Consider the following 144179-nt stretch of genomic DNA (forward strand, 5'->3'; position numbering starts at 1 on the left):
GGAAGTATCATATTACCTTGGTTTTTCATGTGTCATGTGTCCCTCTAATTAATTAATATTTGTGTATCTGGTGAGTCAGTTATCACCACCAATTTAATAGCAGCCTTCATTGTAAAAAAATTAATTTTCCTAGATTTGTCCTAGAATATCTTTTCGGTTGGGTACATTCACTTTGGTTCCATTTGGGTGTGTAGAATACTTTCTTCAGCTATAATCAATGTCAGTAATGCCAGCATGTCTCTGTGTGGTCTTGGTTACAATAATTATTTTAGATAAATCCAATAACCATATATATATATATATCTTAGGTAGGATATATTTTCCAATGTAGACAGTGCTGATATGAGTGCAGGGTATCTGTCAATGTGCATTGGTGACATGGAAACAGAACCTATCTAGAGAGTCCAAAATGATGAGTTGTGGCTAATGTAACATTAGAAACAAGATGATTATAGGGCTGGAGTTGTGGGTCAGTGGTGGAGTGCTTGACTGGCATGTGTGAGGCACTAGGTTCAGTTCTCAGCACCATATATAAAAAAATAAAACAAAGGTCCATAAACAACTAAAAATATAAAAATTAAAAATTGAGAAAAAGAAACAAGGTAATTACCAGTTCCTGAGAGCTTTGTCAAATCCAGGTCATAACAGCAGAACTGGGTAGCCATTGTATAGAGTTCCTGGAACTGGTTCCTGGGCACTTATCCTTGTCTGAGGACTGTGAGGACTGCCTCATCAACAGGCCCTGTGAAGTCATTCATCAATGTCAAAGATTTTCCAGGGATCAGGCCCACTTAAGCAGGCCTGAGCAGATGCCACAGGCATGCCTATTTGCTGTTGTAGGGTACCTATCAACGTCCAATGGTGTTATGTGGCTGAACATAATAGGCCCTAGAAGGTGTACATTGCACAAATAACAATGGCATGGTGTGTCTATTTTGATGAAATGTATGGGGGCAGGAACAATCTTATGGGATCATGTGGGCAAGGTGCACCATGTGTGGTAGTAGAGGCGGTGCCACCCTGCTGGGTTTGGATGGGCATGCCACAACACCTAGCAGTGAGAGCACAGTGCCCATCAGCCTCCACAAGTTTTGGGTGGACATGGTCTAGCTGGAGATGATACAAAATGGATTGAGTTTCCTCTGTGGACTAAAGCAGTGTTGCATACCCTCAGAGGTTTCTATACCTAGTCTCACACACTGCAAGTGCTGTAAGATTTTTCCAGCATCAAAAATTTCAGGTTTCTAAGATGTTAATAGGGATTGCTAGGGGCTTCCCATTTACTATTGCCTTCTTAACAATAGCATCTTAGGTCTTCACGTTCCAATGTTTTTCTATTTTATCCTCATTGTACCTCAACACAGTCCCTTAAATTTCTAGGTGAATAGTACTTGCTTATTGTTTGTTTGGGTCCTTTTTCGTGACAGGGAAGTCCATCCAAAACCTCTAGTCAGCCATCTTGTCCTTGCACCTCCTGATCCTTTTGTAAATCCCTCTGTTTACTGAATAATTTGTTATTGCTTTAAATGTTTTATTGTATTTTATTTTTTCTTAATCGCTTTAACCATCTGAAGCACACTTTGTATAAAAATCTTTTCTAATGTTTTGTGATTCATAATACTTAGCGTGTACATTTTCCCTTTTAAGTTTTCCAACTTTCATAGCAGATTTTACCTCATGTAACTTTTTATTGTGAGCTTTTGTAAAGTGGCAATTGCTTTCTGTGGGAGGTTTCTGTGGGAGTTCACAACCCTGAATTATAAAAACATGCTGGAACAGTTGGAGACTTGCCACTGCCAAAACCCTGCCAGTTTCAGTGATTTTGGACAAGTTTTGGTGATAATTTCCTAGCTTGACATTTCCCTATCATATAAGTGGTGTGAAATAAGACCCCAGATTTCTCTTACATCATGGAGGCCTGGTGGTTCCAATGTATTATACTTGATTTTTTCCTATTTATGGTACTTGGATAGTGTTTGGAGTTCAGTTCTTCTAGTTTATTCTAGTTTACTTTTTACCAATGAAACAAACTAGGGAGGCTCTTTGGTTAAGGCAGAAAGCCCAACACAAAATAAAACTTAAACTTTATTTCTGCCCTCACAGAAGACCATGAAAATTATTACCATTGTGGCTATATCTGGGTCCTATACCCCAAATGATGTTTAGTTTTATATCCTGCTGTTAACTCTGGTTTTGAGTTAATTATCCTTTTGGCAATACTAGAATTTTCTCATTTTTCATTTATATATCAAATGTATGATTTAAAATCTTCTTCTGTGTTATATAGATTATTTTTGTGTGTGGAACTTGTTTGGTGTGATGGGAACGGATGGTTTTCTAACACTAAAATAAACAAGCATGTTTACTAGAAGTTCCACCACATGATCATATATGCTGTTCTCTCCTATCTGGAATTCTTTTTCTTTTCTTCTTTGTCAAGCTGATTATTACTTTTTAAAATTTCATTGCAAAGGCAATCATTTTATGGAATCGTTCCTTGGCTTCCAATACAGGTGATCACAGCACCATGTACATCTATTATAGTTTGGATCTGAATTGTCCCCCAAAGGCTCGTGTGTTTAAGGCTTGATCCTCAATGCAGCAATGTTCAGAGGTATGCTTTTAGGAAGTGATTGGATCATATGAGGTCTGTGGTCTCATTAATAGATTAATACATTGATGATATCACAATGGAATGGACCAGTGGAAGGTGGTCCCTTTAACCATCCTAGTTAGAGGAAGTATGTCACTGGAGGTATGCCCTGCAAGGATATATCTTGTCCCCAGCCTCTTCTTCTCTACTCCTTCATCCCTTCTCCTCCTCCTCATCACTCCTTCCTGGCTACCATAAGGTGGGCAGCTATACTCCACCAGCCATTCCCCACCATAATGATTTATCTTGCCAAAGGCCCAATGCCATAGGGCGAAATGAACATGAACTAAACCTCTGTTAATTGGCTAATGTGTCACTGAACTAAGTGTAGTAGTGCTACCTTGAATATGGGTGACACCAACCAATACGCTGAGGTGTGGATACAAAAAGAAAAAGAAGAGACATACAATCTTGACCATTCTTTTTTAAAAAATTTTTTTTAGTTGTAGATAGACACCATACCTTTATTTTATTTATTTATTTTTATGTGGTGCTGAGGATCGAACCCAGTGCCTCACATGTGTGAGGCAAGCGCTCTACCACTAAGCTATAACACAGCCCCTAAACTTGACGATTCTTGAGTGGATGCTACTGGCATCACCCAAGGACTTCAAATTCCAAATTCTTCATCCTTTGACTATGGACTTGAACCAGTGACTCACCAGGTCATTTCCAGGCTTCAGCCTCAGATTGGGGCGATATCAATGGTCTCTCTTATTTTGAAACTTCTAGCTTCTTGGACTGAGCAACAGTTGGTTTCTCTAGTTTAACAGCCTGCAAATGGCCACTGGGGGAGCTATTCAGCCATTGGTAATGTAAACCAATATAATAAATTAGCTTAAATATATATATATATATATATATATATATATATATTCCCAATTAAAAGACTTTTTAAAAAAAATTTTTAGTTGTAGTTGGACACAATACCTTAATTTATTTATTTTTATGTGGTGCTGAAGATTGAACCCAGGGCCTCGCACGTGCTAGGTGAACGCTCTACCACTGAACCACAACCCCAGCCCCAATTAAAAGACTTTGAGTGATTTAATGTATTCTTTTTTTTTTAAAGCAGGACCCAATAATGTGTTACCTAAAAGGAACTCAGTTCACTGTAAAGACAAACTGAAAGTTAAGGGATAGAAAAATGTAGATGATCAAACAGAAACCACAAGTGAGCAGGAAAAGCTATACTCATATCAGATAAAATAGATTTTAAGTCAAAAACTATAAAAAGAGAAAAAGAAGGGCATCATGACAAAAGTGTTAACTGTGAAGGAGAATATAATAACTGTTAATACATATGCACCCAACATTGGAACACATAAACATATAAAGCAGATATTAATAAATTTGAAAGGAGAGAGAGACTTCAATATAGTAACAGTAGGAGACTTCAACACCTCACTTTCAACAATGAACTGATTATCCAAATAAAAAATCAATAAGAAAACATTGAACTACTTAAAGTACACTTTAAATAAACCTCACAGACATAACAGGATATTCTGTCCAACGGCTAGCTTCAGTATACCCATTCTTCTCAACTGCACTTGGGATATTGTCCAGGATAGGTCATAAAGCATGGCTTAAACATTATAAGATTTAAATCATATCAAAAATTAGGCATCACTTTAAGATTCAACTAAAGGAAAATAATAATTCAAGATATTGTATTTTATGTATCAGTAGAGATTATTTAAATGCTAGTTTTCTTGATTTAAGAAGGATTTGTAATGAAGGTGGCTTACAGAAAGATCTTGCATCAAGGTCTGTATATTTATCAAAGTACAAAAGAGGAAGACCTGGAATACCCACTAGAGTATTCTGGTCATTTCTAGATATCTCAATAGTATGGACTTCTGCCCTTATCTTTCCATTTAAAATTAGTCTATACACACTGTCATATGTAGAGGGAAGTAAGCAGACTGGGGAGGGAGATGGAATCCAGAGAATTGGTTGAAGATGCTAGACACCATTTCTCTGGAGAAGACAAGTCTCAGGAGTCAGTCTCATTCTTAAGTTCTCTGAAGAATATTTCAGAGGAGTAGGGATAAGAATTCTCTGTATGGTCCTCAAGGAATAGAATTAAGAAAGATGTGTGGAAGCCACTGGGAGCCAGAGTTTACTTGAACATAAGGAAGAACTTGGTAATGATTAAGCTGTCAGTGAATTAAATAAGCTGCTTTAGTAGAGTAAGAGAGGACTTCACATCTCTGCAAGTATGTAAACAATGACTGACCTCCCCTTTGAAAAAGATATATTACAGGAAATTCAGATATTGGTTACAAGTTGGTAGGAAACCTCTAAAAGCCCTCACAACTTTACAATTGTTTTTATTCATCAAAGAACCTTCCAATAGTAATTTGGTTTTCTATGTAGACAGCCCTGTGGGGGATTGTGCATATTCCAGACATCTTAATAGCTATATCCATCAGTATAAATGAATAAAGTGGCTTTGGGTTTAATCGACTGATTGCCTGTGAGTTTGATCAGTGAGTCAATCCCCTCCAGCCTATTCACCTTTGGTTGACCTACTAAAAGCAAAGTGTTTCAAACTGTAACGTTAGAAAACCAAAACTAAGGCTTATAAAAACTGTCCCTACCCCTAAAAATGTGTGCACATAGACACACACACACACACACATACACACACACACACACACACACACACACGCGCGCGCGCGCGCACACACACACAGTATAGCACCACATTGTTCCACCTAAGTACCTACTATGGGACTTGATGAGACTAACATCACTGACTGAAATTTAAAGGAGGGGACTAGTGGGCTTCCCATGTCACTTCAATGTTATTTCCTACTCTGAACTCATTTTTTCTGGGTGTTTTCTTAACAAAACACATGCTGGATACTTGTTTGAATTGTAGGACATGCTATGGGTTCATACTTAAATACACTGAGGCTCCTATCTTTGAAAAAATTCCTATAGCAGGAGATATCCTTGGGACATAGATGAGTGGTAGTAATGTGTGAAAAGGGTTTTCCTGGAGGTTTGCACAGGATGCTGTCTGAACAGCAAGAGGCAGGAACCATACAATGGCAGAGAAGAAATAAGTAAAAGCTTATCAAGGGATATGGTATTGGATGACTCTGACTTACTGAGGAAGAATCTGTCTTTGGAGTGTTTTTTTCCCCCATAATTTCGTTGTGTGACTAAGTCATTACAGTGACTGACTAGGACCTTCATCATTCTGTGTGAGTGATGGAATCCATGAAGACAAAGGTTTCTTACAGTTTGGACATAACTGCTTCTTGTAGAGAGAGAGAGCATTAGCCAAGAAAATAAATGGTGAGTCATCAATGGACCTGGCTGATCCACATCTAATGTAGCTCTTCATTTGCGTCACTAAAAGTTCTAAAGTCTGAGAGAAAGGACATGAAAATAATTCTCTTTTTTGAGTTGTTCAGGAGTCATTTACTCTTTTTAAAAATTCTTTCTTCTATTTATATATGACAGCAGAATGCATTACAATTCTTATTACACATATAGAGCACAATTTACTCTAATATATGGGCCCTACACATTAACAAATCTATAGACACCTGCAATGTATCCAGAGATAAAGAGGTTAGGGAGGCTGCTGGAGCCAGTTCCCATAAGGAAATTTGTAAGCTGGAACAGTTTAGCCTAAGAAGACTTAAGTAGTATGGCCTCTGTCTTCATATGTCTGAAGCACTGTCATAAAGCAGAAGGACCAGATGAGCATCTGTGTGACTCCAAGAGAAAGAAAAGACAAATAGGTAGGAGACACAGTAAAACCAATTTCAGGGCTCAGTGGTAGAGCGCTTGCCTAGCATGTGTGAGGCACTGGGTTAGATCCTCAGCACCACATAAAAATAAATAATTAAAATAAAGCATCCTGTCCCTCTACAACTACAAAAAACTTTGAAAAAAAATTAACTCAGTACCACAAATAACTTTCTAAATAGGGTAATCATAAATAGACTGAGTTCTCTTGGAAAGTAATGAGTGCCTTTTATCTGAGCTGTGGGATAAGAAGTTGATGGGAATGTTATATAATCACTTCATGGGAATGTTATCTGAAGAATGGGACCAGAAGTCGTCTACATTTCCTGTCAACCCTTAAACTGAGTTGTTCTAATTTCTAACTCTGTCAAAAATTAGTCTGCTGACTTTAGAGAAAGTCAATTCAGTGGATTTAGTTTATTCTTGTGTAAAACAAAATAATTTTAAAATGTCTTAAGTTCCTTTTAAAACTTGAAGTTCTTTGGTTTTATATATGTTATTAAAATGCCTATTCTTATTCTATCACTGTATCGCAAAGAAGCTTTAATGTACCTCTCTCAATTTTGAGAATACAGTTTACTGTAGCTATGAGAAAAATCATAGATCACAATAATATTGAACCTTAATAGTTTTCTAAATCTCTTTTCTGGAAGAAAGCATATTTAAAAAGCAAAACAAATAAAATCATGTTATTTTTATATAGTAGAACTAAGGACATTGAGAATGCTTAATAAGGATAAATGGCATAAAAATCACTATGCAATCCTCACCACAGAAGCCAGCTTGAACACTTCACCCAAAATAATTGTTCATTATACTTTCTCCCCTGTGGGTAGCTCTGTGTACTGGACTTGGAAACAAGTAGAACTGAGAATAGTGTTCTCTCTCTTCTCAATCTCCATATGATCCTGGATTGGCCTCCTCCCCTCTCTAAGCTTCAGAATTACTATCTTTGAATTGGGAAATATTGGAAACATTATGATGTCTGAGCATAGGTTATTCATAATCTTCTTCCAAGCTCTATGAGATAGTTGGTTGGATAGAGTGAGGCATTCAGCTTTGCAATAAAGCTTTGTGCTGAAATGTGAATGGGATTTTTTTTTGCCACTGAAGATCATTCTGCTCATACATATTTTAGGCTGTGTATGTCCCAGTATTAACAGCTGATGACACAGAACTAAACTAATGATCCATAGGAGCTAGCTCTCTCACCCTACAATTCTTAAGTACATGTTCTGCAGGGCCTCTCAAAGTTCCCCTTGAAGCCAGAATTAGATAGGCAATCAGTGTAGAAAGGTAAATCAAGTCAGGTCGGATCCAGGAGGCCAATTTTGAGTGAATCCAGCAAGTTGGAGACTGTCCCTTGAGGGATTTACATATTAATACCTTAAGAGTCCTTCCTCCACTCTTATTAAGAACAGGCCCCAGCTGCAACCTGTTGCTAAGGTAACCTGCCCCAGGAATTGCCCCTCCCTATAGGGAGCTATAAGGTTGTTAATTAATGTGTCCTTGGCTGCTCCATCCTGCCCTTTTCCCTTCATCCCACCACTTTCCCACCTTTTAGCCATCCAACAGAGCATTCCAGGGCCTATTCACCTAGGAAGGAGGGATAAAGATAAGTGAAAGAGGGCAGGTGAACAAAGGAAGCCTAAGATATATAAAAGGGCAGAACATGGGATACCATGATACCAGCTATGGCCCCCTTCTCCCTCCCGGGAGAAGTCTATGTTACCCATTTTTAAATAAACCCTGCATTATATGCTTGCCTCGGTGTGATTCTCTAATGTTCAAATTTCAACATGTGAGGGGGCAGAACCTGTCACCAATAACCACCGGTATCACCCTGTGGACTGATGCTTTAATTGACCGCAGTGATAATTTGCTTAGTAACACACCTTCTACTTCTTTTCTTCCATTAACTATTTGACTTTTCTATTTCTCTACATGCATTTCATTTTCCAAATAAACTACATGAGCTCAAATACTTGCTTTAAGATCTGCTTCTGGGCAAAACTAAAGTAAGACACTGATATTCTAGTTCTTAGTAGTCAGACTGTTCTCAGGTAAGCTTTCTAATCTCATTTTCTCACTCTGTTCTTGACACTTCAAAGACTCCAACCACTCTAACAGAATTACTCACCGTTTTCTGTGGATAACAAATATTTACCTGCTGATATATTTTTGTTCAGACTTCCTTGTGTGTGAAATGCCCTCTTCCCAGTACTCATATGAGCACATTTCAGGGAGTCTTCAAAACTAAACTTAAGTATCTACTTCTGTGAGAAGTTTTTCCAGGAAATGAATTGGTTCTTTTGGAACACTAGAGTTTTCCCTGTCTTACAGTTGGAATGATATGTTATCTCATATAATGATTATGAATATCTATATCTATGTTCACCTATTATTTGCTCTTATAATGGTAGAGACTATATGTTAATTATCTTTGTAGGTACAGAAGCCAGTATGATACTTGAGTTCAGGAGTATTCACCAAATAAGAAAATTTGTAATTTAAAGTCTGGCTCAGAGTAAATGCAGTAAATATTTACTAAAATAAATAAATAGTAGATATTATAAGAAAGAAAAAAACTTTGTAATGCAAATACTTATTATGTGGGAGACAGCTAGTTTAAGGATTTATATTCTCTTTAAACTCTCCTTTAGCCACATCCAGAAGACATTCAGAGTCAACATACTTATAGTATTAAGAGCCCCAGTCTGAATTTAAAGAAGCTTTAAATCTTATATAAGCAATTCCACTTACTATTAAAAGTTCTGTGTCTCCATTTCTTCATGTATTCAATAAGAAATATACTGTCTAAGGGCCAAAAAGCTCAATGTGATTTTCTGACCCCATGTTTCAGACTAAGAGTTTTACTTCCTGCCAATCCTGACATTATAGCTATTGCTAGTGCTAAAGAGTTCATGGAAATACGCAGATTCAAGATGTTCCTGTTGTCTTTGCTGGAGAGCTAGGAGTGGGAAGGGAATGCAGACCAACACCACTTAGGACTGCCCCCCTGCAGCCGGCTTGTTCTGAGGAACTGATCTCTCTTTTGTTTTGTTTTTTTTTTTTTTCAGATCAATTCTCACTTTGTTGCAAATATATTTTTGTTCACACCTTTTTCTTGTATATGAAATGCCCTGTCAACAGTGTTCACATTGTTCTCCCCACTTTGTCTTTCTCAGAAGTGAAGAGGTTTAAAGGTGCTATGGCCATTTTCTCTGCATTCAGAACAAGATCAAAAGGCTCAGGCTCAGCAAAGGGTGATTCATCCCATGGAGGAAAATGAGTATAATTCAGAGCTAGATTAAGTCATGGTCATATTATTTGAACAGTCTGAAATTCCTAGCCTCTATACTCTCCTGCAGGGCTAGCATTTTTCTTCCTTCTTTCATCTACTATATTAAATTTAGATTATTTGGAACTTGTTTCTCCTGTATAATTTCCACCAAGTAAGAAAAATGATGAAATGAAACAAAATGTCACTTTTCTATTACTCTGTCTGAGGGATCAGAAGCTTGGACTAGGAGAGGGGATATAGGGTATGTTTGATTGACATTATCAGCAAAGATGGGCTGAGGCAATAGAGCAGATTTAGAGATCCTGAGTTGAAAAAAATGTTTCCATAAAGCCAATGCATGCTACTTTTGCACCAATCCCATCATGTGATGCCTCTTGAACAGTGAAACATTAATGAACTTATCAGGAAAGAAGGGAGAGAGGGAGGAAGGAAGAAGGAGGAGGGAGGGAAGATATATTGTGGTTTAGTTATCATTTGTAAAACATCTTCCCATTAGTCTATTGGATCCTTAAATTTTCATGATTTTCACTTTGCAGATGGTGTTACCGCTGTTGACCGGTGACGAGTCCTTGCTTCCCCAATGTTGAAGAATAACACCAAAGAAGCACGCCGAGGCAAGGTCAGAGTAGAAATTAGAAGTTTATTAAAGGACAGCAGAAAAGACTTCTCCCAGAGGAAGAAGGGGATCCAAGAGGTGGAATCCGTGGAAGTGCAGTTGTCTCCCCTTTTTATAGTTCTTTCAGTGATGGAATGCAGGTTGGAAGGCCCGAGGGATGGGACACAGGCTGGCCAAAGAAGTGGTCTGAGCAGGAAGGACTTCATTATCACTTCTTTGTGATGGGCTATCATTAATCTGCTGGGGGCTATTCATTAATACTTCTTCCAGGTGGACTTTGGCCTAGGGCCTCTTCGGAACTTCATTAACATTCCATGAATGGTCCTGTTTTCCCTGAGTCATTCCCAGCATGGCCTCCTTTTTAGATTTCACTCGGTATTAGGTATTAGACCCGATTTACCTAACTACACTGACTACCTAACTTTAAATCTGGCTTCATTGGGGAAACTTCAGAGGGATGTTTTGCTTGCCTAAGGGCTCTCAGATGCTTAATTGTCACCAGATTGTCTGAGAGGTCCTATGGGAAATATTTATTGGGATGTTTTTTTCTTAACATTACTCATGCTGTATTCAACAGTACCCCAAACATATCAGGAAATCGACATTTAGTATCAGAGTAATACTATAAGTGTGAACTTTGTTTTCTGATTTGTTAATCCAGCAAATTGAAGACAAGCGTTATGACTTAAACTTCTTAGGCTGGGGTTGTGCCTCAGAGGTAAAGTGCTTGCCTAACATGCGAGAGGCACTGGATTTGATCCTTAGCACCACATGGAAATAAAATAAAATAAAGATAATGTATCCATCTATAACTAAAAAATAAATACTTAAAAAATAGACAAACTTCTTGTAATATTCATACTAGAAAGAACTCTGGAGAACTTTTGAAACTGAGTAGAACACACATGCCTATTATCCATATCCATCATTTATATCCTCCATCTCCCCACCCTCCACTCTCTACCTCCATATTTCTCTGTTTGAATTCTGCTGCTTGGTTCCATGCTCTGAAGTTCTTCTCCTTCCATCAACCTCATCTTTGCTTAGTGACTTAGTATAGTAGAATTGGACATTATTACCCTATGTACATATATGATTACACAACTGCTGTGATTCTACATCATGTACAACCCGAAGAATGAGAAGTTATACTCCATTTATGTATGATGTGTCAAAATGCATTACACTGTCATGTAAAACTAATTAGAACAAATAAAAAAGAAATGTTTTAAAAAAAGCTGAAAGTTCTTCCTGATATATGTATGCTAACTCACAAAAAGTGGGGTTTGTGTGGAGAAGAAGAGAAATACTTTCAATTAGACAAAGGGAAATGAAGGGAAGGGAGGGGGAATTGGAATAGGAAAGAAAGTAGAATTAATCAGATAGTACTCTCCTATGTGTGTATATGATTACACAACCGATGTAATTCTACATCATGTACAACCAGAAGAATGAAAAGTTAAACTCCATATATGCATAATATGTCAAAATGCATTCCACTCTCATGTATAACTAAAAATATATTTTAAAAAATGATCAAATCTATGAGAGGATAAAATAATTGTAATTATAATTGAACTTTATATCAGAACACCCAATTATATAAAGCAAATATTGCATCTAAATGCAGAGATAATTTCCAACAAATTAATATTTGGGATTCTACACCCTATGTTCATCAACAGACAGATCATTAAGACAAAAAAACTCTCAAAAGACATTCATCAGTTAAACCATAGTATAGAGCAAGTGGATCAAAACACACACATATAGAACATTTTACCCCAAAACTGCAGAATATACATTCTTTTCATCAGTAAATGAAACATTCTCTTGAATAGATTTCTTATTATGTCACATAACAAGTGTCAAATTTAAAAAATCAATATCAAATCCTCTCAGATCACATTGGTATAAAAGTGGTAATGAGCAAAAAGAACTCTAGAAATTGTATAAATCCTGGAAAGGTGCTCTTGAATGAGCAATAGGTCAATGAAAAAAATCAGTCAATCAAAGATATTATTGAATCAAATGAAAATGAAAATACAACCTACTCAAGGACTAACACAAAAGCAGTGAGGATGGAAAATGGCAGGGTAGAAAAATGTGTCATCCCAAACTGTGGCATGTGATCAAAGCACCTTTCATTGAGGTGGGTGAAACAGGGATTTCACTGATATTTAATATTGTACACTCATAGCAGCATAGGGATTCAGAAATTTGGGTATAATAAACAAAGAAGAAAGAATACATCAGAACCAACTGGGTGAACCCATGGGTGCCATCGGTCAAGATTCACCACAGATGTAGGGAGAGGGAGCAAAGTCTCAGTACAGAGAAACTTGAGATTTAAAATACTGCTTAGCTGGGTTTGGTGGCATATGCCTACAGTCCCAACACTTGGGAGTCTGATGCAGGAGGATAGGCAGTTCAAAGCCAGCCTTAGCAATTTAAGAAAGCTGTAAGCAACTTAGTGAGACATTGTATTAAAATAAAAACATAAAAGATGGCTGCAGATGTTACTCACTGGCTAAGTGCCCCTGGGTTCAATCTCTGATACCATAAATAAATAAATACTGCCTAATCTTAGCTGACCCAGAGGTTGAACTGTGTGCCCAACTGTCTTAACAAGACTCCTAACACACAAGAAATAAAATGAAAAAATCAATAAATGGGATGGATTCAAACAGAAAAGCTTTTTCTCAGCAAAGGTGACAATCAATAACATGAGAGAGCCTACAGAATGGGAAAAAAAAAATCTTTGTCACATGTACCTCAGATAGAATATTAATCACCAGGATATACAAACAACTCAAAAAAATCTACAACAAAAAACAAACAACCCAACCAGCAAATGGGCTAAAGAACTAAACAAACACTTCACATAAGAAGAAATACAATTGATTAACAAACATATGAAAAAAATGTTCAACATCTTTAGCAATTAGATAAATGAAAATCAAAACTACTCTAATATTACATCTCATTCCAGTCAGAATAGCAATTATCAAGAATACAAGTAATAATAAATGTTGCCAATGATATGATGAAAAAGGTAGACTCATACATTGCTGATGGGACTGCAAATTGGTGCAACCACTATGGAAAGCAGTATAGGGATACCTCAGAAAACTTGGAATGGAACCACCATTTGATCTAGCTATACCATTCCTTGGTTTATACCCAAAGGACTTAGAATCATCATCCTATAGTGACATAGGCATATCAATGTTTATAACAGCTCAATGCACAGTAGCCCAACTATGAAACCAACCTGGATTTCCTTCAACAAATGAATGGATAAAGAAAATGTGGTACATAAACACAATGGAATATTACTTAGCCTTAAAGAAGAATGAAATTATGACATTTGCTGGTAAATGGATTGAGGTAGAGAATATTTTGCTAAGTGAAACAAGCAAATCCAAAAAAAAGGCTGAATGTTTTCTCTGATAAACAGATGGTGATCCATAGTGGAGCAGAGGGTATGGAAGAATGAAATTACTTTGGATTGTTTAGAGGGGAGTGATGGGAGGGGTGTAGCTGTGGGGATGGGAAGGATTGTAAACTAAGACAGACATTATTACCCTGTATACACATACGATTACACTACTGGTATGACTCTGCACCTTGTACAACCAGAGGACTGAGAAGTTCTATCCATTCTACTGTCATGTATAATTAATATATATATATATATATATATATATATATATATATATATATATCCATCCCAAAGTCATGCCTCCAATGACCCACCTCTTCCAGGCACACCCCCACCTGCCTCCAGTTACCACTCAATGAATCCCATCAAGGGATTAATTCCCTGATTAGGTGAAGGCTTTCTCAACCCAATCATTTCTTCTCTGCACTTTGTAGCATTATCTCATATGTGAGCTTTCGGGGGTCACGTCACATCCAAACCATAACAGACTCCTTGTTAGAGTCCTTAGACCTAGAATCACAGAAGACATCCATTAGTGTCAAACTATTGCTGTAGATCCATAAAATCTACCCAAAGCAAGCACCATCCAACAAACTCCCTGAAGCCTGATTAAACCTAAGCTTCACCAGCTGGAACTCACCTCATAGAATGTTGTTGAAGCTTTACTCTTGGAGGGCACTGAACTGGTCTGAATGAGTAAAACACCAGCTGACACTATGTCCTAACCCATTTCACTTCATTCTGTCATGAAGGCAAGTTGAGTCTTATATCAAAGAACTTCAATCTTAGCTGCTTCAACTGAAAGGTCAGAGAGCAATACAAAACAGGAAGGGGTTAACAGCCCCCAAACCTTGCTCTATCAGTACATAACTCAATAAGAATTGAAAAGAAAGACTGTTGGGCATATACACTAACCACCCAATCTGTTCAAAAATTTTGACCATCTCAGTAGAGAAGTTTCCTTCATTCTTCACTAAGAGTTTCAGTTTTATAAAAAAATATTTAAATTCTTTATTTCTAAAAATTTATTCCTTATTCTTTGTATGTCTGTGTGTGTGTGTCTGTGTGCGTACACACACATGCATGCATGCACATGCATGTGAATTCTAGCTCTGGTGATTGGCTCAGTGTATATGTATGCATATATATATATTTATTTATATATATATATAAATAAATAAATATATATATGTATATATATATATATATACATATATTTACTTTTCTTTTATTTTTAGCATATTTTAAATGTACTTATTTTTCCTGTATTGTCTTTTGAGGGTTCAGGTCTTTTGGATTGTATATTTTGGTTTGTTTTTGTATTATTTTAATTCTCTTGTTTTTCTTTCTGTCTTCTGGTGATACTGGCCAAATTTTATTATTCTCTCTCTCCCTCTTGCCTGAACATTACCTACTGCATCTTTTCTGCATTCTTTCTGTTCATTTTTTGAAATTGTAAAGTCTTTTCTAACTTCTTATCACATTTTCTTTTCCCCTAAATAACTATTTTTTACCATCTTTCAGATGTAATTGGTTTCTATAGCTCCTGTCCCCACTAATCATTACTGCTGTGGATAAAATAGTTGACACCTGCTTTTTGCTTTAAAGCCAGATCAAGTTCATGGTTATTGTTTTTAATGTGGACAATTGCTGAGCGCAACATTCCTCTTTAATGGTGGTGATTAATGTGAAAAATGTCATAGTAGGAACTGAGTATTTAATACTGTTTACTCTCTGTTGTTTGCAATTATTGTAAGTATTGTCTATTTCACCCCATTCTGTGAGGTACTATGAACCTGCTGGGACACTAAAAGTTCACATGCTAGAGACACTGCTGCTGAACTAAATATTCCCTGACATTACTCCAACTCACACAAGTAAGGGAAGCCTCACACCACCAACACGGACCCCAGGAAAAAACAATGAAGGAGGAAACTCAGTTCCCACCCATTCACACTTACTCATGCATCAAAACCAAGAGAAGTCCCAAAACAAGTGAGATGATTTCACACAAATGGACACACAAACAAAGAGAAGCAGGGGAATCTACCTCAATTGATGCAAAGTCCACAACTTCTGAAAACATGAGAAAACAAATTGCCCCCAAATTTCACAATCCCCCAACCAAGGATCCCACTTATAGTGAAGTGGATGAAAGTCCAGAGAAAAATTATAAAGATTATTAAAATGTTCAACTAACTAAAAAAAAAAATCTAAGGAAGGATTTAAGAGAGAAATTGCAGGAGATAAAAGACCACTTTGATAAAGAAATAAGAATAGTGGAATAAAAACCAGCAGAAATCCTAGAAACGAAAGACACAATCAAATCAAATCAAATTAAAAACTCAATTGAAAGAATAAGTAACGAATTATATTGCATAGAAAATAGAACCTCCGCCCTTGAAGACCAAACTTTACACTTTGAAGACAGGTATATTATCTTGAGTATTCAGAAGGCCATGAAGTGAAAAAATAAAGAACAGGACCACATTAAACAAGAACTTTGGGATAACTTTAAAATACTAAACCTGAGAATCATTTGAATAGATGAGAACATGGAGATACAAGTTAAAGGCATAAAGAACATTTTTAAAATTTTTTATTTGTTATTTTTAGTTACACATGACAGTAGAGTCTATTTTGATATAGTTGTACAAGCATGGATTATATCTTATTCTAATTAGAATCCAAGTTTTGTGGATGTACACAATGATGAGATTCACTGTATTGTATGCATATATGTACATTTTCTATGACATAGTTACGGAAAACTTTTCCTATATAAAAAATAAGGTAATTATTAACAAATATACCTAGTTAAATAAGAACCTCTCAAAGACATATCATAATTTAAATTGCATAACAAAAATAAGGAAATAATATTAAAATCCACAAGAGAAAAATATCAGGTCATATTTAGTGGCAAACTAATAAGGCTCACTTCTGATTTTCCAGCTCAGACCCTGAAATCAAGGAAGGCATGGAATGAGATATTTCAAATTCTGAAAGAAGGAAAACTGGATAGCTATATGTAGAAAAATGAAATTAGATCCTCGTTTTTACCCTGCACAAAACTCTAATTTAAATAGATAAAAAATTTAAGAATTAGACTAGAAACTTTACAACTAACACAAGAAAACATATGGTCAACACTCCATCATATATGCTGGCTCCAATATCTTCAACAACACTATCAAACCACAAGACATAAAATCAAGAATAAATAATTGGGATGGCATAAAACTAAAAATCTTCTGCACAGCAAAAGAAATGTTTAAGAGCACAAAGGTAGTACCTACAGAATGAAAGAAAATCTTGACCACCTACTTCTATGATAGGGAATTAATATCCAAAATATGCAAATAACTCATAAAACATCACACCAAATAAAAACAAGTAACTCAATCACGAGTAAAAGAACCAATCAGACACTTCTCAAAAGAAGAATAAAAACTGGCCAATAAATATATAAAAAAGTTCAACATCTCTAACAATAAGGAAATGTAAATCAAAACTACACTAAGATTTCTTCTCACTCTGTCATAATAGCAATTATTGAGAATGTGAAAAGTAATAAATGCTTGTGAGGTTGTGGGGAGAAAGGAACACTTGTACATTGTGGGTGGGATTGCAGACTATTACAACCACTATAGAAAGCAGTATGGAGATTCATCAAAAAATTAGGGATGAAACCATAATATGATCCAGTTATCCCACTCCTTGATATTTTCCCAAAAGATCAATAATAGGCATACTTCAGGGACACAGCCACATCAATGTTTATAGCAGCACAATTCACAATAGCTAAAATGTGGAACCAACCCAGATGCCCATTAATAAATGAATGTATTAAGAAATTGTGGTATATATAGTAGGGAATTCTACTCAGTCATAAAAAAACACAATTCACAGATCTTCTATATGTGCATGACAATGTAAAAATGAAACCCATTAATTTGAACCATATGTGCTCATAATTATAACAAAAAAAGAGAATTAATTTCCAATGTAGTAGAAAAAGAAGTAGGTCAAAAGGGAAGGAGGGAGGAAGGGAGAGAGAGAGAGAGAGAGAGAGAGAGAGAGAGAGAGAGAGAGAGAGAGAGAGAATTAAAGAGAAACTATATAAATTAAAGGGAAAGGAGAGTGTGAGATATGAGCAGACAGTTCCTACAGGCTTGTTCACACAAAGAAAGAAAAAACATGGGAGTGGAACAGACAAGGGAAGTTTAGGCTTTCTCTATCTCTGATATCCTGCCTCTCTCTTCAAAATAAGCCAGGCAAAGGAAGACAAATACCACATGTTCTCATTCATATATGAAAGCTAAAACACGCACATACACACCTTACTCTTTTTTTTTAAGAGAGAGAGAGAATTTTTTAATATATTATTATTATTATTATTATTATTATTATTATTTAGTTTTCGGCGGACACAACATCTTTGTTTGTATGTGGTGCTGAGGGTAGAACCCAGGTGGCTTGCATGCCAGGCGAGAGCGCTACCGCTTGAGCCACACCTCCAGCCCCACACCTTAATCTTATAGAGGAAGAAAATAGAATTGTAGTCTACAGAATCTGTGAAAAGAAGAGAGGAGGAATAGAGAGAAATTGGATAACAGATACAAAAATTCTCTTAGGAGGAATATTCTATTCTATTCTGATTCCTACCAGACCCCTCCTTCCAAAGGTTTCTGGAACTCCAAATAGGCTGGTGGCCAATCCTTTAACATATGGACTTTTCAGACATTAAAGATCCAAACAATAACAAAACACTTGAAGCATTATTCTAAATTTGAAGAATGTCTTCTATAGAGAAAAATTCTAAGTTCGATTTTCACTCTTGCTCCTTTCTCCTTATATATTTGCCACTTACTCCTTTTATTTCTCAGAATCTTTTATTTGTGGGAACTTTGCTAGATGCTTTCATATTCACTTTCTCTTTCAATTTTCTCAACAAAACTCTGAGATATAATTATAATATTCTACAAACCATGAAACAAATGAATTAGTGAGTCGCCGCACATCTAGTATTTAAATTGGAATGTAAACCCAGGCCACTCTCTTTCCAAATGTAACATTACTTTGCTGTGTTTGAATTACTAATTTAAAAAAAAAACTCAATAAAATTTGGTTGAAACTGAACACAAAAGTTTTAAACATATTTGAGATGTGACTGAGTTGATGGAAGGATACCCCTTCTAGGGCACCTTTGAATAACTCTAGAAATGTTTCTGATTACTACTTGCTCTGTATGCTTAGGAAAGCTTCCTATCTCTGGGTCTTGAAGATCCCCATCTGCTAAATGGGGAAAATATCATAAACAGTCTAAGATTCCTCTAAGAAGTCACCAAAGGATCACAGACAAAAGGAATAGAATAGCCTGATACCTATACCAGAGTAAATATTGAGGCCTTTTTACTTTGTTCTTAACTTCACATCTAAATACCTCTTTAAACCCTGAGAAAGAAATGGAATCAATTCCACATGACAAAACTGATCAATAGAGAGTCTTCAGAACAAAGCTGCATTTTTAATGCTTCTCTTTTGTAGAATAGAGGTTATTGACTGAGCCACACTATTATCAGAATAATACCAATGTACTAGCAAGTTATGCTTTCAACAATGATATAGCAATATTCTTATTAATAGTTGCATGTAAACAATAGAGAATGGTACAAAATGAGGACGCTGGGGAGAGAGTTATTGTCATCACTTTTGGAACAGTATTTTGAACCCCAAATACTTAAAAATCTTTCTTCCAATTGCAGTCCTGTGTATCCAGATGATGCAGTCAGATGCCATTTCTTATAATCAGGCTCCATCTTCTGAAAGTGATGTACTGAGGAACTTATATTTAGTGAGTAAGCATCATATTCTAGGTATTATGGCAGATATTTTATATGCCTTTTCCTCTTTTTATTATCATAATGAGCTTGTGAGGTTAGATAATATTATGCATGCTTTATAGATAAAGAGAACAAGCCTTAGAAAAGTTATGTCCTATTTCATTAATCTAGAAAGTGACCAAGATAGAAGCAAGGTTGCAAAACTGGTAGAGGCAGTTACCTATCTATTAATCTCAGTAACCTATTTATGCAAATTGGCCTAAGAATTTATAATTTGTTTTATACATAATGAGATATGAAAAAAGTATTATAAGTAAAAAACAAACTAACAATCAAGAATTAATCCCTACCAAGTCATTGGAGAATAAATACTTGGAAAAGAGTGTTATTTAACTCATATTAAATAATTTGTGCCTGCAAAAAAAAAAAAGTATTCCAAGTAGGAAGTGATATAATTAGTGCTGTGTTTGCAATACATGACCTGGCTGCATTGTGGAGTATGAATTTCAGGATAGGAAACTGTATATATTAGAGGTATTTTCCCTTTTATTTTGGTGACTGAAGGCTGCTGACCCAATGGGAAATTCTCATCATTCTATGAATATGGAGTCAGCTTGGTGATTGGCCCTCTTTGATTGTTTTTATTTTTGTGTGTGTGTGTGTTGTCTTAGGGATTCATCCTGAACTCCACCTTCCACCTGAGATAGGAAAGTCTTGCATGGACTAATTCAGCTCCAAGGACTTTGAGAAATTCCAATTATGTGAATATACCATGATATGAGAAGTTCTATACCCTTGGCTATAGAATAGCTGACAGGGTAACTCAGTTTAGAGTAGGTAGTTGAAATTTGTGATGTGATGACACATCACAAGTCCTGTTGGCAGTTTAAGTAACACCTAAAAGCAGTGATTCACCAGCAGTTGATGTCTGTTCCTAGGAATGAATGGGAAAAAATGGGAAATGTTAAAACTTCAGTCCAAGAAAATTTCAGGAATTCACAGGGATAAGCAAAGTCCTGGGGAACAAAGGGTTGGTCTACCATCAAAAATCAGCCTAGACAAAGGGGAAATGCCTAAGTTCATAGTGATAGACTGCAAGTGCAACTACTTAAACCCTCCCTACCCTGGGCCAGGCTTATTGCTGGGATTTATATAAATATGTAAGAGAAATTTCTCCTCATGAGAGTTTGTGGAATATAGGGGGAAAAGTTGTATAAATAAATAATTATAATAATTTGTGTTTAGAATTATGGTCAAGGTTTATTAATTCTTTAAAATTATTTAAGCACATATTTTGTACTTATTATTGTGTAGGAAGATGTGAAAAACATTGAACAAGACAAACATGGTCATGACCCTAACAGAGTAAATAAACAATTATATGGTAATGCATTAAATGGAGGAAGTCCAATATAGGTCAGAAAAAAAGAAGACAGACAATCCAAATTTAAAGGAGAAAGAGAAACTTTCTTAATAGAAGTATAATAAAAAATAGTAGTTAAATCTATTACATATGCAGGGAGGGGGGAGATTCTAGATTGAGAAGATTTTGTGGAGTAAATAAAACTCAAGCAGTGTCTTAAATAAAGAATAAGAGAGCTTTCCTGGTGCATAACAATGATGACTATAGTCTTATAGTTATATGTTAGGCGTTATTCTAAATTATTTTAAAATATATTATTTTGTTGAATCTGCTATTCAAAACTGTTATTTATCATTCAAATTTCACAAATGAGAAGAATGAGATATACTGAAGAATTAACTAGCTTCTCCAAGTTCACGTGGCTACTAGTGTTGGAAGCCTAGATTTTGAACTTCAGGAGTTTTACAGAAATCTTCACTTATAATCACTACATTATATACCCTTCAGGGAGGTACAGGACATTGCACAATATGTGAAAATCATACACAAAATTGTGGTGCTACAAAAGAGCTTAATATATATTGTATAGGACATCATGCTCTACTCAGGCTGTGTGTATGATAATTTTGGGAAGTAAAAATGACATTCTAACTTTACAATGTCATTTTTACTTCCCAAAATTATCATACACACAGCCTGAGTAGAGCATGATGTCCTATACAATATATATTAAGCTCTTTGATAATGCTAAGTGAAGTTAGCCAATCCCCAAAAAACAAACAGTGAATGTTTTCTCTGATACAAGGTGACTGACTCATAGTGGGGTAGGGAGGGGGAACATGGGAGGAATAGAGGAATCTAGATAGGGTAGAGGGGTGGGAGGGGAAGGAAAGGGGCAGGGGATTAGCAAGGATGGTGGAATGTGATAGACAATCATTATGCAAAGTACATGTATGAAAACATGAATTGGGTTTAAACCTACTTTCTATACAAACATAGATGTGAAAAATTGTGGTATATATGTATAATAAGAATTATGATGCATTCCACTGTCATGTATTTAAAAATATAAAAGCAATAAAAAACAATGGACTGAAACATCTGGAATTGAGCTAAAATAAAGTTTCCTTCTATGGAAAAAAATGACATTCTAGGCAAAGACTACATAATGGTAGTTCTTGATAAGAAATCTAAGGATATTGTATTTTACTCTGTAGATAAGGGAAGCCATGGTAGGCTTTTCAGTATGAGAGGGAGACTCATGGACCAAACTTTCTTTGTAAATAGCTCTCTCTGGCCCTGATTTAAAGTGTACGTTGTAGAGAAAAATAACAAAGGCAATAGTATAGGCAATAGACAATGGACCCCCAAACTTTGGCACAGTCAATGGGAAAGGAAAGGAAAGAAATGAAATCATGTGGTATTTAACATGTAAGATTATCAAAATTTGATGACATCATAAAAAAGAAAAGGTAAGGAAAGAGGAAGGAGAGGCCTTCATGAGTCTGAGCCTATGGACTGCTAAGGAGGCCAAAATGACAATTACTGTTCTTCAAAAACTGCCTGAAACCCTTTAGGATAAATCCCTACCTCAGACTGGGACTGCAGAAAAGAGGACTTAAATGTAATTGAAATAGCCTCACGTTGGAATAGGATGAAGGGCAGCAATTTGACTGCAGTCTAAATTCTGCACCTAACTTGCATTATAACTTTGAGCAAATTCATTCCCTCTCCATTTTCCCCACATGCAACATAAGGGATGTACTATATTGTCACAGAGGTCCTTTGGAGACTTGATTTCCAATGACTTTGTTATCATCCCCTAGAAAGGATTTTCCAGGTTTTACCCATGTTTTCCATGCAAAAGCTTTTTCAAATACTTATTTTCCTATGTTTCTGCTTCCTCAACCTTACTAGTCTGAAGTGGCCGTAAATAACATCCTTTACAATGTCTGTTCTTCCCCAGCACTGCCCACCACTCCTTAATGTTGGAGTATGGCACCCATTTGTGTTCTATGACTAACATTGTGAAAAGCTATTAAAAAGGAATGTAAGTCAATAAATAACTTTATCAAACTGCCTCCTAGCTCAGCTCCTAAGCCATCCAAGTTCCTAGACAAATGATGCTTAAGAGGCTCTCTGTGCTGTTCAAACTGATTATTTTGGTCAATTTCATCTTGAAGTCTGAGCAAAGAAAAAGGAGGGTGGCTAGTGCTAAGCAGGTGTGATGAAGTCTGAACAAAAACAAAATTGGAGTGTTAATATGGGCGATATGAAGAGAGAATGGAGAAGAGGAATGAAGAGAAAGAAAAATGAAAATGAAAGAATTATAAAAGAAAATCAACACAGGGTAAGGGTAAGAAAAGAAGAGAAGAATGTAGGAAAACTAATTTAGGATTTATTTTAGTATTGGACCATAATAGATTGACATCTCACAATGGAAGAACAGAGAGGATAGGCAAGCAACAGCCAAATCTAAGGATCCAAATGTGGAGACAAACTTTAGAGATTGTCAGTATAAGAAGTTTTCCACTTGGTCAGTGGCTTCATGAAACACAAAAAGGAACTATCACAGAAATGATGTTTTCCTGCTGAGATTGTCCACAGCTCTATTTCCTTCCCTGTTCTCCTAAGGCTGTCAAGTTAGTGAACTGGTTATATAAATTCACATCAACCAGTGTTCTTGTTTAAAATAGAAGAAAACAATAAATTAAACCCAGGAGCATCTCCAGCCTTATTTCTAGAGACTAACCAAGTGTGAATTAACTTTTCTTCAGTTGTAGATGAAAAACAAAAAGAAAAAATTGTGGGATCCTACAAAAAAATTCTGAAACATAATTTTCTTTCCCACATGATTTCTGATAGACCAGCGGGTGGGGTGTAAGGGGGAGAGAAGGCTATCCAAAAGTCCCAGAAGCATTTTTCAGTCCCTGTCCATGGCACCACCACTGTTGTGGCTGCTGCCTACTCTAGAAAAAAAAAGGATGGTTACTTGAGCTGTGAGGGAAATTCAATGCATACCCTGCCACGAATATAAAGGGACCTTTGTTCATGTTCAGTGATTGCAGCAATAGGAAGGTGACCTGCTCCCTGAACATTATGGCTGTAGATTTTATTGCCAATGTGGTAAAAGCTCCCTTGGTCTAGTTGGTTTAGACAAAACATTGGTGGATGATACTGGTGATGTAACCAATACTATGATGGTGCTGCAGATCAAATATCATGCAGCTAAAAGCTCTTTGTGAGCTTATGATCTGCAAGAAAAAAAAGGTGGAAATGGAACTACCTCAGTGGTTATTATTGTAATAGAACTTTTAAAAACGCAGATGAACTAATCAGACATAAAATCCATGCCATATCAGTTATAGTGACTTTCAACTTGCTTGCAAAGAAGCAGTGTGTTTCATCAGTGAAAATGTAATCATTAACACAGATGGACCTGAAAGAGATTGTCTGATATTGCTGAAACATCAATGTCTTCCATAATCCTTGAAAGAAATCTTAGTTTCTTCTTTATATGGTAACAGATGTTATAGTTGCTATTATACCAATATGAAAAGCTTGCCTCACTATCCTGTCAATTTTGTTAACATTCTAAAAGTCCATAGGAGAAGTCAGATGAAAAATATTCTAAGAAGTAGCTAATACACTCCAGTCTAGTAGTATCTCAGGGGGAGTAGTTAATCTAAAAATTGCTTGCAGAAAACAAAAATGAAGTTTGGTGTTACAGGTGATCATTATAGGCCATGAGAATTGGAAAAATTAGGCAGAAGCAAGTGTCACTAAGGAGAGAATTCAGAAATGCTGTGAACTGGTCCCAAAGGTATTCTAACCACTGGTGGAAATATGATATGTATCTGAGGAATTTTGTGGAGGCCATCAGTTAACAGTTATAAAAAGGATCCTTAAACATATTAATAATTCTGTTAGAGTAACTATTATGTAAGCCCTGATCAATTTGAAAGTTGAGAAAACTCTTGAAACTGCAATATTGGGACCAATATAAGAGGTGGTACAGGAAAGAATTCATGATGAATATGTTTTTTACCAAAAACAAAGGATTTTTTGTAACTATTATTTTGTGTTCTTAATAAAAATAAATAAAATATTTTCATTGAAAGGTATAAGAGATAAACAATATAAGTATTCTAAGGTGAAAGTAGAATATATTAGAGGCATAGAGAAACAAAATAAAAAAGGCAAAGGAAGAAATATAATATCAGAAAATCAGAAATAGTTACATGAATAATGTAAAAAGAACTTTACTGAGCATGCATATTGAAAAAGATCAATTAGAATGAAACTAAACTAATGAAAAGGGACCATAAATAAATAAATCTGCTCAAAAATTAAATATGGATTAAAAATAAGAGCATAAAATGATACAAGCATCTAAAACAAGGTGAGAAATAGGAATACAAATGAATAAAATACAGGTTAGAAATCAATGAAATTACCCAAACTTAGAAATAATCTCTAAAACAGTCTTATTAACATGCTACTAAATGGAATACAAATGTGAAAAACAATTCTTAAAGGAAAAGACCCACAATGCCTAGAGGATCTAACAAAACTTGATTGGGAAAAAATAGGGCATACAGGGTAAGGTGATAAGCAGAAAGGGGGAAAGAAGAACCAAAGACAGACATCCAGCTTTCCTAGCATTCTGACAAACTTCTTATGACGCACACTCTGGTCTCACATCATGGAAAACACTAGGGATAACAGTATGGCTAGACTGCCTGTTTATCAAAAAGGAGGCATGGGCTGGAGATGGAGCTCAGTGGTAGAGGGCTTGCCTAGCATGTGTGAGGCACTAGGTTAGATTCTCAACACCATGTCAAAATAAACAAATAAAATAAAGGTATTCTGGACTGGGGATGTGACTCAAGCGGTAATGTGCTCTCCTGGCATGCTCGGGGTGATGGATGGGTTCGATCCTCAGCACCACATAAAAATAAAATAAAGATGTTGTGTCCACCGAAAACGAAAAAATAAATATTAAAGTATTCTCTCTCTCTCTCTCAAAAAAAAAATTAAAAATTAAAAAATAAAGGCATTCTCTTCATCTAAGACTACAAACAAACAAACAAACAAAGGAGGCACGGTCAATAGAGACCAGTGTGTGGATCTTGATTGTAGCTGTATGTTTCTGCCAGTAATGGCACCTAATGAGACGAACCAGTCAACAACACAGTGTATATTCAGGACCTAGCTCACCACATTCAGAAGCACTGTGGCAACTTCAACCTGGGTTTGAGTTCCTAGATGGCCGATCTCCACATCCAGACTCAGATCCTACCTTAAGGCACTGTTTAGGGAAGGAAAAATCTGCCATAGCACATTTATGTCATGTGCAAGAAATAGATATGCCCCAAACTAAGGGACATGTTTGGGTCAGCCTCAAAACCAATCTCAAGGCCCCAGTCAAGGAAAGTACACATCACAGTGGGCTAAGTCTCAAATTCTACCCCCAAAGCAGTGCCCAAGCAGGGGAGCAAGCCCCATCTGTGCATTTCTACCAAGAATAGATTCTTGTCCTATATGTTAAAATCAGAAACTCTGTTTAACATTGGGACCTATTCTGAAACCCCAATAAACTGTAGTTTCAGAATGATCAAAGAAGAGAAAAAGTAAAGTAGAAGTTAAGTGGAATAGACAAAGAAGAATGAAGGGAAAGGAGGGGGGATAGGAATAGGAAGGACAGTGGAATGAATCTGACATAACATTCCTATGTACATATGTGAATACACTATAGTGAATCTCCTCACTGTGTACATACACAAGACTGTAATCCTAATTAGAATAAGTTATTCCATGCTTATATAACTATATCAAATTAGATTCTACTGTCACATATAAATAAAAGGAACCAATAAAAAAAGCTGAGAGAGAGAGAGAGAGAGAGAGAAAGAGAGAGAGAGAGAGAGAGAGAGAGAGAGAGAGAAAGAGAGAGAGAGATGGTAAAAAGTGTATTTAGAAATGATAGAAGACTTCACAAATCTGAAGAGGGAAATTGTCATCCAGATTCACGGTGGGTAAAGAAACACAAGCAGGTATAAAATCAAGTTATCTTCACTGGGACACTGTATGAATCAAATTCTCAATTTTAAAGGCAAAGACAGAGTTTTGAAAGTAGCAAGAGAAAATACCTTATCACATCACCCAAGAATACTAACAGATTTTTTTAGCAGAAATATTCCAGGTAGGAAAGAGTGGGATGCTATATTCAAATATCTAAAAGAAAGGAAAAAAAAATACTATCTTCAAAGAATACTAAAACTTGGGGCTGGGGATGTGGCTCAAGCGGTAGCGTGCTGGCCTGGAATGCACGGCACGCTGGGTTTGATCCTCAGCACCACATACAAATAAAATAAAGATGTCGTGTCCACCGAAAACTAAAAAATAAATATTAAAAAATTCTCTCTCTCAAAAAAAAAAAACTAAAACTTGCAGAACCATTTTTTAAAATGAAGTAGAGATAAAGACTTTCTAGACTCTAGACAATCCAAAGTTTTTGGAGTTCACAGTCACAAACCTACAAGAAATGCTAAAGAATATTTTTCAATTTGAAACCAAAGAGCACTATCAACATGTAAACATATGAATGCATAAAACCCACTATAAAGTTAAGAAAATCACAAAGAAGTAAAACTATTTGCACGTGGGCATGGTTTCATATGTAAAAACCTTAAAGATTCTACACACAAAAAATGTATTAGAACTAATAAATGAATCTCAAAAACTCACAGGGTACAAAAACAATATACAATAAACAGTTATATTTCTTTACAAAACTAATGAACTATCTGAAAAAAGAAATAAACAAAATAGTAGCATGTATGATAACAACTAAAAAGGTATATAATAAAATTTTTAGAAATAAGTTTAGCAAAATGAAAGATTTGTACACTGAAAATTGTAAGTTGGTGATAAAAGAAATTGAAGACAGAAATAAGTGGAAAGATATACCGTGTTCATGCAATAAAATAATGAATATTGTTAAAGTGCCTCTGTTACCCAGTGGGATCTCAAGATTCAAAACAAGCTCTGTCAGATATCTAATGCTTTTTTCAAAGAAATATTAAAATCTTAAAATGCACATGGAAACATAAAAAACCCAAGAATATTCAAACTCTTGAGGAACATAAAAACTAGACACATTACACCATCTGATTTCAAAATATGCTACAAAGCTATAGAAATCAAAACAATATGAAACTTGCTTAAAACAGACATATTGACCAATAGAATAGAATAGAGACCTTAGAAATTCACACATTTATTTTCAATGAATCTTTAACAAAGCTTCAAAGAAAACACACTGGGAAAGGGGCAATTTCTTCAATAAATAGCTTTAGAAACCTGAAGATCCATATTATAGAACAATAAAAGTGGTTCCTTATATCACATCATCTAAAAATGAAACTCAAACTATTTTAAAAACTAAAAGACTTGAAGTTGTTGAACACCTAGAAGAAAATTTAGTGAAAAAATTTTAACCTGGGCAATAATTTTTTGGATATGACTACAAAATGCAGATAATAGAAGCAAAACTAGACAAATAGAATTGCATCAAATTACAAATTTTCACCTAGCAAAAGAAATAATCAGCAGTTTTATTTTATTTTATTTTTTTAGTTTAGTCGGACATAATACCTTTATTTATATTTTTTTATTTTTATGTGGTGCTGAGGATCAAACCCAGAGCCTCACACATGCTAGGAAAGCACTGTACCACTGAGCCACTTCCCCAGCCCCTGTGTTTAGAGAGATGGCTTAAGAAGTGGGAAAAATATTTGTAAACCATACACATGATAAACTGTTAATTCTCCATAATTGTTATCATTCAGGTATGAGGTATCCTCTAAAAGCTTATGCATTAAAAAAATGTAAGAATTTTCAGGGGTAAAATTATTAGATTACGGTGTGTGGCCTAATCAGTGGATTAATCCACTGATATGAATTAACTAGGCAGTAACCTTAGGCAGGCAGAGGATGGCTAGGGGCTAACCTTTTGGATTTATATACTTTTTTTCTTGGGGAGCTTTCACTGCTTCTTCCTTGTTTGCACTGAGCTGCTGTCTTCTGCCAATACCTTCTGCTAGGATGTTCAGTCTCACTTCAGGACCAGAGCTATGAAGTCAGAAGATCATGGAGTCGGAATTATGAGGCCAAAATAAACTTTTCCTCCTTTCAGTTTTACTTTCCAGGTCTTTTTGTCACAGTAATGAAAAAGTTGACTAAAACAGAAACTGGTACCAAGAACTGGGGTTGCTGCTATTGCTAACCAGGCCATGTGGTTCAAACCTGTGGAACTGGTTGATGGGGGAGAGATGTTTAAAAGTTAAGAGATGCAACCTAGAAAAGTTTTAGAATATTTTCAGTAGAGCTTAACAGGCAATTCTAGCAGAAGCTCAGAAGACCCGAATGCAGATACAACTATGGACAGAAAAAACTGGGCTCATGAGGTTTCATAGAATTTCACTGAAAATTGGACCAGAGGCTGTTCATGTTATGTTGTTGTAAAGACATTGTCTACATTTTTCTGAAGTACTCAGACTTTTTGTGAGGCTTGATTTAAAGGTAATGGGCTAATTATTCTGGTGGAGGAAATTTCAAGGAAGATATAGCATTCAGGTGATGGCATGAATATTGCTGGAGTATTTTAGCCAAGTTTGCTGTGAAAATAAGGAATAGAAAGCAGAGAAGAAAGATTTGAAAACCTTGCAGTTTGGCCAGAAAACTGTTAGTAAAACTGGTGCTAAGCAAGGTGTGGTTGTTAAAGACAGTATAGTCACTAAAGACATGCTAAATACTTTGCCAAGAGATAATAGTAAAGAAGGCTTGAGGACATCTGAGGAATTGGCAAGGCCACACCCATCTCAGGGTCAAGGATACCAAAATAAAAATTCCTTTGAGACTAGTTGAGCACCTTGCTTGCATGAGGACCCTGGGAAGTTGTTTTACCATGCTCAACCACTCAGGCATTCAGAGGCTGCTGCAATTGGCATCCTAGATGTCTTGCTACTGCTTGCGATGGTGGCAGACTTTTGCATCAGTCATGTGGTGCTCATTCTGCAGAATTGCAGGGTGCTGAAATTAGGGGGCTATGGAGGCTTCCACTGAGGTGATGATGCATGAAGATCTGAGAAGGAAGTCAAAGCTTCAGTGGAGATCCCTGAGATAAAGAGATGCCAGTACTTTAGGGCATCTGCCAAGAAAAGCTTCAGGAATCAAGTAGAAACAAACCAAGAGAGAGATCATGTGGGCAGCAATTAACAAGAATTTATGGGTAGAGCTAAGAATATTACAGTGAGAATATTACAGTGCCATTTTGTCTAGATGCTGGGCATGAAGCTGCAGGACATGTTTGCCCAGCTGGGTATCAGTCTTATTTTAGTCCATTCATTCTATGTTTTTTTTTTAATCTATTCCTTGTGAAATGGAAATGTTTAGCCCATGCCTTTACATATTGGATATTGGTACTGTACTTTTATAATGTTTTTATTTTTTCTAATTAGTTATACATGACAATACAATGCATTTTGACATGTCATACATAAATGGAGTAAAACTCCTCATTTTTCTGGTTGTACATAATGTAGAGTTACATAGGTCATGTAATCATATACACACGCATGGTAATAATGTTTAGTTCATTCTACTATCATTCCTGCCTCCAAACCTGTCTCCTCCCTTCACTCCTTTCTGTCTAATCCAAAGTACCTCTATTCTTCTCTAGAACCTGCCCCCACTTATTGTGAATTAGAATCCACATATTAGAGAAAAATTTGGCCTTTGGTTCTTAGGGATTAGTTTATTTCCTTTAGCATGATAAACTCTAGTTCTATCCATTTACTGGCAAATGCCATAATTTCATTCTTCTTTAGGGCTGAGTAATATTCCATTGTGTATATATATACCACATTTTCTTTGTCCATTCATTTGTTGAAGTACACCTAGGTTGGTTCCTTACTTTAGCTACTGTTTTTTTAATATTTATTTTTTAGTTTTAGGTGGACACAATATCTTGATTTTATTTTTATGTGGTGCTGAGAATTGAACCCAGTGCCTCACGCATGCTGGGAGAGTGCACTACCACTTGAGCCACATCCCCAGCCCCTACTTTATCTATTGTTAATTGAGCTGCTATTAACATTGATGTGACCACATCACTGCATTATACTGATTTTAAGTCCTTTTGGTATGAACCAAGAGGTGGGATATCTGGGTCAAATGGTGTTTCCATTCCAAGTTTTCTGAGGGATCTCCATACTGCTTTCCTTAGTGGTTGCACCAGTTTGCAGTCCCACCAGTAATGTGTGAGTGTACGTTTTCCCCCACATCTTTGCCAACATTTATTGTTGCTTGTATTCTTAATAATTGCCATTCTGACTGGAATGAAATGAAATCTCAATGTAGTTTTGATTTGCATTTCTCTAGTGGCTGAAGACACTAATTTTGTTTCATATATTTGCTGATTGTATTTCTTCTTCTGTGAAGTGTCCATTCATTTCCCTAGCCCATTTATTGATTGAGTTATTTAATTTTTGGTCTGAAGTTTTTTGATTTCTTTTTATAACCTGGAGATTAGTGCTCTATCCAAGGTGCATGTGGTAATGATTTTTCTCCCACTCTGTAGGCTCTCCATTCACATTATCGATTTTTTTCATTTGCTGTGAAGAAACATTTTTAGTTTGATTCCATCTGATTTATTGATTCTTGATTTTACTTCTTGTTTTAGGTGTCTTGTTAAAGAAGTCAGTTTCTAAGCCAACATGCTGAAAATTTTGCCTACTTTTTCTATTAGGCACAGGATCTCTGTTCTAGTGTAATGTGTTTTTGAATACTAAAAGGAAAAACATCTTAGAGTTTGCCATGAATCTCAGTTGAGATTTCGGACTCGAACTTTGAGGCATAACTGGAACTTTTAAGACTATAAGGACCCTTGGAAAAGGATTCATGTATTTTGAATTGTGAGATGGCCATTGACTTTTAGGGACCAGGAGCAGAATATTGTGGTTTAGGTATACAGTATCTCCCATAATTTATGTAGGAGACAACACAAGAATTTTCATAGATGAAATGATTAGATTATAAAAGGGATAACCTAATCTGTGGATTAATTCACTGATATCCATTAGCTGGGTAGTAACCTTAGGCAGAGGGGATGTAAATGAGGAATATAGATCACTAGGGCATGTCTTTGAATTCCTTGTTTTTTCTTTAGTGAGCAGCATTTTCTCTGTTTCCTAGTTGTTATCTCCTGATCTGATTTCTTCTGTTAAACCCTTCTGCCATAATGTTTTGTTTCATCTCAAGCCTAGAGCTATAGAATCAGCCAACCATGGAATGAACCTTTGAAATCATAAGCAAAAAAAATACTTTTCCTCCTATAAGTTGTTCTTGTCAGGTCTTTTGGTAATAGTAATGAAAAAGTGTCTAAAAACACAATATAAGGAACTCAAACATCTCAATAAGAGGAAAACAAATGACCTGATTTTAGAACAAGGAAAGGATCTCAATAGATATTTTTCATAAGAAGACATACAAATGAGAAAATGTATTTGAAAGTATGCTCAGCATCATTAATAATCAGGGAAATACAATCAAAACCATGAGCTATAACCTTATACCTATTAAAATATCTATTATTCAAAAGACAGAAAATGTCTCCTTTTAGTGAGAATGAGAGAAAGGGAATGCTTGTACATCCAATGTGAATGTAAATTACTATAACCATTATGGAAAATGACATGAATATTCCTCAAAATATTAAAAATAAAACTACCATATCACCCAGCCATCCATTTCTGGCATATATCCAAATAAAATGAAATTCAGTATCTCAAAGTGATACCTGCCTTTCCAGGTTCCTTACAGCACTTTTTACAATACCCAATAAGTGGAATTGACCTAAGCATCTACTAATAGATGAATGGATTCAGAAAATGTGTTCATTGTTCAATAAACATTACCCTGCTTTTAAAAGGAATCTGCCTATTGTGTAATGGGAAAGGTGTTGGAGTGACTCTATGCAGTAACTCTCAACTTTTCCATAGCCTAGAAATGAAACAGTGAAACAAAGACTGGCCAGAGAGGCAAGCAACAGAGTTAACACTCTAACTACAATACTGGATAGCTTAAGACTTAAAGGAACTTGGAATTTGGTTACTGGAGCAAAAACTATGGACAGAACTATTTGGTCCATGAAGTGTGATCAGGGTGGGCTCAGTGGGGGAGGAAAAAAAGAGGAAAATCCCACAAATTTACTCAACAACAGTTGAAAAGAAAAGCAAGTTAAAATGGGACTGGGGAACTAAAATCAGTGAAAAGGATCAAAAATCTCTGCTCATATTTTTGGCAGAAAGCTGTACTGGGCAGGACCGCTATTTTTTACAGTCCATGTCTAGCCAGATTTCCTAGGGAGAAAAATAAATAAATAAAGCTTCTTCCCATCTACATATAATAATAAATAAAACTAGAGGAAATGCCTTTGATATGGGTTGTTTTAGTAACTCATCTAGAAGAAGCTGATAGTGAATTCACTGCTCACTAAAGGTCACTAAAACCCTTTCTCTTCTCCTTGGACAAGAGGAGTGGGGTAGAACTAAAAAGAGAATAAATCACTTCCAGAGGGTGTTAAGTGTGACCCAGCACTCCTCACAGTCTCCATAGGAGCCAGGCAAACACAGGCTAACTAACACCCTACTACCATCGTGGTGATAGGTAAAACACTGGTGAGCTGCAGAACTCAGGATGGAGGCTTCTGTGCCCCAGATTGATCAGAGACAGCCTACACTCACAGGACCCACAGTTGCATACAGCCTACAAGAACTTAGATAGGATCACTACAATTAAGCATCAGTTGAGGGAAGTGAATACTCAGGAATTTACATATGCTGGCTGCAGAAGCTCATATGAAGATGGTTCAATGGGCAACTTAACACAGTTATAGTTATGGGTAAAAACAATGTGGCCAGCAGACAGGGTAGTAGTTTCTGTGCCACAGACTGCTTATATAGAGTGTGCATTTCAGGCAGCTACCAAGCACTTAGACAGGGCTGCTGGAAACAAGTTCCAGCAGACAGGAGTGGGAATTCAGTAGTCCCCATCAGCCATTGACAGCCCTGAGCTCTGCACCCTTCACCCTTGCACCAAATAGAAGCTGCCAGAAAATGCAGAACCCTGTAAATATGCAGACTTGAGCCTCTGAGATGGCTAGCATACACCATCTGGTGAGAGAACTATAGCAACTAGGAAAGTTATTTCTGTGCCCCAGTGGCTCTTGGAGGGCACAAAACTGTGACTCCCAGAGATGCCAGTTAATTCAATTATCACTCAGATGCATGGGCCCACAGGAGGCGTTTCCTAAGGGTAATTTCAAGCAGTCAGCATAAAATCTCATGCATACTTGATATAGTACAGCCCATAAAGAGGCTTACAGAGGAACATTCCACAAACACCAGCTACTGCCTAGTGTGCCCAAACACAAGCCCATTGACTTGTGACCTTCACACTCCAGAGGGGGCAGCAGCCCTTTACTCCCCATTGACCAACCAGCATCACTTTGACTAGACCACAGTATCTTTACCTTAGACAAACACACACCACACACTCTGAAATACACATAGGAGAGCCTACAGTGAATCTGACAGCACTGGTTACATGGAACTTTTCTTCAGGAGAACATACAAGACTGTACTTCCCAACAGAAAATAATCTGACTGTTAAGTCACAGTCAATTAGGGACCATCTCCCCTGACCCAACAGAAAGCTAGCAGCTAACTGAGCAAACCAAAAATCTGAGGAGTCCTCATAGAATTGTATCATAGGTGAGCTGCTGTGATCACAATCTCCACAACCATGGAAACAGAGATAAGACCAAGAAATAACTAGAATCTTCTTAAGATCACAAACTCTGACAAAATCCAAATCAGTAACACTCAATTAAAAAAAAATTTCCCTATCTCAAAAACTTGGCATAGGATATCATAAATAGCTCAGGTGTCAGTTTAGATCTTATAATTTTTTAATTGTTATTCCCTTATTATGTGTATTGCAGTCCTCAACCCAAATGAGTATATTTCTTCTAATGTTTTAAAACATTAACTGGAATCAATCTTTCTATCTTTGCTTTTATAGTTCAGGTTTACAACGGTTCATTTTAGTCTCTGTTTTCTCTCTTATATTCCTTGCTCCTTTTTCAACTGTCTTTTCCCTCCATTTTCTTCTTTTTAATCCTAGTTTGCATTATTTTTCTTTCTTTTATTTCTTTGTTCCTTTGTTTGCCCATTCTCTCTTTCCCACTTTTAATACCTATATAGTTTAACAGTAATTTTACTATCTTTAACAACTAATTTTACAACCTATCCAAAAACATTATTCCACTTTTATACTTGGATCAGAGGAATTACATAGAATATTTTCAGTAAGTTTTTCGACCTAATTTTATTAGTAGGTGGGTTTTCTATGAAGTGATTGCAGTTAATAGAGATTATAACTTCTCTCATAGTGTTGCTGGATACTGGGCATAGAAGTGGGTCACATTAGAGTATAAATATCAATATTTGCCAAGCCTGAGGCACTTGAGAGAATGAATCTCTCTAAATCCTTACTTACACAAAAGTAGAAGAGATAATCATCCTTGTAAATGGGTAAAATATGAGAAACCTCAAGCCAATGCAAGCAACTCACAACACTTGAACAACTGACCTCATTGACACCACAGTGGAGGAAATGTTGCATAAAAATTTAGAAAGTTCATAGTTAAATATTCAATGAACTAAAAGAATAAGATCTAAGAGAAAAATACAGGAAAGCTTGGAATAATATATATCAAGCCCTGAAAGATAATGAATGCCAGCCAAGTTGCTATATCCAGCAAAACTATTCAGAATTGAACATTAAATGAAAATATTCCAAGATAAGCAGACACTAAAAGAATTCATAACCACTAAACTGGGATAATCCATGAAATACCTACTCAATGAAATACTACAGGGCTGGGGATGTGGCTCAAGAGGTAGCGCGCTCGCCTGGTATGCATGCGGATCGGGTTCAATCCTCAGCACCACATACAAACAAAGATGCTGTGTTTGCCGAAAACTAAAAAATAAATATTAAAAAATTCTCTCTCTCTCTCTCTCTCTCTCTCTCTCTTAAAAAAAGAAATACTACATGTAGAAAAAAATGAAGAATAAATATAAAAGCCATTGTATAGATAAGCTTCATGAAAAGAACAGCCAATTAAAAGAGAATAATCCCAGTAGCTCAGGAGGCTGAGGCAGAATGATTGCAAGTTCAAAGCCAGGCTTAGCAACTTAGTGAGGCCCTAAGCAACTTAGCAAAACACTGTCTCAAAATAAATAAATAAATAAATAAATAAATAAATAAATAAATAAATAGTGTTAGAGATGTGGCATAGTGGTTGAACACTGGTGTGTTCAATCCCTGGTATGAGAGAGAATGAGAGAGAAAGTGAGAAGGGGGGAGGGAGGGAGAGAGGGAGGGAGGGAGGGGAGAGAGAGAGAGAATAGTCTTAATTAAAAAGAAATCATAATGACAGAAAATAAAAATCAACTATCCATAATAACACTAAAGGTAAATGGACTAAACTCTATAATCAAAAGACAGATTGGCAAAGACATTCATAGGGTAAGGGAGAAAGGATGGAAAAAGAGATACCATGCAAATGGACACCAAAAGTGAATATGAGTAGCTAATAATATATCTAAAAAAGTAGACTTCAATACAAAATTAATCCTAGGAGACAAAGTAGTTCACTTCACATCTCTTAAAGGAATCATCCAACAGCATTAAATAGTGACTGTAAATATTTGTACCCCAAACAGAGGTGCATATACATACATTAAACAAACCATACTCAATAGAAAGATTCAAATATACACCAATATGATAATACTTGGTTTAAATATATCTCTTTCATAAATAAATGTGTCCTGCAGACAGAAATCAAGTAATGTCTCTTTAGAACTAAAAACACTATTAATCAAATGAACTCTACATATATCTATAAACTATTTCATCCACCAACAACTGAATTTTCTTTTCAGCTGCAAATGGCCTCTTCTCTTTAAAAGACCAAAATTAAGTATACAAAGCAAGTATTAGAAAATACAAAAAAAATGATAGGATTCTAGGAATCTTATCAGATCATAATGGAATGAAATTAGAAATCAACAGCAAGAAAAATTATAGAAATAACATAAGCACATGGAGATTGAACAATATTCTGTTAAATGAGAAATGTGAGGACAGAGGATGGAAGGGAAACAGGAAGCATTGGGGACTGAAATGGCATGTATAATTATGTCAAAATTAACTCCACTATTATGTATAATTATAATGCACTAATAAAAAACTTAAAAAGAGAATAATAGTTTATTTAATTGTGACACATACATATGTTAGAATTGTGGGATGTAGTTACAACAGTTATCTAAATCAATACAAGCTATCACAGAAAGACCTTACATTCATTTTGTTAAATGGCGAAAAAAATGGCAGATCAATATTTGTCATTACCTACATATGTTAAAATAATACATCTGTCTATGTGAAAATCTGGAATCACCTTTAAAATACCAAACCTCAAATCATTAATTATGATTACCTCATAGGAGAAGACTGAAATCTACAGAAGTTTTGTAAAAGATAGACTTATAATTTACCAGTAATTTTTAGAAATTTTTGCAATAAGAACATGTACATGTGGACCAGTGATGCAATAGAAAATAGACTTACTACAAATCAGAAGATTCAAGAACATATGAACTATTTTAGTAAAAATATTGTTCTTGATAAAGAAATACAATTTCAGGACCAACACTCCAGTTTCCACTACTGAACAAAATGTACACCTAAATCCCTCCTGTATAGCTCCTCTTAAAATATCATTACTTGAAAAATAGCCAAGTGATTTCTTTAACATAAATTTCAAAAATTGAAGTTATATCATTGAGTAGGTATGCATTGGGAAATTTACATTTCTATCAGCAGTTCCACTCTACCCTAAAAATACTGTATATCATGACTTTTAATTTTTCCAAAATATTAAGTTGAAAAATATTATTTCATAATTAGATTTTTAAATTAATTACAGAGATTGAGCATTGTCTTAGTCTGTTCTGATGATACCTGATGATATAACAAAATATTTTAGACTAGGTAATTTACAAACACTATAAACTTATATGTCCTCAGTTCTGGAAAATGAAAGCCCAAGATTAAGACTCTGACACATTTAGTGTCCTATGAAAGGTTGTTTTCTGTTTCTAAGATGGCACTTCATTGCTGTTTTCTTCCCATGGCAAAAGGCCAAAGTGCAAAATGCCACTAATATTTGTAAGAGTTTAACCTTCATTAATTAATCACATTCTAAATGCTATAGCTCTTAACACTATCTCATTGGTGTTTAAATCATATGAATTTTGGGAGACACATTTAGACCATAGCAACCATATTTCTATTTATTTATTCATCATTCATATTTCCTCTCCAGATAATACCTAGTCATGTATTTAGCATACTTTTTTTTTACTACAGTTCTTTTATTTATTTGAGATAATGCATAATAATGAGAATTTTAACTGTGGTGATTATATAAGTTGCTAAGAATTTTCTTCAATTTTCATTTTAACACTGCTTATGTAAGTGTGAGAGCATGTAAAAAGTTTCAAGTTTGTAATGCTTGTGTGTCAGTCTTTATGTGTCTTTACTTTGGCTTTGATTTAAGGAAAATTTTACAACATGATATTATACAAATATTCAGCTGAAAGAGAAATTGGGAATACTATCTCATTTATAATTGCCTAAAAATACTTGAGAATCAATCTAACAAAAGAGGAGAAAGGCATTAGAAAATGAAAAGATCTTCCATGTTCTTGGATAGGCAGAATTAATATTGTCAAAATGACCATAACCCCAAAAGCCCTTATACCAATTTAATGCAATTCCTACTAAAATTCCAATGATGTTTTTCATAGAAATAATGAAAGTAGTCATGAAATTTAATTGGAAAAACAAGAGGCTCAAAATAACCAAAGTAATTCTTAGCTAGAAAAGTGAAGCCAAAGGCATAACAATACCAGACCTTAAATTATACAACAGAGCTGTAGAAACAAAAACAGAATGTTATTGGCATCAAAATAGTCATGAATACCAATGAAAGAGAACAGAAAACACTGACACAAACCCACATAAATACAGTTATTTCATACTAGATGAAGGCTGTAAAACATACTGGAGAAAAGATAGCCTCTTCTACAAATTGTGCTGGGAAAACTGGAAATCCACATGTAGTAAACTGAAAATTAACCTTTGTCTCTCACCTTGTGCAAAACCCAACTTGAAGTGGATCAAAGATCTACTTATTAGACTAGAAACTCTGCACCTACTAGAAGAAAATATAGGCCCAACACTCTAACATATTGGCTTGGAAACTGACTTCCTTAACAAGATTCCTAAAGTGCAAGAAGTAAAATAAAAATAAATAAATGCGTCTCTTATTTTTCCAGATGAATTTAATGATTGCTTTTACTATATCTATGAAGAATGCCATTGGGGTTTTGATTGGAATTGCATTAAATCTGTATAATGCTTTTGGTAGTATGGTCACTTTGATAATATTAATTCTGCTTATCCAAGAGCAAGGTAGATCTTTCCATCTTCTAAGGTCTTCTTTGATTTCTTTCTTTAGGGTTCTGTAGTTTTCATTGTATATATCTTTCACCTCTTTCATTAAGTTGATTCCCAAGTAACTTTTTTTTTTTTGAGGTTACTGTAAATAGGGTAGTTTTCCTTATTTCCTTCTCAGAGGATTTGTCACTGATATACAGAAATGCATTTGATTTATGGTGTTGATTTTATATCCTGCTACTTTGCTGAATTCATTTACTAGTTCTAGAAGTTTTCTGGTGGAGTTTTTGGGTCTTCTAGGTATAGAATCTTATCGTCAGCAAATAGTGCTAATTTAAGTTCTTCTTTTTCTATACATATCACTTTAATTTTTTCTGTCTGTCTAATTCTCTGACCAGTTTTTCAAGAACTATTTTGAATACAAGTTTTTAGGAGGAATGCCTTTAATTTTTCTCCATTTAGAATGATGTTGGCTTGAGGCTTAGCATAGAAAGCCTTTACAATTTTGAGATATATTCCCTAGTTTTTCATGAAATTCATCTGGAAAAAACAAGAGACCCAGAATAAAGCAATCCTTAGCAGGAAGAATGAAACAGGTGGCATCACTATACCAGACCTTAAACTATACTACAGAGCAGTAGTAACAAAAACACCATGCTATTGGCACCAAAACTGACTGGTAGACCAATGGCACAGAATAGAAGACACAGAGACTAACCCACATAATTACAATAATTTTATATTAGATAAAAGTGCCAAAAACATACATTGGAGAAAAGATAGCCTCTTCAACTAATGGTGCTAGGAAAACTGGAAATCATATGCAAAAAAAATGAAATTAAATTCCTATCTCTTATGATGCACAAAATTCAACTCAAAGTGGATCAAGGACCTAGGAATTAAACCAGAGACTCTGTGTTTAATAGAAGAAAAAGTAGGCCCTAATCTCCATCATGTGAGATTAGGCCCCAACTTCCTTAAGAAGACTCCTATAGTGCAAGAATTAAAACCAAGAATCAATAAATGGGATGGAATCAAAATATCTTATCAGCAAAAGAAATAATCTGTGAGGTGAACAGAGAGTCTACATCCTGGGAGCAAATTTTTACCCCTCACACATCAGAAAGAGCACTAATCTCTAGGGTATATAAAGAACTCAAAAAGCTAAGCACCAAAAAACAAATAACCCAATCAACAAATGGGCCAAGGACCTGAACAGTCAATTCTCAGAAGAGGATATACAATCAGTCAGCACATATATGAAAGAAGTTCATCATCTCTAGCAATTTGAGAAATGCAAGTCAAACTACTCTAAGATAGCATCTCACTCCAGTCAGAATGGCAACTATTATGAAGACAAACAACAATAAGTATTGGTGAGGGTGTGGGAAAAAAATGTACGAAGTATGGAGATTCCTTGGAAAACTGGGAATGGAACCGGCATTTGATCCAGCTATCCCTCTCCTCCGTCTATACTTAAAGGACTTAAAAACAGCATACTACAGGGACACAGCCACATCAATGTTTATAGCAACGCAATTCACAATAGGTAAACTGTGGAGCCAACCTAGATGCCCTTCAGTGGATGAATGCATAAAAAATGTGGCATATATACACAATGGAATATTACTCAATAACAAAAGAGAATAAAATCATGGCATTTGCAGGTAAATGGATGGTGTTGGAGAAGATAAACCTAAGTGAAGTTAGCTAATCCCCCCAAAAAACAAATGCCAAAAGTTTTCTCTAATATAAGGAGGCTGACTTATAGTGGGGTAGGGAGGGGGATCATTGCAGGATTAGATAAATTCTAGATGGGGCAGAAGGGTGGGAGGGAAGGGGATTAGCAAGGGAAAGGGGATTAGCAAATGTGGTGGAATGTGATGGACATCATTATCCAAAGTACAAGGATGAAGACATGAATTAGTGTCAACATACTTTATATACAACCAGAGATATGAAAAGTTGTGCTGTATATGTGTAATAAGAATTGTAATGCATTGCACTGTCATTTATTATTTTAAAAAATTAAAAAAGAAAAAAAAGCATCACAAAAAATGAATAAATGGGATAGTATCAAACTAAAAACCACTAAGTAGCAAAGAAAACAACAGGAACATGAAGAGAGAGCCTACAGAATGGGAGGAAAATCTTTGCTACCCCCACTTTAGATAAGGAGTTAATTTCCAGGATATAAAAAGAACTCAAAAAGCTTAACACCCAATAAAACCCAAATAGCTCAATCAATAAATGGGGAAAGGAACCAAACAGGTACTTCCCAGAAGAAGAAATACCAATGGCCAACACATATTTGAAAACATGATAAACATCTCCAGCAATTAGAGAAATGCAAATTAAAATTACACTTAGGTTTTACATCACTCCAATCAGAATCACAATTATCTGGAATACAAGTAATGTTAAATGTTGGCAAGGATGTGGGGGAAAAGTGTACACTCATACATTGCTGGTGGGACTGCAAATTAGTGCAACCTACTCTGGAAAGCAGTATAGAAATTCCTCAAAAAAACTTGCAATGGATCCAATATTTGATCTAGTTATACCACTCCTTGGTACATGTCTAAAGCAGTTAAAATCAGAATACTACACTGATACAGCCACATCAATGTTTATAGCAGCACAATTCACAGTAGCTAAGGTATGAAAACAACATTCATGCCATCAACATATTAATGGATAAAGAAATTGTGGTGTGTATACACAATTGAATAATATTCAGACACAGTGAAGAATGACTTTGTTATTTGCCAGTAAATTGATGAACCTGGAAATTATCATGCTGTGTGAAATAAGATAATTGAAAAAAAAGTTGAATGTTGTCTCTGATATGTGGTTGCACATCCACAATAAGAGTTGGGAAGAATAGAAGTTAATTAGATTAGATTTGACAAAAGGTAAGAAAGGAAGGCAGAGGGGATGGGAATAGGAATGATAGTAGACTGAATCAGACATAACTTTCCTATGTACATATATGAGTATACTCCAGTGTATGTCACTGTTGTGTACATCCACCAGACTTGGATGCACACATTAAGATATATTCAATGTTTGTATAAATATATCAGAATGGATTCTATTGTCATGTATAACTGGAAAGAACAAATAAGAATTTTAAAAATAAAATAGTCTATTATAACGAGTTTCCATTTTGTCTAAGTTTTTCAGTATTTGTTTATTACAAATGGATGCTGAATTTTATCAAATTCCTTTTCTGCATCTATTAAGATGACCATATTGTAATTTTTCCTTTATTCTGCTATTGTGGCTATCGTGTTTATTGATTTGTATATATTGAATCAGCTTTTCATCCCTAGAATAAATCCCACTTGATCATGGTGAATAATCTTTACAATGTGCCATTGGATTTGTTCTGCTTGTTGAGGATTATTGGGTCTATGTTTATTAAGGATTTGGGCCTATAGTTCTCTTTTTCTGTTGTGTCCTTATCTCACTTTGGTATAAGGTAATGGTAGACTTATATAATATATCTTTCAAATTCATTCCTCTTTTATTTTTCAGAATAAATTAAGCATAATTAGTATCATTTATTCCTTAAATGTTTGATAGAATTTGGCAGCTGATCCATCTTATCTTGTGTTTTTCTATGATCAGAGGCTTTCATTACTGATTCAGTACTGTTACTTGTTATTCATATGTTCAGATTTTCTATTTCTCCATTAATTCAGTCTTGGTAAGGAGTGTGTGTCTCGGAATTTGCCCACTTCTTCTACATTATCAAATTTGTTGGCGTATAATTTTTTATAATAATCTCTAATGATAATTTGTATTTCTGTGATGTCAGTCGTAATTACTTATTTTTCATCAGTAATTTTATTTATGAAAGGATTTTCATCCTTTTTCTTAGTCTGCCTGAGGGCTTGTCTATTTTGTTTATCATTTTGAAGAAGCAGCTCTTTGCTTAATTATTCTTTTATATTTTTTAGGTTCTATTTCATTTATTTCTGCTCTGAACTTGATGAGTCATTTTCATCTACTAATTATGGATTATTTGATCCAAAAGTATTAGGTGGCAATAAATCTAGTTTTTGCCACCTAGTAATGGAAATATTATTCATATATTGTGTGATTTTTTTTCAACTCACCCAGGCATTACTAGAAACTCAAGATTTCCCAAATCAAAGATTCAATGAATCTGATTCAATGAATCAGATAATAACAAGGTCTGTCAAGTGCCAGGTGGTCTGGTGTAATCACCTGGCCTTGAGATACAGCAATAGGTTCCCTGGGATGCAGCAAAACTTGTTTATTTAAGATCTTTCTGCTTTTATAATATAGATATTGATTGCTATAAACTTCCCTCTTAGTACTGCCTTTGCTTTATCCCCTGGGTTTTGACATGTTGTATCTGAATTTTCATTTGTTTCAATAAATAATTTATTTATTATAATGAGCTATTTTGAAATGATAATAACTTAACATGACCATAAATATAGCATAAAAACATTTTATTTTCTTTTTCTCCTCCAAGTATATATTTTCCAGTAGCCTCTCTTTAAGCTTACTTTTTTCCTCTTTGATCTAGCCTGCTATTGATGACTCTTTTCACATTTTTTTATTTTAAGTGAGATTTTTTAATATTTATTTTTTAATTGTAGTTGAACACAATACCTTTATTTCACTTATTTATATTTATGTGGTGCTGAGGATCGAACCCAGTGCCTCACTTATGCCAGGTGAGGGTGCTACCACTTGAGTCACATCCCCAGGATATTTTCAGCTTGAGAATTTCTGTTTGAATTTACACACACACACACACATACACACACACAGACACACACACACACACACACATATATATATATATATATATATATATATATATATATATATATATATTAGTTGTAGTTGGTCACAATACTTTTTTATTTGTTAATTTTTTATGTGGTGCTGATGATCAAACCCAGTGCCTTGCACATTCTAGGCAAGTGCTCTACCACTGGGCCACGACCCCAGCCCCTGTTTAAATTTTTAATGGCTTCCATATCTTTAAATTTCTCTGTTATATTTTAAAATGTGTACTTGTGTTTTCTTTAACATCATTGAGTTTTCTTAAAATGTATATTTTAAATTTTCTGAGAGTTCTCCTATACTGATTACTATCTGGTCAGTTTTTGGCCCTTTATTTTGAGTATTAGGTGACCTTATTGTTTCCTGAAAGTTCTTGAAGTTGAAAGTTTCCTGAAAGTTCTTGCACGTGACATCATCTAGTCCTTGAAGAATTAGCTGTTTATTCTAATATTCCTAATCTAATTGTATTTGTTTTTCAGAAGATTACTTGTTTTCTGTGAACTTGTCACTTCTGCTATTTCTGTACTGGATGGCATCAGGTTCAGATTTGTCAGGAATATGTTGTTGGCATAAAGTCACTTTTGCAGTACTAGAGGATACTGTAAGACCAGGTCTATTTCAAATACACTGTTTTCATATTATTAAAAACAAACAAACACCAGAAATGTGTTAGCCTTTTACTGTTGGGATCAAAATATTTATGAGTATAACATACAGAAGAAAATTAATATCTTGACTTGTGGTTTTCAGGGGGTATGACTCCATTGTTCTGGGCCCATGGTGAAGCAGAATATCATGGTGGAAGGGTGTGGTGGTTGAATACTGCTCAGTTCATAGAAACCATGAAGTAGAGGGGGGAGACAGAGAGAGAGGAAGGGAGGGAGGGAGGGAGGCAGAGAGAAAGAGAGAGAGAGAGAGAGAGAGAGAGAGAGAGAGAGAGAGAGAGAGAGAGAGAGAGAGAGAGAATATGAATCATGGGACAAAATATAATCCCCAAAGTTATGTCCCCAATGATGTACTTCCTCGAGCCATACCCCACTTGCTACAGTTACCACTTAGGAATCTATTTAAATTATTAATCCATCAAATGGATTAATCTGATGATTAGCCTATAGCTTTAATGTTCTAACCATTTCACCTCTGACCATTCCTGCATTTTCACATAAGATTTTTCTTTGAGGTGGGCATTTCCTATACACACCATAACAGAGAGAGTACTTAGAAAAAAGTAACCTATTCCCAGAAACCTTTCTCTGGGGCCATGATAGGTTGGATGGTTGGTCAACATTTACCAGCCTGTGGTAAGGCACTGCAAGATTCTGCCTGGCTCTGAGCAGAGTCACAATACATGGGCCAGCACCAGACTCCTTTGTCACACTTCTGCTCACCACATCCACCAACTGTGACTCTACCCGAGTCCATAGCCTGCTAAATCCAGCACAAGACTTGAGTGGGACCAATGCGCACACTGCTATGTGCCTCCTGTTGCTGAGGTGGAGATCACTCACTGCAACCAGTCACAGGTGATGTCAACTGGAATATAAGTCTGGTAGACTGGGACCATGTTTCTTCTTCCCCTGACACTGTAGCAGTTCCACTCAGTCCAAGAAGGACTGGGGATGAGGACTATTAGATCTGCCTAGTGTTAGGTCTCACCAGCCTGGCACTACATTCTATGGCAAAGACTTGTGCTTATCACCCTGTCCTACCCCCCAAAAATGCAAGTTGAGGTAGTATTGGGGAGGGCAGTCTCTTGGCTCCCTAGGGTTAGGCTAGGCTAAGTCACACTTAGCAGCAGAGGCCTGCACTGTCTCAGGAAGAGTACTTTTGTACCCTACACTCACTCCAAGACTGAAAATTATGCAGGATGAATCTTGAATCTGTCTCACCTTTATACAAGTCTACCTGATGCCAGGGCTGGTCTGGAGACTACAACTGTAAGCTCTGGACTGTGTATGGGACTTTCAGTTTCTATCACAGTGAGCCTGTCACTGTGCTCCGATAGAAAGCCTTGTGTGAGTTTTTGTGCTCTACTATCCAGAGGGAATCCCACTTCCTATTTGCCTGCTCTAGGTTGGAGAAAGGGTGATTGAGGTACTCAGATATTAGTCTAACATTTCCAGCAACTCAGTCTGTGGAAATTAGGCTAATGCTAGTGGTGACACATCACCACATCCTTTAACTGTGGCAGTCCTGGTACTTGGTTTCAAAGAGAATGGACTAAATTCTTTCACTTTCCCACTGACAGGCATCTCTCTCTGAGCTGAACTACTTGAGATTGGAAGAGGAATGACAAGGTCATCTATTTTGTCTCTGTCTTCTTCAATATGTCATTTAACTTTGTTATACTAAAAGCAAGTACTATGGTCTCTCACCTGGTCTTTAGCACCTATGAAGTTACTTTAATGGTGGAATAGCTGTTCAACCTGGTGTGTCTGTGGAGACAATGTCACTAGAGGATATTATTCTCTTGCCATCTTGCTCTGCCTCCTCTCCCTTATTTTTAAAATTGCTTCAGGATCTCAGGTGATATCTTGTATTTCATTTCTGATATTTTTTAATATTTTTTTTCCTGTTTTACATTTATCAGACTTTCTGGAGGTATAGCAATTTTACTTTTCCAAAGAATCAGCTTTATTTTTTATTAATTATAAAAAGTTTTCATGTTTCTGGTGTTATCAATTCCTGTTCACTTTGAATTTGTTTTGCTCTTCTTTTCAAGCTTCTTGTTATGGCAATTCAGTTAACTAACTTCAGACCCTCTTTTGTTTCTAATGTAAACGTCCAGTGCTATAAATTTCTTCTGACTGTATCCACTTATCTTCATCCTATATATTTTGAGATATAAGTTTATATATATAAATAAGTTTATATACCTAAATTTATATGTATAAATACATATAAGTTTATATATATAAATACATATAAGTTTATATATATAAATACATATAAGTTTATATATATAAATACATATAAGTTTATATATATAAATACATATAAGTTTATATATATAAATACATATAAGTTTATATATATAAATACATATAAGTTTATATATATAAATACATATAAGTTTATATATATAAATACATATAAGTTTATATGTATAAATACATATAAGTTTATATATATAAATACATATAAGTTTATATATATAAATACATATAAGTTTATATATATAAATACATATAAGTTTATATATATAAATACATATAAGTTTATATATATAAATACATATAAGTTTATATATATAAATACATATAAGTTTATATATATAAATACATATAAGTTTATATATATAAATACATATAAGTTTATATATATATATATATATATATATATATATATATATGATGGGTTACAGAAGACATTAAGGAGGAGATTAAAATTTCTTAGTGGTAAATGAGAACATAGACACAACTTATAAAAATATCTGGGACACTATGAAAGCAGTACTAAGAGGAAAATTCATTGCATGGAGTTCATTCCTTAAAAGAAGAAAACATCAACAAATAAATGACCTCACACTACATCTCAAAGCCCTAGAAAAAGAAGAACAAATCAGCAGTAGAAGGCAAGAAATAATTAATATTAGAACCGAAATCAGTGAAATCGAAACAAAAGAAACAATTGACAAAAAAGTTGGTTCTTTGAAAACATAATTTGAACTTTTAAAGAGATTTTTTCTGTCTTTTAGCTGATTTTTGTATTACATTGTAGGAGTTCATTGGATCAGTCAAAGGTGAATGAAGGGAAGGGAGGGGGAAAGGGAATAGGAATGACAGTAGAATGAATTGGACATACCTTTCCTATGCTTATATATGAGCAGTGTAACTCCACATCATGTACAACCACAAGAATGGGAACCTAATTAGAATAAGCTATACTCCATCTATGTATCTATCTCACAATACACTTTACTGTCATGTATATTTAAAACGAATAAATAAAAAAGAGACTATAATTCTAATTTCAGTTATTTCAATTTTTTGAGGAAATTTATTTATTGGCACATGGTATAGTCTAACGGTGATTGTTTCACTGGCTTTTTAAAAAATGTATATTTGCTGTTGTTTAGAGTGTTCTATTTATGGTGATTAAAAATTGTAGATAGACTGTGTTGTTCAGATCTTCTCTATCTCTGCTAATATTCTATCACTTTTATTAGTTGCTAAGAATGTGTTGAAGTTTTGAAATATAATTGATATAATTGTGGTTTTGTCATTCCTGTTTTCAGCTCTACAAATTTTAGGTCCATTCATTTTGAGGCTGTGTTTTTAAGTGCACACATAGTTAGGATCCTTCTAATTTCCTGTTGGATTAAACGTTGTTTTTTTTTTTTTTTTTTTTTTTTTTTTTTTTTTTTGTAGCTGGGCACAATAGCTTTATTTCATTTTTATGTGGTGCTGAGGTTTGAACCCAGTGCCTCATGTGTGCTAGGTGAGCGCTCTACCACTGAATCACAAGTCCATCCCCTGGATTAAACTTTTTATCATTATGCAATGACCCTGTCTCTCTATACAGATGTTAATCAAATATTACTAATGTCACTTTTTTTTCAAAATAGATGATGATGGTTTTCCATTTTAATTTTCAATATGTCTCTACTACTGAATTGAAGGAAGTTTATTTGGACATTACAATTTTATTGTTTGTGTGTTTAATTAGCTTTGCCAATCTGTCTCTTGATAAGAGTATTTTGGTTTTTTTTTTGCTTTGATATTTTTAATTATGGATATTTTATCTCTTGAGTATGCCATATTGCTGTTTATTTTCTTTGGTTCTCATTTGTTGGTTTCTTTTTTCCTGCCCTTATCATGGTTACTTGGACATTGTTTTGAGATTCCTTCTTGATTTATTTTATTGTCTCTCTCTATTTTTTAATGGTTGCACTGGGAAAACACAATTTAAAAATGTGACTTATAGCAGTGTTTCATGTGGCATTCCGGTCAGAAGAAAATAAATTTCCATTTATTTCAATATACCTCTTACATGCATTTTTGCATATTTTTTAAATATTTATTTTTAGTTGTAGTTGGACACAATACCTATATTTTATTTATTTATTTTTATGTGGTGCTAAGGATCAAACCCAGGGCCCTGCATGTGTGAGGTGAGCGCTCTACCACTGAGCCACAACCCCAGCCACTGCATATTATTTTTTGAGTTAAACTTGGTGTTATATTTTTTTCACTATTATATATGACTTCCAAAACACTTCAGAAAAATATAACCTGTTTATATACCTCTATGTCTTCTGTTTTTATTGTTTCTATTTTTTCCTAGTGCTCCTAGAATTTTTCTTTATCATTTCCTTTTTTTGGACTTTTTCTTTAACTATTCTTTAAGGATTGGCTTTCTAATGAAAAAAAAATTCTTTCTTTTTCCTTATTCTGAAAGCATACTTATTTCTCATTAATTTCAAAAGGATATATATTGCTAGATATGGAATTTACATTTAATCATTCTTTTCCTTTAGTTCCTGAGAAATATTGGGTTACTAATTCTGGTATCCATGCTTTTGTCTGTTAAATCTTCTGTCATTTGAACTTATATTAACATATAAGTAATTCATATTTTCTCTGGCTTCCTTCATGACTTTTTCTTCTTTATCATAAAAAATTAATTATGATATGACTTGGTTAGGATTTATTATTTATCTTGTTTGACATTTTCTTAGTTTCTTGGATTCTTGGATCTGTTTGCTTGTGTTTTTCATCAAATTTTGGCATTGTCAGTCACTATTTATTCAAGTATCTTTTAGAACCAGTATTATTGCTCCTTTTTTGGCATAGAACCAAGATAATAGAGTATTTGATCATTATTATTATCTCATAGGTGCAAAATGCTTTATAGATTTGGTTTTCAGATTAATTTCTCCTTATTGTTCAGATTAAATAAAATCTTTTATTGAATTCTCAAGTCCATTGATTATATGAACTATTATATTCTCTATTATTGAGCAGCTTTCTAATATGTTATTGTAATTTGTAGTTTCTGATTTTTATTTTACTCTTGTTCATAATATTTGGTTCTTTGCTGAGATTTTTTTCTTTATTTGTTTTAAAACTACTTCACTAAGTTGTTGAAACATTTTTTATGATGGGTGTTTTTCAATTTTATTTCATATAACTTCAAGACATAGGTCATCTTAATATTTTCTTTTTTAAAATTAATTTTTAATTTGTTTTAATTAGTTATACATGATAGTAGAATGCACTTATATACTTTGATATATCATACATAATGGGATATAATTTCTCATTTTTATGAGTATACATATTGTAGAATCACATTGGTCATACATTTACATATATCCATAAAGTAATAATGTCTGTTTCATTCTACAACCTTTTTTATCCCCACATCCTCTGCCTTCCCCTCTTTCACTTCTCTCTATCTAATCTAAGGTAATGCTATTCTTTTTTTTTGCCTTAATACAAGTACTTTTTTCTTTGTTTTTGCATTACAATTCTTAATACACATATATACCACAATTTTCATACCTCTGTTTGTATATAAAGTATGTTGACACCAATTCAAGTCTTCATACATGTACTTTGTATAATGATGTCCATCACATTTCTCCATCCTTGCTATCCCCTTCCCCTCCCACCCCTCTTCCCTATCTAGAATTCATCTATACCTCCCATGCTCTCCCTCCCTATAAAACTTAACTCAAAATGGATCCAGGACCTAGGAATTAAACAAGGGACTCTGAGTCTAATAGAAGAAAAAGTAGGCCTTAATCTTCATCATGTGGGATTAAGCCCAAACTTCCTTAATAAGACTCCTATAGTGCAAGAATTAAAACCAAGAATCAATAAATGGGATGGCCTCAAACTAAAAAGTTTCTTCTCAGCAAAAGAAACAATCTGTGAGGTAAAAAGAGGCCTATATCCTGGGAGCAAATTTTTACCCCTCATACATCAGATAGAGCAGTAATCTCTAGGGTATATAAAGAACTCAAAAAGCTAAGCACCAAAAAAATAAATAAATAAATAACCCAATCAACAAATGGTCCAAGGACCTGAACAGACACTTCTCAGAAGAGGATATACAATCAATTAACAAATATATGAAAAAATGTACACCATCTCTAGCAATTAGAGAAATGCAAATCAAAAACACTCTAAAATACCATCTCACTCCAGTCAGAATGGCAGCTATTATGAAGACAAACAACAGTAAGTGTGGGCGAGGATGTGGGGAAAAAGGCACACTCATACGTTGCTGGTGGGACTGCAAATTGTTGCAGCCAATTTGGAAAGCATTATGGAGATTCCTTGGAAAACTGGGAATGGAACCACCATTTGACCCAGCTATCCCACTCCTAGGTCTATACCTAAAGGACTTAAAACAACATACTGTGGGAGGCCATCCTGGCGCATGATTTGAGTTACCTCTGTGGCTGGGTGAGAGGCGCTTAAACACAGCAATGTTAAAAAGCATTCCCCACCCATTCCCAGGTCCAAGGGCTTGTCCGTGCAGAGATGTGCCTGGCCACTGACCTGAAGACCCAATCACCGGCCCTGACCTTGGGATGCTTCCCCCCTTTATCTTCATTGGATGGGATTTTCCCTTGAATTTTTTGTTCCCCAATAAAAGCTCACTCCCTGGCATGCTCTCCCTCTCTCGCTGGTCTCTTCTGTAAACCTTGCCACTGCATTAGGTGGATGGAGGTGGGAGCTAAGAGAAGCCCTCTCAGAGCTGGGGTTAAAGGTAATTAGAGTCGGTCTCTTTAATTTAAAACTCACTAGCAATTTCTTATGTACTGAACTGCTGGTCGCATGGCAGAGCATCCTACAGGGACACAGCCACATCAATGTTTATAGCAGCACAATTCACAATAGCTAAACTGTGGAGCCAAACTAGATGCCCTTCAGTGGATGAATGGATAAAGAAAATGTGGCATATATACATAATAGAATTTACTCAGCATTAAAAAAGAACAAAACCATGGCATTTGCAGGTAAATGGATGGCATTGGAGAAGATAATGCTAAGTGAAGTCAGCCAATCCCCCCAAAAAAAACCTTAATATTTTTATTAGTTGGTGTTACTGTCTCATTCGAGTAGTGATATTCTTGTTTTTTTTTTTTTTTGGTATAACAGTTATATTCAATTGCTTTCTGGATACTTATTGTACTGGATACTCTGAGTCTTCTTTAATCTTTTCATTTTATCAGGTCTTTCAACATTTCTAAATGATCATTACAATAGCAATTTTACTTTCAAAAAATTTGAAGGTATTTTATTTTATCTAATTGGTTGGCCTGGTGTTTTGGGGGGATCCGTTTTCTCTTTACTAGCATTGTTTTGATAGAGGTGGATAAATTTTCCCGAATGTCTTATCCCATTCCTATTGTTATAACAAAATACCTGAGACAGGGCAATTTGTAAGGAATAGAAATATATTCCTCACAATCCTGATGTCTGAGATAAACAAAATCAAGGCAATGGCAAGCCACTGTCTGGTGAGGACTGTTGTGTATTTCCAAGATGATGTCAATTGCTTCACCCTATATAGGGAATGGACATTCTGTTATCATATGGCAAAAGTAACAGAAGGGGAAAAGAGCTGAATATTGTGCAAAGCTTCTTTCATAAAAACCTTAATGCTATTCACAAGGGAAGAATACTGATGACCTAACAACCTGCAAAAGTTACTACATATGAATATTCTTGCATCGGGAATTAAATTCCAACATGAATTTGAAGAGAACGGAAAAGTTCAATTCATAGCATTAGGCCAGGCCACATAATATTTCTATATGAATAAAGGGTGTCTTGGTGTCTTCAAGTCTTTTTACTTGTGCCCCTGGGGTATTTGGGTGTCTTTGGGCAGGAGAGGAAAGCCCTGAATCTATAAGCTAAAGAATATTTCCTAGACCAGACTATTAGATGTAGCTGGATTTCTCATGCTGTTTCAACCTATTAGCCCTGGTATCTTTGGGTAAGAAGGGAGAGTCCTGGCCTGAAAAGATCAGCCACTTGTGGTAAATCACTTTACCAATTTCTTGTAAGCACCCTGCTATAACATGTATGTGAGAGGAGAGTGGCAGTTCTGAGGGGACTTTGAGGCTTCTTCAAACAGACCACGTGAAGTAATCATATCTCTTTCTCCACATTCCAATATGCTTCATTATACCTCAGTGGAAAGGGAAATCTCAAGCCCAGTGTGGAAGTACAGTGCTTCTCCCATTCATAAAATTTTGTGTGGGTTCCGAATTTAAACCTGCATAACATGCTATCAGTGTCACCTATTGTCAGAGAGACTTCTGTTCAATCCAAGGGATGAATAAGCTACACGTTATATCTTCAGTTTGGAGTTAAGAATCCCTGTTCTAATGTTCTTCTATTGGGGAGGGATAGAATAAAATGAGCTCTGCTGCTGTGCATTTTATCCAGTCTTGGAGTCATCATTCAACTTGACTTCTTATCTCCCTTCTGATTTCCTTTTGTTCTTTCTAGTGCCATTTTCATGGTTTATCATTTCATCTAGATGTGAGAATCAGGGAAAAGTGGTCTATTACATCTTTGCTAGACCTTTCATTTAACATTGCATTTGTGAGATTCAACATTTTTCCTTGTAGTTGCAGTTTACTGAAATTTTTCGGTAGCTTTCTTCTGCATTCACTTTTTTTTCTATAAGAAACATAACTTTTGTGGTTTGAATATTCATTATATATTTAAGATGTATTTTTACTTACATTATAAATGAGAGATATCAACAGCATATCATTGAGAAAAATCATCTCTACCCATATTTGCATAGAAACCCTGTCATATTCAATTTAAGAATTTGTGTGAATGTATATGTAAATAGAATTAGCTAAACTTAGTTTTATACTTGAAACATTTTCTTGAAAAGATTTTTTCTTCAGGAAAACATAAAATTTCAAAGTTGAAACAGGAATAAAAATAAATCAGTTACCAATAACCGTAGAATCAACTGAACACTATTAAAAATTTACTTTCTAAATAGATATTACAATTTCATAGAACATATTTTAAGCAGATTTTGATAGGTCATGCTGCACTAACAAACAACACTAAATCTCAGTGACTTATGCCACTAAAGATTTATTTTCAGTTTAAAATGAAAAGTCAACTTTGAATACTTGTGCATTGATTAAGTTTTCTCTAACTTCCTCATTGCTAAAGAGTGATTTAAAATTTTCTGTTTAGACAAAGCATTTGTCACTTCTCTCATACTATGGGTCAAAGAAAGGTATTCAGGCAAATGTGACTCAATAAGGTAAGAAAATATATACCTCCCACAAAGAGGTACTAAACCCAACATCAAAGAGTGAGGTGTAATTCCTTTACATGTAAGGGAGCAAATAATTGGCCACAATAAGTTAATCTACTCTGAGACATAAAAGAAACATCTGATTAGTTGGAGAGACCTAACATGTTGCTAAAAATTCAATCTTGTAGGGATTCCTGTTTTTCCTAAATTACTTTATAGATTTAATGCTATAGCAATCAAAATCTCAGTGGGGAATTTTCAAACTGACAAAGTTATTCTAAAGTTAATATGGAAGTACAGGTGGGTGAGATTTGGCAAGAAAATATTGATAAAATTTAGTGTGAATTTGTAAAGCCAGATTTTAAAATATTTTCTGAAAACAAAACAATTCAGCCCCCATGTTAAATTGTTCATCAAACATCAAGTATGTTGTCTCCCCACCCTACAAACATACTAAAATAATAAACTCTCAACCTGAATAAGAAAAGACATTTAATTAATGCCAACACAGAGGTAAATAACAGATTGGAATCATCTGAGAAGACATTTAAATCTGCAATGATAAATATGTTTAAGCATAAATTACAAATTCCTCTAAAATAAATTAAAAATTTTGATAAAAAAATCATCAAAGCATATAATTCACCAGGCATGGTGGAGCACACTTGTAATCCCAGATGTTTAGAAGGCTGAAGCAGGAGGATCTAAAGTCAGCCTCAGCAAAAGTGAGGCATTAAGCAACTCAATGAGATTGTATCTCTAAATAAAATACAAAATAGGGCTGGGATGTGGCTCAGTGGTCAAGTGCCCCTTAGTTCAATCCTCAGTACCAATAAAAGGCATATAATTCACTTTAAAAATAACCAAATGCCATAAAACTAAAGCCAAAAAGAGTTAAAAGAAGTCAAACATACAATAGAATTTTGGGGGGGGTACCAGGGGTTGAGCCACAATCCCAGCCTTTAACCCTTGAGCCACAATCCCAGCCTTTTTTTTACTTTTAAATCTTTTAAAATTCATTTTTTAGTTGTAGGTGGACACAATATTTTATTTTTATGTGGTGCTGAAGATCAAACCCAGTGCCTCACCCATGTTAGGCAAGCACTCTACTACTGAACCACAACAGCAGCCCTTAACTTTTTATTTTTTTTACTCTAATTTGTTTTATATGACAGCAGAATGCATTGCAATTCATATATTACACATATAGAGCACAATTTTTCATATCTCTGGTTATATACAAAGCATAGTAACACCATTCATGTTTTCATACATGTAATGATGTCCATCTTATTCCATCATCTTTTCTACCCCGTGCCTCCTCCCTTCCCCTCCCACCCCTTTGCCCTATCTAGAGTTCATCTAATTCTCTCATGTCCCCCCACCACCCAAACCCATTATGATTCAGCCTCCTTATATAAGAGAAAACATATGCCAGCCTCTAACTTTTTTATTTTGACACTGGGTCTCACTAACTTGCTGAGGGCCTCACTAAAGTGCTGAGGCTGGCCTCAAAATTTCAATACTCCTGCCTCAGCCTTTCGAGTTGCTGGAATTACAGGCATGTGCCACTACATGTGGCCACTAGAACAGAATTTTTTAAAAATCCCTGGAAAATCTCAACTGTAAAGAGAAGTGACAGAGGAAAGGCTCAGTGAACTTGAGGACATAACAACATAAATTACTTAATTTGAACAGCACAGAAAATTTAGACTAAAGCAAAATGAACAAAGACTGATCAATGAAGCACAAGAATGCAGGAATAAACACTCATATATTTGGAGTTCCAGAACAAAAGTTTAAAAGATATGCATATTTAAAAAGCCTTTGAATTAATAATGGCTGAAAAGCTCACAAATTTGTAAAGAAAAAAAGAAAAAGAAAGAAAAGAAAAAATGTGTAGACATACAGATTCAAGAGACTTAGCAAAACCAAAATAAAACAAATCCAAAGAAATTCACACAATTACACATCATAATTACACTTTTGAATGCTAAATATAAAGAAAAAACCTCTTGATATCAACAAAATAGAATTGTTGCATTACTTATGAATACAAATTTGAATTATAGTATATTACTATTTTAACACTATAGAGGTCACAAGAAGTTGAAAAATATTTTTGAAATGCTTATAAAAATAACTGCTTTTCTCAAATTCTATATTCAATAGAAATATCTTTCAGAGAGAGGTAAATAGCATTCTCAGATTAAGGAAAACAGAAGTAACTTGATATAGTATACCTAGTCTTGTATAATAGCTAAATTAAATTAGTTAAATAAAAATAAAACAATAATAAAAAGAGATTTAGAATTGCAGAAAGAACGTAAGAAAATTGGATTGAATAAAAGTAGAGAACAATGCAGACAAGTATATGTTCTACAAACTTCTAAAATTCTATTTTATATTTGAGGGGAAAAACTATCAACATATAGGTTCACTACATGCAGAAGACGTGAATAAAACAATTATTTTGAAACTGGATGATTAAATGGACTTAAATGGAAGATAACTATTAAGAGATTTCTATTAAGCACTACAAAAAATGTAAAAGTGCATCTCTATGAACATTCAAATACCCAGAACAAGTCAAGGAAAGAGAGAGGAACAACAATAAAATATAAAGAATCCTGTTGAATATAAAAAAAAAAACCCTCAAATGCAGTACTTGAGGAAATAATGCCTGAGGAGATAAAACAATGATTAAACACTATGCTGTCTAGAAAAGATTAACTTTAAATACAATAGTATTTGTAGATTCTATGAGATGGAAACTGTTATATTACTGCAGAACTTTCAGAACAGCAAATTAAAGACCTACAAAAACCATTCCATCCATAAAAGCAGTAAAAGAACTTATGAAAACTACAAAATCAGGATTTAGCTAGAAAAATTAGGGAAAAATATTAAAGGTATAAGAATAAGAACAAAGGAAGTCAAATTATCCCTGTGTGCAGATGATGATTAAGAACTCTACAAAAAATTATTAGAACAGATGAATGAATTCAGTACATTAGTAGGATATAAAATCAACATAAAAATCAATACTTTTCCTACACTCAGATAATATACTTACTAAGAAAGAAATCATGATTGTTTTCCTCTAATTAGTTTTTCCTTTAGTGTAATACCTCCCTCTGCTGATTTTCATCATTGTTTTTCATTTCCTCTTTGTGGAATATTTTACTGAAGATGTTCTGTAATGCAGGCTTTCTAGTTGTAAACTCTTTACCTTTTGTTTATCATGAAAGGTTTTTATTTCATCATGAAATCTAAAGCTTAATTTTGCTAGATATAAGATTCTTGGTTGGCATCCATTTTCTTTCAGAGCTTGGTGTATGTTGTTCCATGATCTCCTGGCTTTGAGGGTCTGGATTGAAAAATCTGCTGATATGATATGTGATCTGATTTCTCGCTCTTGAACCTTTTAAGATTCTATCCTTATTTTGTGGATCTGTTGTGATTTTATACACTTGGTGTTCTGTAAGCCTCTTGTATTTGGTTTTCCAATTCATTCTTCATTCTCGCAAAATTTTCTGATATTATCTCATTGAAGAGATTGTGCATTCCTTTGGTTTGAAATCCTGTGCCTTCCTCTATCCCAATAACTCTTAGATTTGGTCTTTTGATGCTGTCCCATAATTCTTGGATATTCTGTTCATGGTTTCTTACTATCTTCACTGTGTGGTCATCTTTATTTTCCAGATTGTATACTTTGTTTTCATTATCTGATGTTCTTTCTTCCAAGTGATGTAGTCTACTGGTTATGCTTTCTATTGAGTTTTTAATTTGGTTTATTGTTTCCTTCATTTCAAGGATTTCTGACTGTTTTTTTTTTTCAGAGTCTCTATCACTTTCTTGAAGTAATCTTTTGCTACCTGTATTTGCTCTCTCATCTATCTGTTGGAGTGATCAATTTTTGCCTATGTTTGCTCATTCGGGTCATTCTTTAATTCACAGATCATTTTAATTATGAACCTCCTGAACTCCTTCTATGACATTTCATCAACTGCGCTGTCCATGGACTCTATTATTTTAGTATCCTGGTTTGTTTGAGGCACTTTCCTCCCTCATTTCTTCATGTTGTTTATGTGTCTTCCTTTCTTGCAGTGTGGATCTGAGGTATTACAGTTTCTATCCTATATTCTTGTAGTACCCATGCAGATTGTCTGTATCTCACCTTGATGTTAGGTTTCCAGACCATGTTGGTGTCCCTCAATGTATGTTACTGTAACTATAGTTGGTGGCAGCAATATCCAAGGTAACTCAAGGTAATAGTGGAGGTGCCCCAAGATGGATGCAACATCTTACAAAGATAGGCTAAAAGGGTGGGCCTTACACTGTCTTCGGGATTCGAACTCTGATATAAAGCTGCTTCTAGGCCCTATCTGTTATCAAAAGGTAGGGACTACTGTGTGGAGGCTATAGCAATTTCTGCAGTGTCCCAAGAAGGAAGTGGGTTAAACTTGGGCTCCCAGGTGGGGTGGGGGTGGCATACTTGGACCTACCCTGGGCCTGGGTCCTATGTATGTTGGTGTAAGTGGATTTGGGCCGGGCCTAGGCTCTGGCAGTGGTCTACTGGTGGCAGAATGGACCTGGGTCTTTTCTGAGCATGGGTCCCATGAAGGTTGGTGTGGGGAAATCTGGGCCAGGCCTGAGCTCCGGGCCCAGTATTTTTTAGGAATCCCATACTGATCTCAACAGTGATTATACTGATTTACAATCCCACCAACAATGTAAAAATGTTTCTTTTTTTCTATATCCTCTCCAGCATTTATTATTGTTTGTATCTTTGATGACTTCCATTCTGAGTGGTATGAAATGAAATCTCAGTGTAGTTTTGATTTGCATCCCCTAATTGCCAAAGATGCTGATTTTTTTTCATAATTTTTGTCTGTTTCTATTTTTTTCTTTTGAGAAGTGTCATTGTAATTCACTTCCCATTTATTAATTGGGTTATTTGGGTTTTTTGTTGTTCTTAAGTTTTTTGAATTCTTTATATATTCTGGATATTACTCCTCTGTCAGAAGAATAGCTAGCAAAGATTTTCTCCCATTTTGTAGGTTCTCTCTTCACATACCTTACTGTTTTCTTGGTTGTGCAGAAGCCTTTTAATTTGATATGATCCCATTTGTTAAAACTTGTCATTATATTCTGAGCTTCGGTTCTGAAGAAATTACCTCTACTGAGGTAGTCAAAATAGTTGATAAGAATGAATGTTAACTGTCTATGCCCAACTGTCCTACTTTCTGTTTCTTCTTGGCCTATATACTGAGACAGACAGAGAGAACAAAGGCTGGGGGTTAGCAACCCTTCCTGTTCTTGTGTTGCTCACTGAACTGCCAGTTGGAGTGACCTAAGACTGAAGCTGGTTGAAATAGCTCTCAACTTTCCTTATCGTCTGTATAAAATAATATGTAATAGGAATATTGTAAATTGGAGATTTTCCTGAGCATATGAGGTCAATGTACTCCTTGGCTGGGGCTTTTGCAGAATCCTATGAGGGTCTTTCAAGTGGCTAGGCTTCTAATCAGACCTTAGTGGTTTGTTGGTTGGTGTCTGCTCTGGAGAGATAAGATCAACAATCCCCTATGGCTAGGCAGAGGCCAATCTGTGCTGTCAGTCTGGATTTCAGGAGCCTCCCAAGAATTTCTCACATACAAGGAAAATATTCCCACACACACACTCTGATGACCAGAAATACAGTCTTCCCAGGCTTAGATCTGGAGTGTGCTCACACTTGCCCATTCAGATTTCAGACTCTCTTCAGCTGGTCATGTGAGTCACTAGACTAAAAGGAAAAACCTAGTTTCCTTCCATTCTTTTTTGTGACTTCAATCCCTCTGGATACAATCTTCTCTGTGCCTGATTCACTAATGTTCTATGAGGTACACCATAGGTCACATGGTAGGAGCTTGCAGTGGCAAAACTGAAATGCTTACTTTGATCATGTTATGGTTTAGATGTGAGGTGTCCCCCAAAAGGTCATGTGTGAGAAAATGGAAGAAAGCCTAGAAGTGAAATGATTAGGTTATGAGAACCTTAAACTAATCAGTGCATTAATCCTCTGATAGAGATTAACTGTAGGCTAGTAGGGTGTGAATGGAGAAGGTGGGTCATTGGGGGTGTGTTTTGGAGGTATGTACTTTTTCTGTGGTGACGAAAGTCATTCTCTCTCTCTCTCTCTGCTTCCCACTACAATGTCCCTGGCTGTGTTTCTGTACATACACTTCCAGCGTGCTGTTCTGCCTCACCTCAAGCTCCAAGGAGGAGTAGGTTATCTATGGAATAAGACCTCTAAAATAATGAGCACCCAAATAAAATTTTCTTCCTCTAAAATTCTTCTTGTTAGGTCTTTTGTTCACAGTGGTGAAAAAGTTGAATAAAGCAGATCTGGTTACTGCAAAACAGCAAGTTGTAGTGTTACTTTCCCAAGTTGGCCCCCACCTCAGTTCTACATTTTCTAGTTAAGAACTAGAGAGCACTTTTCAAATGCTACTTTTCAGTGCAGCCTCTGCATTCACTAACTTCAGACTGCTTTTTTGATCTCAGGATTTTTCTGCACCAAATCTGTTCATCTTCTTTAACCCTTTTCTCTGTGGTCCACCAATGCTGCCACCACTATTGCAACTTACTTAGCTTCAATTTACTTTCTTTTTTGTTCAATGCACCTTAATTTATGAGGCTGTGTGACAACCTTACTCTCCACTATTTATTTTAGTGAAATCCCTCTTTCACCCACTTACCTGTGAAACTGTATTCCTGCTGCTTGAATCACAAGCCATGCATCAACTAGGAATGCAGTCTTCCTCTAATCTAGCACATTGAAATGTCTATTTCCAGTGCTTTTAAAAAGAATGGGTGTTAGATTCTATCAAAAGCCTTTTCTGCATCTATTGAGATAATCATATGATTCTTTTTTTTTAATTCTTTTTTTTGTGGCAAAATGTGTATGTTGATTTGTGTATGTGGAACCTTGAATTCCTGAGATTAAACCCACTTTATCATGGGTATAATCATCTTGATGGGTCTTTGATGTGTCTTTGCTAATATTTTATTAAGGATTTTTCTATCTATAATAATCAGGTATAAAGGTGTACAGTTTTGTTTTCTTGATGTCTCTGGTTTCGGTGTCAGGGTTATACTGGCTTCATGGAATGCATTTGCAAGTGTTACCTGCCTTTCAATTTCATGGAATAATTGAAGAAAAACTCGTGTTAGTTCTGTAAAAGTCTGATAGAACTCAACTGAGAATCCATCTGGTCCTGGGCTTTTCTTTGTTGGAAGCCTTCTTTTTTCAATTTTATTATTAAGTATTGGTCTTTTTAGCTTCTTTATATCTTCCTGGTTCAATTTGCGAAGATCATTTGGGTTTAGAAATTAGCCAATGTCTTTCTAGATTTTTCAGTGTATTGGTGTATAAATTGTCAAAATTGACTGTGATTTCAGAAAACAATGTGGATTTCAGAAATGACTTATGATATCTGTGTCTTCATCTCTTATTTTTTTTATTTGGGTCTTCTCTCTCTTTCCTTTGGTTAGTTTGGCAAAGGTTTTATCCATCTTATTTATCGTTTTGAGAACCAACTCTTTGTTGCACATATCCTATGTATTGTTTTGTCTTGATTTCATTAATTTCAATTCTGATCTTAATTATTTCCTGTCTTCTACTGATTTGGGAATTAGTTCATTATTGTTTTTCTTAGGCTTTGAGGTGAAACATTAGATTATTTATTTGAAATCTTTCTATTGCTTTAATGTGGACACTCAATTCTATAAATTTTCCTCTTAGAACACTTTATACTGTTTCAGAGATTTTCATATGGTGTATTTATGTTCTCATTTCTTTCTAATAATTTTATTATTTCCTCTCTTATTTCTTCTATAATACATTTTTAAAAAGAGTATTATTTAAACTCTTTGTGTTTATGTGGCTTCTATTATTAATTTTTTTCTACTGATTTCTAGTTTCCCTCTGTAATGAACTAATAGTATGCAAGAGATTATATCAATTTTTTCTATTTGCTAAGACTTACACTGTGAACTACAGTATGAACTGTTTTGGAGAGGGTTACATGAACTGCTGAGAAGAAAGTAAATTTAGTTGTTTTGGTGAAATATTCTGTAGATGTCTATTAGGTCCATTTGATTTATGCTATTACTTAGTCTGGAGATATTTTTATTAATTTTATGTTTTCAAGACCTGCCTATTGGTTATAATGAAGGGTTGAAATCACTCACTGTTATTGTATTAGGGTTCATCTTGGATTCAATGTCAAGAAGTATTTTAAATGTAATGAGGTACACTGACATAGTTATATCTTCTTGCTGTATTGCTCCCTTCACTAGTATATTTTGACCTTCTTTGTCTCTCCTTCATTAAGTTTTGCTTAAAATCTCTTTTATCAGATGTGCTTGGTTTTGGATTCTATTTGCATGGAATATTTTTCCCATCATTTTACCTTCCGCTTGTGTGTGTCTTTGCCTATGAGAAAAGTCTCTTGCAAGTAGCATGTAGGATCTTGTTTTTTGATCCATTCTGCTAATCTATGCTTTTTAATTAGTGAGGTCAAGCCATTTATATTGTGTTATTGTGGATATATGTTTCTAGTTTTCTTCAACTTTTTATTGTTTCATATATTTAATTTTGTCTTGAATTGAATTTATTTGGTTACTCTTCTAGGAATCTTCATCTATTTAGTAGATTTGGCTTTGTTTGGGGGTTCCTTTGTATACAGTATATCTTTGAGCATTCTTTGTAGTGACAGTTTAATGGTTATAAACTTTTAGTTTCTTCTTGTCATGAATGTTTTTCCTTTTGTTTCTGAATTGATTTTGAAAGATAGCTTTGCTGGATATACCAATCATGGAAGGAAGGCATTTGTTAACTTTTAGATAACATCTTAAAAGATAACATCTTTTAGGCCATCCTTGATAATAAGATTGAGAAGTCAGAAGTGAGCCTTATTGGCTTGCCTCTAAATGTGACCTGATGCTTTTTTTCTTACACTTTGCCATATTATTTTATTATTTTCTTTTAGACATTTTGATTATGATGTGTCTTGAAGACGTTCTGCTTTGACCTTATCTACTTGGGATTTTGTATGTGTCCTGTATGTGGATGTCTATCTCATTTATGACATGTGGAATTTTTTATTAGATCTTTAGTGTTATAGAGTAAAAAATTAAAAAAAAACAAAATTAAAAATTTTTAAATTAAAAGTAAAAGTAAATAATAGAGTAAATAGAAAAAAATCTGAATGAGATATAAAGGACTTGTTTCTACTGAAGTGGTCAATACTGTTGGCAAGGATACATTCTCATTCTTTGTATTTCTATTTTGGGTTCTGCAACACTTGGGTCAAGGGCTGGAAGTTAAATCCAATATCTTTGTGTTCCTCACCAAGCTGCCGTCTGTTGTGTCTAAGAGCTGAAATTGGTTGTAGTACCTCTCGATTTCTCAACTTCCCATATAGGATGGTAGAAACTGGGGAATGCTAAAAATTTGCAGTTCTAAACTAGAAATTCCAATACTTAGAATTTAGTCTTGACTGACTTTGGAAGTTTGTTAGTGCATATTTTAGATTTGATCCACATTCCTTGTTGCTGAGGAGATGCAAATCTCTTTGGGATGTTTCAGTCTCAAGGGTCTTTCATAAATTATACTTTTAGGGTACAAAGTATAAACCTCCACAGTTTTCACAATCACCACTAGGGATGTGAATTGGACCTGTCTGGCCATTACTGGCACCTTCTCAAATAGCTTTAATGGGATACCAACAATAAGGGGAGTTCTCTCTCTTTGGAATCTTAATCCTGTATGCCCTAGGCACTTTTCTGTGCTTGCTTCAGTCAGACTAGTCCTGACATACTTTCCCGGCCTGCAGTAGGTGGCTGCTGGGTAAGGATGGCAATCTCCTTCACAAATTCACAATCTCCTTCCTCTGCTGACTGCCTTAGGGCCTGAAAGTTTATTAATCCAAAATAATTATGGTTGTTTCATGATCCTTGCAAGTGGTTGCTTAGCATTCACAAGTGACATAGTTCTGGGCCAACAAAATTGAACAGGAGTGAGGTGGACTTCTGAAAAAAATTTCTTACTCATAAAAAAAGGCTAGGGTTAACCTCATTTTGCCTTTGGCACTGTGTAAAAACATGAGAGTTTGTGTTTTGGCAACTATTTGAAATCACAAATGGCAGACTAAGAAAACCTTAGGGAAGGTCACTAACAGATTGTATGTCATTGAATCATTGAATTAGTCAACCTTGGAATTTTTCTGCTTCTGGGCTTTTTGTCCAGGATATGGAATAATGAATTTGTTTAATTTGAATATTCTGCTACTTGTTTCCAAAAGCATCCTGATATATCCACTACATAAAATGAGGTGTACTCTATTTGACGTAAAGCTACTTTTTCCAAGCTTCAAGACGACCCTGAGCTCTGGGATTTATTCAACAGAGCTTCAAATTTATTCATTGCCTCAAAAGACACTAACAACTCCAAAGAAATATTAACTTTCTAAAAAAAAGTTGTGAATAAGTCAGGAGGAAGTGATTTTACCAGAAATGTAAGAAATAATTCTATGTACTTTTATTTTTTGTCTTGTTCCCTCATTTTATTTTGGATTTATTTTGGATTGTATGAACATCTTTATTGATGGACATCAATTATTTTGTTAATTGTAACTAAATTTATACATATACTTCAGAGACTCTAGTTAGATTCTGTAAGGAGATAAAGTAGAAGTAGATTATTACTCAGATCAGTGATTTATAACTGATCAATGAAAGAGCAAAAATATTGCTTTTCTGTCCTTAAGTGATTTTCTAATAAGATTCACAAATCATTTGAGTTAAGCTTTTCTTTTTTAAAAAATTTGTTTTCTTTGTTCTTTTTAGTTTTTAAATTTTGACAAATTATACATACATGGAGTATAACTTATTCTATATAGGATCCCACATTTGTGGTTTTACATGATGCAGAGTTACTCCAGTTGTGTATTCAAATACAAGGCTAGGAAAGTTATGTTCAATTAATACTACTGCCTTTCCTATTCTCACCCGTGGTCCTCCTTTCCCTTCTTTTACTTTGTCTATTCCAATGGATTTCTATTATTCCCTTCTCCAACCTTCCTTGTTTTGTGTTAGCACCCACAAATCAGAGAGAACATTCAGCCATTGGTTTTTTGGGGGGATTGGCTTATTTCACTTAGCATGATATTCTCCAGTTACATCTATTTACTGGCCATTATTTCATACTTATTTTAGGCTGAGATATATCCCATGGTGTATATGTACCACATTTTCTTTTTGCATTCATCTATTGAAGGACACCTAGGTTATTTCCATAGCTTGGCAATTGTGAATTGAGCTGCTATAAACATTAATGTGGCTGCATCACAGTAGTATGCTATTTTTAAATCCTTTGGGTATAGACTGAGGAATAGGATAACTGGGTAAATGGTGGTTCCATTCCAAGTTTTCTGAGGAATCTCCATACTGAGTTAGGCTTTTAAAGACAAGTAAGAATCGATAGACAATAAAAATGGAGAAGTTTGGATTGAAAGAAAAGTATGATGGGAATTTAGCAATAGATGGCTTTAGGCAATGAATAATTGATCTGTATAGGCTAATACATGGAATATGAGAATGGTAGAAAGAAAGAATCTTTTAGCATTCACTATGTACTTTTTATTTTTTTAAAGCATCAACTATGTATCAGATACAATGCTCAGTACTTTATACATTATAAGCTCATTGCAATTCTCAGAAAAATATTGAAAGGTAGACTAAAAAATTATTCCACATTTTATAGATAAATTATTTTTTTAGTACTGGTGATTGGACCCAGAGTTGATCTATCACAAAGCTACAATCCCAGTCCTTCTTATTTATTTTTAATTTTGAGACAGGATCTTGCTAACTTTTGTAGGGTCTCACAAAGTTGCTGAGGCTGACTTGCAAGTTGTGATCCTATTGCCTCAGCTTCCAAATTCACTGGAATTACAAACGCACACCAACATACCCTTCTCTACTTTTATAGATAAGGAAACTGAGGCTCAGGCTTTCCAAAATATTAACAGGCAAAATCATGGCTGATGCCTAGGTCAGTCTGACAAAAAAGCTTACTTGTTCTACCTGCTGTTTTATTATGGATCTTTTCAAAAATATTGGAATTGAAATAAAAGCAATCCAACAACAAGATTGAATATGGTAGAGAGGTGTAGCCAAGGAGAAGAAAAATAAGCCCAGAACAGCATGGTAAAAGGTCAGAAAATAAAAGTGGACTACTGATCCAGGTTCTATCTAGAGATAATCCAGAATCCAGAATCATCCCAAATGCCTGGCACTCCTTAGGACAATCCCAATCTTTTTTTTTTTTTTTTCTGTCCATTGACCTGAGATTTTTCGAGCAAACTATGGGTAAGGAAAGCTGGTGCAGAAAATATAAAAGGGGAATGACCTCTAATGACCTTTGCAGCTTGGATAGCTTCACCATTTTAAGACTACAGTCCCTATCTGTACCTTTTTTCCTTACTCATAGGTAAAATATGTATTTTATGTATGAGAAAATTAATTCTGCAGAAAAAAAGGATCTTGGATAAGGCATACATTTATTGGTAGAGCTGAGAATACAGAGTCTAAGTTTCTTGCATAGTGTTCCAATGACATTTAAGAAAAATATAATAATAAATTCCTTTCTGTTTCCTTCATCCCCCAAGAGATCCTAATTTGATTCTATGACACATACGCATATTTTTAGTAATAACTAATAAAAGCAATTTATCACCTCATTAACAAATAAAAATGTTAGGGCAATACAAAATGAAGGAACAGGAAAGAGAAAAAAAGATAAGCATATAGAATCTTCTCTTACATTTCGGTAAAACTACTCCCTATTGACCTATTCACAGCTTGTTTTTGAAGAAGTCAACACGTCCTTAAAGTTATTACTCTCATTTAAGCTACCCTTTTAAACATTGGAGACCTATCAAAAAATCACTTTGCCTTAGTAGATTATTATTAACTCCTACAAGCCAAAAGTTGGGAGGATGATTTAGTAAGTTTTCTACGTGTAAGTCCAGATTTCTTTTAAGAAAACACAGATCCAACAACTCTTATGCTTATAGAAAGGTAACCAATTAATATTTATCATAAATATGTGTCTCCCAAGGGCCTCAGCACAAACCTAGTTATGATGTTGATGAATGGAAAGGCTTCTAACTTCTTTATCCAGTGAGACATGCCTCAGAAAAAACACATGGAAATACTGGGTACAATAAAACAAATAACCTTTTATAATTATATCTGAGGTCACAAGAAAGAAATAGGCATTTCCAGGGACCCTAAACAGCTCAACATTAGAAAGATGAGCTCATGTTGATGTCACCTGAGAACAGGTGCAAATCACCATAACCAGTTCTGAACAGCTAACAGGTGATAATAGACAAGGCCTGCATAAGTTGAAGATGAGACCACCACATCAGTTCAGAACATTGAAAGGCTACAGTGAGTGAGAGATAAAAATTACCAACTGACTAGAGATGTCAGAGGAAATTATGCACTAAATACAGAAGAAAAATATTTCCTGTGTCTTTCTGTTTTTATTTTATTTCTAATTGTTACATAATAGCTGGACATATTAATAGGATATAGTGTATTGTTTTAATGTATGTATGCATTGTGTAATAATAAAATGAAACATTTAACATGTATATAACCTCATATATTTATCTTTTTTTGTAGTGAGAACATTTAAAATCCCCTCTTCTAAATATTTTGAAGTATATAATACAGTATTGTTAACCAGATTGGTTATCAGATTCTGGGGAAAAGAGGAGGAGAGATAAGATAGACTGGTCAACAGGTACAAAGTTATAGTTAAAATAGAAGGAATAAATTCTATGTTTTTGTCTTCTTAACTAAGGTCTGCATTCATATGGATTCAAAATTTGACTTTATGTTCTCTTCCTTTTTGGGGAAGTACCAAGGCAATAAATTAAAAGAAAGTAATCATCAATTAACTTTTAATGTTTTCTTGCAAAACAAAATGCACAATCATTCTGGGGTAGCATCTTTCACTCAGGTCCTACAGATTTTCCAAAATAAATCTCAACTGAAAATTAGTTCACAATTTAAGTAAAACTCATTGGTATATAAGCCACTATTTTAACACATTCAGCAAAAACAACAAAAGGCAGAATCAGAACCTCCTCTCTCACTTATGTTTTAAGGAATATAGGAAATTTCTATATTATCAACCTAATTTTTCTTTAAACTTAGAATTATTATAAAATTAAATGTCATATATGAGTGAGACTATGTGTTATTTCTATTTTTGTGCCTGACTTATTTATTTTAACATAATGTTCTCTGGGATAGAACCAAAAATAAAAAGTTAATTGATGAATCTTTAAAACCTAATGGATGGTTTAAACTGCAGATTAGTCAAAGATGAAGAGAAACTTCGTGAAGTAGAAAAGAGATATAAGAAAATCTCCTGAATGAAGAAACATAGAGATGAGAAATGTCAAAGGAGATTATGAAACAACAGAGGATAAAATTAAAAGGTCTAGCAAGTATGTAATTGAAGTTCCATATGGAGAACTTTGCTAAAGTGCAAGAAAATAAATATTTAAAGAGACAGTGATTGAAAATTTTCAGAACCTAAAAAAAAATCTTCTTATTTGGGATATTCATTTAGTTCCAGATAGGATCATTTTAAAAATATACATCTGTAAACTTCTTAATGAAGCCAAAGAATGCCAAATATAAAGAAAAACTTAAAAATATAGACTGCATATAGTAGAACAACACTTTGATTCAAACGATTTCACCTGCAAAAATAAAATGCAGTTTTCTTTTTTTTTAATATGTCTTTGCCTGGTTCTGGAATCAGAGTGATATTGGCCTCATAGAATGAGTTAGGAAGTGCTGCCTCTTTTTCTATTTCCTGAAATAAATTGGAGAGTATTTGTATTCATTCTTCTTTAAAGTTCTTGTAGAACTCAGCTGTGTATCCATCCGGTCCTGGGCTTTTCTTGGTTGGTAGCATTTTGATGGCATCTTCTATTTCGTCACTTGAAAATGATCTGTTTAAATTGTGTATATCATCCTGATTCAATTTAGGCAAATTATATGACTCTAGAAATTTGTCAATGCCTTTGATATTTTCTATTTTATTGGAGTACAAGTTTTCAAAATAATTTCTAATTATCTTCTGTATTCCTCTAATGTCTTTTGTGATATTTCCTTTTTCATCACATATGTTAGTGATTTGAGTTTTCTCTCTCCTCTTTGTTAGCATGGCTAAGTGTCTGTCAATTTTATTTATTTTTTCAAAGAACCAACTTTTTGTTCTGTCAAATTTTTCAGTTGCTTCTTTTGTTTCAATTTCATTGATTTCAGATCTGATTTTAATTATTTCCTGTCTTCTGCTTCTTTTGGTGTTGATTTGTTCTTATTTTTCTAGGGCTTTGAGATGTAGTGTTAAGTCATTTATTTGTTGACTTTTTCTTCTTTTAAGGAATGAACTCCATGCAAATAACTTTCCTCTTAGAACTGCTTTTATACTGTCCCAGAGATTTCTATATGTTGTATCTGTGTTCTCATTTACCTCCAAAAAATTTTTAATCTCCTCCTTGATGTTTTCTGTAACCCATGATTGTTCATTCAGTAGCATATTATTTGGTCTCCAGATGTTGGAGTAGATTTTATTTCTTATTTTATCATTAATTTCTAATTTCATTCCATTATGATCTGATAGCATAAAACCAGAGACCCTGCATCTAAATAGAAGAAAAAGTAGGCCCTAATCTCCATCATGTGGGATTAGGCCCCAACTTCCTTACTAAGACTCCTGTGGCACAAGAATTAAAATCAAGAATCAATAAATGGAAGGGACTCAAACTAAGAAGTTTCTTCTCAGCAAAAGAAACAATCTGTAAGGTAAATAAGGATAATAATCTCTAGGCTATATAAGGAAATCAAAAGGCTAAACACACGCATACACACACACAAAAAAAAACCCAAATAATCCAATTAATAAATGGGCCAAGGACCTGAACAGACACTTCTCAGAAGATGATGTACAATCAATCAACAAATACATGAAAAAATGTTCATCATCACTAGCAATTAGAGAAATGCAAATCAAAACCACTCTAAGATTTCATCTCACTCCAGTCAGAATGTCAGCTTATTATGAAAACAAACAACAATAAGTGTTGGCGAGGATGTGGGGGAAAAGGCATACTCGTACGGTGGTGGGACTGCAAATTGGTGCACCCTATATGGAAAGCAGTATGGAGATTTCTTGGAATATTGGAAATGGAACCAACCACCATTTGACCCAGCTGTCCCTCTCCTAGGTTTATACCCAAAGGACTTACAAACAGCATACTACAGGGACACATCAACATCAATATTTATAGCAGCACAATTCACAATAGCTAAACTGTGAAACCAACCTAGATATGCCCTTCAATATATGAATGGATAAAAAATGTGGCACATATACACAATGGAATATTACTCAGCAATAAAAGAGAATAAAATGATGACATTTGCAGGTAAATGGATGGAGTTAGAGGAAAATAATGCTAAGTGAAGTTAGCCAATTCTAAGAAACCAAATGCCGAATGCTTTCTTTGATATAAGGAGGCTGATTCATAGTGGGATATGGAGAGGGAGCATGGGAGGAATAAACAAACTCTAGATAGGGCAGAGAGGTTAGAGGGTAAGGGAGGGGGCATGGGGTTATTAATGATAGTGGAATGCGATGATCATTATTATCCAAAGTACAGGTATGAAGACACAAATTAGTGTGAATATACTGTGTATACAATCAGAGATATGAAAAATTGTGCTCTACATGTGTAATAAGAATTGTAATGCATTCTGCTGTCATATATAAATAAAAATAAATATATTAATAAAAATAAATTTTAAAAAATTTAAAAATAAAAAATAAAGCAAAATGCAGAAAATATTTGCATCAAATTTCTGAAAAATAGCTATAAGTCTAGAATTCTATACAAGACTTTAGTATAAGAATTAAAGTAAAAGAAAACATTTATCATAAAAGAAAAGACACAAAGAAAATGATTTTTGTATGAAGGTCTTGAAGGTGAGAATTAATAAGAAACAAGAAACTGATAAGAATTTAAAGACAGCAAATTTCTCTTTTTAAAATGGTGCCGAGAAAATTGGATATCCTCATGTAAATATGGAAACTAGACCCACATCCTCTTCCTACAAAAAAGTCAACTCACACTTTACAACTGTTAGAAGATAACATAGAGAAAACACTGCAACATAGAGGCATAAGCATCATTTTCCTCAGTAGAACGTGTACAGCTTAGGAAATCATATCAAGGATTAATACACAGGTTGTCATCATACTGGAAAGCTTCTGAATAGCAAAGAAAAAAATAAGAGTGAAGACAGAAACTACAGAATGGGAGAAAATCTTTTCCAGCTATTCTTTTTACAGAGGATTAATATCCAGAATAGACAAACTATACCAAAAACTTAAACAAATATAAACAATCAAATGAATAAATGAGCAAATGAACTAAATAGACTGTTGTCTAAAGAAGCTGTGCAAATGATGACCAACAAGTATATGAAAATAAGTTCGACATCTTTAGCCATCAGTGAAATGCAAATCAAAACTATGCTGAAATTTTATCTCATACACTTAGATGGCAATCATCAAGAATACAAATAATAAAAATGTTATTGAGGATAAGGTGAGAAAGGAACCCTTATATAATTATGGTAGAAATGTAAATTAGTAAAGCCACTATGGAAATTAGTAAGAGGGTTCATTAAAAAACTAGGAATGTTTTTAGCCCCTTTATCGAATATAAGATAGTTGTAACTTTGTGGATTAGTCTATTCTGGGTCTTCCATATGAATTTCATGATTCTTTTATCTATTTCTACAAGATATGCTGTTGGGATTGCATTGAACTTATAGAGAACTTTTGGTAATATCGCCATTTTGATGATGTTAGTTCTGCCTATCCATGAACAGGGTATATTTTTCCATATTCTAAGGTGGTCTTCTACTTCTCTTTTTAGGGTTCTGTAGTTTTCATTGTATAAATCTTTCACCTCTTTTGTTAGGTTGATTCCCAAGTATTTTATTTTTTTTGAGGATATTGTGAATGGAGTGTTTTTCCTCATTTCCGTTTCAGAAGTTTTGTCGCTGATATACAGAAATGCCTTTGATTTGTGCATGTTGATTTTATATCCTGCCACTTTGCTAAATTCCCTTATTAGCTCTAGTAGTTTCTTTGTAGACCCTTTTGGGTCTGCTAGGTATAGAATCATGTCATCTGCAAATAGTGATAATTTAAGTTCTTCCTTTCCAATTTTTATGCCTTTAATTTCTTTCGTTTGTCTAATTGCTCTGGCCAGTGTTTCGAGAACTATATTGAATAGAAGTGGTGATAGAGGGCATCCCTGTCTTGTTCCTAATTTTAGGGGGAATGCCTTCAATTTTTCTCCGTTCAGAATGATGCTAGCCTGGGGCTTAGCGTAGATAGCTTTTACAATATCAAGGTAAGTTCCTGTTATCCCTAGTTTTTCTAATGTTTTGAACATAAAGGGATGCTGTACTTTGTCGAATGCTTTTTCTGCATCTATCGAGATGATCATATGGTTCTTATCTTTAAGTCTATTGATATGGTGAATAACATTTATTGATTTCCGTATATTGAACCATCCCTGCATCCCAGGGATGAATCCTACTTGATCATGGTGCACAATTTTTTTGATGTGCCTTTGTATCCGATTCGCCAGAATTTTATTGAGGATTTTTGCATCTAGGTTCATCAGAGATATTGGTCTGTAGTTTTCTTTCTTTGATGTGTCTTTGTCTGGTTTTGGAATCAATGTGATGTTGGCCTCATAGAATGAATTTGGAAGAACTCCCTCTTTTTCTATTTCCTGGAATAACTTGAAAAGTATTGGTATTAATTCTTCTTTAAAGGTCTTGTAAAACTCCGCTGTATACCCATCCGGTCCTGGGCTTTTCTTGGTTGGTAGTCTTTTGATTACCTCTTCAATTTCATCCATTGATATTGGTCTGTTCAAGGATAGCATCTTCAACAAATGGTGTTGGGAAAACTGGAAATCCATATGCAACAAAATGAAACTGAATCCCCTCCTCTCACCATGCACAAAAATTAGCTCAAAATGGATCAAGGACCTTGATATCAAATCAGAGACTCTGCGTATGATAGAAGAAAAAGTTGGCTACGATCTACATATCGTGGGATCAGGCTCCAAATTCCTTAACAGGACACCCATAGCACAAGAGTTAATAGCAAGAATCAACAAATGGGACTTACTTAAACTAAAAAGGTTTTTCACAGCAAGAGAAACAATAAGAGAAGTAAATCGGGAGCCTACATCATGGGAACAAATTTTTACCCCTCACACTTCAGATAGAGCCTTAATATCCAGGGTTTACAAAGAACTCAAAAAATTAGACAATAAGATAACAAATAACCCAATCAACAAATGGGCCAAGGACCTGAACAGACACTTCTCAGAGGAGGACATACAATCAATCAACAAATACATGAAAAAATGCTCACCATCTCTAGCAGTCAGAGAAATGCAAATCAAAACTACCCTAAGATACCATCTCACTCCAGTAAGATTGGCAGCCATAATGAAGTCAAACAATAACATGTGCTGGAGAGGATGTGGGGAAAAGGGTACTCTTGTACATTGCTGGTGGGACTGCAAATTGGTTCGGCCAATTTGGAAAGCAGTATGGAGATTCCTGGGAAAGCTAGGAATGGAACCACCATTTGACCCAGTTATTGCCCTTCTTGGTCTATTCCCTGAAGACCTTAAAAGAGCGTACTACAGGGATACTGCCACATCGATGTTCATAGCAGCACAATTCACAATAGCTAGACTGTGGAACCAACCCAGATGCCCTTCAATGGATGAATGGATTAAAAAAATGTGGCATTTATACACTATGGAGTATTACACAGCACTAAAAAATGACAAAATCATGGAATTTGCAGGGAAATGGATGGCACTAGAGCAGATTATGCTTGGTGAAGCTAGCCAATCCCTAAAAAACAAATACCAAATGTCTTCTTTGATATAATGAGAGCAACTAAGAATAGAGAAGGGAGGAAGAGCAGGAAGAAAAGATTGACATTAAACAGAGACACGAGATGGGAGGGAAAGAGAGAGAAAAGGGGAATTGCATGGAAATGGAAAGAGACCCTCATTGTTATAAAAAACTACATAAAAGAGGTTGTGAGGGGAATTGGAAGAAAAATAAGGAGAGAAATGAATTACAGTAGATGGGATAGAAAGAGAAGATGGGAGGGGTGGGGAGGTGGGATAGTAGAGGATAGGAAAGGTAGCAGAATACAACAGTCACTAGTATGGCATTATGTAAAAATGTGAATGTGTAACAGATGTGATTCTGCAATCTGTATTTGGGGTAAAAATGGGAGTTCATAACTCACTTGAAACTAATGTTTGAAATATGATATGTCAAGAGCTTTGTAAGGTTTTGAACAACCAATAAAAAAAATAAATTAAAAAAAAAACTAGGAATGTAAAAATCATACAACACAAGCTATACCACTCCTTGGTATTTACCCTAAAGTATTAAAGTCAACATGCTGTAAGGATACATATTTGCCCATGTTTATAGCAACAGAATTCATAGTAGACAAGATTTGGAACCATCCTAAGTGTCCTTCAACAGATGAATGAATGAAGAAAATGTGCTATATATACGCAATTGTGTTTTATTCAGCCATAAAGAACAACATTATATTATTTGCATAAATGGATGCAAATAGAGAACATCATGTTAAACAAAATAAGCAGACTCAGAATGTCAAAGGTTGTAGGTTTTCTCTCATATGTGGAAGCTAGACAGAAGAAAATTGGAAAAAAGGACCTCATGAAAATAGAAGGATGACCATTAAGGTATTGAAAGGGGATCATGGGAGAGAATAGGAGAGTTAAGGGGAGGTATTGAAGATTGAAATTGACAAAATTATATAATGTCCATGTATGAATATGCCACAATGAAACCTACTATTCTTATAATTATTATGCACCAATAAAAACTTTTGAAACAGAAACAAAGTTTTAAAATATCCAAAAAAGTATAATACATAAAGTTAGAGATGTATATGATTAGTAGCATAAGCACAAAGATAAACTTAGGAATAATAAAAATAATTAAAAACTAAAGTTCAAGTTACCGATTAACTATTGGGTTGTGGAAAATGTATAGGTTATGAAAGGATACATGGGGAGCTTCACCTTCAACTAGGCTTGCCATGTTGTTTCTTAGTGATGATGGGTTATTATTTTATGTTATTGTCTGTGTCTTTTAATTTAACCTTACTCATTTTTTATAAAGAGCAATGTCTTTCTGTATTATCATGAAAGTATCTTATCACTTCCCTAGGTCTTAGTAACCTGTGTATAAAAATTGTGTTGAACTCACTCCTGGGATTCAAATATTTCACATAACTGCAGTATGTGATATATTTGTTATTATATATAAGTATATGCACACAATATAACAATATAATTTGGCCAATATTCCTCCCTAGCACATACCCCTTCCTCACCTCCTCCCATCCCTAGTCCCGTTCCTCTATTCTACTGATCCCCTTTGCTTTTCATGAGATCACCCCCAACTTTCTTGTTCTTTTTTATTTCTAGACTCCACATATGAGGATAAATACATGACGCTTGACCTTCTAACTTTGGTTTCTTACCTCCATCATTTGTCAGTAATTAATCAAGTCTTTTCCTATTATTCCAATGGTGTCTGAAAGTTCTTTCCCACCCTGCTCTCCAGGTAGGCACCACAAATTGATGGAAACTACCATGCATATTGAAGCCTCTTTGCTATCCTTGTTAGATGCTTTTTCTGAAAAGCCTTCAAGTTAGGAAAATGCAAATCAAAAACACATTGATATTTAATCTCACACCAGTCAGACTGGTAGTCACCAAGAATACAAACAATAGATTGGGGTCTGGCTGGCTCAGTGGTAGAGTGCTTGTCTAGCACGTGTGAGGCCCTGGGTTCGATCCTCAACAACACATAAAAATAAATAAAATAAAGGCCTTGTGTCCAACTACACCTAAAAATAAATATTAAAAAACTTTATAAAAAAAAGAATACAACAATAATAAATGCTGGAGAGGAAATAGCAAAAAAGAACTCTTTTACACTGTGGGATTATAAATTAGTACAACCACTACTGAAATCAGTGTTAAGATTCCTGAAAATAGTAGGAATTGAACTACCATATGACCCAACTATACCAGTCCTTGGTATTTATGCAAAGGAATTAAAATCAAACCCATGTTTATAACAGCAAAATTCACAATAGCAAAACTATGGAACCATCCCAGGTGTCCATCAATAGATGGATAAAGAAAATGTGGTATATATACTCAATGAAGTTGTATTTGGCCATAAAAAATAAAATTAAGTAATTTGCATGAAAGTGGATAGAATTTGAGATCATTATGTTAAATGAAATAAACCAAAGTTAGAAGGTCAAGCAAAGGTCATATGTTTACCCTCATATGTAGAGGCTAGAAGGAAAAGAAGGATAAAAAAGTTGGGGGTGATCTTATGAAAAGCAAAGGGAGATCAGTAGAATAGAGGACAGGGACCAGGGAATGGGAGGAGGTGAGGGAGGGGTATGTGCTAGGGAGGAATATTGGCCAAATTATATTTGTTATATTGTGTGCATATGCTTACATATAATAACAAATCCCACAATTATGTTCAACTATAATGTACCAAAAAGCAAAACAAAACAAATGGGTCAACTAGAAAAAAAAGCCTTCAGCTTTTATGATTTTTAAATTCATTAATTTCTTTAATAATTTAATCTGGAAATATAGCACTTCTACCCTAGACCTAATGAATCAGAATCTGTATGTTAACAAGATTTCCAGATGTTCTGGCTGTATAGTAAAGCTGAGAAGAACTATTCTAAAAAGTCTTCTAATTTTAATTGTTTAAAATTATATTTGTTCTTAATTTGATGAGTGTCTGGATCAGACCCTGTGTTATGTGATAGAGATACAGAGTTAAATATCAGTTCTTGTGTTCATGGGTCTCACATTATCATGGGGGTCATACAAGTAAACAAGTTATTGCAACTTAGTGGTCTAAGAATGTTACAATGGAAGTAAGCATATGTCCTTGGAGCATAGAAGACCACATAACCCAGGCTGGGAACATTGAGAATGGGGATACTCAGAAAACAGTTAAATTGAGACTTGAAGGCCTAGCCAAACATAAAAGGAAGTGAGGGCGTTCCAACAAAGTATGTATGGGAAGTGTACAATTTATCTGGGCTGTTTTATTGGTTGAAGAACAAGTAGTGCAATAGTGCTAGGGTTGGGAATTTGTTGAGGTAAGTGATGGAAGATTATGGCTGGCAATGTGACCTGAAACTAATGCATGATGAGCCTTATGGCACTTTTGTAGGTTCACATTTATTTTGATGAAAAATTGATGTGAGCAACATAGGCAACCATTAAGCAATTATAAGAAAAGAGAGTTTTTCAAGGTATTCTGGAAAGAGAAGGAATACCAGCTGAGCTAGGCTGTGACACTCACATAGTACATAACTTAGAAACCAAGTAGAGAAGAACTCTTCCCATATTCAAATTTCTCTTCATAGCTCTCCAATATCTACAAAGAATCTTCTTGTTCACATCCAGAAAACTCTCTAATGAGAATGAACTAGATGACACCTTTATTACTGATGAGAGAGGACAGGCATGCCAAAAGCATTTTTTGGCAGAGATCTCATCATACTCAGTTGGGCAGTGCAAACGAGATATAAGAGAAAAGAACTGCAGAAGAAATGGGATATTTAAATTGGAGTTTTCTAGATCTTTGACAGAAAGTGTATTCATGCAAACCTGTAAATGACTTCTGAAAACAAACAATATACAAATCTCTTCCTCTCCTCTGTTTCTGTTATCTAGCACTACCTCAACTACCTGCATCTTTCACATCCCTCTCAACATTCCTGAAAAAAATACATGTCCTCAGACAACTCAGTGTCCTAAAAAAGTGCATGACTTTTGGCATAGGACAGATCTGGATACAAATATTTTCTCTGCTACACTCTAGTATGGTGATCTTAAGATTACTTACCGACATATCCAAGGGATTTAATATGAGCATATTGCAGCGACACAGCCAAATCAATGTTTACAGAAGCTCAATTCACAATAGCTAAGCAGTGGAAACAACCTAAGTACCCTTCAACAGAAAAATGGATAAAAAAATGTGATATGGGCTGGGGTTGTAGCTCAGTGGTACAGTGCTTGCCTAGCTAGCTATGTGTGAGGCACTGGGTTTGAGTCTCAGCACCACATATAAATAAATAAAATAAAGGTCCATCAACAACTTAAAAATATTAAAGAAAATGTGATACAAACACACACACATAATACACACATATGCACACAATGGAACATTACTCAGCCATAAACAAGAATGACTTTATAACTTTTGCCAACAAATAGATGGATCTGGAGACTACCATGCTAACTGAAGTAAGCCAATCCCCGAAAGTCAAACATTGAACATTTTCTTTGATATGTGGAAGCTAACCCAAAGTAAGGGAGGATGAGAGGAAGAATAGAAGTTCAGTAGATTAGACAATGGGGAATGGAAGGAAGGGAGGGGGATAGGAAGAGGAAAGACTGTTAAATCTAACATAATTTCCACATGTACAATACCATAGTGAGTCTTACCATCATGTAAGCCCATAAGCATAGGACTGTAATCAAAATACAATATATTCTATGCTTGTATAATTACATCAAAATGGATTCTGCTGCCACATATAACTAAAAAGAAAAAATAAATTTAAAAAGACTACTTACTATACATGTTTCTCTGGGTCTGTTTTTCTACTTTCAAAACAACAATACATATCATCTACCTCATATGAATTTGTGTAGATATATTAGATCCCTAGGACTTTAATAACAAATCACCACAAACTTTATAGTTTAAAACAATATAAATATATCATCTTCTATTTCTGCAGGCAAGAGTTTGAAATCAATATATCAAAAGGGTTACACTTACTCTAGAGATTCTAGGGGAGAATCTTCACTTCTAGCTTTTGGTACCTATCAGTATTTCTTGACTTGTGACCATATCAAGTGGATCTCTGCTTCCATGATCACATTGCCTCCCATTTTGTCTAATCTCTCTCTCTACCTCTCCCTTGCCTCCCCTACACCTCTTTTTTTCTTGTAAGATAGTTGTCACTGGATTCAAGACCCAAATGGATAGTTCAGGATGATTTATTCCCCTCAAAATCTATAAAGTAATGCCATCCAGAAAGACACCTTTAAAAACTAAGTTAACATTCTTCAATTGTGCACCTTTCGGTGGGCACATATAATTTGGGATTTATCAACTGATTCACTAAAGAACGTTAAAGAAGTAACAATCACAAACTGCTAAGCACAGTACATTAAATATGCATTTCTATTCTTTATTTCATACCCAGAATTTGATTTCTGACCCAAGTTTTGGTTTCTTGATTAAAATTATAAACTAATCTTAATTATATGCATGCATATAGCTATTAAGAATCTATGCTCTCTATCCAGAGTTCCTAAGTTTGAATTTCAGATAGCTGCTTATCAGATGTTTGATCTTTTGCAAACTACTTAAATCTCTAGGCCTTAGTTTCTCATTTTCAGAAACAAGAGAATACTACTGTTCTCATAGAATTCATATGAAAACTGACTGAGATAATATATGAAGGGCTCAGCACAATAAGAAGCACATTCTAAGTGTTCAATGTAATAATGATTTGGTGGGGCTGGGGTTGTGGTTTAGTGGTAGAGCACTTGCCTAGCACATGTGAGGCACAGGGTTCAATCCTCTGCGCCACATGGAAATAAATAAAACAGTATGTCCATTTATAACTAAAATATTTTTAAAAACTTAATAATCATCTAGTGCTTTGTGATTAACTAATGAAACAATGATTTGAAAGCACATAGATTTTGTTATTGTGCACTTTTCATATGCCAAGGGTCTAAGCATTGCTTATCTGAGTTCTTTGTTCAAGGTCTCACAAGGCTATTGTTATCAATTTGTTAGCCAAGGATGCAGTCTCATTTAGGTTCAATGTCCTTTTCCACACAAATGTCAAAATTCACTTTCTTGAAACTATAGAACTCATGACGGAATATTTTTTTCAAGGACAATGAGAGTCAGATTTTAGGAAAGGGCTATATTTTATTTGAATGGACTTACCTGCTTAAGTCAGGCCCACTCAGGATAATTTCCCTTTAGTTAGATTAAAATTAAACTAATATGAAATTTTAATTGTAACTATAAAATATCTTCACCTTTATCATATAACACTACCTAATCATGAGAACAGTATCCATCATATACATGGCTCCTATCTCCATATTTAAAGGAAAAGGATACAAAAAGAATAAACAGTATAATCCAAGGCATTGGAAACTTGGGGGCATTTTATAATCATATCTACTATCCTTAAAAAAAGTTAGGATTGTTTTTAGTTCCGATTTCAACATGTTTTCTAGGGGATTCTCTTTTAGAATTTGCTTCCATAGGACCTGATTCTTTAGAGGCCAAAGGGTCAATAGTAGTAGTTTGCAAAATGCAGGAAAAATCACCTAGGAATTGTATGTTCACAAAATACTTAATTTACTTGCCAGCTGAAAACTGGAATTCAGACTCATTGGTTAAACTAGGAAACATACTATAGTTTATTTTCAAAAGTTTATAAACTCTTTTCCAAAAATGTGCATCAATCAGTAGAACTGAACAATTTGTTTATAACTAAAAAACAAACAAACCAAACAGCCAAACGTTAAAAGATGCCAGGAGTTAGCTGGCAATATGTAGAATTAATTTTCCTCAATGGGCTCTGCCAGGCCAGTACTATTGACCCTTTGGCCTAGAGAAGCAGGTCCTATGGAAGCAAATTCTAAAGGATAATCCCCTTGCAACATGTTGAAATTGGAACTAAAAACAATCCTAACTTTTTTTAAGGATAGTAGATATGATTATAAAATGCCCCCAAAGTTCCAATACCTTGGTTTATACTGTTTATTCTTTTTCTATCCTTTCCCTTTCACTAGCAGGGTTGAGGGGACAGGGGATGGTGGTGGTATTAGGAGACTATGCATATATTTTCTCTTCTTTTTATTCTTTACTTTCCTACACTCTCTTCCCTTTCTCCTTCTTTCTCCTTTTGTTGAGTGCTTTCTCTCTCTCTCTCTCTCTCTCTCTCTCTCTCTCTCTCTCTCTCTCTCTCTCTCTCTCTCTCCATCTTCCTCATTCCTCTGCACTGACACTCTTTGAGCATGTCTCCTTGTCTGTGTTTCTCTGTGGGTATATCTTCCTATACCTCTTTTTTGAGTATCTGTTTCTGTATGCCATTATTTGAATCAGTCAGCATGTGTCTGTTTCTTTCTGTGCTTCTCTTTAAGTGTCTCCACGTCTGTGTTTATACCACTATGTATGTAGTCTTCTCTTTGTACACTTACGTATATCTTTTTCTCTCTTTCTCTAGAAACTATGTGACTCTCTCTGTTTCTATGTGTGGGTGCTTGCTTCTTTGGATGTCTCTTTACTTTTCATTTGTCTTTTTCAGTCCTTTATGTGTCTCTCTGAAACACTCTCTTAACCTGGAGCCACCATGATGTTACTGCCTCTTCTCTTTGTTCCTTTTCTTTTTCATCTCTTTATCTCTCCATTCGCTAATTTAATCTATTGTTTTGTTCTTTGACCTTAATTATTAATTCAATATCTGTCTTGTCTTCTCTTTTCCCCTCCTCATCTTTCTATTCTCTGTCCTAATCATATTTGATTTCTCTCTATATACATGAATTCCTTGCTTTTTCTTATCCTCCTTTGACTTCTCTACGTACTTCTGTTTTTTTTTTTTTCATTTCTACTTATTTTGGTCTCTCCCTCCTTTTTCCTCTCTACTTTTATTCTTTCAACCTTTTTCTTTATTTATCTTCTTTTTTCTAATTCCTCTGCATCTATTCTCTGTTCCTTCAGTTCTGGGTATCCAGAACTTCTGGTCTCTTTTTACTCATATTTTTTTTCCTTTTCTTACCTTGCTAGCAAGCTTCTGGTCCAAATTTACTAACCACTTTCTCTTCACTGTACAGGCCTTCTCAGTTCTCCTACTGGGCTGCTGAGAACCTTATGTAAGAGATGCTGGCTGTGTTCCCTCTTTGCAATATCTGGGAAGTTATTTACTTTTTTCAGCCTAAGTGGATACCAAGCTAGGTTCCCTGCTTTCAGGCCCTTTCCCAAACAACAGTGGTTCCATTTGGCTCTACCAGGCTAGAGGTGTTCTGGGCAGAAGCCCATAATAAGAACACCCAGTAGGCAGTAATAGCAGCCATTCAAATAATTTTACTAGAATCTCTTGTGATTTATTAAGATTACATGCAACAGGAGCACATTTATAGTTCTTGAGGGCCAAGAGAAGCCAGAGAACAATATGTTCCCTTCACCCATGAATAGAAGTGTTGTCACATAATCCTGAAATGAAAAAAATTGAAAGTTTCCAGAACATTCATTTTATTATATCAAATAATTTCTCATGACCACCAGAACGTTTCCTGGGTTATTTTGTAGGGTTTCTTTCCTGTTCTTTCTCTACATATTTATTTCCTTCAGGAACTACCAGGGGTTCAGCAGACAGTAATCCCACATATATTTCCTGCTAAATTGTGATGACAGGAAATTATGCCTCATATTTTAAAAAGTAGATCAGCCTACAACTTTTGTGAGAGAGTTTCATGTTCCAAACAGAAAGACAGAGAAAGAACATTTTTTTCTTTTATTTTTCCAGCATAGAAAAAGAGACTGTGTGTAGAAGAAGGGAAAGAATAGGAGTCAGAGCAAGAAGCCAGCAGAAGCTGAGGACAAGGTGAGGGCAAGGTCCTTTTCACCTTTTTTTGAAAAGCAAAGTGATTAAGAGTCAGTCTGCCATAGCGTTATTGTTATATAAAAAGTAGGGTGCAAATTAAATAGAGAAGACGAGTACAGCTATGCAGAATACATATTAATTCATAAAAGGCAGGGAAGAAATACACCAATACTTTTAGTGCACTTATTTCTGAGGGGTGGAACAAGGTATGACAATTAATTTCTTGTTTATACTTTTTTATAGTTTTTATATTTGTGTCACTGAGCATGTAGTTTATAACAAATGGTGGGTGGATTTCTTATAAAGGACTCATAAAAAGGACATGTTATCTTTCAGCAAAAGTACTGCCTACAACCCCTCTGTTATTGAGATAAGTGTGGGCTCATCAGGGAGGTGTTGCCCATGTAGATGTACTCTGAACATTTTAAATGGGAGACATGGGACAAATCTGAGACTAGTTTTAAGTGAATGAATCCAATTCAATTGTCTTTGAAAAAGAGATGGTTATTGATTCAAGGTAATACTTGGTAGTAATTTCTTTTTAGCAATAAAAAAATACATGGGAAACCCTTGACTGGCCACTTATTGTATGTGAGTCAACTATTATACAATGTCTGGCAATAGTAAAGATAACTTAAGGTTAAAAAAGCAAACTATACAGTAATATTTTTCATTTTGCTCAGTAATATTAGGGCTGAAGGTAGGAGGAGTTCCCATTTTTATGTACTAGGCACTGTAGAAGCCTATGTGGTAAATATAACTACTATTTCAATTTACAAATGAGCCCTCTGCATGTCCCAGAGTGAAAGTGACTTTTCTAGGACCATACAGCTACTCAATGGCAGGGCTATGACTAGAACTCAAGGCTCTGTGTATTTCAGCCTCTGGTGACCCTAGGCATGTAGTCCCCAGAGAGACACAGTAGCTCTGTTATGAGTCATGGAGACATTAGTGGCTTCTTTTGCAGCCTGTAGGAAATGATTTTATGCCCATGGGACTCCATGTGTGAAGACTCTTTTTACTACATGTGCTGACCAAAGAGAATTTATTATCTCCATCAGAGGAATGCCACAAAGAATTGCAAGTCATAAAATAAGAAGAGCCTTAAGGACTATCTTCCACCTCTCTCCCACATAGACTGAGCAACCCAGACAGGTAACATACCTGTCTCAGTGTTTTATCTTAAATTTGGGACAGTGCTGATTTAACATCAATGTGTCCTTTATTGCAGACGTGTAGTCTGTCTTGGAAGTCTTCAGGAATGTCTGGATACCCCGTCTTTTCAAGATCTCTTGCCTATCTTGGCAATTTCTAAAATGTCAATATTCTCAAAAAAAAAAAAAACAAAAAAAGAGCCTTTGAGAATTATTCATGTCAAAGAACATGAGTTCCTGCTTTGTCTTATTTTGTTGCTGAACAAAATTTCATGGTCACATTCTCTAATTTGCTTTACTTAAGAGACACTTGAAATTCATTATGACAATTCAGGTGTGAATTCTTCAAAGAAATATCTGCACCCACATCTTAGTATTTTTTCTTACAACACCAGAAATGCTAACTCAAACTGGCTTACAAATGTATTTACTGATTCAGTGAATCAGAATCACAAGTGATTAGACCCCTTAAAGAAAGCAAAAGGAAAAAAAAATATCCTAATATACCCTTATTTTCTCCCTTATTTTATATGTGGAATCACTGAGACAAAGAGACGGGTACTGGCCAGCCTGATGTCACATATAGAGTTAATGGAAGTGAAATGAAAGACTTAAGTGTCCACTGCCATTATCACTAAATCAGTGAGTTAAAGTGAGCAGCACATAGTCACAGATTCTTAAAACTGACCCAAACATCTTTTTTACTGATTCATGACCTGAAATTCTGTAGTAGAAGGAGAAATAATAGTTCATGCCCAGGGATAGCTAGTCCAGATACAAATGAAGGACTAGAAAGAAAGGGCCCAAGCAGAGGAAGCACTGGACTCTGGAACAACTCTACAACTGCAGTTTCCAAACCACATCTGCTTGCCAAACTTTGCCTGCAATCACTGTATTAAGGGTTGAAGCAAATATTGGCTTCATCACATTGTGCTTATCTATAACTGATACCATCCAAGCATGTGGACACTCCAGGTTCAGGAATATGTTTCCTAATTTTATTTACTTTGCTCTGCCCCTGTAGTTCAATACCAGTAGCAAATGACACTTTCTAAGCCATCTCAAGAATGACAAAACATATGCCAAATTGGAAGAAGTTTAAGAGCATCATCAATAACATACGGATCACCAATCACAACAGAAGAGAAAACATAGAGCTTGACTTGTCCAGTACAGAAATAATATTTCCCTGAATTTAATGTGCTAAGCCATGAAACTAATTGTTGCATCTATGTACACATTTGATTTTTATAATGACCCTTAGAATTATGTATTTTTTTAAAGAGAGAGAGAGGGAGAGAATTTTAATATTTATTTACTTTTTTAGTTTTCAGCAGACACAACGTCGTTCTTTGTATGTGGTGCTGAGGATCGAACCCAGGCTGCACGCCTGCCAGGAGAGTGCGCTACCGCTTGAGCCACATCCCCAGCCCTAGAATTATGTATTAATCTCAATTTTTTGTCAGAAGACAAAACTGAGATACATGTACACCTCAGGGTAAGAAGCATTTCTCTCACTCCTAGAATCATTTTTGACCCCAGTCATTTTTCCTGGATTCCTTAAAGTTTGTGCTTTTTCTGATATCTTTCTGTAACTTCTCTTGGCTTCTCAGACTGCTAGTAGTCTTTTCAAGTTCTTTTGAACTCAATTGGTGCACTTAATAGTATATAACCATGTTTCCAACTCCGCCAGAGCTAATTGAAATATTCTCAATTCAGTCTTCACGTTTCTTCTTTTTTCTCTTTTTTTCCCCCTACTACTTAAAAACCACATTTCCTAGCCATGGAGGGTAGGAAAAACAAAGTGCTTTAGTTTATAGGGTTTATAGTACTCAGTACTCTTTGGTTCAAGTGGGAAAAACTCAATTCATATTATCAGAGGAATAAAAGAATGAAGATATATTGGTTCATATAATTGAAAAGTCCTGTGAGGTTTGAACTCAGGGGCTCAAATAATGTCATCTGAATTATAGTTTTCACACTATCTGTTGGTTCTGTTTTATCTTGTATTTGGGTTTTATTCTCAGTTCTCACATGTGGCAAAGCTGGTAACCAACACCCCAAAATTCCATAAAAGTCACTGATTCTACTAATAAGATCCGATTGACATGTACATAACACTCTACTAATAACAGCCAAATGCACTTTTTCCCTGCAAGCACCTATAGGTCCTATATCCTGGACCATAAAACAAGTTTAAACCTTTTTTAAAAAAAATGAATGAATGAAGTATTTGCTTTGACCATAATAAAAACAAACTAGATATCAAATAAGAGAATGACAATGATACTTTCTATATTAAACAGCACACTTTTAATAATCCAAAGGTCAAATAGTAAGTCTCAAAGGAAATTTTAAAAATGCATAGAACTTAATAAAAATAAAAATATAACACATCAAATTTACAAAATATACATAAAAGTTAGCTAACAGGGAAAATTATAGCAACAAACGCTTATATTAGAAAACAGGAAAGGTCTTAGATCAATAACCTAAGATCCTATTCCAAGAAACTATAAAGTGGATTAAAAAATTCAAAAGTAAGCATAAGGAAGGAAATAAGATAGAGAATATAGATTAATAATTTAATTTAAAAAATTGAAAAGAAAAAAACAGTATAAAAATAAACTATTAAAACATTTATCTCTTCCCAGGAAAAGAAAAATGAAAAGAAATGAGTTACAAATCACCAAATATCATAAATGAAACAAGGACCATCACTATCCTGTAGCATTTAAAAGAATCACAAGGGGCTATTACAAACAACCAGGCATATATAAATTTGACACCTTGGGTCAAATGAGCCAATTCCTTATGAAATTCATGCAATGTGAAACTTAAGTAGATCTATTACTATCATAGAAACTGAATGCATAATTTAAAGCTTCCAAAAATTTGATCCATTATTACCTTGAAACCAAAACCATAAAAATCAAAAAATAAAATTCATTCCAATGTACCTCAAAAATACTGGCAAATCAAATCCAGCAATGTATAAGAAGAAATATATGCAAGAAAAATTGACATTTATTGCAAGGATGAAAGACTAGTTCAAAATCTTAAAGTTTATTAATGTAATCCAATACACTAACAAGATAAAGTATAAATTGTAATCAAATAAACTGGCACATGAAAAGAATTTAACAAGGGGGCTAAGGCTGTGGCTCAGTGGTGGAACACTCACCAGGCATGTGTGAGGCACTAGGTTCGATTCTCAACACTGCATATAAATAAATAAAATAAAAGTATATCAACAACTAAAAAAAAAATAGTCAGTACTCTAAAAAAAAGATTTAACAAAATCCAGTGTACTTTCACCAGTCATAATTTTTAAAAAGTCTCAGAAAATTTGTACATGAAATAATTTTTCCCAATTGATGAAAATTTTTCAAAAATTATAGCTAGCTGTATGGTGTAAAGGTAAAATTTCTAAGCTGATTCTAAGCTGCAAAAGTCTGAGTTAAAGTGTAAAAGACTGGGCATTGTAAAGTTTCTAAATTGCAAGGCCTGAGGCTAAAGAGTAAAAGACCAGGTATTGTCAAAATTCCTCTGCTACCCCCTGATCCTGTAATCTCTGTAGCTGTTAGGACAATGCTGGAACTGCCCAGTAAATATTTCCATTGATTCCCTGGTTGTTTAATAGCTAAGGGTTCCAAGTAGCTTGGCACGTAAGCATCCAGGTCCCAAAACCAATCAGTTTAAATGTGTACCCCGCTTAGGAGTGACCAATCACCCCTGCCCAGACTATTCCTGCCAATGAATGTACTAATCATGTCTCAGAGTTGTTGTTCAATTTTCTCGCACCTCATGATGATTTGTTCTGATGTATGCAAAGCCCCCCGCCCTCTCCAAAAAGTGTACTTAAGCTCTGCTTGACCTCTGCTCTGGGCTCTGGGCTGCTCTCCTTTCTTGAGTGGGCACAGAGCCCCAGCATGCTGGTTCAATAAAATTCCCCCCTGCTTATTGCATGAAGTTGGTCTCTTATTGTCTCTTTCTCCGATGCTCCGCCGGACCCTTACAATGGAAACAAGGCAAGGATGTCAGCTCTCACCAATCTTTTCAACATGGTACTAGAAATTCTAGCTACTACAACAAGGCAAGAAAAAAAAAGACAAACAGATTGACAAGGAAGAAATTTAACAGTTCTTATTTTCCAATGAAATGATTGTACAGAAAATCTCAAAAAGTCCATAGAAGTCCCTCCTAAAATTAATAAATGACTTCAGCAAGGTCCCAGGATACAAGATCAACTCACAAAAATCAATCACATTTCTATTAACAGCAATAAAAATTTTGAAACTGATATTCTAAGCATAGTGGCATTTATAAGAACTCTAATTTTATACGTAAATGTAATAGAAATAAAACACATATAAGATCTATTTGCTAAAATTTACAAAATTAAAATATAAAACAGAAAACAATAAAAATTTTTAATAGGAAAAATCCTTTGGAACATAGGTCTAGGCAAAGAGTTTTTAAACTTGACCCCACAAGACTGGGCCATAAAAGAAAAAAAATTCAATAAACTGTACCTCCACTAAATAGTAATAATATACTCTGTGAAAGATCCTGTAAAAAAGATGAAAAGACAAATTACAATTTGGGAGTAAGTATTTGCAGATGACATATCTGACAAAGGACTTGCATCTAAAACATATAAAAACACAAACAATTGTGCTGGCTGTGGTGGTGCACGCCTGCTATCCCAATAGCTTGGGAAGCTGAGGCAGGAGGATTGCGAGTTCAAAGCCAGACTCAGCAACTTAGCAAGGCACTAAGCAACTCAGTGAGATGTTGTCTCTAAATAAAATATAAAAAAGACTGGTGATGTGGTTCAGAGGTTAAATGTCTGTGTATTCAATCCCCAGTACCAAAAAAAAAAAATCAATGATAAAGCACAAACAACCCAAATAGAAAATGGGTAAAAGACATGAAGTTATTTCATTGAAGAGGAAATGGCAAATGAACGCATACAAAGAAATTTGACATGATTAGCTATTAGGAAAGTGCAAATATAATCTACAATAAAATATCATATAGTACAACTTTAACTGGACCCCACTTATATCATTTCTGCTAAGAAGTTTATACTATTGATACACGTAAACACCCTTGAGAATAGTTCCAGTTCCTTAAAAATCTAAACAAGCAATTACTATCTGACTCAGCTATAGCTCTTTTAGTCTTTTAACCTAGGGAAATGAAAACTAACATCCACCTAAAAATTGGTACATTAATGTTCACAACAACTTTATTCATAATAGGAAAAAAAACCCTAGGGGTAAAAATAACCTCAGAAGTCCTTTAGTGGACTAATAGTTAAACTGATTTAGATATGGTGCATTCATACTGTGGAATGCCACTCAATAGTTAAATGGAATGAAGCTGTTAGCAAATGCAACAACTTGGACAAATCTCAAGAGAATTATGTTGAGAGAGAAAAAAAGCCACTTCCAAAAGATCACACACTAATTGTATCATTCTATTTTTATAATATTCTTGAAATGACACAATTTTACAAATGGAGAATAGTGGTTAGCAGGGGTTAAAAGGTAGACAGGGTTGGAGGAAGTGGTGGGGGGTGTCAATTGGGTGGGGCTAGGAAAAAAGCATCAGGAGGAATGTTTAAGGTGAGGTAATTGTTTTCTCTCCTGATCCCAATAATGTCAATATCCTGGTTGAGACAATGCAAGGGTTTCACCTTGAGGGGAACTGAACAAAAAGTACATGGTTTCTCTGTATAATATTCATAATTTCCTGTGAATCTACCATTACCTCAAATAAAATTGTTTAATTGAAAACATTTTTAATTCTAGAGAAGAATAAACACCTTTCTTCCAATTTCTTCATGTAATATTTCAGAGAATAATAATTGCCCCAACTTGATTCATGTGTCTATCTCTAAACAAATTAATATGTTCATGGAGTTATTCTGATTGAGCAGCCTGTGCCATCTAATGGAGAAGGAAATTGAATTCATACCAAGTGGGACATGGAAAATTCTTAGGATGAAAAGATACATAGTAGAAAAATTTAACACAAGCAGTTTCCACTAAAGAAGTAAATCAAGGACATGATCTAGGGAAAGCCTGAAGCACTAAGGCTCAGTCAGCAGACAAATATATATAAAAGAAAGATGATCCATGGTCAAAGATTTCAAAGATGTTGATTAGCAGGGTCTAGGAGGGCAGGTTAAGGAGTACCAGATAGGCAAACATTCCTTTCCATTTTTGTCTTAAGCCTCCCAAGGAGCAGTGCACTCAGAGAAAAAAGTGAGAATGAATGTCCCCAGAAGACATACTGAGGGCATTTTTATGGAATTCTGAATTCCAGTTTGAGGCAAACAGTCTGCATAATCATGATCTCTGGAGCCAGGTCTGGTCAGAAGTGGAGTATGATAAGCTTCCTGAGATAGAAAGTCTAAAGTAAAATTACCCAAGTATGGGACCCCCCATGGCATTTTCTGAGATTCTTAAAAAAGTGGGGAGAGCTTTTTAAAGAACACAGGCTGGGTCTTCCCTATTTGTGACCATCCTCTGGAACTCTAAAAGACCGCTAATATCAGCTCAAATGCAGCAAGAACATATGCTGGAGTGGTGTGGGTATAATAAATCCAACCAGATAAGAATACTAGAACTGAGAGTGAGTTATGGCTTGTTTCTGAGTCATGAAATGGGCCTTGCTAGGGTGGCTTTGTGGTTTTGAAGATATTTGACTTTAGTGGTCTTCAGGAAAATTTCCTTTCCTAGGAAGTTGTGTTGCCAGAACCAAATAATTTTGTATAGTATTAAGAGTAGAGGAGAACTGGTTTGTGATGCACAAAGACAGGGTTGGTCTTGAGTTTCAGGACTAGAAAGCATAGATCCTTCCAATTAGGTAGCACCAGAGTTTGATGGACCTAAATTATGAGTTCTTCCCTAATTTCCTAATACACACTAAGGAATAGACTCTAGAAATTCAAATGTATATCAGTCTGTGAAGAACCAAATAGATCAAGGATGCTAAATATATTCTATTCATTATGCCAATTCTGACTGATTACTTGTGGCTATCTAAGTGCTGTGTTGATGAGCATTAGGAGGCTGCATCTGGTCTTAACATGTCATGATCTCCCATTAATATTTGTCATTGGTACCAGAAGGGTTAGTGGCCTCATATATGCTGGATCCTTAATATTACCGATGGAGGGTTTCCATATCTCAGTTTAGAGAGAGTTGATGAAAAAAAGATAGGGATTATTACATTATATTAAAATGGACCTGGGAAAATTTTGATTAAGACATCTTTTTAAAAAAGCATTTTTGAAACCCAACAATACTTTAAGAGAAAAAGGAGAAATGGGAGAATTCATGATAACCGACCAAGTTACCAGGGTATACAACTGAGTGATGCACTCTGGAGACATAGGCACTTGGTATCCTGAAGAATGATTCTGATGGAGTGTTTTATTATTTCTGAGGAAAGGGAGATATCTTGCTGAGTGTTTTTTTGTTTTCAAATAATAGAATCTTACCCAAACTAGCATATGTAAAGGAAAGCAAGAAAATTCAGGATAAATTTTAATTGGAGCTAAGAATTAGAGAGTAGGAAACTATGATGACAATTTTTGTTTGTCACAGGCTGTATGGCCTCTCTCATCTCACTTACAAATCTTTCTGCTTTATGTTTAACCACTTTGTTGGCTGCCTCATGTATTCATCTTTTTCCATGGTGAAATTTCCTGTCCAACTTTAAATGGATTTTCAACTTTGGCACCTGTTATCATCTACAACAGTCCAACAGCCTGGCAGGCAGGAATGAAAACATGACAATGGATAACAAGTTGTGCTTCAGGCAAGTAGCTGACAGAGAGTTCAGAATGGACTATCAAGTAACCTTGACATTCATATTTGGTTCAGCTGGTGGACCAAAATGGAATTTGAAAGTGGGTGGAATTATAAATTAAGATTATAGACAGGGAGAAAGGAAACAGGAGTCAGGGTAAGAAATATGTACTCTATCCTCAAGACAACAGAGTAGAAGCTGAAAGAGGAGTTTAAGGTTTGTTCTAGCATGTCAAATAAAGACATGAGCATTTTCTCTAAGGTTATAGAAGTTAGAATGTAGAAAGACAGTAAATTTGAGAATTCTTTATATGACAATATCAGTAGGACTTGGTGAGTAAGGAACAGTAATTTTTTATACCTTCTCCCAGGTTTCTAAATTAAGGGTTTGGGTTGGTGGCAGTTCCTTTCACTAAATGATAGAATAAAACAGAAAGCAGGTCTGTGTATGAGGTGGGGGAGGGGATGTTTAATAGGGCACATGGGACATGAAGGGAATAAAATGGGCTTGAAAGTCTGTCAGAATCTGCTCAGCGACTTTGAAGAGAGACATAGGTATTCTTTGTATTGAAACCTCACAAAATGACTCTAAGATTCACCTTGAATTGAATTACTTGGACTTTCCTGCCAATTCTTGGTGGCAGACACTTTATTTGGATGAGTTTTTTTCTTTTTTCCATTACCTTAAATTTGACTTTTAAAATGTTGTTTGTGTCCTGATTATCCCAGGACACAGATTTTAGTCTTTCCTATGTTTTTGTCCATAGTAGAAAGGCAATCTCCAGGCACTCTTATATCCAAGTCAAGTTTATGTAATATCATACATGCTTTCCAGAATCTTGGGGGAACCTAGCTTGATTTCAAGGGATAGGTAGCTATTTACAGTTGTTGATAGACAGCAGGCAACAGAATGAACTTTAAGCAATACAATGACGTAGAGAATTTCAATATGGAGTATCATGGATACTTGATATTAAGATTTCGTTAATGTAGTAGAGCAAAATGGAGCCTGTCATTGGGTGGCATTGCTCAATTGTTGAATTGTTATATTAAATTGAGAGGAATGGTGAAAGCCTGTAGTAGTTAGGTAATAAAAAATAAGAATCCTAGTATATTTGAGTGGGAAGGGACCATAAAGATTATGTAGTTTACTCCTTTCATTTATCAGATGGGAAAACCAAAGTGCACTGAGTATTCTTCAACAAGGTTAAAGTCACAATGAGTCAAAAGTTGCACCAGGACTAACATCAGTTCTTCTGCCACTTTGGGCTGGTTTCTCATGGTAATATATATTTTTTTAATTCCACATAGTACATTGATTTACAACATTTTCCTTTATTTTTCAGTCATGGTGCATACAGCTCCTTGATCTCTGAGGTTAGTCTCAATTGGATGTGCCTTTGTTAGAATGATTATGGGTCCTGATACCAAGTTTTGAAAACATAATCAACTCATATGTTCCTTATGGGAGTATAAATTAATACAACTATTTTAAAACACATTGACTGCAATTGCTAAAGTTGATACATACAGCATAGGACTTGGAATTTTCATCTGGAAACACAATTATGTTATTTTGACATTTTTTATAAAAGTAAAAACTGGAAATAAAATGAGTTTCTATAATCAGTGTAAAAATACTTTTATATAAATATTATGGAATACTAGACAGTAATGATAATCAAGCTACAACTATGGGGTACGAATATAGATCAATTTTATAAAAATATCAAGTAAAAGAAACAACTTATAGAAGATTACATTTGTGTACAGAATTTCAAAAAGTAAACTTTTCTTAGGAGTACATGTTTATCTGATAGGATTACAAAGAAAATATGGAAGTCTGTTATCACAAAAGTTAAAGTAGAAGTTACCTCTAAGGAAAGAGGAAGAGAAAGTTGAGATTAGGTGCCTCCTAATGTGCACCATATGTGCTAGCAATGTACTCATTCTTGGCACAGATGATAGCTACAGAAGTTTGTTCACTTTTTAATTACTCTTTAAAGTATATGTAAATTTTATAATAAAACATTTAAAGGACTCTGTCATTGTGATTATAATTTTATTCTAAAATATCTTTCCCATTAGATTATAGTTTATTTAACTCTATGGTTCAAGAGCATAATATAAGTTTGGCCCAGAATAGCAGGCACTTAGCCAATGTTAGTTAAATGGAATACTTTTCATAGTACTAAGAATGTAGGGTATATTTACCCATTGATATATTTAACCCATTGATAAGAATTGAGTGGTAAGCTCCAAGTAGCCAGCCAATGAGAATGTTAACTTTTTCATTGCTGTGACCAAAAGACTTGATAAGAGCAATATAGAGGGAGAAAAGTTTATTTGGGGTTCAGTGTTTCAGAGGTCTCAGCCCAAAGAGTATTTAACTCCATTCCTCTAGGCCCAAGATGAGTCAGAATATCATGGTGGAGGAAAGCAGCTCAGAACATGGTCACCAGGAAACAAAGAGAGTTTTTTTTTTTTTAAATCAGGAACAAAATAAAAACCCCAAAACATGTCCCCACTGATATACTTCATCTAGCCAAACCCTACCTGCCTATGCTTACCACCAAGTTAATCCAACTACAACCTAAGGGGATGTACACCCCAAAATGATAAATGGGTGGAAATTGACCACTATTTACTTCAATCTACCCCAACTCCAAGCACCCTTGATTATTGTAACTCACAACCAGGTGTCTCAACCCTAGGGGAATAGTGAAATAGGTCATCATTTTGCATTCATATCCAAATGTAGCTATTTCTTATTATCCACAAAGGATTGGTTCAAAGATCCACTAAGGATACCAAATTCCATGGATGCACCAAATTTTCATGGATGCTTACGTATGTTCACTAGTGTATAGTTTGTATATAACTTATTTGCATACTTCTATATAATTTAAATCATCTCTAGATTAACTATAATCATATAATTAATGTGAATGTTATGGAAATAGTTGTTATGTTGTATTATTTAAGGAATAATCATAAGAACAAAGACTATAAATGTTCATTACAAACAAATCATTATAGGCCTAAGTATATAGCAAATGTCAAGACAAATATGACATTCTTAATTGTGGATGGGTGAAAATTCAGATACAGAAACTGCAGATACAGAAGACTGACTATAGTTAATGTTTAAATAATTGGATTGATTTATTTCAATTAAAAGTCATAATAGCAATTGAAATTTCTGGATAACCAAAGAATTTACTTCCCATAGAAAGGAAATCAAACCAGGGCCATAGATGCATAATGTATAGCCATTAATAACATTAATAAAGGAAAAGAATGAAATGTTATTCTGCCTACCTTATGGGAAGATATGGAAACAATCTTCATGTTTTGTAGTTTGGAAAATAAAATCATCTATTCAATCATAAACATATCCAGATTAGAGGTATCTCCTTTAGAACATGTAACCCATTTTTTAAAATTTTAAGTAGCATATGTATAATTGAATCAAAAGTAAAACTTGTAAGACTCTTGAAGATGATTTTTCCCTGAAGTTTTGAACCTATAGAATAAAAAAAAATCCCCATTAAAAAACTGGATTAAAAGTATATTCCAGGACCCCATCCCTAGAGATTGTGTGGTGAGAGTGAGTCTTGGAGGCAATAGTTTTAGTTACAAGTTTAGATAATTCAAATAAATTTGTGATCTAAAGGTCACACTTTGAGAAACACAGATCTTGTTCAATGCTTCATACTACAGAAAGGCAATGTAAAATCATAAAGAGTAAATACTTACAGAGAATGTCACAGGAGAGTGGAGATGCAGATGAAACTCCTTTTTTATGATCAGATTTTTTTTTAGAATTTCTATAGTTCTTCCCTTTATGAAATTCCACAAATACTTCTATAGAAGTATACAGTACATAGTTTTTTTTGTGTCTGGAATTTCTCAGTTAACATAACACTTTTGAGATTCATCAGTACTATTAAATTATCATGGTTATTTTTTATTACCAAATAGTATTCCATTGCTTGTCTGTACATCCAGTTGTATGTATTCACCAATTGTTGAACATTTCAGTTATTATAGTTTGAGACTGTTATGAATAAAGCTCCTATATACATTTATATGTAGGTCTTTGTAGAAATATAGGTTTTATTTATTTGGGGTAAATATCTAGTAGTAGGATTTTGAACTTCATATTTAACTGATAAACTGTTTTCCAAAGAGGCTGTACCATACAATGTACCACATTCCCACAATCACTTGGTGTTTGTCAGTCTTTTTATTCCTAGGCACTCTAATATAGGCATACAGTGGCAACTCAATGTGATTTTATTTGGCATTTCCCTAATAAATAATGTTGTTGAACAAATTTTCATGTTGTAATTTATTGTTCATATAGATTTTTTAATGGAGTGTCTGTCAACATCTCTTGATTTTAATTTTTTATTTTGTTATCATTGAATTATAGGATTTCTTTATATATTCTGAATACATATACTTTACTAAATAGGTGACTTGCAAATATTTTCTCCCAGTCTATACCTTAACTTTTTTGTTTTCTTAACATTGGTTTTTGAAACACAAAAGTTATTAATTTTGATGAAATTTAATTTAGAAATTTTATGGTTCATGCTGAATATTTTTATATTCATAAACGTATTTTTTAGTTTTGCTCTGAGACACAGTTAAATTACTTGGAAACAGTTTGATTCTTTCAGGTATTGATTTTAAGCTTTGTTAAATAGGATTATAGCAGCATTTAGTTTATGGCTAATTTTTCTCCACTGATGAGACAAAGCTCTTCTGAGTACTATACCTTATCCTCTATTAGTTATAAGTCTGATTAATGGAAATAGGAATTTTTCCCAGAGCATTTCATATCTAAGGATTGTTTTCTATAATCTTTAATTTTTTCCTCTGGCCTTGAGAAGTTTCCTCACATGTATTCACTAAGCATTATTTAGCTGAAGATTCAAGGGCAGCTCTGTGGAGTGCCCTCTTCAAATAGCTCCCTCCTTTCTGGTATAATGTTCCATAAATTCTAGCTGCCTTGCTCTCTCAGATTCCCATTTTACGCCTCCTCAGTTCAGTGAGCCTACTGGACTGTTTAGATTGTTCCCTCTGGTGTTTTAGCCTAGACTCTGCCTTCAGGCAGTAAGCTGAGGAAATGATAGGGCTCATCTAATTTCTTTTTTTTCTCAGAGATCATAATCCTATATTGCTTGTTGTTCATTTTCCTAAAATAGTTGTATAATATTTTTTTCCAGTTCTCTCATTGCTTAAGTTAGGGTGGTGCTGTGGTTTACATATAGTTGGAGTGTGTTCCACAAAGTTTTTTTGTATTGAAAACTTCCACAAATGTAGCAGTAATGAGAGGTGGCAGAATCTTTAATACGGAGCCTAGTGGGAGGTCATTAGGCCATGGGGACACCACTCAAGTAATCAATGCAGGTTTCATAGGACTGGATTAGTTCTCACAAGAATGAATTGTTATAAAGCAAGTTCATTTGTTTAAGCTTGCCCTTTTCCTTTCTGTCTTATCATGAGATTTCTCCCCACATATATTCCCATCATAATGCCAGCTACCATACTATATCTAAAGATATAGTCAGAAGGCCCTCACCAGGGTGAAGAAAATGCCAGTGCTATGCTCTTGGAGCTCCAGAACTGTGAATTACATAAACCTCTTTTCTTTATAAATTATCCTGAATCTAGTATGTTGCTACAATAAAAGAATATATACTAAGACCCATGGTATATCCAGCCACTTTTAGTGGGTCATGACAAGAGGTGGAGGTCACCAATCAAAGACTCTTGACTACCTTTTTAGTTCTCATCCTGAATTTATCATGCCTCTCAGGAAAATGTCTTCATGTGTATAACCCTTTAAGTTATAAATTCTAGATCACTTAATCACCATGTCTTCTATAACCTTTAATACTTCAGGCTTGGAAATGTTTTAAATATTTCCAGGAATTCTTAGATCACACTTTGAGAAATACTTATTTAGAGATATATACTCAAATGTTTACTGATGAATAAGTTCAAAAGTGCAAGAAGTAAATCAAGAATCAATGAATGGGATGAAATCAAACTAAAAAGGTTCTTCTGAGAAAAGGAAACAATCAAGAACATCAATACAGAAACTACAGAATGGGAGAAAATCTTTACCACATGCACCCCAGATAGAGCATGAATTTCCAGGATATATAAAGAATTCAAAATACTTAACATCAAAAAAAAAAAACTCAATCAACAAATAGGCAAAGGAACTGAACAGGAACTTCACAGAAGAAGAAATAATATTGGTCAACAAATATATGAAAAATGTTCAACATCTCTAGCAACTAAAGAAATGCAAACTAAAACTTCACTGAGATTCCATCTCACTGCAGTGAAAATGGCAATTTCAACAAATACAAGTAATAATAAATGTTGGTGAGGATGTAGGGAAAATGTGCATTCATACATTGCTGGCGACACTGCAAATTAATCCAACCATCTGGAAAGCAGCATGGAGATTCCTAAAAATCTAAGAATGGAACCACCATTTGACCCAGTTATCCCACCCCTCAGTATATAGCCAAAGGACTTAAAATCAGCATACTATAGTGACTCAGAAACATCAGTTTATAGCAGCTCAATTTACAATAGCTAGAGTAAGGGACCTACCTAGGTGCCCTTCAACAGATGAATGGATAAATAAAATGTGGTATATATATACACAATGGAATATTACTCAGCTATAAAAAATGAATAAAATTATGGCATTTGCCAGTAAATGGATGAAACTGGATACTGTCATGCTGAGTGAAATAAGCCAATTCGAATAAACCAAAGGTAGAGTGTTCTTTTTGATACATGGATGCTAATCTACAATAAAGTGGGAAGGGATGAATAGACGTTATTGGATTAGACAAAGTGGATTGGAGGGAAGGGGGATAGGAACAGGAAATACAGTAGAATGAATCAGACATAACTTTCCTATGTTCATGTATGAAGACACGACCTGTGTTAACTCCACATCATGTATAACCACAAGAATGGGACACTATACTCCACATATGTACAATATGTCAAAATACACTCTACTGAGCTGGGGTTGTGGCTCAGTGGTACAGTGCTCACCTAGCATGTGTGAGGCCCTGGGTTTGATCCTCAGCACCACATAAAAATAAATAAAATAGAGATATTGTGTCTAACTACAACTAAAAAATAAACATTTAAAAATATATTCTGCTGTCATATACATCTAAAAAGCATAAAAAAGAAAAACAATGTTTACTGATAAAATTATGTTGCTTAAAATTTGATTTAAAATTATTTCCCTCTCCCCCTGGCCCTCTCCCCACCCCATGCTTTCTTTCTTGGTTTACACATATGTCAGAAAACATGCAATGCTTATATTTCTGCGTCTGTATTATTTCACTTAATCTGATTCTTTTCAGTTCCATTTGTTTTCCTACAAATTGCATGATTTCATTTTTGTTTGTAGATGAACAATGCTCCCTTGTTTGTGTGGGGTGGGGTGTGATGTTTTCCTTAACCATTTATCTGTTTATAGGCTAATTCAAGGTTAACTCATGTGAATAGTGCACAATTAGGGCATGAGAAGGGTAGAAGAGGAGCAGGGAGAATGGAAAGTAAGAGAGGATAGATATGATCAATGCCAAATATATGCATGCATATAATATTATAAATAAACCTGTAAATTTGTACAAATAATTTTTGTTAATAATAAAAATAAAACAAAATGATATATTATAAATAAAACACAACAGTGAGAGAAATGCTAATGCTAGATGATGGATACATAGTGGTTTATTATAATAATCTTATTCATTTGCTATACATTTTGATTTTCCAAATAAAAACTTCAGAGAAGACCAGGTATCATGTTGTATGCCTGTAATCCCAGTGGCTGGGGAGGCTAAGACAGGATGATAATGAGTTCAAATCCAGGCCTCAGTAAAAAGCAAGGAGCTAAGCAACTCAGTGAGATCCTATCTCTAAATAAAATACAAAATAGAGCTGGGGATGTGACTCTGTGATTGAGTGTCCCTGAGTTTAATTCTCAGCCCCCCCCCCAAAAAAAAAACTTCAGAGAAGTATTTATTGCTTATTTGGGCAGAAATGTTACTCTTTCTATGATTTAGCTTCTCCTGATAAGCATTTTGTACTGAAACTTTCAAAGGTGAAGTAAAAAATATTTTAGGTTCAAGCAGTCTTCTGCCTCTCCTCATCTGACCACGCTTCCTCCTGAGAATTTTCAGTTCTCCCATTATTTGCAGGTGAAAGAGTGGACAATGGAAGGGATATTTGGACAGTCATCAGTACTTTTTCTTGGAGAGTTTCTGGGAAATTATTCTGAAGAAAAGAACTAAACCACATAGAATTTTGAGAGACTAACAAACTTAAGCCAGCTCTTCTGGTCAGCAGTGTGGTGTAATGAAGTATTCATGGCATTCATGGAAGGCAACATAAATTCTAGTCCCAGTCCTACCACTTACCAACTGTATGCCCTTAGGCTATGATTTATTCTGGAACACTACACAAATTGGAAGTCACTCTGCTATTTGTCTTCATATACTTGCAGCTACATTCTGTCCTTCAAAGGCACACTCTCTCATCATTGCCCTTTCTCTGAATTCTTTACATGTGCTCTCTGGAACATTCATTTCAATTGATTAAAAATTACTCATCTCAAAACCTCACTAGATTTAGAAAACTGAATTCAATAGCATATTGAAAAGATGATAACTGTGCCCACCATGAGCAAGTAGGAGTTATCCCAGGAATACAAGGGTGGTGCATCACAACAAAATCATTATGATATTATACCATATTAATAAATTGACAAAAAAGTGATCATCTGATTTGTTGCATAAAAGTCATTTGAAAAAAGCTTCATGTTATAAAAAATAAATGTGAAAGCATAATAAGGTAAAGTACCTTAAAGTTGCAGAAAAAGTTACCAGGAAGTCTGGATAGGGTCAAAACTTTTTTTGACTAAGTCATCAAACTAAGAATAGAAGAGAACATCTTTAAAATGAAAAAGAGCACTTATTTAACAATCAAAAACTAATATCATGCACTGCATGGCACCAAACTGAAAGTTTTCACTCTAAATTCAGGAATAAGCACAGGATGCCCATGTTCACCTTTGCTATTCTACAACATATTAGATATCCCATCCAAAGCAATTAAGCAAGATAAACAGAAGCACCCAAATTGGAAAAGAAAATGTAAAACTATCTTTATCCAGACATGATATATACATATATACATGCACACACATATTTATATGTGTATATAAGCATATATATATATATATATGCATTTATAACCCTAAAAATCCATGGAAAACTACTAGAGAATAAACAAATTCATTAAAGCAAAATGGTACAAGATCACCACACAAAAGCCAATTGTTTATCTACATGCCAGCAATGAACAATTTGAAAAAGAAAGTTTAAAAAATCCATTTGTAGTAGCATCCAAAATAATAAAATATCTAGGACTAAAATTAATCTATAAGATGAAAGACATGTACATTAAAAACTTCAAAACAATTCTGAATGACGTTAAAGGCCTACATAAATGGAAATACATCCCTTATTCATGGGTTTAAATACTCACTATTCTTAGGTTGGCCATACTAAACAGAATGATCTTCAGATTAAATAGAATTACCATCCCAGTTCCAATGGCCATTTTGGAAAAGCTTATCCTCCAAACATAAGGAATTTTGAAGAGCTCATAACAGAAAAAATAATTTTGAAAAAGAAGAACAAAGCTGGAAAACTCACACTGATTTCAAAACTTAGCAAAAATGACAATTATCAAAATATCATGGTACTGACATAAAGACAAGACCTATAAACCAATGCACCAGAATAGGGAGTAGAGAAATAAATCAATACATTTATAAACAGTTGATTTTTCATAATGATGCCAAGATTACTCAATGAATAATAATAGTCTCTTCAACAAAATTGTGCTGGAATACCTGCATATTCACATGCAAAAACATAAATTTGGAACCTTACTTAATTCCATATACATAAATTAACTCTAAATGCATTAAAAATATAAATACAAGCCATACAATCACAAAACTGTCTAAGAAAAGACAGTGGCAAATCCATGATCCTGTATTTCATTACTTTTTCATACATGATATCAAAACACAAACAAAAGAAAAAATTAAATGGATCAGACTACCTCAACATTTAATCTTTTGTGCATTAAAACACATATTCATTACAGGGTGCAGTAGCATACACCTGCAATCCCAGCGGCTCTGGAGGCTGAGTCAGGAGGATAGCGAGTTCAAAGTCAGCCTCAGTAAAAGTGAGACACTAAGCAACTCGGTGAGGCCCTGTCTCTAAATAAAATACAAAATAGGGCTGGGGATGTGGCTCAGTTGTTGAATACCCCTGAGTTCAATCCCTGGTACCCCTAAAAGTACATAATCACAGAAGTGAAAATCAATCTTAAAGAAGTGGAGAAATACTTGTAAATTGTATAAGAGCTTAATATTCAGAACATATAAAAACTCTTCACACCAAAAAAGTAATTGGAACCACAATGAAGTATCAACTTACCAAGGTAGAATGTTTATTATCAAAAAGACAACAAATAGCAAGTGATTGTGAGGTTATAGAGAAAGGGGAACACAGTTGGGAGGAGTGTATATTAGTAGAGCCACTATAGAAAACAGTATGCAGGTCTCTAAAAAAATTAAAAATAGAACTACCAAATGATCCAGCAATGCCATTCTTGGTTATATATTGACAGGATATGAAATCAGTATGTTGATCATAGATACATCCCCACAAAAATAACTGAGAAATGGATAGCACCTAAGTGTCCATCAAATGATAAATTGGATAAAGAAAATGTGAAGGATAGGGAAAGCTATTCAGCTACGTATGAGGATGAAATCCTGACATTTTCAGCAACATGGATGCAACTAGGGATTATAATATTAAGTAAAATAGGCCAAATACAAAATGTACTGTATGATCTCACTCACACGTAAAATCTAAAAGAGTTCTGTTCTGGGTGGAATGGCTGAGGAAAGTAGGAAGAAGGAAATAGTGGGGAGAGGTTACTCAAATGGGTACTTTGGTACAATTAGATAAGGCTAATGAGTTTTAATGTATCACACAATAGGATAACTATAAATAACAATTATGTGCTGTATATTTTAGAAAGATAGAAGAAAGGATTTTGATTTTTTTGCAATAAAATTATAAATATTTGAGGAGATAGACATTTTTTAAAATATCTGTGTGATTCAAACATCATACAGTATAAGCCTATGTCAAAATATCACATGGTATCCCATTAACATATACTTTTTGTTTTATATGTCAATTGAAATAAATAAAAGATGAATTAGTTTTAGAGATGTGCCAAAGAGTCTAGATACTATAGCCAACAAGAGTAGGCTACTTATTTAAAAATTTGATAGGATATTATATCCCCTGTTAAGTGCTCTTGTCACACATACAAAGAAAAGGATCAGAAGGAAATTTTTGAAAATGATGAAAATGTCTATTGATTGAAGTGGTGCTTTTGCAGGCTTAAGCATATGTCCAAACCCATTGAATTGTATACATTAAATATATGTAGTTTATCGTATATAAATAATACCTCAATGAAATGCTTTTTAAAATCTGTAAGCATTCAGCCTGCTAAACGATTTTTTAAGTTATCCACTTCTCTGGATCCTAGATACTAGTTCTGACAGAAGACATGGTAGAGAATTTAATATGGCATTGTAACTTTTAAATTGTATAGAAATGAGTTCACTGGAATAAGAGAAAATAAGCTTTCACTAGAGGCTTTAAAAAGACATCACAATAGAGTTTATTCAATGAGACCCTAAGTGGGTGGCACTGAGATTTTTCCTGTCTGGGGTAAAAATGAAAGCTCATGAGAATCCCAAGACCAAACTTTCCAAGCTTTTCACATTTCCAATGATATCATCCTGAAACACCATTACATTGTCTTTACAAAGTTGTAAAAATGTCCTATATGAAGCCTTATATGCTGAATCCAACATCTATATCTTGAGTATATTTGCACTACATTACTGGGATTATTGTGCTACATTGGCTGCAATTTGTACATTAGGCCAGACAGGGATTTGTGGTGGTATCTAAGTATTTCCTTTCATCAGATATAAACTATATATTTTTGGCAAGTAGTAAAGAACAAAACCAAAAATTACAAACAAACTACCTCAAGAAATTGAAGGCAAACTAAACCAGACAGAAATTAAAGGGAATATAAATTTGAACGTACCATTGAACTCAATGAGTCAAAATAAAAAATGAAAAGGGATGGGGGATATAGCTCAGTGGTAAAGTGTCTCTGGGCTAAAGAGCTAACACCAGTCCATCCCAGGCAAACAAGAAAGAAAGAAAAAAAAGCTTCCTTTTTACTTGCTAGAAGAACCAGAACACAGAGCTCTAGACTCATCTACAGTAACTGAACATGCAGAGATAAAATGCTAAAAAGAAGCCAGAGAAGAAAAGGTCTAAATTCTGTGCATAAATTCTGCCCAGATCTCTGGCCAACTCCTGAACTATGAACATGAGCAGCAAGCTCCATGTAGCCAATCTAAAGTTGAAAGATCTGATTAATTTGCAAGTGTTCTTGACTGCAGGGGTGATAATTAATATATATTGGGTTCAGGTAAGTTAATTGCCTAGTTAAAACAAACAAAATCAATAATTTTCAAAGTAGAAAATGGAATTCAGATTCTCTACAACCTATATTTTACAAAGTTCAAAAGACATTTCAAAATGATGTAGACATATAAAAATATAGGAAAATGTAACCCATACTCAAGAAAAGGCAATCAATAGAAATGGACACTGAGATGACACAGAAGGTGGAATGAGCAGACAGACTTTTAAAAAGCTATAACCAAGAACTTAATAAGGTCACAATTTAAAAAATTGTAACAACAATTATGTGAATGGTTGCACTGCAACTACATACAAGTGTATATAGGCCTGTGGGTGTAGAAAATCAGCTCAAGGCCCAAGACATGGCAAACCTAGGTAAAACCTACAGTACCTACTTGGTTTATGTTGATTTCAAATGCTTATTGTTTCTTATGTATACTATTCAGTTTCATAGTGTCTTTTATTTCAATCACTATTTGTCATACCCCAGTTAAATATACACATACCTTAAATGAATATTCTATGTCAATTTCAGAATTATATTTTAAAGGACAATTTTAATCAAAAGGTTATTGATTATAAGTGATAGAAAAAAGTTAACTTGGGCAAAATGAGGAATTTATCAGAAGGTATATATAACTAAAGGAAAAGGAAGAATGTAAGTGGGCCTTGACTACAGGTAAGACCAGAGCCTTGAACCCAAATGTAATAAGAGATAGCTATATTTGGATGTGAATGCAAAATGAATACCTATTTCACTATCCCCTAGGGTTGAGACATTTGGTTGTCAATCACAATAATCAAGGGTGCTTGGAGTTGGGGTAGATTGAAGTAAATAGTGGTCAATTTCCACCCATTTGTCATTTGGGGGGTGTACATCCACTTAGTTTCTTCAGGTCCACTGATATGGATTAACTCTGTGGTAAGTGTAGGCAGGTACGGTTTGGCTAGATGAAATATGTCATTGGGGACTTGATTTCCTTACCTAGGTTACATTCACTTACCACAACCAATCAAATCAGGTCTGGCTAGGAATGGACATACTGATTGGAAGGCTCCACTAGAATCTCATAATTAGAGAAAGAAAGAAGAGATTCTCTTAAGAGCAGAGGATGTAGTTTTCTAAGAGAGCAGAAGGATGCACCCACTGTTAAAAAAAAAATTACTCTAATAGGTTTCCTAAATTCTCTGTTTCAATTGCCAATTGGTTAAGAAACAAAACAAAACAAAACAAAACAAAAAAACAACCACGCTCCAAGAAATTACCCACAGCAGAAGAATGCCCACTTATCTTAGACAGGTATATTTCCCTCAATATCTGTCCTGTCCTTCACCTCTCACTTTATATTTTGCGGTTTGAAATACAGGTATGGAGACTGAGGTTACATCTTGAACTGTTAGGTTGAAGTTTACATTGTGGAAATGATGGATAAATAAGTTAAAGGAAGCACACTCCTAGCCTTTCACATTAAAGAAAAATTAATTTCTATACTATTACTTTGGATTAGTGTTACCTCCCAGTTGAACGTAATCCTAACTGATAACCTATTGGTGCCCTAATGGAATCAGGGCAAAACAATGAGATTGAGAGTATATTGAATAAATATATATTTGCACTTAAATCTAGGTTCTGTAATGCACTAATTTGGGGATCTTCAGCAAATACTTTACCTTTCTACCTCAGTTTCCTTATGCCTAAAATGAAGGCAATAATCTTTCTGCCTCATAAAGTGGTTGTGAGGATTAAATAAGACCATATACAAAAATGAAATGAATGATCATTTGTTAGTATTTTCAATGCTTTCCATTTTTTTCCTAGTAAATAGCTTTGATTTCTTTCTTTTTCTCTATACCTGAGCTACCACAGCACTCCATCCCAATTTTCTCCTCTCTGTAGTTCCAATCCCCTGCAGCCCACAGAATCCTTCTTACTTCCTAAGCTACCACTTAAAAAAAAAAAAAACACTATAAATCATTCCCTCACCTTTGAAGTCCCTGAAGTCCTCCACCTACATAATGAAGTCTTAGTTTTCTTAGCTTAATGTTCAAGACTTTGGGATGATATCCTCTGAATGATGGCATTCCCTAACAGGCTTTTAACTACCCACTACATGTTCATAATTCTTAGATTTATAGTTTCAATTATGACATATCTCCCAAGCTTTGGTTTCATGCACCCTTCTGTATAACAACTCCTGAACATAGATAGCATAAACACTTTGAACTCAGTATGTCCAAGATGAAACTATTCTTCAACACCCCAAAACTACTTGCCTTTATTGCAAATCTCCATTGGTGGCACAACCATCACTCATATAACCATTCAAGTCAGAAACTTGAAACTCTTCAAACTCTCTTTTCACATCTAAGAAATTGCTAAGAAGTCCTGTCAAAATCACTTCCTCAAAATTAGGTCAGAGACTTTGCACCTAATATAAAAGAAAAAGCAGGCCCAAATCTTCATTGTGTCAGCTTAGGACCTGACTTCCTTAACAAGACTCCTAAAGCACAAGAAATAAAATCAAGAATCAATAAATGGGATGGATTCAAACTATAAAGCTTCTTCACAGCAAAGGAAACAAATAATGAGGTGGAGAGAGAGCCTACAGTATGGGAGCAAGTTTTTACCACAGGCACATCAGATAGAGCAGTAATCTTCAGGTTATATAAAGAACTCAAAAACCTTAACACCAAAAAAAAAAAAACCCCACAAGTAATTCCATCAATAAATGGGGAAAGGAAATTAGCAGACACTTCACAGAAGAGGATATACAAGTGATCAACAAATTTATGAAAAAATATTCAACCTTGCTAGCAATTAGAGAAATGCAAATCAAAACTTTCATATCACCCAAGTCAGAATGGCAATTATGAAAACATCAAGCAACAATAAATGCTGGAGAGGGTGTGGGGCAAAAGGTACACTGATTCATTGATAGTTGCATTGCAAAATGGTACAGCTACTTTGGAAAGCAGTATGGAGATACCTTAGAAAACTTGGAATGGAACCACCATTTGATCCAGCTATCCCATTCCTAGGGCTATACCTAAAGGACTTAAAATCAGTATGCTACAGTGATGCAGCCACTTAAATGTTAATAGCAGCTCAATTCACAATAGCTAAACTCGAAATACCCTAGATGCCCTTCAGTAGATGAATGGATAAAGAAACTGTGGTATATATACACAATGGAATATTACTGAACCTTAAAGAAGAATGAAATAATAGCATTTACCAGTAAATGGTTGGAGTTGGAGAATAACATGCTTAATGAAGTACGCCAATCCCCAAAAAACAAAAGCTTAATTTTCTCTCATAAGTGGATATTGATCCATAAGGTGAGGGCAAGGGAAGAATGGAGGAAATTTGGATTGAGAAGCGGGTAGGGAGGGGAGAGGGAGGGTGTGGGGGGAGATTGTGGAATAAGATGGACATTATTACCCCTATGTATGATTGCATGAATGGTGTTACCCTACATCATGTATAACCAGGAAAATGAAAAGTTGTGCTCCATTTGTGTAAAAATAATTAATTAATTTAAAAAGTACTTCCTCAATAATTCTTCACTGTCTTTACTGCTTGTACCCTATCTCTGATCCTCATCCTCTCTCTCTCTCTTGAATTCATTACAGTAGCGGCCCCCACCATCTCCCTGCCTAAAGACTAAAATGACTCAAATAAAATTGGCAACTTAAATTATCTACCCACATTGTAAATCTTACCATGTTATTGCATTGCTCAAAACTCTTTATTGGTTCCTATTGCCTGCTCAAACAAAATTTTAGACTTTCTATAGTTATTAAATTCTTATTATATGTCAAGGACTATATTAGGAATTAGGGATAAAGTGTTGAATATGAGATAGCCCCTAGCATTGAGGAATTCATTATCTCTCTTGGAAGGCAGACACATAAACACTTTTGATAAGTCCTGTAATAGAAATACAGAGCATTACAGGAGCATGAGACTGAGTCTTTGGAGTACAGGGCCTGTAACTTCCTAATATTTGAATTCCAAACTCCTTTCACAATGTATGACAGTTTTTAACACTGAATAGATGGTCCTCTCTGATCCTGTTTTTAAAATAGGATGCTTTATCACATACCAAACAAATGGAATGTATCCACTTTATTTGGAGGCTAATTTGAATAGAACAATTGTAAATAGTTTTTTAACAGGCTAACCAGAGGAATTTGAAGACTAAAAAATGTTTTAAGATGTGATAATGAAGGCTGAGGCTATAATTCTGTGGTAGAGTGCTTGTCTAGTGTTGAGAGCCACAACCAAGTCAAGATGGCGCCTGGCACTTTGCCAGAGGGAGTGATTCTCAACAGCCTAGCATGTGTGATGCACTGGGTTTGATCATCAGCACCACTAATAATAAGTAAAATAAAGATATTGTGTCCATCCACGACTAAAATTTTTAAAAAGTTTAAAAAACATTTGTTTTAAAATACATTTATGTTTTCTAACAATTCTTATTTCTTAGAGAAATGTAAAAAAGTATTTATGAATGGCATGATATGATATCTGAAATTTCCTCCAAATATTGTAATGATGGGCTGATTGCAGAGGTTCACTCCTGTAGTTCCAGTGACTCAGGAGGCTGAGGCAGGAGGATTACAAGTTTGAGGCCAGTCTCAGAAACTTAGTAAGACCCTCAGAAACTTAGTAAAATCTTGTCTCAAAATTAAAAATAAAAAGGGCTAGAGATGTAGTTCAGTGGTAAATAAAGAACCCCTGGGTTCAATCCAGTACCCTGCCAAAATATTCCAATGATGGCAGGTTGCTAGAAGTGAGTTAAAATGTGACTGAAAAATATAGGACATTCACATGTTAATAATTGCTGAAGCTTGATGATAGATATTTTAAAAAATGACTTCATATATTTCATAGGGTTGTTGTGGAAATTAAAATAAATGATTATATAAAATGCCTGATATAGCACATATCTCCTTAAAAAATATTTTTCTTGTCCCTCATCATCATGGTGGAAGGCATACCATAGAAATCAGTGGGTCAGTGGGATAGGAATTAGAAACTCATCATTCTGAAGAACCAGAAACATACTTAGCTCCATTGTTATTCTCTAGTAACGACAGTGCCTGGAGTGTCAGTCATCTTCCCCAGGAGCCTGGGATAGTAAGGCCTGTACTCCAGTGCTAGGGGAAAGAAATGACGGAATCAAGTTCTGGAAAAGGCAAGAGAAAATATATCAACATACTCTCCAGGCTGAAAGAAGCTGGATTATTCTAGTATTTTCTTAGGCAGTTTGAATGTGCTCTGCAATATCACCACCTTGTGGCTATTTCTCAGATGTAGAGCTTGCTCTGAAAGCTTTGACTGATCTGTGAAAGTTCTAAAAGGAAATGGATCCCATTTATTCAAACAGTGTTTATTATCCTGTATTTTAAGGCCTATCAAGGGCCTTTAACTTAACTTTCAATATACCATCTACTACATATCAGCATTCATTATTCAATTGAACACACTTCTTTCCTAAACATCTAATCTTAGAGAGACACCGAATTAGGCATAGAAGACAAATAGGTATTAAAAGCTAGATGACACATAAATAGTTGAAAAATAGAGATGTTAATCACTATAATTTAATTAATAATAATTCATTATTATTTTTTGTATCCCATAAATGTGTCACTTTTTTTCATTTTTTATTAATTTTTAAAAATTTATATATAAGAGCAGAATGCCTTACAATTCATATTACACATATAGAGCACAATTTTTCATATCTCTGGTTGCATACAAAGTATATTCACACCAATTTGTTCCACCCTTTTTTAATGAAACAGCTATTTTAAGCCTGGGGATAGCTCAATTGGTAGAGTGCTTGCGTCTCATGCACTAGGCCCTGAGTTCAATACCAGTACCACACACACAAAAACAACAGTATTTTATATGAATATTTAAAAATGTTTATTGCTTCTCTTTAGTTATACATGATGATAGAATTCACTTTGGCATAATTATGAAAGCATGAAGAATAATTTGTTATAATTAATTCCCTATAATTTCCCCTTCCCCTCCCTTCCTCCTACTTCCTGTTCCTTTCCCTCTACTCTACTGGTATTTCTGCTATTTACTTTTAGTTTAGTTTAGTTTTATTTTTTTGTTAGTGTCTTATGCATGTGTATGTTGGTGGGATTCACTGTGGTATATTCATATATGTACATAGGAATGTTAGGTCAGATTCATTCCACTGACTTTATCTATCACATATCTTCTCCCTTCCCTTGATTTCTCTTTGTCTACTCCACTAATATTTCTTCTATTATTCTTTATATTTCCCTCCCCTTATTTTGGATTAGCTTCCACATATCAGATAAAACATTTGATTTTTGATTTTTGGGGACTGGGTTATTTTACATAGTGTAATACTCTATAGTTCTATCCATTTACCAGCAAATTTTATAAACTCATTCTTCTTTATGACTAATATTCCATTGTGTGTATATAGTACGTTTTTAAAATCCATTCGTCTGTTGAAGGGCAACTAGGTTGGTTCCACGGCTTAGATATTGTGAATTATGCAGTTATTGAACACTGATATGATATTGCTATAAACATTGATATGAAACAGCTGATTGAACAGAGACATGTATACAGAACCAAACGTTTAAATTTGTTGAGTGCTTAGTATATGTGAGTATCTTTTCCCAATACTTATATGTATGTGCATTAACTCATTAACTCCCACAATTCCATGAAATGGATATTATTATTATCCTGATTTTACATATGAGAGGACAAAAATACACAGAGATTAAATTATCCAGGATCCCACCGCTAGGAAATGCTAGAGCCTGATTAAAACCTGGTCTTTCTTCTGAGCCCATGCTCTAAGAAATAATAGTAAAACATTATATGTAACTATGCCCCAACTCTGCCCCAATATTGCTATGGTATGAATGTTTGTGCCCCATAAAAATTCATATGTCAATATATGGATATACCACAGCGAATCCCCCCTTTATGTGCATGTATAAAACACCAATTAAAAACAATAAATAAATAGGAGGAAGACAAGTAGGGTAGAGAAAGGGGAACAGGGAAGGGAAAAGGAGAGGGAAAGAGGAAGCTCTGATGTCTAAAAAGGAGCAAATTCTATTTCAGCCTTGTATGATTATGTCAAAATGAACCCCACTATCATGTACATTTATGATGCAATAATGAAAACAATTAAAAATTTTATATGTCAAAATCACAATCCCCAAGATGATAATATTAGGAAATGTAGCCTTTTGGAAAGTGACTCTTTCGGGGAGGGGACAGCCCACATGAGTGAGATTACTGCTGTTATTTTATAAAAATTATTCACGATATGAGAGCCTAACAGAAAACCACCATCTAAACCTTTGCCTTGCTCTTGACTTCTTAGCTTAGAGAACTGTGAAATATATATATTGTTTAATAACTATCCAGTTTATAACAAATTTTGTTATAGCAGCCATAATAGATCTATCACAATGACTATTTAATAATTAAATAAATACAACTCCAGAACTCCCAAATCTGGAAATAATAGCTCCAGTAAGGGAAATGCCTAGCAGGTAGTTTAGCTGGTCAAGAGCCTTTATTCCAACTCTCTCAGATTTGCTTAGTTCCTTTGTTGCAGTAATGCACACCCTCACCTCTAGAAAAGAGTGCTTTTCCCTTAATGCTCTGTTTTAAATATGGAGCAAATAAAATATGTCATATTTATTTCTACCATGATGGAGATAGAATTGCATTTTCACGATGTTCCCAAACTATAAAGATGAACAGAACAGAAATAAATAAAACAATTTCAGGAAACAAATATAATCTCAATTCTGACCACATCTAGGTTACATACATGGTTCTTATGCTTTCTGCATCAAGACATCTGGAATTTTGTCTGGATCCCCCATCACCAAAAGTAACTAATGGTTATCTATCAGTGAATCCTTACTTTGCACAAGGCACTGTGCTAAAGCCTCATGGAATTATTTCACCAATTTTTTGAGGTAGGTAAGTATCTCCATTCCACAGATAAACATCACAGGGGCAAAAAGGCTAAACTTAAGTTGCTCATTCATGGTCACACAACTAAAAAGCAGAAGAGTTAAGATTTTAGCCTAAGTAGTCTGACACAAGAAACTTGTTTCTTGTTTCTGTACCCTCTCCTTTACATTTTTTGAAATAAGAAGACATTTTTAAGAATGTTTTTTAAATGTTATTTTATTTGCCTTTTTTAATGTGGTACTGAGGACCTAACCCAGTGTCTGATACATGCTAGGCAAGCACTCCACCCAGCTACAATCCCAGCTCCATCCCTTACATTTTTGATCCCTGAATAGTCTCTGGCTTTCTGGGCTTTATTTTTGCAATGATACAGCTAGATATTTCAGCAACTTTTTTTTAAAATTTAACTCCTTCCAACTTATTACCCACTTTATCCAACTATCTAACTATCATCTAGACTTGCAGGCCAAAGAAATATTTCATGCCTCCTACACAATTCTTTTTTTTTTTTGTTGTTGTTGTTTGTTTGTTGGTACTAGCCATTAACCTAAAGGTGGTGGGGGAAGAAAAAGCACAGACTTTCAACATGTGTAATTTTCTAGTTACTTTTTAATGATGATTATTCTCAGTGTATTTGCCACTACATTTACAATAAATTCTTTGGTATCATCAAAAAAACAAAAACAAAAACTACACAATTCTTTATCTAGTCCAACAAGCACTGATTTATAAATATTTGTCTTTCTTTCTTAAAATTTTTGTTATCTTTTATTCTAGTAAAATAGATATAAGATAAAATTAATCATTACTGATATTCGGAATATGCAGTGGTGTGTAATGATCACCACTATCTAATTCCTGAACAATTTATCTTCCCAAAATGAAGCTCCACATTACCAATTTCTCCCATTGCTCCTTTCTCTAGCCCCTGGAAACCACTAATTTGCTTTTTTGTACCTATAGATTTACCTATTCTCTTTTTTTTAAGAGAGAGAGAGAGAGAGAGAGAGAGAGAGAGAATTTTTAATATTTATTTTTTAGTTCTGGGCGGACACAACATCTTTGTTGGTATGTGGTGCTGAGGATTGAACCCGGGCCGCACGCATGCCAGGTGAGTGCGCTACCGCTTGAGCCACATCCCCAGCCCCAGATTTATCTATTCTTGATACTTAATATGAACAGTGTTTTAGTCAGTTTTTTGCTGCAATGACCAAAAAATCTGACAAGAACAATTTTAGAGGAGGAAAGTTTATATGGGCCTCATGGTTTCAGAGGTCTCAGTCCATAGATGGTCATAGATGTAATGGTTTATTCCAAACTCTAAATTTTATTCCATTAATCTATATATCTACAGTTATATCAGCATCACCTTGTATTTATACCTCTAGCTTCATGGTAAATTGAAATAGGGAACTGTTGAGTCCTTTAACTTTGTTCTTTTTCAATAATGCTTGGGCAATTTGGAGACATTTGCAAATTTATATGTAGTTTAGGCTCATTTTTCTATTTCTGTAAAAAAAAAAGTCATTGTGATTTTTATCTCAACTGCACTAAATCTGTAGACTGCTTTAGATGATATTGACATTTTAACAATATGGAACCTTTCAATACATGAACATAGAATTTGTTTGCATTATTTAGGTGTTTTCAAATTTCTGTCAGCAATGTTTCATATTTTTCAGTGTTTAAGACTTCCATGTTCTTTTTTTTTGTTTATCACTATGTATTTTATTCTTTGCTATGATCACATATAATATTAATTTATTAATTTTTTTCAGTTTGTTAGTTACTAATGTATAGAAATACAAATGGTCATTGCATGTTTAGCTTGTATCTTTCAATTGTGCTCAATTTTTTTATTAGCTTTAATAGTGTTTAGTGTGGATTATCAGGATATTGTGTTTATTTGAAGTTTAAATCATAATGTTATGGGGATACATATACATTGAAAGGGTTATTATATTGAGAAAAATTAACATTTTTTAATCACAATATTTTTATGATAAAACAACTAAAATAAACTTATTTGACAAAAATCTCTAATAACATTTAAATATGATGCCGAAAGTACCGGCAACAGAAAAACAAACAAAAGAACATGCTCAAATTGAAAACAAAATTTTCAATTAATTTAATTATTTATTCTAATTAGATATGTATGACAGCAGAATGCATTTTGATTCATTGTACACAATTGTGGCACAAATTTTCATTTCTCTGGTTGTACACAATGTAGCATCACATCCTGCCCCCATTCTCCCTCTTCCCCCTCCCCTTTGCCCAAAGGTCCTCCATTTTCCCCATGTCATCCCCCTATTATGGTTCAGCATCTACTTATCAGAGAGAACATTTGGCCTTTGTTTTTTTTGGGGGGTGGGGGTGGGGGGGATTGGCTTACTTTGTTTAGCATGATATTCTCCAACTCCATCCATTTACCTGCAAATGCCATAATTTTATTCTCTTTTAATGCTGAGTGATATTCCATTGTGTATATATACCACAGTTTCTTTACTGTTCATCTATTGAAGGACATCTAAGTTGCTTCCATATTTTAGCTACCATGAATTGAGCTGCTATGAACATTGATGTGGCTGTGTCACTATAGTATGCTATATATAGTATAGTATGGGTATACACTGAGGAGTGGGATAGCTGGGTCAGATGATAGTTCCACTCCAAGTTTTCTAAGGAATATTCATACTGCTTTCCAGATTGTTCACATCAATTTGCAGTCCCACCAGCAATATATGAGTGTGCCTTATTCTGCACATCCTCGCCAACACTTATTGTTGTCTGTATTCTTGATAACTGCCAATCTGACAATGGAGTGAGATGAAATATGAGAGTAGTTTTGATTTGCAATTCTCTAGTTGCTAGAAATGTTGAACAGTTTTTCATACATTTGTTGATCAATTGTATACCTTCTTCTGAGAAGTGTCTGTTCAGCTCCTTAGCCCATGATTGGGTTGTTTTTTGGTGTTAAGTTTGAAAAAATGTGCATAAAATAAAAATATCAATATGGTGAAAAGACAACCAATATAATGAAATTATTTACAAAACATATATCTGAAAATAGATTAATATCTAGATTATACAAAGAAATTCTACAATTCAACAATGGAAATACAAATACAATTTTAAAAAGGGGAAAAGCCCAAATACAAATTTCTTCAAGGAAAACATACAAATTGCCAAAAATCCCATGAAAGGATCCTTATATTACTACTCATCAGGAAAACACAAATTGAAATTACAATGAAATACAACTTCATATTTATTATCATGGCTACTGTCAAGAAAAGCAAAAAACATAAAATAACAAGTTTTAGCAAGAATGTGGAGTAATTGAATTCTTCAAGTATTTTCAAGTATCTTCAAGTATTTCCAAGTATTTTCAACATAAAATAACCACATGATTCAGCAATTTAAGTCCTAGATATACATGCAAATGAGTTGAAAACAGAAATTCATACTAACAATTGTTCACCAATATTCAAAATAGTATTATTCACAGTAGCTGAAAAGTAAAAGGTATCTAAATATCGATTAAGAGATGAATGGTGTTTTAGTCAGCTTTTTCACTTCTGTGACTAAAAGATCTGACCAGAAGAATTGTAGAAGAGGAAAAGTTTATTTGAGGGTTCACTGTTTAGACGATCTTAGTCCATAGAAGGCTGGCTCCATTCCTTGGGGGCTCAAGGTGAGGAAGAACATCAGGACAAAAGAGTAAGGTAGAGGGAAGTGGCTCACATGGTGATCGGAAAGCAGATAAATACCAGATACAAATATATACCCCAAAGCCATACCCCCAATACCCCACCTCCTCCAGGCACACCCCACCTGCCTTCAATTACCACTCAATTAATCCTATCACATGATTAATTCACTGTTTGGGTCAAGAGTCTCAGAGCCAATCATTTCTTCTCTGAACCTTCTTGCATTGTCTTACATGTGAGATTTAGGGGACACCTAATATCCAAATCATAACAAATGGATAAACAAAATGTGTTATATACAATTCAACATTTCTTAGCCTTGAAAAGGGAATAAAATTTTGACTAATGCCACAATATGGATGAAGTTTAAAAGCATTATGCTAAGTAACCTAAGCTGAACACAGAAGGACAAATGTCATATGATGCCACTTACATGTAGTATCATGATTAGGTAAACTTATAGGTACAGAAAGTAGAATAGCAATTACAAGAGGGTTTAAGTAGGGGTAAATGGGGGAATTACTTGTTTAATGGGTACAGTTTCTGTTTGGGATAATGAAAACTGTCTTGAAATAGTGGTAAAAAATGTAGATCATTATGATGGCTATAATGGAACTGAATTGTACACTTAAAATAGTTAAAATAGTAATTCAACACTATGTACATTTTAGTATCATAAAAATAATAATATTGCAACAGCTTGCTTGAAGAAAAGCTATCAAAGGGTTTTATTTTATTTTTTTAGTAAAAATTTGCTAGCCTGCCCCCTTGTGATACCAGCTAGCAGGACAGAAAAAACAAGAAGCAGAATAGTAAAGAGCTCTTTTTATTTTTCTCTTTTTTTATCTTTTTTTATGTTAGTCAAGTGCTACCTTTCCTAAGAAAAATTTCACATGAAATAAAGTCAATCTTTCTCCAGCACATCACATTCTGTTTTATCAGAACACTAATGCAGGAGCTCAGTGGAAATTCTCATGAGCCTCAGCATTTCTCTTACAGAAAGACAGGTGGAGCAAGAGATCAATGGAAAAATACAATAGCAGAAAATGCGGTGAATTTTGTGGCTTCATTTTTCTGTATTTAGATAATTTAGAAATTTTTCAAAGATAAATACCTAGTTATAAACAAATAATAACTTGCTGTTAAATTTGTTGCTGTTGTTTTTATTGTCCTTAAGGGCCCACATGCATTTTTAATTCATTATATATTTCTTCAATAAATATTTGTTTAGTGCCTACTATGAACCAGGCATTATTTTAAACATTAGAAATACAGCTGTAAACAAAACATAAAAATTCCTGCCCTCATGAAGAATACTTCTTTTCCTTTTGCATTGCCTTATTTTCTTTTCCTTTGCCTAGTGAAATAGGAGACAGATTGTAGATCTAGTTCTGGCATTAATTAGATGGTGACATTTGCTAGCGTTTCTGTGCTCAGGTACCCTTTTGCAGATCCTGACCCAGGGCAACACACTCATGTGAAGCCATGGAGAATGTCCAAACCAATCTAATATATTGTCTGCTTTCCAGAGACTTATAGACCAATAGAAAAACCATATATTTATACAGGAACCTGCAACACATATTTGACAGCAGCAGAGGAAAAAACAAATAGAATAAATAGCAGACAAGATTATTTCCAGTTTGTGAAGATCTAGGATTCCTCTGATATTGGATCTATGTGTTGGTTAAAATTGATTAAGTGTGAATGGACAGTAGGAGCTTTTCAAAGCAGAATGTACAGAGGAATTAATAAGACACAGTAGCAAGAGAATACTTTTAGAGCTTCTGTATGAGGGCAGAGAGTAGTTCATTTTGGCTAGATTACAAAGAAAGTGCCAAACTCTAAATTTACATTGATTTTCATGATAAAAGACACTTAGATATTTTTGCTTATAGATAGTACTCAAATGATTTCCTAGGTATATCTGCAGGTTCATATAAACTCTCCTTTCTTTTTTTAATAACTATTTTATTTGTTTATTTTTATGTGATGCTGAGGATTGAACCCAGTGCCTCACACATGCTAGGCAAGCTGTTTTCCACTGAGACACAATCTTGGCCACACTCTCCTTTCTTGATACAGATTTTTAGATCCAAAAATTCGACAAACTAAATCTCAACTACATATCTCCAAAATTATTGTTGGTCATATTTCCCACTGAAATTTCCCCAAAGACTAGGTAAAAATTCTTCCCATTTTCCTGAGATTTGAAATCCAATCACTTCTATCCTCATTCCCAACAAATAACTAGCTCTTACTAATGTATTGATAAAAAGTACAAACTTTGTTGCCAGACTAGTGAATTCAGGTCCTGACAGTGTTGTTTACTACCTGTGTTATTTGGACACATTTCTTCACCTTTATGAGCCTGTTTTCTCATCTGTAAATAATAATCGTCCTTACCTTCTAAGGTTATCAAGAACATTGGGTGATAAAAAAAAAAAACAAGGGAGAGAATTGAATTACAGTAGATGGGGCAGAGAGAGAAGACTAGAGGGAAGGGGAGGGGGGATAGTAGGGGATAGGAAAGGTAGCAGAATACAACAGTCACTAATATGGTATTATGTACAAATGTGGATGTGTAACCGATGTGATTCTGCAACTTGTATTTGGGGTAAAAATGGGAGTTCATAACCCACTTGAATCAAAGATATGAAAGATGATATGTCATGAGCTTTGTAATGTTTTGAACAACCAATAAAAAAATTAAAAAAAGAACATTGGGTGAGGTAAAGTAAATAGCAGCCCTGTTATAATTTTAGGAATCCTCTGAAATTCCTGAATCTAAACTTAAAAGTTTAAGTGTTTCTATGCATACATTATATCTTTTCTTCAATTTCAGAAAAGAGGTGTCTTTCTTCCTGCTCAGGGATAACCATTCACTTGACCTATGTCCTATACTCTGAGTTCTCTCTTCTCCCCTTAATGTCCTCATCACATCAGTAGTTTTATCCCTCTCATTATTGAAGAGTGTTCTTCTCTTCTAATCTCTTCTGAGTATCCCTTTCTTGCCAGCCTATAAATGCATTTGAGTCTCTTCTATTAGAGAAAATCTTGCATTTATTATTGAGTTTCACCCTTTTTTCACTACAATCCCACTAAATTTTCCAGGATGTGATTCTCCAGCTTTGTTATAGATTTGTGTCTTCACAAATTCATGTATTAAAATCTAATCTCTGTTGTGGGGAACATTGTTCCTTTGTAAGGTAATTAGATCTTGAAACTGAGCCTTCATGAATAGCATTAGTGTCCTTTTAACAAGGACACTTTTAACAAGAGGTTAAAGTGCTAGTTTGCTCTCTTTCCAGGCTTCTATAACAGAATACTGGATTCACTAGTATGCAACAGAAATTTATTTCTAACAGTTCTTGAAGCTGGGAAATCTAAATATTGAAATATCATTTATTAATGTACACTACCCTTTACCCCTCCCTCTTCTGTTCTTCCATCTCTTCTTGCCACTCCAACCTACATAAATTCTTTCACAGGTACCCATTTAAACTAAACAATTCTCCATAACTTATAATTTCTTTTCAGAACATCACACACACACAAACACACACACACACAAACACACACACACATACCTATTTTAAGTGAAACTAAACTTTTCTTTAAATTTTCTCTTATAAAGTGATCTCACTTCCCTACACAAAACAATTGGAAAGTGTCAACTTTTTATTAACTTTTTCCTGACATCCAATCTCCTCCTCCCACTGAGGTGAGGTCATCTGACAAACTGCTCTTTATGATCTACAACTCTGTACTTCATGGACCCTCTGATGATTCACCCATATTATTTGAACAAATCAATACCCAGCCTACAGTGTTTCCTGCTATTCCATGGCTTGCTATCATCATATGATTCTAATGGCCACATAAAGGACCCTTACAATAGCCTACTCTCAAAAGTACTTAACTTCCTTGAAGACTCTCTTCTTCAAATCTAGTGATCCTGACCCCTTTCAACTTTGGCTATTTATTTTTTGTTTAAAGCTGTCCTTAGAGTTTACCTTGTAACATTCTATCTTCAGAATCTTCAATTCAAATACTATACATTTTGGTGGCAAAAAAAATGTTCTGCCAGCTCTCATATATTCATTACCATCTATTCTATACTTGAACTTTGATTATTTAATAAGTCTAGACCTTAATTCCTACATTTTTTATCACAACTTAGAAAGCTTGGCTACTCAACCTACATCATGTGGTAAGAGAGTGAACCCAGTAACAGTTTCTGGTTTTTGTATATTTCCTATTTGCAAACAAGGCTGCTATTAGCATTTTTTGCCTGTTAGAAAAGGGCACCCTCATCAGGTGATCAGATTTTTGAGTGTACAGTTTATCTGCTAGGCAAATTATAAGAGAAAACATACTTGTGACTTGGTACAGGAAAATATTTTTTTTTTCGATAAGACACAAAAAACTATGACTCACAAAGGAAATTGAATAAATTGGACGCTAAAGGAACTGAAATCATGTAATCTGTGTCAGAAAATGTTAAAAGAACACAAATAAGCCTTATACTTGGTATAAGAAAATGAAAAAACATATCTGATAAAGGACTTTTATCTAGACTATATAAAGAATTCTCAAAACTCAATAATAAGGAGACATAATTCATATAGGAGGGCAAAAATGACTTCTGGTTTCAGTCAAGGGTAAGCATCCCTGTTCCTCCTGTTTCTTCCTCTTTCACCTAAAAATACTATACATTAGATAAGAAAAAAGCATAAGAAATATTTGAAAATTGAAATGAAGATGAACTGCTTGTGACTTGAGACAAACAGGGTGAACTTCCTCAGTTTTCTTATTGCCTCCCATATATCTCAGACAAAATTTTCCATTCTATAATGGGAACAGACAAAAAAATGATGTTTGAGGAAATGTCTCATCTCTTAGCCAAAAGGCTATAGAAAGGCGGCCAAATAAAAACCTGTTTGACCCACCCTACTCCAGTAAAAAGACAAAGGAGCAATGTTCCCCACAACAGTTTTAGTGGGAGCAAGTAAAAAAAATATCCATACCCCTTTCTCCACAAAAAATTTATAGTGGCATAACAATTCCCTTGATGAGGTATTGCCTGGAGAGCTGCAGAAAATATTTTATCTTTCATCTCCACCTGATAGAAACAAAAGAATAAGACAGAATCTTAAAAGTAGCAAGACAGAAGCAACTCATGTACAATGGATCCAAAATGAGATAAAAACTGACTGCTCATTAGAAACTATGGGAGGTTGAGGAAATAGGATGACATTTCAAAAGGTTCTTGGAGAAGAAGATTGGTAACCAAGAATTATATGAACAGGAATGCTATCCTTCAAAAATGGAGAGACCTGGGGCTAGAACTCAATGATAGAGTACTTGCCTTGCATGTGTGAGGCTCTGGGTTCTCTACCTTTATACCAAAGAAAAAAGAAGGAGAAGGAGAAAGAGAAATTAAGACATTTTCACAAACTCAGAGATACTTCATCATTAGAACTTATCCTTAAAAAAATACTAAAATTAGCCCTCAAGCTGAAATGCAAGGAAGCTAGACAGTAAAAATCAATAGACTAGAAATAAGAGTAACATAAAGGTAATTTATAATACGTAAGTGTAAAATACAATAAAAAATATTTTTTACTTGTAACCTATTTCTTCTTTTATCTGTTCAAGATATTAGATAAAGCAATATTTATGAGTTTTGATCAGCTTATAACATATAAAAATGTATAAATAGGGGCTGGGATTGTGGCTTAGTGGTAAAGCACTTGCTTGATATGTATGAGGCACTGGGTTTGATTCTCAGCACCACGTATAAGAAAATAAATAAAATAGGCTGGGGATGTGGCTCAAGCGGTAGCGCGCTCGCTTGGCATTCGCGGAGCACTGGGTTCAATCCTCAGCACCACATATATAAAATAAAGATGTTGTGTGCACCGAAAACTGAAAAATAAATATTAAAATACTCTCTCTCTTCTCTCTCTCTCTTTAAAAAAGAAAATGAATAAAATAAAAGTCAATCAACAACTAAAAACATATTTTTAAAAAATGTATAAATATACCAATTGTGTGGCCAAATAGCATTAGGAAATGACTGGAAAAGACCTTATCATAATGAAATTTTTGTATACTATTGAAATTTATTTAGTATTAATATGAAATAGATTTTTCATATGTGAAAATGGTTATTGCAGATTCCAGGGAAACCACTAGAAAATAACAAAAAATTGTTAAAAAATAACAAATTAAAGTTCTATCTTCAGAAAATATCTATTTACACAGGATAGCCAGTATTTAATGAATGGAGGATCAAAATATACAAAAAAGAGAAAATCTATCAAAATGGCAGATATAAAGCTTATGTTATGAGCAATTAGATTAAATGTGAAAGATTTAAAGATTTCATTTAAAAAAGCAGTACCTGGCATTAAGGATTAGAAAACAGTATCCAACTTTATGCTTACTACAGGAGACACTATAGATTCAAATACATAAATGGATCAAAATTAAAAGATTAGGCCAAGAAATACCCAGCAAATGATAACAACAACAACCACCACAAAAACAGCTGAAGTGATTGTACTAGTATCAGACAAAAGAGACATTAAAAAATAACTAGAGGCCCAAAACATCTTATAATGAAAACAGGGTCAAGGTATTAGGAACACAAGAAAATTACAAACATGTGCACCTTACAAACATAAAAGTCCCAAAATAGAGTGAAAAATGAAACAGTTAAAGAGGGAAATAAATAATATAGTAATAAGCCCTGGAAACTTCAACATCTCCTTTTTAATAATGTATAAATGTATTATTAAGAACACATAAAAGGAGATAGAAGACTTGGACACCATAAACAACCTTTACATAACATACATTTAAACAACATTTCATCAGAAAATAAAGTAACCTCAAGTGCATATAAAACATTCCCCCAAACAGAATATTTGCTAGGTCATGAAATTAGCCACATTAGGTTTTTGGTTTTATTTGTTCTTTTTAGTTATACATGATAATAGATTTCATATTGATATAATTCTATAAGCATGGAATATATCTTATTCTCCTTAGGACCTCACTCTTGTATATGTACATGATGGTGAGACTCACTGTGTGGTATTCATATATGTATATAGGAAAATTATATCAGATTTATTTCACTGTCTTTTCTTTTCCTTTTCTTTTCCTCCCATCCCATCATTCCCCTTTCTCCAATCCACTTAACTTCTATTCTCCCACACACACACTTGTTGTGGGTTATCATCCACATATCAAAGAGAATATTCAAACTTTCGGTCTTGGGGATTGGTTTATTTCATTTATCTTGATAGTCACTAGAGCCATTCATTTATTGGAAAGTCATAAAGCCATTCTTCTTTATGGCTGAGTAATGCTCCATTTTATGTATATGATTTCTCTTATCAGTTCTTCTTTAACCTATTAGTTACTTAGTAATAGTGTTGCTTAGTTTCCACAAATTTGAGAACATGATATATATCCCTTCTTCTGTTGAAGGGCACGTAGGTTGTCTCCATAGCTTAGCTATTGTGAATTGTTACATTAGGTTTAATAGGATTCAAATAATTTTAAAAAGAATTTTCCCTGACCTCAAGGGAATGAAATTATAAGTCAGTATCTGAAGGAAGATTGAAACATTCTCAAATTTGTGGAAACTAAGCAACACTACTCCTAAGTAACTAATATGTCAAAGAAGAACTGACAAGAGAAATCATATATAAATATAAAGCTAAATGTACAAAAACCTTTAGAAGAAAACAGTTTGATTTCCTGGTGTTTCCCCCTAGTTTATTGGGATAGAAGTATGACCATTGATTTTGTGTATTTCTTCTTTTGCAATATCAACATTTTCATCTTTAAAGCACTGGTTTTCATACATTTCATAAGTTTGGTATGTTTTAATTTTCACTCATCTCAAAATGTTTTCTAATTTATTTTCTTAGAAAAACTGCTATTTACAAAATCCCAGAAGTGTTTTTGTGAACACAAAACAAGCTGAATCTAAAATTTTATAGAAAGGGATATGATCTAGAACATTAGAACAACTTTTGAAAAGAACATTAAAATTGGAGGAATTGGGGCTGGGGAGGTCGCTCAAGCGGTAGCGCGCTTGCCTGGCATGCACAGGGCGCTGGGTTCGATCCTCAGCACCACATAAAAATAAAATAAAGATGTTGTGTCCACCGAAAACTAAAAAATAAATATTAAGAAATTCTCTCTAAAAAAATGGAGGAATCACTGTGTTTGGTGGTTACTTTATAGCATAGTAACCAAAAACTTGTGATACAGAGGAAGGAATAAACATATGGACTAATGAGGCAGAATAGATCTTAGAAATAGACTCACAAAAATATCCCCAACTGATTTATGTTTATGTTGGTAAAGCTATTCAATGGTGTAAGGATATTCTTAGCAATAAAAAGTTCTTAATAAACTAAGCCATTGGACATCCATAAACAAAACAAATAAATGAACGAGAACCCAGAACTCACTCCCACACCTTATACAAAATTAATTCAAAATGTATCATGGGCTTAAATGCAAAGAGAAAAATAGTAAACTATTTAGGAAAATCCCATGAGAAATATTTTGGTATTTGAAACTAGACAAAGAGTTTTTAGATTTGACCCCAGAATCGTATTCCATAAAAGCAAATATTGATAAATATATTGAATTAAAATTAATTTTATTGGTGAAATTCCTATTAAAAATAGAAAGACTACAGAATGAGAAAATAATATTTTTAAAACATTTATGTGTTACAGGAACTTTACCTAAAATATATGAAAGACTCTCAAATCTCAATAATAAAGCAACAATCCAATTATAAAATAGGCACTAGACATAGATATTTAGCTGAAGAGGACATAAAATTGGCAAACAAGCACATGAGAAGATGCTTAACTTTATTAGTCACCAGGGAAATGTAAATTAAACCCACAGTGTGATAGCACTAAACACTTACTAATGTGCCTAAAATAATAATAATAATAAAAACAATTCTAAAAAAACTAGCAATTCTAAGTGCTAATAAGAATGAGGAACAACTGGAAAATTTATAATTGCTAGTGGGAATGCAAAATTATATGGTCATTTGGAAAATAATTTAATAGTTTTTTAGTAACGTTAATTATACACTCCATATAGTCCAGAAATCTTACTCATAATCATTTACCCAAGAGAAATGAAATGTCCTCACAAGACCTATATGTAAATGCTTGTCAGCTTTATTCCAAATGGCCAAAACTGAAAAAACTCAGATATCAATTAGCAATTAAAATGTTAATTGTTAATGTTAAATTAAAATGTTAATTGTTAATGCTCATATAATAACATGCTACATAGCAATGTTATTTTATTAAATATTAATTTATTTTATTATATTTATTATAATAAAATGGAATGAACAATTAATACATAATGTGGATTAATTTAAAACATATATTTGGTAAATGAAAAAAAGCCACATAGAAAAAGTTACATGCTTGGTCCAGGGGTCTCATGAAAATTGAAGGGACCTCAGTAAAGTAGAGGAAATGGACCAGGGTGGGAAGAGGAGATAGAAAGGGGAAATACAAGGGAACGATAATGGTCAAATTACATTGCTATATTGTGTGCATGTATGAATATGTAACAAATCCTCAAGCTACAAACAACTATAATACATTATTAAAAATGGGAAAAAAACTTACATAGTATATAATTCCATTTACACAACATTTTGGAAAAACAAATCTCTAGTAACAGAAATTAGACTAGCATTTTCCAGAGACTATTGTTGTGGGGTACTGGTTGACTACAAACTGAAAGGAGGACTTTTTTTTTTTTAACTGGAGATTGAACCCAGGTGCACTCAACCACTTAGCTACATCCCCACCCCTTTTTCATTTTTTTTTTTAATTTTCAGGTAGGGTCTTGCTAAGTTGTGTAGGGCCTCTGTAGGGCCTCGCTCAGTTGCTGAGGCTAGCTTCAAACTTTTGGTCCTCCTGCCTCAGCTTCTGGAGATAATAGGATTACTGGTATGTGTGACTGTGCCCAACAAAAGGAGGACCTTTTAAGGTGATGAGATTTCTCAATATCTTGATTGTGACAGTGGTCAACTATATAACTAAATAGGGTGAATTTCAAATCAACCCGATTTAAAAAAAATTACTTCCATCAGTCCTATGACAATGCTACTGAACAACAACCACACTGAATAGTACAATGAAAAGTTAAGTCAACATCATTATCCATCAGGGAAATGCAAATCAAAATGACAATGAGAATCATGATCTCATTCCTGTTAGAATAGATATTATAAAACAAAACAGTTAAAAAAACAAAAAAGGATAAATGCTGGTGAGGATATTAATAAAAGGGAACTCTTATACACTGCTGGTAAAAGTGTAAATTCATATGGCCACTATGGAGGTACTGCAGAAAACTAAAAAGAGAACTACCATATGATCTAGCTATCTTAATCCTGGGTATATATCCAGAGGGAATAAAATCAGCATATCTGCATCCATGTTTATTATTGCATATTCACAGTAAATAAACATGGAATCTACCTAGATGCCTATCAGTGAATCAGTGGAAAAATAAATTATGTATGTATGTACAATGGAATATTATTCAGCCAAAAAAAGAAGGAAATCCTGTAATTTGCTACAGAAGGGTTGGAACTGTAGGACATTATGCTAAATTAAATTAGTAAGACACAGAAAAACATATACCATATATATTGTCTCAAATATGAGTGCTAAAAATGTTGATCTCACTATAGAATATGGGAAGGGGAGAGAGAGGGAGGATACAGTGAGATTGAATTATAGGCATCACAACACAGAAGTAATTAGTTCTAGTGTTCTAAAGCACAGTAGAGTGCCTGTAGTTCACAGTAACCTATTACATGTTATGAATAATGAACATCGGGAGCTTAAAGGCTCTGAACACAAAGCAATGATAAAGATATGGAAATCTTAGTTTCCCTGATTTGGTTAGTATGAATTTTTATGTGCTTTGAAATATCACACTGTAAGCCACAGATAGGTATAATTATGTATCAACCACAAAATTTTAACATGTTTAAGGAGACAAAAATGCACACTATCTTGCTTTTATCATTACTCACTATATACATGTATCAAATCATCTCATTGTACCCCATAAATATGTACAATTAAAATAATATTAACTAAAATTCAAAATAAACTTTTTTTTCTCACAAAAAAATATCACAGTCTGGAGACTCAGATATATTCTTGTTATTGTACAGTTCTTCTTCTTGTACTAGCTCTCTCTCCTTTTCCCTGAGTGGCAATTCATTCACATGCTCCCCAAGCTTACTACCTGATTCTCACCTTATTTACCTTGGGCTGATAACTTTGATACTTTATCATGATAACTGGAGGCCTCATCCAGGAGCTATCTCAACTATCTATTTTATTTCTTGTCTGCCTTTAAATCCTCCTACAATGGTGACTTCTCACCTCAACCTATGAAATAATTCTAATCCTTCCCATCTTGAATTCAAATCCTCTCATGACCAAACATTTTTTTTTTATTTTAAATATCTTGTCTTCCCCTCAAGCTAAGCCTTTTTAAAATATTTATTTTTTAGTTTTTTGGTGAACACAATGTCTTTATTTTACTTTATGTGGTGCTGAGGATCAAACCCAGTGCCTAATGAATGCTAGAGGAGCACGCTACCACTGAGCCACAATCCCAGCCCAAGCTAAGCCTTTTGAAAGTATTTTGTACACTCATCGACTTCATTTTACTTCACACTCATTTTTTGACTCTTGGCACTCAGATTTTTTGCCAGCCCCCATCCAAGAAACAGCTTTTATCAAATTCATCACTACCTTCCTCACTGCAAAACTCAAGACATACCCTTCAGTATTCTTCACAGGTATTTCTAGTTTTGATTCTATTGGCTTTTCCATCCTTCATAATATTCTTCTCTCCTTTAGCTTCTCTAAAGGTGTTCTATATTTGCCTTAATGCAATGTATAAAATATATTATCTATTAAATATTGAAGTTCTTTAGGATTCTCTTTTTGCACAAGTACCCTTATCACTTATCTGTTCTTCTTGTCATTTTTTCAAATTCTCTAAAGGCTTTAATTGCTATCATGTATGCTGAAAAATCCTCATTCATTAAATATTTCTAATAGTTTATGCATTTCCATGGTCATATCAAATATAACATATCCTTAATTAAACTCAAATACCAATTCACGAGCCGTCCCCTAAATCTAATCTTATGTATCTAAGCAACACTATAATGCAATTATAGATGAATAGACTTCCCTCTCTTCCCTAACCATCATGTCTAAGTAACACTAATTTTGACATATTTTACTTTTCAAATATTTATGAAAATTGGCCCTCTACTACAGTTCCACTATCATTATCCCACCTTTTTCTTGAAATAATTCTTTATTATGACCAGCCTCTAAACTTGTTTATATCCAGTATCCATACAAATGCCAGGATAATCTATATAAAATGAAACCTAACTCTATCCTAAATAAACATTTCAACTTATATCCATTGTCTGTAGGATGAAGTAAATATTAGTGTATAAGTTCAGCTACATCAACAGGACTTAAAGGTATAAATCCCTCTTCCAAATTTTCCCAAAGACAACTTCAAACACTGGAAACTATGTTCTTCCAACCCATTTAAATCCCATGCAATGGGCTGCTCAGTGGTAGAGCACCAGCCTGGTTTGTGTGAAGTGCTGGGTTTGATCTTAAGTACCACATAAAAATAAATTTAAAAAATAAAGGTATTGTGTCCATATAAATCTAAAAATATTTTTAAAAATCCCATTCTATTTGCGATGATATTCGTTTTCCTTAATATAATATCATTCATAAGCTGTCATCTGTCCACCTCTGTAGCAACTTTTCACCTCTATCCTTAAACAACATAAGCACTAAACTTAATATTATTTCATACCCGTGTGGAAATGTACTTGTATGTGCATACACAACAGGCAATTTTGAAATTTTTGATTGATGTTTTACCTTTGCCTTGAAAGCCTAGAAAATATAAAGTATTATTCATAGTCACCATATTCACAATTCCAATTTTTGTTTACTCTCTAACTCACTGTAGTCTGGTTTCTGCCTCTTATCCTTCTCCAGAAGCAGTCCTGACAAAGATCCCCAGTTAACTTCTACCTCTCAAAGCTAATAGACACCCTTTTTTAAATTTTTTTTCAGTTATAGATGAACACAATACCTTTATTTTATTTATTTATATGTGGTGCTGAGGATCAACCTAGAGTCTCATACATATGAAGCAAGCACTGTGCCACTGAGCTACTACCCCTGTCCCCCCAATAAACACCTTTTAAGCTCTAATTTTTCTTGAAATCACTACAACACATGGCAATGTTGATTATTCCATCCATGAGATTTTCTTATGTATTTGCATAATATCCTTATTGTTTTATGACCTGCTTTATGATTGCATTTTTTCTGCTTCATCTCTCAAGGTACCACAGTCAGGTTCTTTTCTCTTCTCAGTCTACACACTCCTCCTGAGTAATCTGATTTATGCAAATCACTTCAACTTCCTTCTCTGTTCTAATGATTCCTTTCTTTTTCATTAACCCTTATTTTTCTCTCCTGATTATCAGTATATATCCATCTGAATGTCCCAGAAGACATTCAAATTCAATATATTGAACTAATTGTCCTTTCAATGATTCTGTCCCTTCTTCTTCTTCTTCTTCCTCTTTTTTTTTTTTTTTTTTTTTTTTTTTTTTTTTTTTTTTTGCTAGTTGGTTGCACTAACATCCATCCCGTTGCTTAAACTGGAAATCTCAGAAAGGGCATTACTATTTTCCTTCCCCTGACTTCCCCGACCATGTCTGAATCAAAATAAGTTTTATTGATTCTATCTCACAAATAACTCAGAATCTAATTGCTTCTTTCTGTTCCTGCTGATGCTATGCCCCTTTAAGATCATATCATTTCATGCTTAAAGTAATGCAATAAACTCCCTAGTCTCTGTGTCTCTAATACTTCCTAATCCATCTTCTTCTGTCATAGTGCCCTTTCCATCTGAAACCGTCTGTACATGACTCAAAATTTTTCAATAACTATGTACTACCTAGAGGCGAGTCCTAAAAATATACCACTCCCACTCTCAAGCTCAGAGCACAGGTCACTAACAAATTATAAGCTCTTTCTAACTGAGCTCAACATGGCTTCAAAATACTTTTAACATACTTTTCCAAGAAGCTACAATGGACTGATCATAGTTGGAAAGCAAGATTAACTATCACTTCAATCTTGGGTTCAGAGGATGAATCGAAACTACTCTGCATAGGGGTCAAGTCTCTTCATGATCAATGCTTCTTACTACCTAACCAAGCTTGTCTCTGGTAACTTCAGGCCAACGCAGTTTTACTCCAGCAATGTTTAACTACTTGCACTTCATGAAGGATGGCATGTTCTTTCACGTTTTTGAACATTTGTATAGGCTATTCCTTTCACCTGGAAAGACTACCTCTTTTTTTGTCTACATGGTCATCTTAGTCAGTTCTTCAAATATTAGCTCAAATGTCACCACTTCTGTGAAGGCTTAATTAGTAAAACCTGATGCTCATTCTTAAAGGTAGTATTATATGCTGCAAATAGCTCAATTGAGGTGATTGTCACATATAATTGTTAAAATGTATACACATCCATCTCCTTTTGAAAGTGTGGTTTGTGTTAAAATATATACACATCCATCTCTTTTTGAAATAGAATACTCACAATTTCATTGTATTCTTTCAGATGTTTTAGCAAACTCATACAATCCTCACAATAACCTTATGAGGTAAGTATATTATTATCCCATTCCTATATTTCAGATGAAAATTAGTCACACGCAGATTAACTACTTTACTAAAAGTTGCACATCTAACAAGTAATGGAGCTGGGATTCAGACTCCAAATGCTTCAAGATACTGTGTTTAGCCATTATATCATGTTGCCTAAACTCAAGTTTTTTTCTTCGATTCTAAACACAGTCTTGATAGTAGGACTTAGTAATACTTGCTTGCTTGGACAAAAGATTAAGTGAGAGGGTATAGAAAAGATAAAGGGAGATGGGGAAAAAGAGGAAGGGCAAATAGCTTTAAAATCAGGAGATTGGGGAAATTTCCTGAGAGTGAACTTCAGATTAAGCAAACTTTCCAGAGATCAGGCAACCTGATAAAATTGGGATTGTGCATTTTCATTACAGGAACATACAGGGAGTCTAACACTACAGCAACACTAGATCAGAAACATGCCAATATGATTTTACTAAATATCAAAATATTCTGACTCATCCATGTAGTGGAATTTTATGAAGTCATTAAAAGTCATGTTTTTGGAGATTATTTAATGAGATGAGGAAATACCTATGGTATGCTTTTAAAATAAGATGAAAAGCATAACTTCACATAGATAACAATGACAATTTGTCACTATGTACAACCATTTTAATTGTCTACTTTCTCATATATACTTCCAGTTTTCAGATTTTTGCCTACAGATATAATTGCATAAAGTGTAATAATATAAGTACAACAATGTCCATTGAAGCATTGCTTAGAATTGAAAAAATAAACAGAAAAACAAACCAACAAAAAACTAGAAATGACCTGCAAATTATTCAGTAATAGATTGGCTGAATAAATTATATCACATTCATACAATATCTAAAAAGATGATTTGGTCCATATGTCTTGATATAAAACAGTATGCAAGAAGCTACTTAATCAAAAGTAACGTACCATCCATTATAAGATGAAGCATCACTTACATATTATTATGAAAGAAAAAAACCTATGGCAAAATATAGAGGTTTTCAAACTTTAATTCAACTCATTTTCATTAACAAAATCCTGGGAATCCCAAAATATTTTTAAGGTATATCTGTTGATATTTACTATGCTAGAAATTAAAATTGATAAAAAATATGTATGTATATACCCAGTACATAATACAATGAATAATATATTTTATAAAAATGATTATAGTTTAAAAATTAGTGAGGAGAGTGGATTTTATATTTTTGCAAATTCCTTTAATGTTAAGGTTAATAGAAGACAGTGTATTTACTCACTTCTTATTTTGATCTGTCAAGATATGCTGCTTTACCTGAAAATTTATATGGAACCAGAAATTTCTCAGGATAGCAAAAAAAATTAAAAAAGCAATGCTAGAAGCATCACAATAACTTAATACAGAGCTACAACTACTAAAACAGCACTGTACTGGTATAAGTATAGGCATATAGAACAATGGAACAAAATAGAAAATCCAAAAATTAATTCATACTCAGCTAGCTAAGATGTAGAGAGAAGATAATCTCTTCAATGAATGGTTCTGGGAAAACTTTATAATTTTATGCAAGAGAATAAAACTCATTTTATTTCTCTCATCATACACAAAAATAAACTCAAAATGTATTAAAGACCAAAATCTTAAAACTATAAAATTTCTACAAGAAAACATGGGATAAACATTTCAAGACATTGATATAGGCAATGATTTTTTTAAGATAATGAAGCCAGATTTAAAGTTAGGTAGTCAGTGTAGTTAGGTAAATCGGGTCTAATATCCAGTAAAATCCAAAATGAAGGCCATGTTGAGAATGAAGTCTGGGAAAAGCAGAACAACTCTTGGAATGTTAATGTCCCCAAGGCCCAGAGCCCATCCCAAAGAAGTGTTAATGAAACAGGTCCCAGCAAACTTGAACTTGCTGACCCAAAAGTCCTTCCTGCCCAGATTACTCCATTGGCCCACCTGTGCCCCACCCTTAACAGAACAAAGGACAGGAATGTGACAGGAATGCCCAAAAGCTAAATGAAGACCTTAGCTATAAAAAGGGGAATACATTCGCCCTTCCATGGATTCCACCTCTTGGGTCCCCTTCTTCCTCCAGGAGAAATGTTTTCTGCTGTCCTTTAATAAAGCCTGTACTTTCCACTCTGACCTTGCCTCAGCGTGCTTCTCTGGTGTTATTCTTCAACATTGGAGAAGCAAGGACTCCTCACCAGTCAACTGCAGCGGTAACAATAGGACCTAAAAAGCACAGACAACAAAGCAAAAATAGACATATGGGATTACAACAAATTAAGCTTCTGCATACCAATGGAAAGATTGTTTTAACAGGATTCAGAGACAGTTTACAGAATGGAGAAATGTGCAAATGGCACATCTGACTAAAGTTTGAAATCTGGAATATATAAGGAACTAAAAAAGAAACAACCCAATGAAAAATGGGCTATGGAACTAAATTGACACTTTTCCAAAGAAGAAATACATGGCGGCACACACCTATGGTCCCACTGACTTTGGAGGCTAAGTAGGAAGGATCACACATTCATAGAATCCTGAGTCATTTAGTAAGACTCTATTTAAGAATGAAACTAGAAAGGACTGGGGATGTAGCTCAGTGGAGTACCTCTCTGTTCAATCATCAGTATGGGAAAAAAAAAAAAAAAAAAAAACAACAGACATACAACTGGCCAACAAATACATGAAAAATGTTCAATTTCACTAATTGACAGAGAAATGCAAATCAAAACCACAATGAGAGATCTTACCCCATTTAAAATGTCTATCTTCAAAACAATAAGTAATAGCAATGCTAGCTAGCAAGAATGCAGAAAAAAAGGGAGTTTTATACACTTCTGATGGGAACATAAATTTAATTATTCCATCCACTATGAAAAACAATATGAAGATTCCTCAAAAAATTAAAAATAGAGCTGTCATATGACCAAGCAATTCCATGATTGGGTTTACTCCAAAAAATTCATTCTTTATAGCAGAATGATACTTGATGGCATTGTTCAGGTTTATCACAGTGCTATTCACAATAGCCAAAATTTGGAATCAACTCAGATGCCCTTGAATAGGTTAAAAAAAAGAACACTTTATACATTTACGAAATTAAATATTATTCAGCCATAAAAATTAAAATCCTGTCTTTGCAGTAATTTGGATGCAATTCGAGAACATTATGTTGCATGCAACCAGCCAGACACTGAAAGACAAGGACCACAGATTCTCATTCATTTAAGAAAACCAATAAGTCAACCATGTAGAAGTAAGGTATAGCATAGTGGTTACTAGAGATAGGGAAGAACAAGGGGGAAAGAAGGCAGAAAGAAATCAAGAGGAAATTTTATGGACTGGAAAGAGTGCTGTGGTAAGGAGGAGAGAAGACTGAGAGTAGAATTAGAGTAGATGGATGTGATTAATGCATGATTTATGCATAGTTAGAAATATCACACCGCATACTATCAATTTGTGTAATTAACATATTCATAATTATAATAAAAATTCTGCTTCACTTAGATATATAGTTGGAAAATGAACGGACATGTTAATAATCTTTTCAGATAATTGAGGATATTATTCTCTGATATTAACTACATCAAAATTCAACAAGTGGTACTTTCCTAAAATGATCAGCTGCAATGTGTCATCTGAAACCATTTCAATTACCTGTTTGAGCTCTATTACATAAAAATTTCTTGATCATGCATCACTTTGAATGAAGTTTTAATTATAGGGTTTTGTAACTTTATAGGTCATTTGGAAAATATCGGTTCATTGACTTATGCATTTGTATTATTCATATTATTGTACAATATAAAAATACTATTTACTAATATCACTAGGGGCATCAATTAAAAAAAAACACCTCAGAGTGGCAGATACAAGTTTTCCAAAATTTTAATTTTCACTTGCTTGCTCAAAGTTTATGATTGGCAAAATAGAAAAAAGAAGAAAAAATGACGTCTATTCTTCTCCCTTAAATGACAAGTTCTTTTTGTTCATTTTCTAAGGAAATGTCTGTCAAAATCCAAATTCTGAATAATAATAATAATAATAATAATAATAATTTGTCAGCTATTCTCTCAAGTTATGATGGTATTCCTTGAGTAAAGGGAACTAGTTCAGTCAGCAACTCAAAAAAAAGTTATTTTCCTAGAGACAATGTTATGCTCCAATTCGGGACCCCCAAAAGACCACCAGAGACCAAGATCGATGTAAGCAGCAAAGAGGTGTTTATTGAGAGCTAGCTGGGTCCTCCGCGCGCACACAGCAACTGGTGATGCTGAGAGGCCCCGAGCCCAGGGTTTGTCAGATCAGGTGGGGGAGATGTCAGATCAGGCGGGGGAGGCTTTATTGAGATATCACTCCCAGTCGGAACTCAGACCGACAGAGGGGACAGGGGAAGGGTCTGAGGAGAAACCGGGAAGCTCGACCAGACTGGACTTTTATGGGGCTTACAGCAGGAAGGGAAGAGCTCAGGACAGGAAAAGGTGTTCCTAGGGTCCCTTGCTCCCTTGAAGTTGGTCAGGGGAGTTGGCTGAACTCCAGGATTGGCCAGGGGGTCCTGTTGATTGACAGGTGTTAGTCAGGAGATTTGGCTGATTGACAGGCGTTTCCGCAGGCATCTGATTGATGTTCTTTTCTGATTGATTTTCTTTTCTTTTGCGGGCTGCTTTGTTCTAAGTTGCCACCAAGTCACCACTAAGTCACCACCAAGTTGCCGACACCGACCTAACATTCTAGCCTTTTTGGTGATATAGGGCCATGAATTTCATTTGGCTACTTCCTGTTTGTTTAGGGGCATAGTAGGGGGGAGTGGCTTGGGTGTAGGTTCAGTGGGAGGCGACTGTAGGGGTGGAGGAGCATCTGGTTATAGGTCACTCTGGCAATTTCACTCACGCGGTTTCGAGCGAACCTGAGGAGGCAGGGAGCAATCATTAGAAGCCCTATTACTAAAATAGGAGTGAGAATGGGAGTCAGCCACGCAATGAGGGTTGAATTTAGCCAGCTTGTCGAGGGGTCATTTGATGGTTGATGTCTAAGCCTTTCACCCAAACAACGGAGGGTGTCAACATTCTCTTCGACCAATCCAGTTTCATTGATATAATAACAGCATTCCTCTTTCAGGAACAGACAGGTTCCTCCTTTATTTGCTGTGAGGAGATCTAGAGCTCCAGGGTTCTGCAATGAGACTTGGGCAAGAGATGTTATTTGCCTTTGTAGGGAAGCAAGAGAAGTGGCTGATGCCTCTACTGCTTCCTGAAGTTGTTGTTCAAGCTTTTGAGTAGCTGTTACTGCATAAGGAAGTCCTCCTTCCCTGAGTCCAGAGGCAGCGAGGGAGGAGGCCAGGGAGAGTCCAACTACTACTGGTAGAAAGACAGCCCTTCTTGTCCTGGAAAGGGAGGTAGTAACAAGCCATGTTAACTCAGCCTCACTGTACAGAGTTAATTGGGGGACCAAGGTGGAAGGAACACAAAAAGCAAACCGCATGTTGAGACTTAGATTTTTTGTTAGGGCACCATTGCACCAGAAAAATAACCCAGGCGGAGCAAAGGTTAAGGAAGAAATTCGAACAATCTGGTCACAGGGTGCAGAACCTGAGGAAGTGTAGCAGCAAGAGAAATTCCCTGATGAGTTACAAAAAAGAGGTACTTCCTCAAAGGCTGGAGAGGGAGGTCCTTGGGGTCTAGATGAGGTATTGAATGGAAAATCAATGGGAATCGCAGTCAATGGAGTACGATCCAAACCTGCGCAGAGAAAACAGTCTGAAATGTTATTCACTTTGGACAAACTGAGAAGCTGAAGGCCCTGACGCATTAGGGCCACCCATGAGAAAGGGTCAGCTTTAGGATGGGCAACTGCATCCAGCTGGTGTTGGAGTTCTTCTCTTGCTTCTGGATGGTTATGGAAACTGTGGGGGAAAATCTGTCCCTTTCTAGTTTCTAGAGGCCTTTTGCATTTCTTGACTCATGTCCCTTATTCTTCTTCTGTTTTTTTTTTTTTTTTTGTAGTTGTAGATGGACAGAATGCCTTTATTTTATGTGTTTATTTTTATATGGTGCTGAGGATTGAACCCAGTGCCTCATGCATGCTAGGCAAGCACTCTACCACTGAGCCACAACCCCAGCTGACTTCTTCCATTTTATTAAAATACTTTTTTTTAGCTGTAGATGAACACAATATCTTTATCTACTTACAGCCTGACTTCTTCCATTTTTAAGGACACTAGTGATGGTAGTGGGCCCACCCATGTAATCCATGATAGCCTCTTTATCTTGAGGTTAGCAGATTCATAATCTTAATTCAATCTTCAATCTTTGTTGCCCATTGACATATCAATTAACATAGTCACTTCTGGGAACAAAGATGTGGATAACGTGGGGGGTCATTATTCCATCTATCACTTATTGAAAGCTAATTCTGGAAGTAACACCCCCTGTCTTAGAGAGGTGACTGACACTGGAGTCTTGTTCACTTAATTCCAGGACCCTCTGTAGTGTTTCTTTTCCCAGAGATTTCAAGAGCTGACATTAAAATGGCTGATTTTATAGTAAAATAGACCTCATTAACCATGCTAGCTTTGTAATTTTAGAAAATAACTTATTCTTTCTATATCTTCCTCTATTATTGGTAAAGTCAGCAGAATAGTACCAACTTCAATTAAATCATTTAAAAAGTATTTAGTAGATGTTTACCACATTCCATACATTGGACCAGCAATTTGAGGCACTAAGACAAAAATTTTTCAGTTCTTTTCCTGAAGTCACTCACAATCTATTAGGGAAAGCACAATAAAACTTTTACCTGAGTGATTAGAAAGATAACTTTATACACATAGAAGGGAGTGGTTGATTTTGACTGTAATCTTATGTGGTGATATGTATGAAATGAACATTAAAATCTAAGAATGCATTTACCAGGAAGACAGAAAGTAAACTTTATGAACAAAAGAAGAAACGAGTTGTTATATATATTTCTTTTTTCTTTAATTTGGTCTTGACATCTCTGGAGAGTGGATATAAGCTCTAGCTCTGCCTGACAGATTTCCGAGAGATTTTGTTGGAGATATTTACAATAAACCTTTCACAGGATATTTTTTATCTTGGTTGATGGCTTCATGCCTACGTGTCTGACCCATGATCAGGTGTTCTCATAGGAAACTTTCTTATACTGGCAGACACCTTGTGTCTCTTGTCTGACATGTGTCTAGTTTATTCTTGCCAAGATAGATATTCTTAGGAAAGCTTTCACCAGGAGGAAATTAGATCTAAGTGTACTGGTTGGACAGATCATAGGGGAGGTAACATAACAAAAAGGCCTGAAATGACAAGAATATTTTAATACTTCCACATCCACAAGAGAAGTATACCAACAATGGCTAATGGGTATATCATGGGGGTAATGCACTCAACAAACAGTTGTAATGCCAGAGGGAAATTCACAGATGGGCTAAAACTGGTATGGGGCATTACTCAAGCAGGTTTTCCACGAGGAGGCCTAATTGATAGGTTTAGGGCAAGTGATGCAGGTGCCACTGGTTCACACAGTGGCTGATAATGTGATCACTGAGGCATACCTAAGCAGTCTATATAGAGTGTGAGGGCCAGCAAGGCATGTCAAGTAGGTTGTATTTACATATTTCATAAAGAAGTTGTCACCAGGAGGCAGTTGTATAAGGCACAAATCTTGATCAATGACATCAAACAACTGGGAAGAGTCAAAGAACAGAATTTATGTTAAGGGCGATTAAGTCCTATTTCTGGTGTAAGTTAAACTAAGATTCAGAATTCACTTTTGTAAGTAAAAGTTGAGACAGGAATTGCCTCATATGTCCCAAAAATTATAAACTAGTCACTACTGATGGAACATGAGATGGAAAGGTATGACTGAGTGAAGTTAAAGGAGCACCATGGGCCATGGATCTAGAGTGATAGTGTTATGAAAGTCATGTTAAGCTCTGTTATGATCAGAAATAAAATATGTCTAATTTAATGAACTGGGAAATCTGTGGGTGTATCCCCAATGATCTGAGAGTTATCTGATAATTTAAATAATTGAAGTATTTATATTTCTATTAAATATGCTTTACAATTGATATTCTCATATCCCTATTGCAACCAATTATATCCCTAACATTGCAGTGTTCCCGTTTGCCTTTGTACTTATTATGGATCGTGTTGATAACAAGATAAAATACCTCACAGAACACTAAAGGAACAAAACTTTTAGCCATTCAAACAGAGGAAAATGAAGGAAAATTGAATCACAACATAGCCAACTGCATAAAGCCACTAAAACTGAACATAAACACTGTAGTAGGTAGATCCATAGTGATAGCATAATAAGATATACTATGTGATCCCTGGCCTTCATATATAAACAAGTAGTTGTTGCTCATTAACAATGAACATAATAACAAATAAGCAATAAGAAATTTGTCCCTAAGTGATTTATTTGTATTTTTCAATACTGAATTTTAGGATACACCAGTGAATTTGTTACCCTTTCAGAATAATGGCTTAGCTGTTAAAATGAGTGTATTATTTAAAATTTTATAAAAAGGATAACAAGTATAGAAATCAGTAGACTAAAAAAAGGATTTTTAAAAATGAGGTAACTTTTTTATAGCTTTATTTTATTCATTTAGTTTTTATGTAGTGTTGAAATTTGAACTCAGGGCCTCACATGTGCTAGGCAAACGCTCTACAACTGAGCCACAAGCCTAGCCCTAAAAAAGGATTTTTTTTTTTAGCAAATTAAAGGGGACTTCAGAGATGTTTAAAAAAATGTGTAATCCTGGATTGGATTCTGGACCAGGAGAAGAATCTATACAGTAAATTACTGGGTCAAACTATGAAATTTTAAAATGGACTAGAGATCAGCTATTATATGCATTTCATAATCACATTATAATTCCTTGCCCTTAAGCAATACTTAATAAATTAGTTAAGGGCAAAGGAGAATGATGTCTGAAACTTGTTCTCAGATGGTAGAAAAGACAATGATAAAATAAGTGTGGCAAAATCTGCATGATAGTTGTGTTTGTATGTTTGAGATCATTCCACATTAAAAGTTTAAAAAACAAAAGAAAAGTAATGACTAAGATGATGACCATCCTTTTCCAAAGTGAAAGAATGAGGGAAAAATGAAACAAAAATACACTCTTCCACTCAAAATCAGCACGAACAATTTAATTTTAGTAAAAGCATTATTTATCACATTAATTTCATGTTATTCATTCATATATTATTGCCTTTGAAACTGACTTTGTATTTAAATTATAAATTAATTATATGAAAATTATTGACACCCCAAGACTCTACAGTTTAATGGTTTTTTTCCCAATGTGAATAACATAATATGCAAATAACTGAACTAAAACCCAGAGGTCTGGTATAATACACATATTTCTCAAATTTGAGAAATATTACTGGAATCATTGAGGAATAGACAAGGCACAGTGTGGACAGCTATTAAGATAACATCTTTTGCTCTGTGAGGAGACTGAATTGAAAGGGCCAAGGAGAAGGTAAATCCAAGTGTAGACCTTTGAATGGCCCTGTCACTTCTTTTTGCAAACTCACTATTTTTACCATTCCTTGTTACTTTGAAACAAGGATTACAATATTCCAGTGATGGAAAAGTCCGGCAATATTTCTTAATCCAAGCTCTTCTAGGTAAATATGGGGAAATTGAATCTCAGAAAGGGGAAAATATTATTTAGTCACATAGCCTGGTAATTCGGCTGAGCTGTGAAAAGAACCTTCATGACTTTAATTATGCCATACTGAAATTGTTGTTTCTAACTGTGGATCTGAATAGTCCCTTCTATAATAGCACTTTGTTCATTCTGAGTCTTTATATTATGCAGGTTAATGCTTGTTTATATCTGTGAGAAACTCAATGAATATGTATCCCCTCTCAGAATAAATTAATTCGTCAACCAATATGTATCCTTATGCTGTCATTATTTCTTTCCCATTATTGAAACAAATGACCATGACAATACTTACACAAACATTAGCAGCTGGCACAGGGTACATTGTGTCTATCATATTAACATTTGTACATCACATCAATAGTTTTTTTTAAGGGCCTAGTGTGATCTTTTGTTTCCAATGCTCTTGATGTTCATTTTAATTTTTTTCAAAGTTTCCAGGCCTACTTCTCATTCTGATGTAATATGGCATTCAATCATACTATAATACAAAACAAACAGGAGAGAACATTAATACTGACATAAATAGCAGAACAAGGTATATTTCTCACCACCACTACCCTGAATCAGGACCTCTTATTCGCTTGAATGGACAATTGCAAACAGATCACTATCCATTTTCCCATCTGCAATCTACCTACACCCTACCACCCACATCTCCCCCCTCCAAATATCCCTTCCATACCCAATGTTGACTCAAAAATGGTTTACAAAATTATGTGCAAATTCCTGAGCAATACTCAAGATCCTCTATATTTTGGCTCTTACCATATATGATGTGATTCCAGAAGTAAAGTCAGGGAAACAGATGAGAGTTATAGTATCAGATGTACTTGGAGGTGAATTACAATTCTGCCATTTTCTTTGTAACCTTCATTATATTTGGATCACAGTTCCCTAATCTGTGAAACAAGTAAGTCAATAGTTATGATCACAGGATTGTTGGAAGAAGAATGAATAATGTAATATCTGTAAAACTGCCTTGCTAAATTGCTTTCAACCATATAATCCGTGTGTGTGTGTGTGTGTGTGTGTGTGTGTGAGAGAGAGAGAGAGAGAGAGAGAGAGAGAGAGAGAGGAAAAAGAAATCAGTAAGAACTGTCCCTGAGGATACTCACATGTCATACTTATTAGAAAAAGACTTCAAATCAGCACTTCTCACTATTCTCAAGGAGCTAAAAGAAATCATGTCTAAAGGAAAAATGGAAATATTATAATAATGCCTGGATAAATTAAAATTTTCTTTAATTAAAAATAGAATTAAAAAATCAAATGGAAACTCTGCACTTCAAAAGTATAAAAATATAAGGGAAAATTTCATTAGTTGAGTGAAGTAGAAAATTTGCTCAGAATGAGTCATTAATTAGCAAAATAACTCAGGTCAACTGAGACTATTAAATATTAAGGCTAAATAAAACAACAAAAAGGAACAAAGCTTTGGAATCTGTGAGGTATTATTATGTACCAACATGTGTCATGAGTGTATCTGAAGGAAAGGGTAGACAGAAAAGGTAGAAGGAATATCTGAGGAAATTATAGCCAAATCTAAATTTTGGTAGGGAGGGGTATCAGGAATTGAACTCAGGGACACTCGACCCCTGAGCCACATCCCCAGCTCTATTTTATATTTTATTAGAGACAGGGTATCACTGAGATGCTTTGAGCCTCACTTTTGCTGAGGCTGGCTTTGAAATCGTGATCCTCCTGTCTCAGCCTCCTGAGTCACCTGGGATTACAGGCATGTACCACTGCACCCAGCCAAATCATCTCAAATTTGATGACAACCCATTTACACATGGAGGAGGGAGATAGACAAACTACAAGGAGGATAAACTCAAGAAAACACATGTCTATTGTCATCATGATCAAGCTGTTGAAAAGAAGCAGCAAGTGGTAAATGCTGTGTCAACTAAATGAAATCTTCAATAAGATTAATAGCTCATTTCAAACTGGGTGTGGTGTACCCCTGTAATCCCAGCATCTCTGGAGGCTGAGGCAGGAGGATCACGAATTCAAGGCCAGCCTCAGCAAAAGTGAGGCCCTGTCTCTAAATAAAATACAAAATAGGGCTGGGGATATGGCTCAGTGGTCGAGTGCCCCTGAGTTCAAAAACTGATTTCTTTGTTATATATATATATATATATATATATATATATATATATATATATATATATATATATATTTAGGTGGACACAATATCTTTATTTTTATGTGGTACTGAGGATTGAACCCAGTGCTTCATGCATGCTAGGCATACACTCTACAACTGAGCCACATTCCCAGCCCCAAAAAGCTTATTTCTCAACTGAGGCATGGAAACCAAAAGGCAGTGAGATGGAATAGCCAAAATCTGAAGAAAATAAAAACATAAATTTTGCATCTAGCAAAACTTTCTTTAAAAAGTGAAGAAGGAATCAAGATATGTTCAGATAAACAAAACTGAAACATTTTGTTGGTAACTGACTTGCCTTACAATAAATATTGAAAAGAATCTTTCAGAAT

This window comes from Urocitellus parryii, chromosome X (genome assembly GCF_045843805.1).
Source record: "Urocitellus parryii isolate mUroPar1 chromosome X, mUroPar1.hap1, whole genome shotgun sequence".
Lineage (NCBI taxonomy): Eukaryota > Metazoa > Chordata > Mammalia > Rodentia > Sciuridae > Urocitellus > Urocitellus parryii.